At 37.3% G+C, this 144,179-nt stretch overlaps 8 protein-coding genes across 22 annotated transcripts in view; 2 read left to right on the forward strand and 6 right to left on the reverse strand.

The window, feature by feature from the left end:
• LOC127799041 (TMV resistance protein N-like) overlaps positions 1-4,211 on the reverse strand; it is a 4,902-nt gene extending 691 nt beyond the window's left edge. The window contains exons 1-5 of one of the 4 annotated variants that reach the window (XM_052332744.1): positions 3,690-4,210; positions 1,840-2,950; positions 1,297-1,587; positions 312-1,184; positions 1-94 (exon numbers count right to left, since the gene is read on the reverse strand). The exon at positions 1-94 is cut by the window's left edge and continues 691 nt beyond it. In XM_052332744.1, the coding sequence (XP_052188704.1) occupies positions 1-94; positions 312-1,184; positions 1,297-1,587; positions 1,840-2,950; positions 3,690-4,189 (2,869 nt within the window). In that variant the 5' untranslated portion in view covers positions 4,190-4,210. Of the gene's footprint in view, positions 95-167; positions 1,185-1,296; positions 1,588-1,839; positions 2,951-3,689 lie in introns of all 4 variants that reach the window. The other 3 variants (XM_052332743.1, XM_052332746.1, XM_052332745.1) reach the window with 3 other exon arrangements.
• Positions 4,212-24,021: 19,810 nt separating this feature from the next.
• Positions 24,022-59,154, reverse strand: LOC127799276 (protein TRIGALACTOSYLDIACYLGLYCEROL 5, chloroplastic). 10 transcript variants are annotated; one of them, XM_052333181.1, is made up of 5 exons: positions 59,069-59,154; positions 58,907-58,982; positions 58,786-58,830; positions 24,796-24,828; positions 24,022-24,663 (listed from the first exon to the last, which is right to left on the reverse strand). In XM_052333181.1, exons 2-5 carry the CDS (start codon positions 58,944-58,946, stop codon positions 24,413-24,415), a joined length of 369 nt encoding a protein of 122 aa, XP_052189141.1. In that variant the 5' UTR covers positions 58,947-58,982; positions 59,069-59,154; the 3' UTR covers positions 24,022-24,412. The 10 variants fall into 10 exon arrangements, 8 of the variants coding, with proteins under 8 accessions (XP_052189141.1, XP_052189145.1, XP_052189142.1 ...); XM_052333182.1 differs by lacking the exon at positions 24,796-24,828 and adding an exon at positions 55,150-55,182 and having other exon boundaries at positions 24,023-24,663; XM_052333184.1 differs by lacking the exon at positions 24,796-24,828 and adding an exon at positions 55,150-55,182 and having other exon boundaries at positions 24,025-24,627; positions 59,069-59,153.
• Positions 59,155-65,714: 6,560 nt separating this feature from the next.
• On the reverse strand, positions 65,715-68,122 carry LOC127800188 (uncharacterized). The gene is made up of 2 exons (XM_052334651.1): positions 66,079-68,122; positions 65,715-65,978 (listed from the first exon to the last, which is right to left on the reverse strand). The coding sequence occupies exons 1-2, from the start codon at positions 67,931-67,933 to the stop codon at positions 65,866-65,868; spliced, it is 1,968 nt and encodes a 655-aa protein (XP_052190611.1). The 5' UTR covers positions 67,934-68,122; the 3' UTR covers positions 65,715-65,865.
• A 1,842-nt stretch (positions 68,123-69,964) lies between these two features.
• LOC127800201 (ubiquinone biosynthesis protein COQ4 homolog, mitochondrial) lies at positions 69,965-77,479 on the reverse strand. 2 transcript variants are annotated; one of them, XM_052334680.1, is made up of 4 exons: positions 76,940-77,479; positions 75,957-76,049; positions 73,689-73,876; positions 69,965-70,908 (listed from the first exon to the last, which is right to left on the reverse strand). In XM_052334680.1, the coding sequence occupies exons 3-4, from the start codon at positions 73,869-73,871 to the stop codon at positions 70,417-70,419; spliced, it is 675 nt and encodes a 224-aa protein (XP_052190640.1). In that variant the 5' UTR covers positions 73,872-73,876; positions 75,957-76,049; positions 76,940-77,479; the 3' UTR covers positions 69,965-70,416. The 2 variants fall into 2 exon arrangements, with proteins under 2 accessions (XP_052190640.1, XP_052190639.1); XM_052334679.1 differs by lacking the exon at positions 75,957-76,049 and having other exon boundaries at positions 76,940-77,478.
• A 2,825-nt stretch (positions 77,480-80,304) lies between these two features.
• On the reverse strand, positions 80,305-86,591 carry LOC127800073 (uncharacterized). Of its 2 annotated transcripts, XM_052334479.1 has the most exons (6): positions 86,214-86,591; positions 85,888-86,002; positions 85,493-85,738; positions 85,100-85,405; positions 84,823-85,006; positions 80,305-80,767 (listed from the first exon to the last, which is right to left on the reverse strand). In XM_052334479.1, exons 1-6 carry the CDS (start codon positions 86,288-86,290, stop codon positions 80,742-80,744), a joined length of 954 nt encoding a protein of 317 aa, XP_052190439.1. In that variant the 5' UTR covers positions 86,291-86,591; the 3' UTR covers positions 80,305-80,741. The 2 variants fall into 2 exon arrangements, with proteins under 2 accessions (XP_052190439.1, XP_052190438.1); XM_052334478.1 differs by having other exon boundaries at positions 85,100-85,738; positions 86,214-86,590.
• A 6,949-nt stretch (positions 86,592-93,540) lies between these two features.
• On the forward strand, positions 93,541-97,318 carry LOC127799102 (uncharacterized protein At2g23090). Its single transcript, XM_052332835.1, has 3 exons — positions 93,541-93,693; positions 93,833-93,873; positions 96,914-97,318. Exons 1-3 carry the CDS (start codon positions 93,621-93,623, stop codon positions 97,031-97,033), a joined length of 234 nt encoding a protein of 77 aa, XP_052188795.1. The 5' UTR covers positions 93,541-93,620; the 3' UTR covers positions 97,034-97,318.
• Positions 97,319-97,684: 366 nt separating this feature from the next.
• On the reverse strand, positions 97,685-141,172 carry LOC127799101 (casein kinase II subunit alpha-2). Its single transcript, XM_052332834.1, has 10 exons — positions 141,004-141,172; positions 140,331-140,460; positions 139,228-139,422; positions 136,042-136,199; positions 101,471-101,561; positions 101,323-101,388; positions 98,993-99,075; positions 98,631-98,694; positions 98,470-98,538; positions 97,685-98,142 (listed from the first exon to the last, which is right to left on the reverse strand). The coding sequence occupies exons 1-10, from the start codon at positions 141,087-141,089 to the stop codon at positions 98,083-98,085; spliced, it is 1,002 nt and encodes a 333-aa protein (XP_052188794.1). The 5' UTR covers positions 141,090-141,172; the 3' UTR covers positions 97,685-98,082.
• A 938-nt stretch (positions 141,173-142,110) lies between these two features.
• The window catches only part of LOC127798856 (uncharacterized), an 8,227-nt gene continuing 6,158 nt past the window's right edge, over positions 142,111-144,179 (forward strand). The window contains exon 1 of the mRNA XM_052332491.1: positions 142,111-142,640. Within this exon, the coding sequence (XP_052188451.1) occupies positions 142,239-142,640 (402 nt within the window). The 5' untranslated portion in view covers positions 142,111-142,238. The remainder of the gene's footprint in view (positions 142,641-144,179) is intronic.

The raw sequence follows: 144,179 nt of genomic DNA on the forward strand, positions 1-144,179 counted from the left end.
GAACATAATAATGCCCCATATTATTTTGAGAACCAAACTCCTCTGGAATCTCTGTTCCAGGAACAACAATAGTGCATTTGAAATCACCAACACCCTGCTACAACAAATAAAGACATGAGAGAGAGAGAGAGAGAGAGAGAGAGAGAGAGAGAGAGAGAGAGATGGACCTTCAGATAATTTCTGAAAAGTTCAAGGGGGAGGCCCGGCCGATTCTTTACTAGTGTATCACAATGCATTAAAATGACCCACGCAAGGTTTCCAGGCAATGTAGATTGATCCTGCAATGTTTCTAATGATGTGCATCCACTTACATTAATGGAATAGATATTTTTCGGGAGATTGGGCAAACTTTTAAGCTCCTTGCAATCCATCAATTCAAGAGTGTGAAGCCGGCCAAGACGTCTGATGCTTGTTGGCAAGCTAATAATGTTGGTACCGCTAAGGTATAAACATTGCAACGAGGATAAGGAGCCTAGGTCATCTGGGAGAACTCCTTTTGAGAAGTTCTGGTTACGAAGATCTAGTAACAACAAAGAGTGTAAGCCTGATAGAGCAGGTAGCTCAAAACCCATGGGATCTTGACATTCCTTGCATCCCAAAAATGACAAAACCCTAAGCTCCTTCAGGCGTTTAATCGAGGATGGTGGTTGCTTAATAGCAGTAAAATCAGCACGAAGTTCCTGCAATCTTTCCAAATCTCCTAGGTCCTCGGGCAACTTGCTAAGTTTTGAGCAGCCAGAAACAATCAAACTTGCAAGAAGTTTCAACCGACAAATGCCACTTGGAAGACTTGTAAGTTCTTTGCAATCCCGCAGACTAATGAATTGAAGTTTGCTGAGATGTTCAACTGGCAGTTCCTTTACACAAGTCCCATCCAAATCAAGGTCAGTTAAGCATTTTGTAAACTTTAAGACTTCAGAAACATTTTTCAGTTCTGAGCAACCAGAAAGAACAAGTTGTTTAAGGGATTTAAGCCAACAGCCGGTAGGAAGAGCCTTAAGAGATTTGCAGCCCTCCAAATTTAAGAGCGTAAGCCCTTTGATGGCGTCAATGGATGGGATCTCAACCAACTTCGCACAACCTTCAAGAATCAATTTCTCAAGATTTGCTGCCCGTTTAAAATCTGGGCTCTTGATCATGTGTAATGAATAACTGAGGTCAACATATTTCAACTTGTCTAGGCACTGTCATAGATATCAATAGAAACAGTTTATTAGGATAAATAGGATTTCCGTAACGTAAACATATATAGTTAAAAAAAAAAACAAAAAGCAATAGAATTTATTTTACTCATACAATTATTCCATTCCAAGGTTGTTCCAAGCAGCTCCTCAACATTTTGAGTATGGCAAGGTTGTTTGGTCGAAAATTTGATGGCAGGTATTTTAAAGGGTATCCAGCCCAATCAAGAAGACGTAAATCATTGGAGAGGTAGTCGAGACCATTAAGAAGCTGAACATTACTAAGCTTGAGCATTCGCAGATTGATCATCTTCAAAAACGAATCAGCGCACAAGAATATCTCTTCTGTTTTATGAGAATCCAAAATTACAGAATCCAAAATTATGGCGTCCACTGCTTTTGTCCCCTAAACAAACAAGTGATAAAAAAAAGAAACCGAATCTTAACGAAAGGGAAACGCAACTTTTATCCTTAAACAAACATAGTGAATGATGTGCAACATAATCTATTTAAATATGTTTCAAGATATATATTTCTATGTACTAGTTTAAGTTTTGTGGTAACATGATGATTCATAATTTAACAGGCAAAGATTTTGTTGGTCCAATTACATATTGACAAATTCAACACATTCTCAAATGAGAGCACTTGTACTTACAGTTTTTTTTGTGAGTGTATCGTAGATGTCTTTGTAGTTAAACAACTTGCTTCTTTTACCGGGCTCTTTTGGGCATTCTTCATAAACAATATGCTGTCCCATTTCTTGTATCAGATCGTGCATGCCTATCTTATTGTCTCTTTTGGTTACAAGTGCCTTGTCTTCAAGAGTCCTTATTCCAATATCCACGTGAAAACCACAAGCATTCAGTATATTCTCAACTGTGTAGGACTTCTTGCTATACCGTTTAAAGAAGCAGGCAATGTCGAGTAAAATTTCCTTCTCCTCATCCCCCAGTCCTTCATAGCTTAATTTGAGCACTTCCTGAATATCTTTAAGAGGCTCTTGTCTCAATCTATGGATTGCACTCCACCATTCGTTTACCTTTTTGCCAACTAGATAACTGCCCAAAACTTTAAGAGCAAGTGGAATTCCTTTGGCGTAATCAACTGCACTTTTTATGAGACGCTCAAAACCTGGCGTTGGCTGGTTGTTCTTGAATGCTTTACAACAAAATAGCTTAGAAGCTTCCTTGTCATTTAGTCCCTCAACGTTGTAGACAATCTTCTCCGCATCCCCATATTTGACAAGTAAATGACTGTCTCTGGTCGTTATTATAATTCTGCTTCCTGAACCAAACCAATCAAGTCTTCCAACAAGGGCATCCAGCTGATCTGAATGGTCTACATCATCCAGGACTACAAGAACCCTCTTACACCGAAACCTGCTCCCTATTGTCCTAGGAAAATCAATACTGCTTATTTTTATCTCACTTTCTGTGACCAAGGAGAGCCCAGAAAGAAGAGATAATTGCAATGACTCCAAGCCCTGCTTATTAGCAGCTTCTCTGACATTCGGAAGGTAGCAACTGGCATGAAACCGAGGACGAATTTGGTGATAGACAGCCCGGGCAATAGTAGTCTTTCCTATACCACCCATTCCCCATATCCCTACTATCCCTACTATACGTGAATCATCCAAATCCAATAGTGACATCACGTTTTCTATACGAGGAGGCAATCCAAAAACATCTTCAGGAACGCTTAAACCATTATATCCCAGTATGTTTAGAATATGAATGGCAATGTCTTTGACAAACTTTGCTTCAGGCCTGCCCATTAGATGAGTTTAAGCAACCAAAGACAGATCATAGTTAAGATATTAATGCCACTTAGCTTTCAACTCAGTCCTTTTCAACAAAATTTACACGAGAGGCATCAAAGCTAGGTGACTCAGAAACATATTGATTGAAAAAATATGTACCTAGACGTAATCTAATTGTTTTGGTTCAATTTTACCTTTATTTTTAGTTTTCTTTCTTTAACGTGAGGTAATTGCAGCAGAAATAACACATTATAATGAATTAATATTGAATAGAAATATCCATGTAAAGTCCAGCTGCCAGAAATTAGGAAAGATCTGTCAAATTAAAAATGCTAAAACAGAAGGGACTCATCGGTTAGGGAATTGAAGCCAAACCTTGAAGCCTCAATAACGACTACCTGGTATTTAGATTCCATCTAGATCTAATAGGGGCCAAATGCAAAAGATCCATTTATTATTGAATTTGACTTAGATATTACCAAATCCAATATGGTATTAAGTTAAATTCATTAAATAATATAACTATTTTGACAATTTTTGGATTAAAATTTAACTATTTTAACAAGGAATTAAACACGATGACATATTGTCGTTTTTCTAATTTTCCTGCTATACACGATGACATATCTTACGATTCTATTTATTTATATTATCTTATAAGTATAATATATAAAATATTAAATATTCAAATACAGAGTTAATTAATATTTAAAAAAAGGTAGAACTTGTTGAGAGGTAGTTGTTACCCGTGTGTATAATGCCACCCACAATCTTCAGCCGCTTCGATTAGAGCATTCCTCCATCTCTGCACCTCTTCGCTGGAATCTCGCTCGTGTTCGGCGAATGCTTCTCCAACTCTCCCTTTTTGTTCCCGAAAATCCGAGGGATTTATTTTATAGAACACGGGCAAAACGGTGAGTCCCCTCTTCTTCTTGCACTCGAGGATCATAACGAGTTCCTTCAAGCACCACTTGGAAGAAGCGTAGTTCTCGGAGAAAACAACCACGGCAAGCCTCGACTCTTCGATGGCTTTCTGGAGTGCCAGCAAAATCGATTCACCTTTCTCGAGCTTCGGATCATCCTTGTACGGGAAAATGACCTTCTCAACGAGAACAGAATAGAGATGGTCAACGAAGCCGTTGCGGGTGTCTTTGCCTCTGAAGCTCAAGAAGACGTCGTGTTTCCAGGAACTAAACCCAGGAGGGAGAGAAGCTCCGTCGTGCAATTGGGTGCTGGTGGATGCCATTGTTCATCTGCTCGGAAACCTTCGCATCGACCTAAAGCAACGGGGGCCAAAGGGATACCAGTTCATTGAAAGTACCCCGAAAGTATACCCGCGGTGGGCGGGTCCATGAGGTCCGACCGCGTTGTGGACTAAAAATAAATAAATGGTATTAGCGGCGGGCTGTGAACTAGACGTGAACCCTTTCCACTGTGGAAACCTCCTCGAAATTTCATTCAAAATATTTGAATTAATTACAATAATTCAACAAAATATATACAAACAAGAATGAAGAATTACACGTGATTGGTTTTTAAAATTTAAAGTAATTATAAAAATTATTTTAACGTTTAAAAAAATAAAAAAAAATACTTAAAGTTTAATGTTATGTACAATTTTTTATGTTGTTAATTAACTATAATTAAATAATATAAAAAATTAAAATAATCTTATATTTAAAGTCATTATTCTCTTTTTTCTTTTTTTAATATTTTTTATTATTTTTTCATCCATCTACTGTAAATAAATGATAATAACGATCAGAATCATAGAAAAATGACGATGAAAATATTTTAAATTATATATTTTTTAAAATAAATATTTATATAATATTTTTATATTTATTACATGAACTATCAAAAAGTTTAACAATTTTGAGGTTAACTATGACGTTATAAAAATGTCTCACAATTTATGTTGTTGGAATTTTGTTTTAAATTTTTTATTTAATTTCTATTTATAATTTCTATTATATATATTTATATATTGTTAGAAATGTAAATATAAACTAAAAATATAAAAAATAATTTTTAATCATACATATATTATATTTCCTAAATTTTAATTATCAAATATATGTACTAAAAGTATAATTATATGATAAAAAAAAGGGTATTGTGATTATGAGTAAATTATAAAAATATCATTCCTTCAACGTCTTTACTTTGACTCGATGAGACCTCCCTCTCCAATTCTTTATTATATTATAAATATTTTATTTTTTATTTTAGTTTTATCTCCTCATTCAATTTCTTAATTTTAATTTATTCAGTTAAAATTATAATTACTTTAATAATTATGATTATAATCATAATTAATAATTAATTTACTTTTTTAATTATAACATAATTTATATATATTTTATGTCTTTTTTAACTGTGTTTATAAGATAGGAATATAAGCGAATCGATCAAATTATTCAGAGAGGTCTGACGTGATTTAATTTAAGAGATAATCAAAATAAGGGGTCTAATTAAAAGGGATTTTAAATTTGTTATTGGTCGGGCTACGTCAGTGTCTATGTCGGGCAACATAATCGGTTCGATATTTTTAATTTTTTTTATTTTTCAATTTGTTTGATTTAAACATCTATTCAATTGAGTTGGTTTGATTTTAAAACAAAATTGGTCTCTTTAATTTGATTAATTTGGTTACATCCTTCTCATCGAACCAACTTAATTGAATTATTTAAATTGAATAGATTAATTTTTTTTTAAAATCGAACCAACTCGATTGAATAGATAATCAAATCAAATAGATTGAAAAATAAAAAAAAATTAAAAATATCGAACCATATATATTACCAGACACAAATAATAACATAGTCCAACTAATAACAAACTTAAAATTCCCCTCTAATTAGACCTCTTATTTTGTCTCTTCCCAATTAAATCACGTCAAATTTCTTTAAATAATTTGAGCGAATTGATTACACTCATATTTAATAGATATAGGTAAAAAATACATAAAATATGTATAAATTTTTGTACGATAAAAAGATAAATAAATTAATAATTATAATTACAATTATTAAAGTAATTGTAACTTTAACTAAATAAATTAGAATTAATAATTTATTTTAATAATAATATTTAAAAAAATATAAAATTAAATATATGTATATGTGGGGTGGGTGGGTGTGATGGTGAGGAAGGAGGCCCACGTCCGGAAGATAAGAACGACTGACGTGGGGGGCAGATCAATCCTAAAAGTGGGAACAGGAGCATATAAATTTGAGGCCAAAATACTGATGTTGCAACGTGGGATATAGAGTTAGAGGCTGTTTGGGTTAGCGTTTTTATCAATAACTTTTAAGTTATTTAATTTTTAAATTAAAAATTAAATAGTATTTAATTTGATGACGTATTTAAGTAGATATGTTTTTAAACTATCAATTATTAGTTATGTGTTGATTTAGAATGACTGATAAGTTATCAAAATTTGATAAAAAAACTAAAATAGACATAATATTAAATAATGTAAAATTTTATTATTAAATATTAATAAAATTATACATAATTATTAAAAATATATTAATACAATATTATTATAACATATATAATATATATACATACATACAGCGATTGGCGCAGAGAAAATGATGGTGGCAACGGCAGTTTGCGGCGGCAAATCTGTTGCAGATGACATGACCCACCATAAGGAGGCGGCTTGCGGCGGCCCAGATGGGCGACGGCGACAGATGAGGGGCAACGACGCTGGGCGAAGAAGATGAAAATGGCAAAAAAGAGAAGGGAGGAGAAGATGCAACTGTAAGCACCCCTGCTCGGATTACCCGAACGGGAGCACTTACGGAGGAGAAAGAATGAACACAAGGCAGAAACCATCATGACATGCATACATAAGAAGTAGAATAGCGGAAACCAAGCTATACACATGCATGCATTACGAGCACTCCGCTAGCATAATAATCACATGATAACAGATACATACAGACTCTTGTGCCGACATATAAGAAACACTAAGAATGACCTGGCACAGTAAAAAAAAAATAATAGAGTAAATCCTACTTAAACATCAGAGTTGATGGGGACTGACGAAACTGTCTGTACACCATACCGACTTTGCCGCTAAAAGCTGACTCCCTTACCCTTGACCTACGCTGCCACTATCTGGAATAATGGAAAGTAAGATGAGTCAAGAGACTCAGCAAGTATAAAAAAAGAAAGGCTGAAGGCTGAACATATCCAATAAATTCTCCCCAGAACACCAACCTCCAAGCACACACAAGTCATGAGATGCTACAACACAATAGTATAACATAATAAAAGCACATACCAGTCATTGGGGCCCACACAAGACACACGACACTCAAGTCCCATACCAACTTGTCGTTGCCCTGAAAGACAACATATATCTCCAACAAACCTGCGTGGGATGGGCTCCCGTCACTCGAATGCTTGCGTCGATCTTCCCGACACCCGAACTGTAGAATAACCAAGTTGTAGGCTCCCTCGGAACGGTCCTCCCGTCCGAGCCTAGAGAACTGTCAGTAACCATGCAATGCACATAAAATGTAATGGCGTAGTGAGCATCAACGTGATACACTGGCACCCATACATCCAGGAATCAGGTCATGCCCCGCCCACATAATAAACCACACATGATGCATATGCTCGTGCCAGATGGAACCTAACCATGCTAAACTGTCTGTGTCCAAGAATACTCAGTAAATGAATATCCCCACATGCAACCCGTACCCATGTGCATATCAAACAATGAACGGTAATACAACATATCAAATTATGCAATAAATCACATACTGGCAGAACTAACCAGCAGTGTTCGGCACCGGTCAATGGTCAGTGATTAGGAGTGTCCGCCCGACGGTCCACATCAGGGCCGTACGATAGTCTACTCTAACGTCACCAGACAGTCGATCACTGCCCCACTGTTTGATAGCCCTAGTCGAACCATAAATAAACCCAAAAAATCCATAAATAACTCATACAACTAAGAAGCTAATCCCCAAGTTGGGTTCAACATCATTCCCAAGAGGAGTGGGGGCAGTACAAACCCACATAGGTTCACAACAAATAAAGTTCTAGAAGTTCTAGATTTAATTTAAATTAAGCCCAATGAATAACAACTCAACAAGCAAAATTAGGCGCCGAATTAGAGTGAGCAATGGGATAAAATACGAGAAACCATGGAGTCTCTCACGGGAATTAAAGAACAGGATGAGAGGGTTGAGAACTTGCCTTTACACGGTCATTTCTTACTTTTCTAGCACTCTCGCTGCAAAGTAAAATATTTCATAGCAATTAATAAAATCATAACTTACATTAAGTAAATCTAACTGTGAAATATAACTAATTTAGCCGTATTTAATTCTTAAACATATATTGCTTCTAATAATTTTTACCCACGTAGACACACCACAAATAAAACCCCAACGAGTCTTATATTTATCTTAAATTAATTTATGCTAATAAATCCTCAATTCGTATAATTAATACGCAAAACTAAAATGAATTAAGAGAAGACGAGGGGTTCATAAAATAAAATGAGATTGCAAAGGTAAAAGAGAGCTTGCCTCTATTAGCTGTTTACAACGTTTTTACGCTTGAACGCCACCAAAATAATACACGTTGTAAATTAATATAAACGCCCAAAATTAATAAAATCCGACCCAAAACGAAATTCCAAGCGTACAGAATGATTAACACATAATTTTCTACTTACCTGGCTAATTAAATCATAATTAAACTGGATTTAATTCAAATTTTTTCCCCAAATTTCTCCACCTTTACGCGTCATCTCCTTCTTCCTTTCTTCCTCTCTGTTTCTGCTCGATTTTGTCCCAATTTCTTACTGCAATTTGTAGCTTAAAAAGCAAGAGAAAGGGGACCACCAACTCACCCACCGCCTTGCCCTCGTTTTGGGCAAGGCTTTGGCTGAAAATCAACCAAAATTTCCCTTTAGCGTGCGTTCAAGCCCCAAGCCTTGAAACCCGCGACCCCCAGCTTCTCCCTCACGCGTGCGACCACCCGGCTAGTCACCATCCTCAATAATGTATGCGCACCAAATTAAATTTAAGGTGAATTGTGACCACTTCCACTATTCACATTTCAGCACCCCCAATTTTTTTTAATTGCACATATGCCTAGACTTTTATTTCCATTTATTCCACTAACACCCCTAATTTTTAGAAATTTCAATAAATTAATTTATTTTACTATTTCCACAAATACTTCCAAATAAATAATTATTTTCTCAAAATAACATAAATAAACATTTTCTTAAATCTCCCAATTCCCAAATAAATTAATGTTTTCTTTTAACCTACAATTATTAAATAATCACCACAAATACCATAATTATTAATGATTAACCATTCTCAAATAATTTAATTAATTACCTTTAATTCCCTATTTTTCTCAAAACCACATAAATAAATACTTTCTCTTAAATTCTCAAATATTCAATAATGCCCTCAAACACCGGTTTGAATAATTATTATTTATTCTCAAATTTCGGAATGTTACAGCAACAGTAATAGAGGGACAAGTATGTAAATATGTAAAATATTTAAGGGTAAATTAGTACTTTAATCGATCAATTTAGTAGCATTTTTTGTAAAAGTTGAGGGTTACCAACTTTTGTAAAATACTATTATAATCGCTTTTAAATTGTGTAATTTTTACACTACATATGATTGTTAGAGACTTAAATAGGGTGTACAATCGGTTATAACCGAATCGAACTGCCCGAAAATTACAAACTGACCAGCATATAATAACCGAACCGAACCAAATCGACTAACCCCATTAACCGAACCCGAACTAACCGAAACCTAAATTATGATAATCGAATCGAATCGAAAATCGAACCAACCTAGAATACTAAAGAGACTGAACATCTGTTACTGTCGGCCACCTGGCCGGCCAGTGATTCCAATGATCGGGACCGATTATTGGATTCCCCCAACCATGGTGATTCATATATCAAAAAATGACTTTGATCGGACGGTTGGTTTTCTATAAATCTAAAAATTAATTTCATAGTTAACAAACTCAAACAAGTTTCTGGAAAAATAGAAGTTGCCAAAAACTTACTGAAGGGCGAGCACAGTGGTGGAAATCAGATGAGAGAGAGATGCACTCGTCGTAGGCGTTGAAGTCGGTGTTGCCGTGTGACTGTGTCAGAGGTCCAAGTCGGCGCCAGAGGTAGAGGAAGCATCTCATCGACGTTGACGACGGCATCGGAGAGGGCAATGGTGCCGCCGTGCAGGAGAGTCGGAGACGATGGAGGCGAGCAAACGGAAGGACCAAGGATCGGTTCAGTCATTCCGCCTTCTGGTTCTGGGTCTTCTCTTCTCTCTGATCTACGAAGTACGAAGCCTCGAATAGCAAGAGCCTTCGTCTTCGTTTTCTCCATCGGCGACAACGACGTATTCTCCAACGGCCAAATTTAGGATGAAATGAAATGGCGAGGGAGAGGGAGAGGGAGAGGAAGAGAGAGAGTGACGAAGAGAAAATGAAATGGCATGGGGTGCTGCGCCCGCGTGGGGGGGGTCACGGTTCGGTCCCCGCGAGGAGGGAGGAGTGTGTTTTATTCCATGGTTCGGTTCGATTTTGGGCTATTTTTATTAAAATAACCAAACGGAACCAAAGAATCAATTTTTTTTTAAAAATAAATAACCAAAATTGAACCGTATATTATGGCTAACCAATCGAACCGATCAATTCGATTCAATTAAATTAATTTATCTAATTTTTTATACACCTCTAAACTTAAACATAAAATATTATCTAATTTATACGCTACTTATGCGACTTATAACCGGTCAAGTCGCTAAGCGAAACAGCCTGTTATTGCATTACAAACTGGAAAGCAACTTTGGCCAAGGGGAAGACGCGTTGGCGTGTCGGTAGCAATTGTCCGTACAAAGGCACGTAAAGACGTGAACTTCGCAGTACACGGCAAGTGATGTGATGTGATGTGATGTGAAATGTTTATTTTTAAAAAAATTACTTAAATATAATCTTGCGTTTGACAAAATAATCTATATTTCTTTAGTAAAAGTACAAATGTAATTTTATTAAAAAAACAATTTTCTAAATTTTGGCTGCCAAACGGACGATGGATTCCAGCTGTAAATTACCTTAAAATAGCGAGAGAGCAGTGAGTGGGTCGGAAGTTTATTGATTAAAAGTATGTTTAGTTCTTTTATTTTTTATTTTACTTGTTAATATTAATTGTTCGGCAGTGTGAGATTTGAAGTAATTATCCTTAATGCAGATAATTTAATAACAAAAAAAATAATAAATAAAGACTAATTTTCACACCTTATTAAATAATATAGAAATAAAAATTTTAATTATGTTCTCTGAAAAACTTTGCCCATGTTAGATCTCACACCTTATTATTGGTCATTAAATATGAACAATTATTGCCTATGTTAAATCTCACACCTTATTATTGGTCACACCTTATTGCCCATGTTAGATTTCACACCTTATTATTGGTCACTAAATATGTACAATTATTGAAAGAGTTGTGAGTTTTTGTTGATATCTTTCAAGAGATCAATAACATTAAAGAGTGTTTTCACTAAATCTAATCTATTATAAATAAATGGTATTGGCAATGGGCCCTGCCCTTCCAGGTCTCATATGGTTGCATGCAATGTACGCTATGAATTATCAGCGATGATCTTAGAAATCTCTTTAAAATTTCATTCAAAATATTTGAATTAATTACAATAAGTTTATAGATATTAATACAGGTAAATAGATAAATTTATAAATTATAACCATATTCTTTTTACCAAACAAAAATTTGTATCTATATCTTTACATATTTAATTAGCTAAATTTAAAAAAATATGCTATACTTATTATTTTAATTTTGATACAAAATACATAAATTAAATATATCTTTTTTTTTTCTATAAATAAGTAAATCCATTACACAAAAATTGAAATAATTCTCACAGAACAAAATGGGGTATATCTCGAGCAAACACACAAAATAGAAAGCAACACAAAGCTAACACATCGAAAGGAAGCAACAAAACATGCAAAAGCACAACACAGACAAGCTAACTATCTTGTCGACTCAGCTTGCTTCTTCTTCTTTTTACATTCTCGTTTACGTTGGGACTTGAATTTTGGGGGGCATCCATGGAATGCAAGCTAGATATTTCATTAGAGTCAAACACAGCATTTTCCTTGAATAATCTATATCAGGATTTCCCGAATGACAATCTTTGAAATCCAAACCACTTACTACTAAAGGAATATTCTGATCTTCTTGCATTAAGAAACAAAACCTGTTAGCTACTATAGTATGACTCACCTTATCTGGGATATCAACAGTGTGTGAGGGCTGGGCTTGGGGAGAACACCACGCTTGTCCTTAAGAAGACCCTCGCGAACAACTATTTGACTTGGGAGACTGATGCCTAGCACTCAACTTTAAAGGAATAGGGACATGAGAAAACCCACCATCCATTTGTCCCTTGCTAGTAAGAGCACCTTCAAACCCATCAGACTTTAGAACATAGATCTGGTTTACTTTTCGTGAGCAATTTATCAAAGAGTGACCAAATACTCCTCCACATTGTTTGAAAACATACAGTTTCCATTGGTATTGAACTAGAAGTTTAGCGATTTTTGATTCTCCAGTAAAAGCATCAATTCCTTGATTAATGAAAAAGAGATATAAAACTTTATATAAATTTGGCATAACCCAATCCCAGGTGGTCTTCTGTAATTGCATTAATAAAGAAGAGATATGAAACTCTATACAAATTTTGGCATAGCCTATTTGCAGGCGGTCTTCTGTGATAGCATTGGCATGAATGGGGAGGCCAAGAACACTCGCAATAATAGATAATTCACTAATAGTCCCATCTTTTTAAAGGAATATTATAAATTTTCACCAAGGGGATTGACGAGTGGGAATCTTAAGAAAAGAGCATATCTAGTTCCCAAACCTTGAGAAATAAGGGATGACCAACAAATTCCCAAGGTCTACCTTCAAAAACATTCATCATTTGACAAAGCATCCTTCAAGGCCATATTGTTTCCAGATCTTCATAGCAATGAATTTAACTATACGAAAAGGAAGATGCTCCTCAATAAATTAGCCAGCTAAAGTGTTCACCCGACATTGCTTGCCTTCCTCGAGAGTTTCAGACAGAAATTGAATTCAAGGAATTCCATTGCAACTACCAGAAAGAGGAATAATCTTAATTTTGTTGGAATGAAGCCTCAACTGACTAACCACAGTTGGAGTACTTGAGTACCCACCCGGGTTACTCAAGTAAAAACTAGGCTGACCCAAATAACCCACCCGATTTGCCCTAGGCTGATCTTGCGGATTTCCCATGCCCAAACTCGCGTGACTCGAATTCAAAACTTTGCTTTCTTTATTAAAAGTGTATTGAACTTAGAATATAATATATATATATATATATATTTTAATTTAATAAATATTTTAAAAATATACACAATTACCCTATAAGAACAGAATAAAGAGAATTAAAAGTGGTTGGTCCTGAACTTTCATTCTTTCTTTCTCTCTCTTTTTATTTTATTTCTTCCTTCTCTCCTCTATTCCTCTTTTTCTTTTCAAGACTAAATCTAAATTTAAGATGAAAAATTCCCCCCCCCTCTCTAATTTCTTTTTCTCTCTTTAATATTTCTTCTTATTCTTTTCTCTCTCTTTTTAATTTTTTCTTCTTATTCTCTTTTTTTTTTTTTTTCTCTCTACACTTTTGCGGTCTTCGTTTACTTGCTCACTTTCTAAGTCCCTCTACTTTTCCATCAAGACTTTGCTCAGTTCAACCTCGTTACATAATATGCCACCCAACGAACCGAATCATAGCTAAACAAATGCAACTCCGTCAGTCATTGGAATCTGGTTGGGTCTTGACTCCAAAAATAAGTAAATTATTAGAAAAGTTTAGGTTGCAGCGTTGTGGGGGAGAATTGTCTAAGGATAAAGACAGACCTTCATTCACAAAAATAGACATTTTCGAGGATCGAAATCATTACACCTTTATTTTAGCGGGAAAAAATGACATCTTTTAATGAAAAACAGGACAAAAGGTTAAAATAAAATATTCCAATATTTTTTTTAAAAAAAAAAGAAAAAAAAAGCTACCGAGAAAATTAAAGTAACAAGAATCATGTAAAAACCAAAAAAGGAATATATATATATGATAGCAAATATTTAATCCTCCACATTTGTAGTTAGAAAACATCCTCGTGAGAGGGATTGTATCACTAGGGCCAAAATAAACAAGCAAAAGCTTACTCGGACTTCTAAACAAACAAACTCATTGGGTCAGTTCATCTTTACAAATACAAGACCGAGAGTGACAATCAAACCCAAACCCAAACCAATTCTAGTCTACCGTTTTTGGACTTGAACCTGAACCAACTTTGACAAGAGAACTAAAGCAATTCACCGACTTAATTACCTTGGTTAGGGGTTAGTTCTCGATTCTCCCTGGACCCATAACCCATAAATATGCGTAACGGTGAAAAAAACATCCAGCAAAACAACTGTAAATTGGCAAGGATGATCAGTTAGAAGAGCATATGACACCTGTGTATGACCACAGAATTTTAGAATTTGGTTCCTCTTGATGCATTCGCTTACACACACACACACACAAAAAAAAAACTTGAATTGTGCAAAAGACAAATAATTGATTCAGTTCCTCAAGTTCAAATGTCTCTACCATGTCACTTTGGTAAGAAGTGAGGAGAAAGAACTACAGTACCAACAGGCAAGAGATCACAAATTTAAGAGCAATCTATGAAAATGAACAGCAACGTACTTTCTCCTGTATCCGCCTCATTTAAGTAGGATTCATGGCGGCTCATTTAAGTAGGATTCATGGCGGCTCCTCTTTCTCAATATATCATCTTGCATTAACTCAGAGACACTTTGTTGGATACTTGTTCTTGGACCCAGACATTCCACGTCCTTGTCATACAGCAACTATGTAGCACATTCTTTTGGGACAAACATTTCAGGGCTACCACTGATAAAATTAGCGATGAATTGAGTCCATGAATTCAACAGATCCACCTCCCCGTGGTCAACAAGGGGAATTGATCGGAATGGTATGAAGTGCAGAAACAAATTATCCGAATCAAAGTATTGCATCCTAGAGTAGTAGCCAAAGGGTGTAGACTGCAACATCAATGGACAACCAACCGCAATTCACATGGCCTTTGGCATGAGTTGCAGCCCGTGCTGCAAAAACAGCGCATACAACAAAACCCTTGAGCTTCACATACCAACCTGGCATCAGTGGGCTTTGGACAGTATCTCCCATATTATTTTGATAGCTGAAGCACTTTGGAACCTCTCTTCCAGGAACAACAATGGTGAATTCTTCGAACCTTGAAGTAGCAAAACCCTGCACCCCACCCACAAGGACGTGTGTGTGTGTGTGTGTGTGTGTGAGAGAGAGAGAGAGAGGGGGGGGGGGGGGGGGGGGGAGAGAGAGAGAGCCCAAGGTGACTTTGGAAAAGTTCAAGGGCAAGGTGGCTCTTGCTGAGATGATTCTTTGCTAGCATATGGCAATTATTCAATGTGAACTCCTGAAGCTTTTCATAAGCAGTAGTAAGATTGGGTAATCTTTCTAATGATGTGCAACCATTGGCATTAATGTAAACAATACTTGATGGGAGCTCAAGCAATGGATATAAGTCTGGAAAGACCACTGATGCTTGCCGACAAACTCATAAAACTGTTACCACTAAAGCTTTAAACCTTCCAATGAGGACAAAGAGCTCATTTGGGAGAAGTCCTTCTGAAATGTTGCAGAAGGATTTCTCCCAAATGAGGACAGAGAGCCTAGGTCATCGAAAGGGAATTGTCGAGGAGTGACGGCAATTAATGGATAGTTTACTTTATGTCATTTTCAATTATGTTGTTAATTTTGATGACGTCATGTAAACGTTGGTTCGACTTTATGTTATAAATAAAATGGGTTCGATTATGATTTATTGAGATTTGGATCTAGCTTTCGCATTTGAGATGATGTACCTGTCTTAATTTATTGATGGTTCATAGTTGATATACTGAGAAGGTGTAACGGGATCTTCGGGGAACAGTTTTGTGTTAAGTTTTCATTGATTGGAAAAAAATATCATTGGAATATTACGTTACCTAACGCTCTAGAGAAGTGGGGTGTTATATACAATTTACATGACATATCCACAATAAGGCATAACAGCATGATAAGACCATTTACATAAAATTAAGTTTTGGGTTGAACCACTTACCTTTAACATAAATTTATTGTCGAAACCTCAAAATTCGTGCTAATCTTGATTTGCGTGCTAAGATCTAACATAACACTCTTGATCGAATCTTGGCACCTTAATGATTCTTGGCCATCACATTTATCCAAGGCTTTCAATAATCTATCTATCGTAATTTTTCTCATATTTCTCTCTTATTTTCTTCTCCAAAATTTCAAAATAAATACCTACTTGAGCATTTTTTTCAAATTTTTTACACCATAAATCCTAAAATAAAATTCTAAGAATGATACAAAAATTTTGGAAAATTATGACCTAGCACACGCCCCAATGCACTGGCGCCTGAACTAGAGGGTTGGTTGGCATATGTGTGCTACGCGTCGATTGTCTTCCCCAATTTTTCGATCGTCGGCGATCTCCCAAACTTAGATTTCTTTACACCAGACAATAGCCCACCTTTAATCGATCCTAATGGCACTCTTCTCAGCCTGAAACAACAATCGAAAGCACTCTAAAATGCCAAAAATCAGACTGGTCACGGCCGTCGCTTTGCGTTTCTGGCCACCTTCGATTACCCCTTCAAATCACCTTGAAACCACACCAAACTCTCCAGAAATGAACCTCACACCCTCAAGATCAAAAGCCTTACCCAAGACTCTCGATTCATTTCCAAACGAGAGAAATTCGAAGTTAAATTTTTAATACATTCAACCACTACCAAAACCCCTATTTATACCCGTTTTCGAAGCTTAATCGCACCATACTTAGTCAAATTGAAGTCATAAATGCTCGGTGAGGCCTTACCCTACCTCAAATCGTGGAAAATCATCACGATAACCCATCCCCAAAAATTCGGTGGTCGCGGCCATGCTTCGCCGTTTCTATTACATCACAACTTTGCTCGGCCATTCTTGACCCCATACTATATCCAAATCAACTTACCATGGCGTGGGGCCCTTTCTCATACCCTCAGACGGCCCCAAGCGCGTCAGCCGATGGCTCATCGGAGATAGCAGCAATGGCCGACGACCATGGTTGTTCCTCTCCTTTTTCATTCTTTTTTTTTTTTTCACTTTAACCCCCCTTAAATTTTAAAATCTCTTTTTGGCCTTTCCACGAAACCTACTTGAGTACCCAAAAATTCCACGACGCTTAGAACTTCCTCTTTCACGCTATGCTCCCCGAGTTTCATTTCACCATTTTTAAGCCAAAATTCAAAAAATTACACTTAAACCCGAAACTTATGTGAAATTGCATTTGATCGCGAATTCCTTTGCTTTACCTCGAACCTTCTCCAGTGTCATTCTTTATGCAAATCTTGACTGTCTTCGGGGCCTCGTTACCTTTTTCGGGACTCCCTTACGACGGTTTGATTCTCTAAACTACTTCGAAGCTATATCAAAAACAGTTATCGATTTGATTTCTTTCGACTCTAAAAATCTTATTTTAATATGCTTGCTATGGATATCTCTTTCCTTTAAAACATGTGCGTCCCGGGGTATTCCCTTCTATTGATTCGGCCATTAGTACCTTTAAATTGTCTCCTAAATTCTTTTATCGTCACCAAATATGCAATATTTCATGAAATAATGATATATTTATTCATTTTGATTCGGGATATTACAATGTTAACATGCAATTCTTAATATTAAGATCTATACGCAATCACTTTTCTATGTTTCCTCAACAAACACCTCAAACCTACTTCTGAGGCATCCAAATACACTTTGTACCCTCTAGAACTTATACGTAAGGCCAACATTGTAGCTAATGACAATCAATGTTTAGATTATAAAAACCTCTTCAACAAGGGCCATTTCAACAAATTTGACCCCTTTTGCGCGTCAGTTGAGTTAAAGAGCAATGATGCTCAAAAGTCTTTTAACAAACTTAGATATTACTCTATCATCCCAAGAAAACTTCTTATCTCTGAAATGATAGTAGGTCGCGGCCACTCCTTTACCGTTTTACCCTTGGCAGGATCCATAGATATTCTGTGTCCCAAAAATATGTGACCCAAGAAAGCTGTTTCTTTCAACCAAAAATCGCATTTGCTAAACTTAGCATATAACTTGTGATCTCTTAATGTGGATAATATCATCCTCAAGTACTCCTGGTGAGTCTTCTCACTTAGCGAATATATCAATATATCGTCAATAAAAATAATAACACTAACATATCCTAATCGTCAGACCAAATATTCACCATATCATAACTATCATATATCATCACTAACATGTTGGTCAGACCAAAATGCATCACCAAATACTCATAATCGTCATATCACGACATAAACACCGTTTTAGGAATGTCTCATTCTCTTACCTTTCTTCCATCGATAATACCACGACCACATATGAATCTTTGAAAATATCCCAAACCCTCACAACTGGTTTTAAACAAAGCACTACTTAGAGATAAATGGGTATATATTCATTATGGTCATTCTATTCAAGCATTGATGTCGACTGATTCTTCTTGCCCAATCATCATTGATAAATTTTTATTAAGTCCATTCATAAATTTTAATCCTAATTGGTCGTCATTTGAGGAGTAAAGCATAATATAAACATGCATGTGATCATGTGTGAGTGGCTATAAAAGGGAAAGAAAAGAGGAAAATGGGGAGCAATTGGTAACAATTTTCGAGAGCCTTGGCTAGGGCTTCTTCTTCTTCTTCTTTTCCTCTTTCCTTATTAATCGAAGGCTACAAGAGGGATGAAGGTGCAGGCACTCCAGAGCTTCTACTTCCTCATTTCAGCAACCATATTTTGCTACTCTCTATTGTTCAGTTTGTGGCGTCGTATCTTGTTCTTCGTAGTAGTCTTCTTCAAGTTAGAATTCAAGTGAAGTTGGTTTAAGGCAAGCTCCTATCTCTCTTTCTTGTTCTTACTCCTATGATGTCTCTATTCTTGAGATTTGGTTCAAGAAAACCCCCTGTTTTGGTTGAATGGGTTCATGCTTGTTGTTTATGCAAAAAGTAATGTAAATCTTCCTTGATTGCTATTAGATTTTGTCAAGTCCCATTGGATCTTCAAATAGAGCCTTGTATCACCCTATATTTCTTTGGGAATGATATTTTTCTTGGCTAGGGTTAATAACATGCAAGATTTTGGTGTTACTTGCATGGATGTTGTTCTTGTGTATGTTGTTTTGGGTTGCAGGTTGCAGAGATGGTCGATCGTTTAGCTCGAATTGTCGACCATTCTTGGGGCGTATTCATTCTGGCGGTTGCCTGATCGTGCCAAGCTATCGACTGTTAGATGTATGGGCTTTGAATGTTGACCATTATGGCAAAACTTTCGACCATTCATGGAAGTAGGCACTCGTGATCGACCATTGTGCTATGGTTATTGACCGTTCTGCCCTCGTTATCAACCGATAATCCTTGTACAGAATGTGTTAAGGATTTCCTATGTGTCCATGAAGACGAGTATATATTTATATCCATGTGTAGGCATTTATTCGGGAAATTTATAAGTGTATGAACATGTGTGAGTATATGCATAAGCTTTGGAAATGCTTTATGAATATGGTTGTGGTGATGTATGCATAAGTGCACAACATATGCATAAACATGTTTTGAAAAATATTCCATTGGCCAATTCTAAGCACCATGTTTAGTAATAGCATAGAAACGGGCCATAATGGTGATATTTACTCGTCTGATAAGCTGGCGCGATAATTGATCCACCAAGGCTCCCAAAGGATCCCATGAGCTATACTAGAGGAACACCTTGCTACAATTGTCAATCTTCCATCCAAAATGAGAGCACACCACTTCCCTCAACATAAGCAATTTGTGCCAGTACCATAGGCAGGAGTAAGGAATCCTTAACATCCAGAAACAATGATCTTGGATCTTATAAGAATGAATCCATTTGACCCATAGGATTCAGGGAGGTTTGCAAGATTGGCCAAATTAGTTTAGCAACCAAAGCTTGATTCCACACAAATAAAGGCTTCATGCCTAGCCCACTTTGGTCCTTAGAACGACAGACATGGTGCTACACCACCTTAGCCTTGTGAGAGTTCAAGTTCGTCCCACTCCAAATGAAAGCCTTAATTAATTTGCTCTAGGTCCAAAATCACTTGCTTAGGGAGAATGAAAATGGATGCCCACTAGAGATGGATGGTAGAGATGACAGATTGAGCCAATTAGAGATGACCCACAAACGATAAAAGATGGTTACACTAAGACCCAATTCTCTACTTCACTTTATCAATGATAGGACAACAATCCCCATAAGTGAGTTTAGTAGAGAGCAACGGGATCCTCAAGTAACGAATGGGAAGGGTACCATTTTGAAACCCAGACTCCTCAAGTAGCTCCTCCTGAAGAGAATCATCATCACCCGCAATAAAATAGTCACTCTTCGTTGGGTTCACCTAAAGCCCTAAAAACTTGACAAATCGATCCAGACAGAATTTCAAGATTCCCATTGATTCATGGTCACCGTGAGAGAACAACAATAAATCATCTGCAAACATCAACATTGTTGTGCCCAACCTTTCGCATCTTTAGCGGTACTAAAACAAACCATCCTAAAGTGCGATGGCAGACAATGCCTTGTATCACCTGCATAACAAGCACAAGTAGATAAGGAGACAATGGATCTGCCTATCAAAGCCCACGACCCCCTGCAAAATACCCATGGAGTTCCCTATTTATCTTCATAGAAAATTGAGGAGAGATAATGTAGGCACGGACCCGATCACAAAATCGTAGAGGAAGGTTCATAAGGCGAAACACCAATAATAGGATGATGTGTGGAAATGCCATGCAACACATGAACTAGAGCAAGCTTCTTGGGTTGATGAAAACCAGCAACAAGACTTAGTCAAATATGTTTAGGTTATTTGTAGTGGGTTAGTTGAATAAGCTTAATGCTTGCTACATTTTAAGAATACTGTTAGATAAAGCTTAATGCTTGCTACATTTTAAGAATACTGTTAGATAGTGGTAGTTGTTTCCTTATTTTTATGCTTTGTTGATTATCTTTTCATGCCACTACGTTTATAAATATAGATTTATTTTAATAAATAAAGTACTGAGAATTAATAAAAAAGTATTCAAGTTGTCTTCTCTCTAACTTTTGCAGATCTTCTGCTGGTCTTCTCCTTTTTTTTCTTTTCTACAATTCAACAGTTTATCCCTTCCCAAATTCTACACCTACTATTTGGTATTAGAGTGCAACTCCCATCATGTACATTCCCAGCAAAACCAATGCTAAATTTCGTAATGAAATTTATGAAATCTTGGACTGACACAAGTCAAACATTGACCAGATTCACGTTACCTTGCAAATAATGTTAACCAAGCTCTAAGTCCTCCGATGCTTAGTAAACCTATTTTCACTATACAATCCCAAACAATGGAATAAGTTTGAAGACAACAGTATTTATGATGGTCCTCTAATCTTTGATGAGGAACCCATTGTCACCATCCACGAGCCAATCAAAAATCAGTTAGATAGAATTGTTGTTTACAAGCCAATTTGGTGTAGCAACGTTTCATCAATTTTTCTTTGTTGGAAAGAATCCATTTTTGAAGATAGTGAGAGTTTCAAAGTGGACATACTAGATTTCCATGGTAATCTCTTAGCCAAACAAATTCATAAATGGATTGGTATGACGACGGCATTATGGAGAACAATTATTGTATTATCAAGCTGTCAAAACTACTTTGAACGCAGTAAAATGATCCTTGTGAACAAAGATCTTAAAGGGGGAGGAATGATACGTGCAAATGCCATGCAACACATGAACTAGAGCAGGCTTCGTGGTTGATGAAAACCAGCAGCAAGACTTGTTCAAATATGTTTAGATTATTTATAGTAGGTTAGTTGAATAAGCTTAATATCTTAAGGGGGGAGGAATGATACGTGCAAATGCCATGCAACACATGAACTAGAGCAGGCTTGGGTTGATGAAAACTAGCAGCAAGACTTGTTCAAATATGTTTAGATTATTTATGGTAGGTTAGTTGAATAAGCTTTTAATGCTTGCTACATTTTAGGAATACTAGTAGATAGCGGTAGTTATTTCCCTATTTTTATGCTTTGTTGATTATCTTTTCATGGCACCAAGTCTATAAATATGGATTCATTTTAATGAATAAAGTACCGAGAATTAATACAAAGTATTCAACTTGTCTTCTCTCTAACTTTTACAAATCTTCTACTCCTCTTCTATTTCTTTCTTTTCTGTAATTCAGGAGTTTATCCCTCCCCCAAATTCTATCCCTAGCATAGGAACTCCCAATCAACAGTCATAAGCCTACCCAAGTCCACTTTGAGTGCACAACGAGGAGGGCATTGATTCAAGCATTACATATGAAGAAGCTCCTAAGCCAGAGAACATTATCACTAATGTCCTTTCTAGGGACAAAAGCAATTTGAAACACATCCACCAGGATGGGTAGGACCTCATTAAGCCTATTAGACAAGATATTGGTAATGAACATGACAACAAAAGATCGGACGAAACTAGCTAGCCCTCTCTTGATGAGGGATCTTCGGAACAAGGCTAATGATAGTGGCATTGACTTCTCCCATAAGCTTTCTTAAATGGAAAAAGTTACAGATCGCATCAATGAACTCAAGCCCCACCATATGCCCCACCATATCCCAAGTTTGGCAAAAGAATTTCACTGTATATCCATCAAGATTGAGGGCTTTATCATCACCCATGCCAAACAAAGCCTGCCTCACTTCCTCAAGGGGGACTTCAACTAGGAAAGGCGCCCATTGATGAAAGGAGATAACTCTATCAACATAAATTCCCACCTTTTCAACAGATAGCCTATGTTCTGTAGGCCTAAGCTATGGAGGTCCTAGAAGTAGTGCATTAGGAGATTCACAACTTCCAAGGGAGATGTAATAGGGGAACCATCATCACAAATAAGGTTGTGAATGTGATGATGATTCTGGTTACACTTCATTTGCTGGAAGAAGAACCTTAAGCATTTGTCCCCCTCACCCATCCACCGGGTACGAGCTGGAAGGCGATTGAACTCACACTCTTGATTCAAGGCCTCAGCTAATGCTCGATGAAGCTCTGGCTGTTGATGTCGAAGTCTACTATCATGAGGAGACTCAAGTAACATCCTTTGAGTACGATGAAGACTTTCCCTCAGATGTAGAACCCTTAAAGTCACATGCCCCTAGGATCTGTTCAACATTTTCATACCATTCCTTACAACCTTCAATTTATTGACTAGACAATACATGGGAGTCCCAGCAACATTCAAATGCCAACAATCTCAAACCATAGAAAGAAACTGAGGGTGGTTAGTGAGATGATTGTTAAAACGAAAACAATCTCTCAAACGCTGCACAACCCTATAGAGAAAAACAATAGCATGACTATGGTTTGAGATATCTGGTTGTAAAAACAAAGCACTGCTCGCCAAAATGAGCTAGCCAACCATTATTGACAAAAACACGATAAAGCTTTCAGTAAATACGATCATCCTTTGACCAGCAATTATTCCACGTCAAAACTGGGCCACTAAATGAGAGGCCCGCATCATAGTAAATGGTTGTGAAAATTAATATATGAAAATATTAAATCTTTTATGTAATAAAATTATTAATTTCAATTATTTTATAAAAACAAATATCAGTGTCATTTATAATATAGTGGTTATACTGGAAAGAAGAGTCATAATTGAGAGAAAATAAAAATAAAAACATCAAACTAGCACATGACGTGGAAGACCCACCTCATGGGAGATGGTTGAGAGCGTAAGCAAACATCACGACGAAGTAGCATGACAATTATGTTAAATATTATCTGAAAGTCAACGTAAAAAACTCAAAAGAAGAAATGAGGGCAACGTATTTACTCTTTCACAAACTGCAATCCAATGATAAGAGACTCGCAGAAACCTTAGACGTTCATTATTCACCACAAAGTGGCTGCTACCTTGTTTTCTAAGTATCTCTTCATTCTAATTAGATTTGCCAGTGGCTCAACCATGAGAGACGCGAGGAAACCAAAGGCCTCTTCACCTAGGAAACGTCCACGGCTCTTTTAAACAAACAAAAAAACAAGCGGCACATCATATATTTTTCAAACTAGCTTCAGCGTAAGGATAAGATGCCATAATCCACCTTTTATCATTTTAGCTCATGCATCTAATATGATGTAAATCATCTTTTCCGCACGCTAAAGACAGCACTACAGTAAGTTTTTGCTCAAACTACAGATATCATTGAGCAGGACTAACTTTCCCAGAGCTGTTTGATGTATTTGTGGATTTAACTTTCCGAGAGCTGCTTGATGTATTTGTGGATTCATTAACATCAGTTTCTTGCCTTCTGTCAACATCAATTCCTTGAAACACAACCCTGGACGACCGATATTGGCTACCAAAAGCTGTCCCAAATCCCCATCCAAGGCCAAGTCCAACTCCACAGCCACCACCTTCCAATATCAGAATCCTAATAAGTTGCTGTGTCCCTAGTTTTATATAATGATAAAACAAAAGAGGAGAAATAAAATATTCGTGGATGTTGTCTTGGGATTGCTGCATGCGTGCATATGTGTAATGTACTGTAAACATTATGATTAAAGCAAGTCCTAGTCGTTTACCTGCACCAACACCCAAGAAACTCAACGGCATGCCTGAAACAGATCAAAAACCATCAATTAGCAAACAAACTGACTGGCAGTGACTTGAGAAGTCCTAGTACAAACATTGTTGGTATCAGAAATCGATAAGAATAAATAAATAAACTAAACAAGAATAAGCCCATAAAACAATTCAAAGCTTAATGATATCCTTAGACTATGACAAAAATGGAACCAGTTTGACCACTTTCAATATTCATCAAGCTTTAGAGCTTTTGCCTTTTGTTGGTCAACACCTAAAGATTCACATATAAGAAGTTGGTCATAATCATAATCCAAAGCTGTGATATCAGGACGGAACATAAAACAATGTTTGACTTGTGACATCTACCTGTCCAAAAATCCAGTGTATCATGATAGAACCAAACATGTGGATGTGAAGTATCATTATATAAGGAAAATGATAGCCAACGGAACTGTGGGCATCCAGAAAGTTTCTACAGCCAACAATCCTGCTGACATGGGCTCCAAGGTATTGACTGCAACCAAATTCAAGCATTGCTTGAATTTGTTGCATATTGATGATGGCTAAATTATTTTAGTCATCTAGAGCAGTGAAGGTGAGAATTGTAGCATGTTGTACTTATATTTCATATCTGATTACTTAGTCATTTGATGTTTCAAGGTAGAGTTTGTTATATATTTTGTGAAACTTCAAATGAGGCCCAAAGGTTGGGGGGCCATTTTGGCAACCGTGGGCTGCTCCTTTAGGCACCCACTGGAGGGCCAATTGGCAACCACCTTGGGCCAGCCCAAGCCCTTGGCTTTTGGCTTTTGTCGTGTAGCTTGCAGCCGTTCCTTTTGCAAGATTTCATCAAAGCCATTGCAACCTCCTTTATCCTGTGCGATCTCAGCCATCTAGATGCACTATTTATCTATCGCCTCGAGATTGATGAAATCGGTGGAAGACGAAAGAGAAGAGGGGTGGCCGAGAGAGTTGTCATTTTTAGGGTTTTCTCACTCTCTCTCTCTCTCTGTAAATTCTGTACAGTTCGTCTCCCCTTTGTGTTCTCTGGTTTTGTTTTTGATCGAAGGTAAGCTCTTAATCTGTTAGTGATTCTGAACATTTTTGTATAGAAAACCAAGGTTGTTTTTTGGTTTCGATTTCATTGTAATCGGATTGAATATATTTAGTGGAGTGAGCTCTTCTCACCAAAGCTCAAGCGGACGTAGCTCCTGTTTGGGGTGAACCACTATAAATCTTTTGCCTCTTGTTTCGTTTATGTCTTTAATTTCATCAATGCTGATTTTGACTCTGTGTGTGTGGAGATTTGCTATCTCTGTTTGTTCGTAACAAGGCCCAAGGCAACTTGAATGAACCATACTTGTATAACAATCCCACTAGAGGCTTAAAAGTGGACTCTTTTTGGAGAAAGAGGGATAAAGAGGGTACAAATACAATAGAGTAGCTCTTTGTTAGGACATGAGCTAAGCAACTCATATTCCTACCAGACCCAAGGAGACTTGAATGAGCTCTACTTGTATAACCAATCCCACTGGACGGCATAAAAGTGGACCAGGTGCTCCTCACATAGTGTTTGGACAGGATATTACTATCCTAAACGAGTTCACCTCCCTAACTGCATGTGAGGAGAGTGCGCACAAGTCGAAGTCACAACCTTCTAAAAAGGATGTTCATATTAATACACCTGTTACACTAAAGATATCACCCTTGGTGTTCAACGAAATGTTTAAAAGGGTATCGATGAATGATAACTCCAAATCTTATACAAAACGTTTAAGCATATCCGTAATGTATCATTGCGCATGCAGTTGTTAAAGTAAATTGCCTATGCTCCTAAAAAGAAAGCGAGGGACATTTATCATTCTAACTAGGGATGTAACCCCAATTAACCCCATTTACATACTAGTTTTGATAAATTTTCAAATGAGCCTTGTACCTATTCCCTATTTTTGCACTTGTTTTCACTTTAAATGGGGTTAATTGGGACCCACTAGGAACTGATTTACATCGCTAATTCCAGGCCTTTGTTTCTCTAGCCACAGAAGTCATTTAATTTAAACCAATAATTTTCATGAAAGAATATACTAATGTAGTAGTTTTTCCAGGATTACAATTTTGCTCTTTCCTCCCCTAGAAGCATTATATTATCGAACAAGCTTCCAGTGTGGTCCAGAATGTACGAGCGTACAATATATAAATTTTCTGGAAGCACCCTTTCGGTTACAGTTAGCCCGCTCTAGACCTATGGACCACATCCTACTCAAACTCCAATGAGCAAATACAAAATTGATTATGAATGTAACTTTCAAGTATCTATTTTAGCATTGGAACTTGATTTGGGTATTGTTGAGAAAAAAAATAGAAGTGGATACGAGGAAGGAGCACTAACAACTCGAAATACCCAATGAGAGAATACTTTGGTAGAAAACTTGATTAAAATTTCCATAAATAATGAGAGATAGTGATTTAGGCCATTAATAATGGTTTTCTACTATGTAAATTTTCTATTTTTCCCAAAGCCCAATTGAAAGTACTATCTAAGTTTTTTCAACTAAGATACACAAGGAAATATGTTAGTTACCATTCCTGCAAAAAATCCAATACTTCAACAAAGGTTTAGTTGTACTCTCCACTTGGCCAAGGTGCATATATATATCCACAACTTCATGACAACAAGGTAAAAAAGTTGCATCAACCAACTCAATTTTCCTATTTTTTGAAAGAAGTCAAGCATGGCTTCAACTTATTTGCATTAGGAAGTTGGATCACCTCATGAATTGGCAATCCTTGCTTTTGCTCTTGAAAAGCTAAAACGTTATACCATACATCCATCCATGTCAAATGCTAAAACATCAACTTCTCAGTAATCCAACGAAAAATCAAAGAAGGATTCACTGGATACAAGTAAAATCAGTAATATACAGAACGCATTGAGTATTAATTGGTATTTGTCAAGATACAAAGATCCCTTATAAAGACCCCTTCAACATTAACACCAGCTCATGTCATGTCTGTTTAGAGCAGATTGAATGTTATTGTTGAGAATCACAACCATTCTCTAAACAAAATCTCGAAGTTGAAGAATCATTCATTTCCCAAATTTTTGAAAAGGCTAGCATAAGATCACCCCTAGCTCACATACCCTTCAGGTGGTTATTTTTTATTAGACAATGCAATATCAGTAGCATTGCTTCATATTTTGTTCAAAATTTTCTTTCCACAAAACATCTAGTATAAAATAAAAAACAAGAGGGCAACGTCATATCGCAGAAAGAAATCCCAAAAGATATCTAATTCCACTACGCATCCCCAGCATTTCCAGCTACTAATTTAGAAATGTACGAAAGCTTCCAAAGAACTCTTGCTTAGGCTATGTTTGGGACTGACAAAATTTCAAACCTTTCCCATCCCTTATGAACAATTATTGCCCATGTTAGATTTCACACCTTATTATTGGTCACTAAATATGTACAATTATTGAAAGAGTTGTGAGTTTTTGTTGATATCTTTCAAGAGATCAATAACATTAAAGAGTGTTTTCACTAAATCTAATCTATTATAAATAAATGGTATTGGCAATGGGCCCTGCCCTTCCAGTTCCAATATGGTTGCATGCAATGTACGCTATGAATTATCAGCGATGATCTTAGAAATCTCTTTAAAATTTCATTCAAAATATTTGAATTAATTACAATAAGTTTATAGATATTAATACAGGTAAATAGATAAATTTATAAATTACAACCATATTCTTTTTACCAAACAAAAATTTGTATCTATATCTTTACATATTTAATTAGCTAAATTTAAAAAAATATGCTATACTTATTATTTTAATTTTGATACAAAATACATAAATTAAATATATCTTCTTTTTTTTTGTATAAATAAGTAAATCCATTACACAAAAATTGAAAGAATTCTCACAGAACAAAATGGGGTATATCTCGAGCAAACACACAAAATAGAAAGCAACACAAAGCCAACACATCGAAAGGAAGCAACAAAACATGCAAAAGCACAACACAGACAAGCTAACTATCTTGCCGACTCAGCTTGCTTCTTCTTCTTTTTACATTCTCGTTTACGTTGGGACTTGAATTTTGGGGGGGCATCCATGGAATGCAAGCTAGATATTTCATTAGAGTCAAACACAGCATTTTCCTTGAATAATCTATATCAGGATTTCCCGAATGACAATCTTTGAAATCCAAACCACTTACTAAAGGAATATTCTGATCTTCTTGCATTAAGAAACAAAACCTGTTAGCTACTATAGTATGACTCACCTTATCTGGGATATCAACAGAGTGTGAGGGCTGGGCTTGGGGAGAACACCACGCTTGTCCTTAAGAAGACCCTCGCGAACAACTATTTGACTTGGGAGACTGATGCCTAGCACTCAACTTTAAAGGAATAGGGACATGAGAAAACCCACCATCCATTTGTCCCTTGCTAGTAAGAGCACCTTCAAACCCATCAGACTTTAGAACATAGATCTGGTTTACTTTTCGTGAGCAATTTATCAAAGAGTGACCAAATACTCCTCCACATTGTTTGAAAACATACAGTTTCCATTGGTATTGAACTAGAAGTTTAGCGATTTTTGATTCTCCAGTAAAAGCATCAATTCCTTGATTAATGAAAAAGAGATATAAAACTTTATATAAATTTGGCATAACCCAATCCCAGGTGGTCTTCTGTAATTGCATTAATAAAGAAGAGATATGAAACTCTATACAAATTTTGGCATAGCCTATTTGCAGGCGGTCTTCTGTGATAGCATTGGCATGAATGGGGAGGCCAAGAACACTCGCAATAATAGATAATTCACTAATAGTCCCATCTTTTTAAAGGAATATTATAAATTTTCACCAAGGGGATTGACGAGTGGGAATCTTAAGAAAAGAGCATATCTAGTTCCCAAACCTTGAGAAATAAGGGATGACCAACAAATTCCCAAGGTCTACCTTCAAAAACATTCATCATTTGACAAAGCATCCTTCAAGGCCATATTGTTTCCAGATCTTCATAGCAATGAATTTAACTATACGAAAAGGAAGATGCTCCTCAATAAATTAGCCAGCTAAAGTGTTCACCCGACATTGCTTGCCTTCCTCGAGAGTTTCAGACAGAAATTGAATTCAAGGATTGCAACTACCCGAAAGAGGAATAATCTTAATTTTGTTGGAATGAAGCCTCAACTGACTAACCACAGTTGGAGTACTTGAGTACCCACCTGGGTTACTTGAGTAACCACCCGGGTTGCTCAAGTAAAAACTAGGCTGACCCAAATAACCCACCCGATTTGCCCTAGGCTGATCTTGCGGATTTCCCATGCCCAAACTCGCGTGACTCGAATTCAAAACTTTGTTTTCTTTATTAAAAGTGTATTGAACTTAGAATATAATATATATATATATATATATATTTTAATTTAATAAATATACACAATTACCCTATAAGAACAGAATAAAGAGAATTAAAAGTGGTTGGTCCTGAACTTTCATTCTTTCTTTCTCTCTCTTTTTATTTTATTTCTTCCTTCTCTCCTCTATTCCTCTTTTTCTTTTCAAGACTAAATCTAAATTTAAGATGAAAAATTCCCCTCTCTCTCTAATTTCTTTTTCTCTCTTTAATATTTCTTCTTATTCTTTTCTCTCTCTTTTTAATTTTTTCTTCTTATTCTCATTTTTTTTTTTCTCTCTACACTTTTGCGGTCTTCGTTTACTTGCTCACTTTCTAAGTCCCTCTACTTTTCCATCAAGACTTTGCTCAGTTCAACCTCGTTACATAATATGCCACCCAACGAACCCAATCATAGCTAAACAAATGCAACTCTGTCAGTCATTGGAATCTGGTTGGGTCTTGACTCCAAAAATAAGTAAATTATTAGAAAAGTTTAGGTTGCAGCGTTGTGGGGGAGAATTGTCTAAGGATAAAGACAGACACCTTCATTCACAAAAATAGACATTTTCAAGGATCGAAATCATTACACCTTTATTTTAGCGGGAAAAAATGACATCTTTTAATGAAAAACATGACAAAAGGTAAAAATAAAATATTCCAATATTTTTTTAAAAAAAAAAAGAAAAAAAAAAGCTACCGAGAAAATTAAAGTAACAAGAATCATGTAAAAACCAAAAAAGGAATATATATATATATGTATATATATATATATATGATAGCAAATATTTAATCCTCCACATTTGTAGTTAGAAAACATCCTCGTGAGAGGGATTGTATCACTAGGGCCAAAATAAACAAGCAAAAGCTTACTCGGACTTCTAAACAAACAAACTCATTGGGTCAGTTCATCTTTACAAATACAAGACCGAGAGTGACAATCAAACCCAAACCCAAACCAATTCTAGTCTACCGTTTTTGGACTTGAACCTGAACCAACTTTGACAAGAGAACTAAAGCAATTCACCGACTTAATTACCTTGGTTAGGGTTAGTTCTCGATTCTCCCTGGACCCATAACCCATAAATATGCGTAATGGTGAAAAAACATCCAGCAAAACAACTGTAAATTGGCAAGGATGATCAGTTAGAAGAGCATATGACACCTATGTATGATGACCACAGAATTTTAGAATTTGGTTCCTCTTGATGCATTCGCTCACACAAAAAAAAAAAAAAAAACTTGAATTGTGCAAAAGACAAATAATTGATTCAGTTCCTCAAGTTCAAATGTCTCTACCATGTCACTTTGGTAAGAAGTGAGGAGAAAGAACTACAGTACCAACAGGCAAGAGATCACAAATTTAAGAGCAATCTATCAAAATGAACAGCAACGTACTTTCTCCTGTATCCGCCTCATTTAAGTAAGATTCATGGCGGCTCCTCTTTCTCAATATATCATATTGCATTAGCTCAGAGACACTTTGTTGGATACTTGTTCTTGGACCCATACATTCCACGTCCTTCTCATACAGCAGCCATGTAGCACATTCTTTTGGGAAAAACATTTCAGGGTTACCACTGATAAAATTAGCGATGAATTGAGTCCATGAATTCAACAGATCCACCTCCCCGTGGTCAACAAAGGGAATTGATCGGAATGGTTTGAAGTGCAGAAACAAATGATCTGAATCAAAGTATTGCATCCTAGAGTAGTAGCCAAAGGGTGTGGACTGCAACATCAATGGACAACCAGCCGCAATTCACATGGCCTTTGGCATGAGTTGCAGCCCGTGCTGCAAAAACAGCGCATACAACAAAACCCTTGAGCTTCACATACCAACCTGGCATCAGTGGGCTTTGGACAGTATCTCCCATATTATTTTGATAGCTGAAGCACTTTGGAACCTCTCTTCCAGGAACAACAATGGTGAATTCTTCGAACCTTGAAGTAGCAAAACCCTGCACCCCACCCACAAGGACGTGTGTGTGTGTGTGTGAGAGAGAGAGAGAGAGAGAGAGAGGAGGGGGGGGGGGGGGGGGGGGGTGGGAGGGAGAGAGAGAGCCCAAGGTGACTTTGGAAAAGTTCAAGGGCAAGGTGGCTCTTGCTGAGATGATTCTTTGCTAGCATATGGCAATTATTCAATGTGAACTCCTGAAGCTTTTCATAAGCAGTAGTAAGATTGGGTAATCTTTCTAATGATGTGCAACCATTGGCATTAATGTAAACAATACTTGATGGGAGCTCAAGCAATGGATATAAGTCTGGAAAGACCACTGGTGCTTGCCGACAAACTCATAAAACTGTTACCACTAAAGCTTTAAACCTTCCAATGAGGACAAAGAGCCTAGGTCATTTGGGAGAAATCCTTCTGAAATGTTGCAGTCACTAAGATCTAGCTCTTTCAATGAGCATAAACCCAATAGAGGAGGTAGCACCAAACCAACGGGATCTTGACATTTTCTTGGAATTATAAATGTAGAAAACACAGAATTCCATAGCGTAGATGTTTCTCCCTTGCATCCACGATTTAAGGTTCCTCAAGAATATAATGGATGATGGTGGCTGTTTAATAGCAGTCAAATCAGCACAAAGCTCTTCCAAGCTTTCCAGTTCTCCCAAATTCTGAGGCAATTTGTTAAGGTTTGAGGAGCCAGAAAGAATCAATGTTTTGAGAAATTTCAACCCACAAATGCCACTTGGAAGAGTTGTAAGTTTTTTGCAATCCCGTAGACAAAATAAGACAAGATTGTTGACATGTTCAACTGGCAGTTCCATGATACATGTCCCATCCAAATAAAGCTCAATTAAGCATTTTGTACATGCTAGGACTTGAGAAATATTTTTGAGTTTTGACCCACCAGAAAGAACCAAGACTTTGAAGGGATTTCAACCAACTGCTTGTAGGAAGAACCTTAAGATATTTGCAGTCCTATAAATTTAAGAAAGCAAGTCCTTTAATGGCTCCAATGGATGGGCCAATCTCAACCAAGCTCATACAACCTTCAAGAATCAGTTTCTCATGATTTACCACCAGTGTAAAATCTGGGGTCTCAGTTATGTATAACAAATAGCTGAGGTCAATGTATTTCAACTTCTCTAGGGACTGTCATAAATAGCAACGGATAAAGCTTATTAGGATAAATAGGATTTCAACAACACAACCATATGTAGTTAAGGAAAAAAGCATGCATAAAACTATTTTAGCCATACCATTGTTCCCTTCCATAGTTGTTGCAGGCAATCAAGATGGCTTAACTCATTGGGAGGTAGTCAAGACGATGAGGAAGCTGAATATTATGAACCCTAAGGAGTAGTAATTTACTCATTTTTTAGAATGTACGAAGACTCAAGGGGATTTCTTTAATTCGAGAAGAAGCCAAAATTATGCCCTCAATTGCTTCTGTCCCCTAATAAATAAGAGGAAAGGGTAAGAAATTAAAGAAGTGAATGTTTTCCAAAGTGTTCTATTTCCCTTTCATTCTATTCAGAGTAAAAATAACAACATAAAAGATAAAGATACTTTCTCTCTACAAGCTTAGGCTAATATATGAGAAGGTTGCTAACAATTCAACACATTTCAAGAGAGCACTTACTGTATTTTTTTTGAGAACATGGTGGATGTCACTATTGTACCACAACCTGTTTCTACTACCAGGCTCTTTTGGTGATTCTTCACTAACAATATGCCATCCCATTTCTTGCATTAGATCATGCATATCTATCTTGTTGTTCAATATTGTTAACAAGAATATGTATACCAATATGAGTGCAGAAGCCACAAGCATCCAGTATATCTATTATGTAATCTTTGCTCTCCCCTTTAAAGAAGCAAGCAATGTCAAGAAAATTTCCTTCTCTTCATGGTTCAGTCCATCATAGCTTAATTTGAGAACTTCCTGAATTTCTGCATTGGGCTTTTCCCTTATTCTATCAACTGCACTTCGCCATTCAATTATGCTTCTGCCAAAGAGAAAAGAGCCCAAAACTCAGAGAGCTAATGGAACTCCTTTAGCATAACTAACTGCACTGTTTGTGAGCCCCTCATAACCCTGTGTTTGTTGGTTTTTCCTAAATGCTTTACAACAAAATAGCTTAACAGCTTCCTCATTATTTAGTTCTTTAACTACATACACATGATCCACTTCATAATTGTTAAGTAAATGAGTGTCTTTGGTCATTATTATAATTCTACTTCCTAAACCAAACCAATCAAGCTTTCCAACAAGAGCTTCCAGTTGATTTAACCGGTCCACATCATCAAGGACTACAAGAACCCTCATACATTGTGCCCTGTTCATTATCATACTAAGCCCTCGATCAAGATTTCTTATTTTTATATCACTGTCTAAGAGGATGCCAGAGAGAAGCAATTCTTGCAATGACTCCAAACCATGTTTCTCAGAAGTTTCTCTAACATTTGCAAGGTAGCTGCTAGCATCAAACTGAGAACAAATTTGGTTATAAACAGCCTTGGCAATGGTAGTCTTTCCTATACCACCCATTCCACATATCCCCACTATACGTGAATCATCCAATCCTATACCCAACAGTGATTTCACTTCTGCTACACGAGGATCTAATCCAACAACATAATCAAGAATGCTTGAATCCTTATCTCTCAGTTTATGAAGGATGTCTTTGATGATTTCTCGGGCAAGTTTTGCTTCAAGACTGTCCATTAGATGCAAAAAATAAATAAATAAATAAAAATAAAAATTCAAGATAAGTTTAAGAACCCAAACATGTCTCATAAGAATATAGCCGCATGATGAAGTGGCGATCTGGGTCCTCTCTAGCCGCATATGCATGGCATGCTTTGAGGAGGAAAAGCAAGCTTTATAATGGCATTAACTAGAAAATATATGATCACATTTTCATCACAATTACACAAAAAGCGTTGCAGGTGATTGTGAAAACATATTAATTGAGCAAATATAGTATATATACCTAGACATCCAATTGTTTTGATCAATTTTGACTTTGTTTTTGCTCTTTTTTCTTTTCCATTTTCCAAGCTAACATGAAATAAATTAGCAAAATGTCTAAACATCAGCAATTAGGAAAGAAGTACCGAAAAAAAGCTAAAGCAGGATATAGTCCTTCTCTGTTAAGGAATTGAAGCCAAACCTACAAGGCCTCAATAACAACCGAAGTTTCTTGAAAAAACAATCTAATCAAATTTGTGTTTTTTGCGAACCAAACAAATAAAAGAAGAGTTACCCGTGGGTTGTGCCATTTTCTGAATCCCACCCAGAAATGTTGGCTGCTTCCATTAGAGTAATCCTCCGTCTCTGCACCTTCTGTTTCTCCTTCTCTTCGCTGGAATCTCGCTCGTGTCTGGCAAATACTTCTCCAACGCTTCCTCTTTGTTTCCGTAAATCCAAGAGATCTACTTTATACAAAACCGAAAAACGGTGAGTCCCCTCATCTTCTGGCACTCGAGGATCTTAACGAGTTCCTCCAAGCACCACTTGGAAGAAGCATAGTTCTCGGAGAAAATAACAATGGCAAGTAAGAATTATCTTCTTGTGGCTCACATGATAATTAAGAATTTATCTCATCAAACAAATCAGTAACATTATCTGATATATTATAATAATTAATATTTATCAGATATTAAGATATTTATCTGATAAAGTAACCGAATCCAACATCAGATATAATTGTGTTAATTTGATAAGATAAATATAAGAATTTAATAAAATAATAATTAATTCTAATTTTATTTGATTTAGAAAATGATGAGGATAACTCCTAAGAGTCTTCATGAAAGACTACTTCCACTATTATAAATAAATAAAAGATTTGGTTCTCTCCCTACCCAACACATCAAAAGCAATTACAGTCATATTATTCAATCATTACGATTGATGTAACGGGGGAGAAACCAGATTCTGGTATTTCATCTTCAATTGATATTTCTCATTACGGTATATTCTTTATGAATTCAGGTACGCATTTAATTATAATTTTATGTGATTTACATGAGTTTTACAATTATGGGCATAATGATTAATTGTATGTCATGTATATCATACAATATGAATGAAATTTACATGTGGTATTAGAGAGCCAACGTTATAAAACTTGTGTATTTTTCGTATAAAATTTTATTTTTTCTGTATTTTGCATAAATTAATTGTGCGTGAAAATAAAAGAAAAAGGAGGACAGTAAGCACTGTATCTACCTTGTTGCCAGTGATGTGCGATATCGGTGGCCATGGGTTTATGCGTTCCTCCATGGCCATCGTTTCCTCTTCTTCATCGTGCGCAAATCGACGGCGTATCCGCCATGGCCAGGAAGACCGATCGATCTTGGCCATAACAGTGGCGTCGATCTTGAGCCGTCGATCCCTGCTCGCCATAACTCTGGGCGACGGAGCTTGCATCGACATAGCCGCGGCCCTGTGTCTTCCCCATGATTCGTCTTTGCTTTTGCCAGAATGATGGATGGCCGGTGAAGAGGACCGATCGATCGCGGCCATGGGTTTTGCTGTCGTCGATGGTGGCTGATTATGCCTCGTGCTACCGTCGATCGATGTTTCGCCATGGGCAACCTGAAATGGATTGTTTTCGCCATAACAGTGGCCGATCGGTCGATCATCGGTTATGGGATGCCTTGCTCCCTGTTCGCGAAGCTCGAAGACCGCCATTAAAAGAGTAAGCGGGCGGCCAAAGCCGCTGGAGATGAAAAATACAGAGGTGGCGGCGGTGGCGCAATGAAAGGGTTTAAAACCCTAGGCTATTAAGGAAGAAGGTGGGTGACCCATGCGACCCATTAAGCTTGCTGGGTCACCCACTGGGTCAAATCCAAGGATGCGTTTGGATTGGGTTATCCAATCCATAAAGGGCCATCACCGACCCATCACGCGGGTTGCGCCGACGGGATCCAATAATGTGATTCAGACCCAGACCTAATTACAGCTTTCCCAATAAAAAAAATTGAGAATTATAAAATAAAATATTTATAATTTAAAGTTTATATTAAAAAAAATTATTAGTCATCGACCAAATTTTGTAAAATAAATAAATTTTAAATTATAAAATAATAGATTCTTAATTAGATTTATTTATATATATACAATTATAGTGTATGTATATATATAATAATCAAAATAAATATTTATAACTTAAAATTAATATTAAAAAAATTTATTAGTCTCCAGAGACCAAATTTTGTAAAATAAATAAATTTTAAACTATAAATTATTTTCAATTTTCTCATAAATATTATAGTTTATGACCTTAAAATTGTGCTTGATATTTGTTTGTGGGTAAATTCAAGTTTGCATTATAAGGTTATTCAGAATTAGCCCAAAAATTAATTATTTGTTCTTATAATTGTCAAACATAAATGTGATAATTATTATATTCTGTTAATTTTATTTTGCATATCTAAAGATAGGAAATAAATTTTATTGGTACATATTTAATTATCAATTACTTTTTATGGCTGGAAACGAAATTCCTGTATAATACTTTAATTTTTGTTTGGATTTTAATTATTATATGTTTATTTATTTAATAATCTGTTATATAATTATAATATAACATTTTAATAGATTTCCAAGAACTGTCCGTTTTAAATTTTTAATAGATTTATAAGAGAATAATAATATTTAGCCTTTTTTTAAATAAAAATTTCATTGAACAGAAAAAGAAAAAACAATAGTCAAGCTAAGGCATGTCCCAAGCAATGACATAAGATAAGAAAAAAAATACTAAGATAAAAGAGACCGCAAGGCACTAAGCCAAAAAACAAGACTAACAAAGACAATATGCTGGAAAATGCCAAAAATGAATAAAGGCCATCCCTTGAAGAGATGGAAAAAATTTGAAGTGAATAATTTAATCCAAACATCATTCTGGATAAGATAAGTAAGTTGATGAACTGAACGTATCTTCCCATAAAAAAAAATAGTTGTTATGCTCATGTTAAAAGAAATATACAACAGTCTCTAGGGCTGGACAATTGGCAATCAATCATCCACGGGGATTTGCCTTGCTATTGATGAGCAACCCAAGGCACTCCGACATCCCACTATCACCAATGCTAGCTGAATTTCACCTTGAGCCAAGATTTACTTAGAATAAGGGTATTCAAAGAAAAGATGTCAATGTCCCTTTGAATCCCTCTTAACAAAAATAATATTTGTTTGGAAAAAAAAGGTATAGAATGGATAGACCTCCTGAATAGCAAGTCAGAGAATAAAGGTATAGGTAGAGACCTTTGAGCTATGCCAAACCAGTGCATACCAAGAGAGCTTCGCTCCCTTTGCAATCAAGGCACCAAAAGCAGATTTCACAGAGAACACTCCATTCGACGTAGACAACCACCAAAGTTTAGTCTGTCTACCACCGGGAAGAGGCCAGCACCGAGCCCTTAATAAGCTCCATAGTAGGAGGTTCTGAAAATTTTCCTCAACTCTTTTTTTTTTTTTTTTTTTACCACAACTCAAATAAAATCAATCACATCTTTTTATTAAGTAGCGGAACATAATATACATATCATTAACATCATCATTTACGTCGCATTCACTTTATGGCTTAATCGCCCATACATCTAATACAAAGGCCCACTAAATTTAATTATAAGATTAAAATACTTCCTTTTGCTCTCAAAAATATTTTTACGGATCTTTTAGTTAGGACTGCTCTATACACATAATTATCCATAAAACTCAAGCTACATTGCCTTGCCCTCATCCATAGCTTCCCTCATACTTGAAATGATACAAAACAAATATGAGCCACAAAGCCTAATAAATATAATATAGAATAAATGGGATCAATAATTGATGCAACAAAACTGGGATTACCCACTTACACTAAGCAACCCAATACAATGCCTTATTAGACACAACCATGCCATGCCATTTCACATCATATATCCATATCCTAATATATCATATCATGCACCCATGCCACAATTCATAACGCCTCACTATGATTTACAACATCACACAATCTTATGTATTTACTTTACCACATGATACCCTGTGCCATGACTTGCAACACCATGCATATCATGCACATGCTCAGTTTTTCACATATAGTCTTTGAAACTTACTCATAATGCACCGACACCCAAGACCTTATAATACATATACAATACATATATACCAAGAAGCCATTTCATTGTGAATCAAATCCCACTTACCGAGCTCATAGCTGTAGCTCGCTCGCGTCAAGTGCTCATCCACCCAACTTTGGATATCATTTTTCACTGCATGAAACATAGATGCCATGCAAAATAATAAGTGTACTAAATAATTATCATACACATGCAACCATTTACAAATATATATGAATCTAGGCATAGTCACATGCTCCCCACATCATTATGCTAATGGATGTATATTTCATCATGCTTATTGATGAGCATTTCATTCCACGTGTTCATATATGACCAAATGACATACACACCACCATGCCCATGCTTGAACATAAATGACACACACATGATCACACCCATGTTTATATTATGCTTTACCTATAAAATGACGACCAATCAAGATTAAAATTTATGAATGGACTTCATAAAAAAATTATCAATGATGATTGGGGCAATATATAAGAAAAACAGGAAGAATCAATCGATATCAGGACGAAACGGTATGGTTGACCACCAGTACCTGATTTTATGATTGATCGACAGTTATGCCCCAATAGTTGATAACCAGAGCCCATACATCTAACAGTCGATAGTTGTGGCTTGGTCAGTCGACCGCTAGAACCCGATAACAAGATTGACAATCGCAAGAAACCAAAAATACACGCAAGAAAATATCAAATCTTGCATAACACTAGCCCTTAATAAAAATTGCATCATTCCTTAAGAAATATAGGGTGAATCGAACCCTATTTAGGCTTTCAACAAACATTTCAAGAAGCACAATGAGATTAAATAAGATAGAATAGGCAAGAATCATAATCTCAACCATAGGAAGAATAGTCAACAATAAAAAGTTTTAAATAGGCAGAATTCAAGAAATTTTTCAAATTACGAACGGTAACTTCAAGGGTCTATTTTGGACTTATAACGTAGTCAAATCTCACAAAAAATATGGCTAAATTGAAACTCAAAATCTCTAATTTCTGAAATAACAAACAGATTCAAAATAAAAAATAATCACAAGAAGTTATTCCCTAAAAACCAAAACAATGATAGATTACCCGCAACAGTAAAATTCCAAATTTTAGGTAGAGATTAACATGGTTGTTACAGCCTAAAAATGTAACCAAATAACTCAACTCATATGTTAAAACGAAGTTTATGAAGTCTAGTTTATGAAACAAAAAGTGAATTTCAAATTGGATATAACCACAAAAAAATTATACCCTAAAGAATACAACATGCTTAATCTGCCCAAAAATTAATAGTTCTAAATGTCAACATTACGAAATGAAAAGAATGTGTTTATGGAATATAAAAGGGAGTTTAGGAACTTGCAAGGAAATAGAAAAGGGATAGACAACTTACATCAAAAGAAACAAGAGAAGAGGAACTTGCCTTGATGAACCGAAGAAAGAAGAAAACAGGCGAAATAAGGCCGCTGGAACAAAGAAAAAGAAAGAAATATGGGCCGCAGAGAAGTAGCTTTGGAACTTATACCCTTCTTGGAGCCTTTGAACATCAAGAAGAAGAAAAAGAGAATGAGAGGAAGACAAGAAGAAGAAGCCCTAGCCAAGGCTCCCGAAAACTGCTGCCAATTGCTCTCCATTTTCCCTTTTTTTTCCTTTTATACCTACTCGCACATAGAGATGTCAAAAGGGCCAGCCCAAGTCGGCCCACAGGCTTTTTAAACTGGCCGGGCTGGCCTGTTTACTAAAAGGGCTGGGCTCGGTCTGGCCTTTTTGTTGTGGGTAGGGGTCGGCCCGGCCCACTACCCAGGCCAGCCCATGGTTCCAGTGGGCTCGTGAGCCTTAGCCCACAGGGCCAAGCGGGCCGGGCTCGATGGGCCTGGCCCACCGAGTCTGACTTTTTTTTTTAAATAATTTTTTTAAAAAATAATATATATATAAATATCAAAATAATGCATATATAAAAATCATTTTTTTTCTTTTTAAACAATTTTCTATCTTAAAGTTTTAAATATTATTTCATCATTTTATATTTTAAAATTCTATATACCTTGTAAATTTTATTGTGAATTGATATGAAAAATAATGCACATAAAAAGGAGAATGTTTATTATTTATATATATTACGAAATATAAATTTTTTAACATTCAATATCAATAATTAATAAAAAATAACATAGTTAAACAAATAAATGAGCAAGTAATATTGAGAATAACATAAGGTCCCAACGGGCCGGACCCATAAGGGCTTCATGGGCTCGGCCTATAAAGGCCCCTATGGGCCCGGCCCATAAGGGCCCAACGAGTCGAGCCCAGTGGGCCACGGGTCGGGTTGGGGCCTTAAACGGGCAGGGCCGTGAGCCCAAATTCTTTGGCCCGGCCCGTTTGAACAGTGATGGATTGAGCCGGGCCGCCCAGCCCTTTTGACATCTCTACTCTTTCTCTCTCTCTCTCACACACACATGCATATATATATATATATAACCACTCTTTAAACAAATCAATTAAATAAACATTTATATATATATATATATATCTTCACCCGCTGACCTTATAGCCTAATTCCAAACCTTCTAATTTTGACTTTACAAGTCATTTAAAATCCTTATTTCATTTGACTATTCAGCATCCCTTAGTTTTAACCTTTCAACACAATTTATAATTTATTATTCTTTCTTTGACTTTTTAACACAATAATTAAAAATTCTCTTTTTTTTTTCTTTTTTAACTATTTCACATCTTAATACTGCATTTATTTCTTACTTTCTAACATACTTCAAATTTAATTTATTTTGACTTTTTAAACACAACACACAATTCCTCACTACTTTATATATAGCAGTACCGAAGTCAGTAAAAAACAATCAACGGACCGAAGGAAAATGGGTGACCATTCGCAACTAATGAACAACTCCCTTGCCAACGGTCAACAGTCTGTCGTGCCTTCTCATCTTTTTTTTTTTTTCCTTTTTTTTTTTCCTATTTATGCCACACATATACATACACATATATATAATAATCCACTTAAACAAATATCTACCAATATAATATACATACAACACACACACACACACACACATATATATATATATATATATTTGGACCATCCAGCCCGATCTGGCCCCTCCTTCTCAGCCTATCTCTCGGCTCAATCTGACCCTCCCTCTCGACCCAATCTCATCCCTGTGCTAACCTGCAGCAATATCATTGCAGTCTCTACTGGGTATTCGCGCGCCCACCTCAGATCTCATCCTCTTTAATGGCGGATCCCATCTACATTAATAAGGGTCTCGTCGACACCATGCTGTCACCATGCCGCCACCTGAGAACCTCCACCGGTGTCGAATACTCAATTCCATCACCTGCAAACACACGACGTATACATACATGAGGATGTCTCCTCCTCCCATATCAATCAGTTTTTCTCAGAGTCAAGATATGTTCTACCCACTGATCTACTAATACACTATTGTTTCTTTACTCCCTTACTCACTCAAGCATCAGAGTGCTTATAGGTGCCAGCCGCTCCCCAGATGGACCCGTCGCTAGAGCCCGCACCTTACCATTGAGATCCCGTCTCCGACCGCTCTCTTTGGTCAAGAAGAAACAATATTCATAAACTTACATCGTAGCCCTTTCTTCCAATTTTCCCCACATTTAATTTTTGACTAATCAACTTTAACGTTAATCCCTTCTTCTTCATTTGACTTTTCCACATAATTTCATCTTCATAAATTTTTTACCCTTCAACATCTCATAATATATTTTCAACACATTGATCAAATAATGACACAATACAGTCACACATGAACTTATTGGTCAAGCGACATATACTCGCTAACGGGTCGTTACAATTTCTCCCCCCCCCCCTAAACAGAATTTGATCCCCCAAATTCTCACATGATCAATCAAACAACTGAGGGAAGACACATCGCATCCCCTCTTCAAATTCCCAAATAGCCTCGTTTGAACTATAATGTTGCCACTGGACCTTTACATAAGGATGGATTGGGTTCTTAACACTTTCTCTTTCTGCTCCAAAATGTTTGTCACACCCCACTTTGGGAGTATTATAACTTAGGACAATTTTGGGATAATAAATTTTTTCAGAACTAATTGCTAAATCATATCATTTCTTATCCCAAAATTTTCATCTATCTCGAAAAAGAATCATCATAAACATTAAATGCGGAAGCTAAGAATCAAACCTTATATTACAAATACCATAGTTCAGACAATACATCAATGTCTTTTAAAATATTCAGAATGTTAAGTAGCAGAAACTTAAATACATCAATTTCAACATCATAATCATAATTCATCGTGCACTTGCTAAGTGCCGTCACATGTTTCTTTCGTATCTACTTCTGCTACAACAACATTTGGAACGTTTGAATATTCTAGAGGCATAGCCTAGGTTAGATGATGAATCATCTAAGTAAGAGTACAAAATCATATTTCGTGCATATATGCAAAATGTCATCACTCCTTTTTAGTTTGAATCGACCGCACCCAACTGTTGCTCCTTATTTTATAGCTTCATTACCAGGTCGAGGTGTATGGGTGCACCCTTGATAGAGCAGCGGTGCCAGTCCATAATCTCAAATCCTGTGCAATGCATGACCAATAATATTATTGTGTATATATGCACATTTCATCATAGCATGTATATACAATGTATTACCCGGGAATGATTTGAGGTTATAAATAATATTTGATGAAGGGTACGAGTGAAATTTTTGGAAAAATGAAGCTATAGGATACACTAATGCAGTTTTAGACGACCGAATCAATCGGAGGGAATACCCCGGACCTTAGATGATTAAGAAAAATGGTATAGTAAGGACGAGTAATACAAGTTATGATTTTAGGAATCAAAAGAAGTGGGATCGGGAACAGTTTTTGGTACAGCTATCGACTAGGCTGATAAAATCAAATCAACGTAAGAGACTTCCGGAAAGTCAACAGAACCCTGAAGGAGCTCCGATTTTGCGTAAGGATCAACCCTGAAGTGGTTTCGGGGTGAAATAAGGGTCCCGTGATGGCGTTGGAACAAAAATGTACTTGTTGAGTAATTCTTTAAGTTATTAATTTTGGATTTTAAGTGTCTCAATGATTATTAATTTATTATTTGAGGATATAATTATAATTATGTAACGTGTACGGTGGGATTAAGAATTTAATTGAAGAATTTATAATGATTTTAATAAATTATATATATAGTATATTATATAAATTATATAATACGTGTATATATATATATGTGTGTGTGTGTGTGAGAATGAAATCAGGGGGTAATTCAATAGCCCATGGGTGGAGGTGAGGTCAAGGCCAAAACCATGGTATTGAATTAATTAGTGGGCTGCCAATTGAATTTGATAGATTAGTATAATATAATATGTAGATATACTATGTAATATACATAAAGGTACGTGATGACCAAGATGGAATTATAAAATGTATATTTGGAGTGGTTGCTAAGAATAATGCAATTATAAAATGAATATGTGAAGTGGTGACCAAAGTAGGAGCGTCAACATGGAGCGTATAAATAGGCCAGGGCGCAAGGCGGAGAAGGGTAGGGAAGAGAAGAGAAATAAGGAAGCGTATAAATAGGCCTGGGCGCAAGGTGGAGAAGGGTAGGGAAGAGAAGAGAAATAAGGAAGAAGAGAAAGAGAGAAATGAAGAGAAAAATAGTAAAAAGTCTTCGAAAAATTTTAAAAATTTATTTAGAGTTCGAGGAACGCGTTGGGGCTCAGAATTTAGCAGGTTGGCATCAAGGTTGAGGTTGAACTCGAATTTCGAGGGATTTTGAATTACATTAAAGGTAAGTGTTATACCTAGAAACTTGGTTTTAAGTTGTGAGTTTTTTACTATCAAACTTGTTTACTAAGAGTTGTTCGCTATCAAAACTTGGTTTACTGTGGGTGTTTCTACCCTAAAACTTGGTATTTGTATTACCTAAATGTGTTGTGGTTTTATACGAAACGGTTTTATTGCATGTAAACGGTAACCTGTGACAGTTGATTTTATGAGGGAGGTTCGTCCCTAAATGTTTTGAACTTGTACATTGCATTTTGTAAATTGTTGTTTATATGATGTATTGAATTGTGAAATGTGGCATTGTCTTGTATTTTATGATTTCATATGGAATGTCAGCCTAAGATGTTGTCTGGATAATGTAGTCATAATTCTCCAATGGCGTGACAGAATAATAGAGGTATCTGGTGCTGGTGTGCATGTCAGGATAGCCACCTTGATTTCCGTGCCAGGCCGTTTGGCCAAGGAAGTTGCACTAGGATGACTAGGTGATTCATATTGTGTTGTTTATATGGGATGTCAGCCTAGGATGTTGTTTGGATAGTGTAGCCGTAATTCTCTAAGGGCATGACGGAATAATATAGGTATCTTGTGCTGGTGAGTATGCCGGGATAGTCGCCTAGATTTTCGTGTCAGGCCATTTGGCTAGAGAAGTTGCACTAGGATGACTAAGTGGTCCATGTGAAATTTTGGAGTTGGGATTGTATGGTGGTTCTCGGATGCTTAGAATGGAAACATAATCTGGAGAGATGCGTTGGTTTGCCCTCTGAAGCTAGAACCGCGTCGTGGCGTCGTAGCGGTATGGTGACATAGCTTTTAGGGAGATTGCTCTTTTCCCGTGATAGGGTTAAGCGCTTGGGATTCTCTTGGGATAGGGCTTACCGGATGTATTGGTTTATTTCATATCTTGCATTCATTCATGAAAAATGTGTTTCTGAACTTTCACTTAAATGATTCATCTAATATGGACTGTATCTCTGGAATATTCAAATGTTCTATGTGAAGGCAGCGGTGCGAAGGGAAAGGGAATTGCCGAGAAGTGACGGCAATTAATGGATAGTTTACTTTATGTCATTTTCAATTATGTTGTTAATTTTGATGACGTCATGTAAATGTTGGTTCGACTTTATGTTATAAATAAAATGGGTTCGATTATGATTTATTGAGGTTTGGATTTAGCTTTCGCATTTGAGATGATGTATCTGTCTTAATTTATTGATGGTTCATAGTTGATATACTGAGAAGGTATAACGGGATCTTCGGGGAACAGTTTTGTGTTAAGTTTCCGTTGATTAGAAAAAAATATCATCGGAATATTACGTTACCTAACGCTCCAGAGAAGTGGGGTGTTATATACAATTTACATGACATATCCACAATAAGGCATAACAGCATGATAAGACCATTTACATAAAATTAAGTTTTGGGCTGAACCACTTATCTTTAACAGAAATTTATTGCTGAAACCTCAAAATTCGTGCTAACCTTGATTTGCGTGCTAAGATCTAACATAACACTCTTGATCGAATCTTGGCACCTTAATGATTCTTGGCCATCACATTTATCCAAGGTTTTCAATAATCTATCCATCGTAATTTTTCTCATATTTCTCTCTTATTTTCTTCTCCAAAATTTCAAAATAAATACCTACTTGAGCATTTTTTCAAATTTTCTACACCATAAATCCTAAAATAAAATTCTAAGAATGATACAAAAATTTTGGAAAATTATGACCTAGCACACGCCCCAATGCACTGGCGCCTGAACTAGAGGGCTGGTTGGCATATGTTTGCTACGCGTCGATTGTCTTCCCCAATTTTTCGATCGTCGGCGATCTCCCAAACTTAGATTTCTTTGCACCAGACGATAGCCCACCTTTAATCGATCCTAATGGCACCCTTCTCAGCCTGAAACAACAATCGAAAGCACTCCAAAATGCCAAAAATCAGACCGGTCACGGCCGTCGCTTTGCATTTCTGGCCACCTTCGATTACCCCTTCAAATCATCTTGAAACCACACCAAACTCTCCAGAAATGAACCTCACACCCTCAAGATCAAAAGCCTTACCCAAGACTCTCGATTCATTTCCAAACGAGAGAAATTTGAAGTTAAATTTTTAATACATTCAACCACTACCAAAACCCCTATTTATACCCGTTTTTGAAGCTTAATCGCACCATACTTAGTCAAATTGAAGTCATAAATGCTCGGTGACGCCTTACCCTACCTCAAATCGTGGAAAATCATCACGATAACCCATCCCCAAAAATTCGATGGTTGCGGCCATGCTTCGCCGTTTCTATTACATCACAACTATGCTCGGCCATTCTTGACCCCATACTATATCCAAATCAACTTACCATGGCGTGGGGCCCCTTCTCATACCCTCTGACGGCCCCAAGTGCGTCAGCCGATGGCTCATCGGAGATAGCAGCAATGGCCGACGACCATGGTTGTTCCTCTCATTCTTCATTCTTTTTTTTTCACTTTAACCCCCCCTAAATTTTAAAATCTCTTTTTGGCCTTTCCACGAAACCTACTGAGTACCCAAAAATTCCACGACGCTTAGAACTTCCTCTTTCACGCTATGCTCCTCGAGTTTCATTTCACCATTTTTAAGCCAAAATTCAAAAAATTACACTTAAGCCCGAAACTTATGTGAAATTGCATTTGATCGCGAATTCCTTTGCTTTACCTCGAACCTTCTCCAGTGTCATTCTTTATGCAAATCTTGACTGTCTTCGGGGCCTCGTTACCTTTTTCGGGACTCCCTTATGACGGTTCGATTCTCTAAACTACTTCGAAGCTATATCAAAAACAGTTATCGATTCGATTTCTTTCGGCTCTAAAAATCTTATTTTAATATGCTTGCTATGGATATCTCTTTCCTTTAAAACATGCGCGTCCCGGGGTATTCCCTTCTATTGATTCGGCCATTAGTACCTTTAAATTGTCTCCTAAATTCTTTTATCGTCACCAAATATGCAATATTTCATGAAATAATGATATATTTATTCATTTTGATTCGGGATATTACAATGCTAACATGCAATTCTTAATATTAAGATCTATACGCAATCACTTTTCTATGTTTCCTCAACACACACCTCAAACCTACTTCTAAGGCATCCAAATACACCTTGTACCCTCTAGAACTTATAGGTAAGGCAACATTGTAGCTAATGACAATCAATGTTTAGATTCTAAAAACCTCTTCAACAAGGGCCATTTCAACAAATTTGACCCTTTTTGCGCGTCAGTTGAGTTAAAGAGCAGTGATGCTCAAAAGTCTTTTAACAAACTTACGATATTACTCTGTCATCCCAAGAAAACTTCTTATCTCTGAAATGGTAGTAGGTCGCGGCCACTCCTTTACCGTTTTACCCTTGGCAAGATCCATAGATATTCCGTGTCCCAAAAATATGTGACCCAAGAAAGTTGTTTCTTTCAACCAAAAATCGCATTTGCTAAACTTAGCATATAACTTGTGATCTCTTAATGTGGATAATATCATCCTCAAGTACTCCTGGTGAGTCTTCTCACTTAGCGAATATATCAATATATCGTCAATAAAAATAATAACACTAACATATCCTAATCGTCAGACCAAATATTCACCATATCATAACTATCATATATCATCACTAACATGTTGGTCAAACTAAAATGCATCACCAAATACTCATAATCGTCATATCACGACATAAACATCGTTTTAGGAATGTCTCATTCTCTTACCTTTCTTCCATCGATAATACCACGACCACATATCAATCTTTGAAAATATCCCGAACCCTCACAACTGGTTTTAAACAAAGCACTACTTAGAGATAAATGGGTATATATTCATTATGGTCATTCTATTCAAGCATTGATGTCGACTGATTCTTCTTGCCCAATCATCATTGATAAATTTTTATTAAGTCAATTCATAAATTTTAATCCTGATTGGTTGTCATTTGAGGAGTAAAGCATAATATAAACATGCATGTGATCATGTGTGAGTGGCTATAAAAGGGAAAGAAAAGAGGAAAATGGGGAGCAATTGGCAACAATTTTCGGGAGCCTTGGCTAAGGCTTCTTCTTCTTCTTCTTTTCCTCTTTCCTTATTAATCAAAGGCTACAAGAGGGATGAAGGTGCAGGCACTCCAGAGCTTCTACTTCCTCATTTCAACAACCCTATTTTGCTACTCTCTATTGTTCAGTTTGTGGCATCGTATCTTGTTCTTCGTAGTAGTCTTCTTCAAGTTAGAATTCAAGTGAAGTTGGTTTAAGGCAAGCTTCTATCTCTCCTTCTTGTTCTTATTCCTATGATGTCTCTATTCTTGAGATTTGGTTCAAGAAAACCCCCTGTTTTGGTTGAATGGGCTCATGCTTGTTGTTTATGCAAAAAGTAATGTAAATCTTCCTTGATTGCTATTAGATTTTGTCAAGTCCCATTGGATCTTCAAATAGAGTCTTGTATCACCCTATATTTCTTTGGGAATGATATTTTTCTTGGCTAGGGTTAATAACATGCAAGATTTTGGTGTTACTTGCATGGATGTTGTTCTTGTGTATGTTGTTTTGGGTTGCAGGTTGCAGAGATGGTCGATCGTTTAGCTCGAATTGTCGACCATTCTTGGGGCGTATTCATTCTGGCGGTTGCCTGATCGTGCCAAGCTATCGACTGTTAGATGTATGGGCTTTGAATGTTGACCATTATGGCAAAACTTTCGACCATTCATGGAAGTAGGCACTCGTGATCGACCATTGTGCTATGGCTATTGATCGTTCTGCCCTGTTATCAACCGATAATCCTTGTACAGAATGTGTTAAGGATTTCCTATTGTCCATGAAGACGAGTATATATTTATCTCCATGTGTAGGCATTTATTCGGGAAATTTATAAGTGTATGAACATGTGTGAGTATATGCATAAGCTTTGGAAATGCTTTATGAATATGGTTATGGTGATGTATGCATAAGTGCACAACATATGCATAAACATGTTTTGAAAAATATTCCATTGGCCAATTCTAAGCACCATGTTTAGTAATAGCATAGAAACGGGCCATAATAGGGATATTTACTCGTCTGATAAGCTGGCGCGATAATTGATCCACCAAGGCTCCCAAAGGATCCCATGAGCTATACTAGAGGAACACCTTGCTACAATTGTCAATCTTCCATCCAAAATGAGAGCACACCACTTCCCTCAACAAAAGCAATTTGTGCCAGTACCATAGGCAGGAGTAAGGAATCCTTAACATCCAGAAACAATGATCTTGGATCTTATAAGAATGAATCCATTTGACCCATAGGATTCAGGGAGGTTTGCAAGATTGGCCAAATTAGTTTAGCAACCAAAGCTTGATTCCACACAAATAAAGGCTTCATGCCTAGCCCACTTTGGTCCTTAGAATGACAGACATGGTGCTACACCTCCTTAGCCTTGTGAGAGTTCAAGTTCGTCCCACTCCAAATGAAAGCCTTAATTAATTTGCTCTAGGTCCAAAATCACTTGCTTAGGGAGAATGAAAATGGATGCCCACTAGAGATGGATGGTAGAGATGACAGATTGAGCCAATTAGAGATGACCCACAAACGATAAAAATGGTTACACTAAGACTCAATTCTCTACTTCACTTTATCAATGATAGGACAACAATCCCCATAAGTGAGTTAAGTAGAGAGCAACGGGATCCTCAAGTAACGAATGGGAAGAGTACCATTTTGAAACCCAGACTCCTCAAGTAGCTCCTCCTGAAGAGAATCATCAACACCCGCAATAAAATAGTCACTCTTCGTTGGGTTCACCTAAAGCCACTCTTCGTTGGGTTCACCTAAAGCCCTAAAAACTCGACAAATCGATCCAGGCAAAATTTCAAGATTCCCATTGATTCATGGTCACCGTGAGAGAACAACAATAAATCATCTGCAAACATCAAAATTGTTGTGCCCAACCTTTCGCATCTTTAGCGGTACTAAAACAAACCATCCTAAAGTGCGATGGCAGACAATGCCTTGTATCACCTGCATAACAAGCACAAGTAGATAAGGAGACAATGGATCTGCCTATCAAAGCCCACGACCCCCTGCAAAATACCCATGGAGTTCCCTATTTATCTTCATAGAAAATTGAGGAGAGATAATGTAGGCACGGACCCGATCACAAAATCGTAGAGGAAGGTTCATAAGGCGAAACACCAATAATAGGATGATGTGTGGAAATGCCATGCAACACATGAACTAGAGCAAGCTTCTTGGGTTGATGAAAACCAGCAACAAGACTTAGTCAAATATGTTTAGGTTATTTGTAGTGGGTTAGTTGAATAAGCTTAATGCTTGCTACATTTTAAGAATACTGTTAGATAAAGCTTAATGCTTGCTACATTTTAAGAATACTGTTAGATAGTGGTAGTTGTTTCCTTATTTTTATGCTTTGTTGATTATCTTTTCATGGCACTACGTTTATAAATATAGATTTATTTTAATAAATAAAGTACTGAGAATTAATAAAAAAGTATTCAAGTTGTCTTCTCTCTAACTTTTGCAGATCTTCTGCTGGTCTTCTCCTTTTTTTTCTTTTCTACAATTCAACAGTTTATCCCTTCCCAAATTCTACCCCTACTATTTGGTATTAGAGTGCAACTCCCATCATGTACATTCCCAGCAAAACCAATGCTAAATTTCGTAATGAAATTCATGAAATCTTGGACTGACACAAGTCAAACATTGACCAGATTCACGTTACCTTGCAAATAATGTTAACCGAGCTCTAAGTCCTCCGATGCTTAGTAAACCTATTTTCACTATACAATCCCAAACAATAGAATAAGTTTGATGACAACAGTATTTATGATGGTCCTCTAATCTTTGATGAGGAACCCATTGTCACCATTCACGAGCCAATCAAAAATCAGTTAGATAGAATTGTTGTTTACAAGCCAATTTGGTGTAGCAACGTTTCATCAATTTTTCTTTGTTGGAAAGAATCCATTTTTGAAGATAGTGAGAGTTTCAAAGTGGACATACTAGATTTCCATGGTAATCTCTTAGCCAAACAAATTCATAAATGGATTGGTATGACGACGGCATTATTATGGAGAACAATTATTGTATTATCAAGCTGTCAAAACTACTTTGAGCACAGTAAAATGATTCTTGTGAACAAGGATCTTAAAGGGGGAGGAATGATACGTGCAAATGCCATGCAACACATGAACTAGAGCAGGCTTCGTGGGTTGATGAAAACCAGCAGCAAGACTTGTTCAAATATGTTTAGATTATTTATAGTAGGTTAGTTGAATAAGCTTAACATCTTAAGGGGGGAGGAATGATACGTGCAAATGCCATGCAACACATGAACTAGAGCAGGCTTGGGTTGATGAAAACTAGCAGCAAGACTTGTTCAAATATGTTTAGATTATTTATAGTAGGTTAGTTGAATAAGCTTAATGCTTGCTACATTTTAGGAATACTAGTAGATAGCGGTAGTTATTTCCCTATTTTTATGCTTTGTTGATTATCTTTTCATGGCACCAAGTCTATAAATATGGATTCATTTTAATGAATAAAGTACCGAGAATTAATACAAAGTATTCAACTTGTCTTCTCTCTAACTTTTACAAATCTTCTACTCCTCTTCTATTTCTTTCTTTTCTGTAATTCAGGAGTTTATCCGTCCCCCAAATTCTATCCCTAGCATAGGAACTCCCAATCAACAGTCATAAGCCTACCCAAGTCCACTTTGAGTGCACAACGAGGAGGGCATTGATTCAAGCATTACATATGAAGAAGCTCCTAAGCCAGAGAACATTATCACTAATGTCCTTTCTAGGGACAAAAGCAATTTGAAACACATCCACCAGGATGGGTAGGACCTCATTAAGCCTATTAGACAAGATATTGATAATGAACATGACAACAAAAGATCGGACGAAACTAGCTAGCCCTCTCTTGATGAGGGATCTTCGGAACAAGGCTAATGATAGTGGCATTGACTTCTCCCATAAGCTTTCTTAAATGGAAAAAGTTACAGATCGCATCAATGAACTCAAGCCCCGCCATATGCCCCACCATATCCCAAGTTTGGCGAAAGAATTTCACTGTATATCCATCAAGATTGAGGGCTTTATCATCACCCATGCCAAACAAAGCCTGCCTCACTTCCTCAAGGGGGACTTCAACTAGGAAAGGCGTCCATTGATGAAAGGAGATAACTCTATCAACATAAATTCCCTCCTTTTCAACAGATAGCCTATGTTCTGTAGGCCTAAGCTATGGAGGTCCTAGAAGTAGTGCATTAGGAGATTCACAACTTCCAAGGGAGATGTAATAGGGGAACCATCATCACAAATAAGGTTGTGAATGTGATGATGATTCTGGTTACACTTCATTTGCTGGAAGAAGAACCTTGAGCATTTGTCCCCCTCACCCATCCACCGGGTACGAGCTCGAAGGCGATTGAACTCACATTCTTGATTCAAGGCCTCAGCTAATGCTCGATGAAGCTCTGGCTGTTGATGTCGAAGTCTACTATCATGAGGAGACTCAAGTAACATCCTTTGAGTACGATGAAGACTTTCCCTCAGATGTAGAACCCTTAAAGTCACATGCCCCTAGGATGTGTTCAACATTTTCATACCATTCCTTACAACCTTCAATTTATTGACTAGACAATACATGGGAGTCCCAGCAACATTCAAATGCCAACAATCTCAAACCATAGAAAGAAACTGAGGGTGGTTAGTGAGATGATTGTTAAAACGAAAACAATCTCTCAAACGCTGCACAACCCTATAGAGAAAAACAATAGCATGACTATGGTTTGAGATATCTGGTTGTAAAAACAAAGCACTGCTCGCCAAAATGAGCTAGCCAACCATTATTGACAAAAACACGATAAAGCTTTCAGTAAATACGATCATCCTTTGACCAGCAATTATTCCACGTCAAAACTGGGCCACTAAATGAGAGGCCCGCATCATAGTAAATGGTTGTGAAAATTAATATATGAATATATTAAATCTTTTATGTAATAAAATTATTAATTTCAATTATTTTATAAAATCAAATATCAGTGTCATTTATAATATAGTGGTTATACTGGAAAGAAGAGTCATAATTGAGAGAAAATAAAAATAAAAACATCAAACTAGCACATGACGTGGAAGACCCACCTCATGGGAGATGGTTGAGAGCGTAAGCAAACATCACGACGAAGTAGCATGACAATTATGTTAAATATTATCTGAAAGTCAACGTAAAAAACTCAAAAGAAGAAATGAGGGCAACATATTTACTCTTTCACAAACTGCAATCCAATGATAAGAGACTCGCAGAAACCTTAGACGTTCATTATTCACCACAAAGTGGCTGCTACCTTGTTTTCTAAGTATCTCTTCATTCTAATTAGATTTGCCAGTGGCTCAACCATGAGAGACGCGAGGAAACCAAAGGCCTCTTCACCTAGGAAACGTCCACGGCTCTTTTAAACAAACAAAAAAACAAGCGGCACATCATATATTTTTCAAACTAGCTTCAGCGTAAGGATAAGATGCCATAATCCACCTTTTATCATTTTAGCTCATGCATCTAATATGATGTAAATCATCTTTTCCGCACGCTAAAGACAGCACTACAGTAAGTTTTTGCTCAAACTACAGATATCATTGAGCAGGACTAACTTTCCCAGAGCTGTTTGATGTATTTGTGGATTTAACTTTCCGAGAGCTGCTTGATGTATTTGTGGATTCATTAACATCAGTTTCTTGCCTTCTGTCAACATCAATTCCTTGAAACACAACCCTGGACGACCGATATTGGCTACCAAAAGCTGTCCCAAATCCCCATCCAAGGCCAAGTCCAACTCCACAGCCACCACCTTCCAATATCAGAATCCTAATAAGTTGCTGTGTCCCTAGTTTTATATAATGATAAAACAAAAGAGGAGAAATAAAATATTCATGGATGTTGTCTTGGGATTGCTGCATGCGTGCATATGTGTAATGTACTGTAAACATTATGATTAAAGCAAGTCCTAGTCGTTTACCTGCACCAACACCCAAGAAACTCAACGGCATGCCTGAAACAGATCAAAAACCATCAATTAGCAAACAAACTGACTGGCAGTGACATGAGAAGTCCTAGTACAAACATTGTTGGTATCAGAAATCGATAAGAATAAATAAATAAACTAAACAAGAATAAGCCCATAAAACAATTCAAAGCTTAATGATGTCCTTAGACTATGACAAAAATGGAACCAGTTTGACCACTTTCAATATTCATCAAGCTTTAGAGCTTTTGCCTTTTGTTGGTCAACACCTAAAGATTCACATATAAGAAGTTGGTCATAATCATAATCCAAAGCTGTGATATCAGGACGGAACATAAAACAATGTTTGACTTGTGCCATCTACCTGTCCAAAAATCTAGTGTATCATGATAGAACCAAACATGTGGATGTGAAGTATCATTATAAAAGGGAAATGATAGCCAATGGAACTGTGGGCATCCAGAAAGTTTCTACAGCCAACAATCCTGCTGACATGGGCTCCAAGGTATTGACTGCAACTAAATTCAAGCATTGCTTGAATTTGTTGCATATTGATGATGGCTAAATTATTTTAGTCATCTAGAGCAGTGAAGGTGAGAATTGTAGCATGCTGTACTTATATTTCATATCTGATTACTTAGTCATTTGATGTTTCAAGGTAGAGTTTGTTATATATTTTGTGAAACTTCAAATGAGGCCCAAAGGTTGGGGGGCCATTTTGGCAACCGTGGGCTGCTCCTTTAGGCACCCACTGGAGGGCCAATTGGCAGCCACCTTGGGCCAGCCCAAGCCCTTGGCTTTTGGCTTTTGGCTTTTGTCGTGTAGCCTGCAGCCGTTCCTTTTGCACAATTTCATCAAAGCCATTGCAGCCTCATTTATCCTGTGCGATCTCAGCCATCCAGATGCATTATTTATCTATCGCCTCGAGATTGATGAAATCGGTGGAAGACGAAAGAGAAGAGGGGTGGCCGAGAGAGTTGTCATTTTTAGAGTTTTCTCACTCTCTCTCTCTCTCTCTCTCTGTAAATTGTGTACAGTTCGTCTTCCCTTTGTGTTCTCTGGTTTTGTTTTTGATCGAAGGTAAGCTCTTAATCTGTTAGTGATTCTGAGCATTTTTGTATAGAAAACCAAGGCTATTTTTTGGTTTCGATTTCATTGTAATCGGATTGAATATATTTAGTGGAGTGAGCTCTTCTCACCAGAGCTCAAGTGGACGTAGCCCCTGTTTGGGGTGAACCACTATAAATCTTTTGCCTCTTGTTTCGTTTATGTCTTTAATTTCATCAGTGCTGATTTTGACTATGTGTGTGGAGATTTGCTATCTCTGTTTGTTCGTAACAAGGCCCAAGGCAACTTGAATGAACCATACTTGTATAACAATCCCACTGGAGGCTTAAAAGTGGACTCTTTTTGGAGAAAGAGGGATAAAGAGGGTACAAATACAATAGAGTAGCTCTTTGTTAGGACATGAGCTAAGCAACTCATATTCCTACCAGACCCAAGGAGACTTGAATGAGCTCTACTTGTATAACCAATCCCACTGGAGGGCATAAAAGTGGACCAGGTGCTCCTCACATAGTGTTTGGACAGGATATTACTATCCTAAACGAGTTCACCTCCCTAACCGCATGTGAGGAGAGTGCGCACAAGTCGAAGTCACAACCTTCTAAAAAGGATGTTCATATTAATACACCTATTACACTAAAGATATCACCCTTGGTGTTCAACTAAATGTTTAAAAGGGTATCGATGAATGATAACTCCAAATCTTATACAAAACCTTTAAGCATATCTGTAATGTATCATTGCGCATGCAGTTGTTAAAGTAAATTGCCTATGGTCCTAAAAAGAAAGCGAGGGACATTTATCATTCTAACTAGGGATGTAACCCCATTTACATACTAGTTTTGATAAATTTTCAAATGAGCCTTGTACCTATTCCCTATTTTTGCACTTGTTTTCACTTTAAATGGGGTTAATTGGGACCCACTAGGAACTGATTTACATCGCTAATTCCAGGCCTTTGTTTCTCTAGCCACAGAAGTCATTTAATTTAAACCAATAATTTTCATGAAAGAATATACTAATGTAGTAGTTTTTCCAGGATTACAATTTTGCTCTTTCCTCCCCTAGAAGCATTATATTATCGAACAAGCTTCCAGTGTGGTCCAGAATGTATGAGCGTACAATATATAAATTTTCTGGAAGCACCCTTTCGGTTACAGTTAGCCTGCTCTAGACCTATGGACCACATCCTACTCAAACTCCAATGAGCAAATACAAAATTGATTATGAATGTAACTTTCAAGTATCTATTTTAGCATTGGAACTTGATTTGGGTATTGTTGAGAAAAAAAATAGAAGTGGATACAAGGAAGGAGCACTAGCAACTTGAAATACCCAATGAGAGAATACTTTGGTAGAAAACTTGATTAAAATTTCCATAAATAATGAGAGATAGTGATTTAGGCCATTAATAATGGTTTTCTACTATGTAAATTTTCTATTTTTCCCAAAGCCCAATTGAAAGTACTATCTAAGTTTTTTCAACTAAGATACACAAGGAAATATGTTAGTTACCATTCCTGCAAAAAATCCAATACTTCAACAAAGGTTTAGTTGTACTCTCCACTTGGCCAAGGTGCATATATATATCCACAACTTCATGACAACAAGGTAAAAAAGCTGCATCAACCAACTCAATTTTCCTATTTTTTGAAAGAAGTCAAGCATGGCTTCAACTTATTTGCATTAGGAAGTTGGATCACCTCATGAATTGGCAATCCTTGCTTTTGCTCTTGAAAAGCTAAAACGTTATACCATACATCCATCCATGTCAAATGCTAAAACATCAACTTCTCAGTAATCCAACGAAAAATCAAAGAAGGATTCACTGGATACAAGTAAAATCAGTAATATACAGAACGCATTGAGTATTAATTGGTATTTGTCAAGATACAAAGATCCCTTATAAAGACCCCTTCAACATTAACACCAGCTCATGTCATGTCTGTTTGGAGCAGATTGAATGTTATTGTTGAGAATCACAACCATTCTCTAAACAAAATCTCGAAGTTGAAGAATCATTCATTTCCCAAATTTTTGAAAAGGCTAGCATAAGATCACCCCTAGCTCACATACCCTTCAGGTGGTTATTTTTTATTAGACAATGCAATATCAGTAGCATTGCTTCATATTTTGTTCAAAATTTTCTTTCCACAAAACATCTAGTATAAAATAAAAAACAAGAGGGCAACATCATATCGCAGAAAGAAATCTCAAAAGATATCTAATTCCACTACGCATCCCCAGCATTTCCAGCTACTAATTTAGAAATGTACGAAAGCTTCCAAAGAACTATTGCTTAGGCTATGTTTGGGACTGACAATATTCAACAGAAAGAAAAATGAAAAAAAAAATTGACATTGCTTGGCATATTCCTTTTTAGACACAAATAACATCATCTAGTGTCTTCCCCTTTCCTTCTCCTTCCACAAATCCTAGTTCCAAACATAGTACTAATTACTCACATCAATGAAAATTTCAGCAAAATCTTAATTCCTCGGAAAGATTGATGAAAATGCAACCCAAACTCCAAAGGAAGGTAGAGAAGAATTTTATAATACAGACCTCCGAAGCCCCAACCGACGCCGAAACCGCAACCAATTCCGAATCCTAAGACACAATCCAGAGAGAAATCGGTAATAATCGCTGCAAAGAGATCAAACAGAGTTAATTTCCTTGTGCTTACCAAATCCAATACCGACTCCATTGAAGTTCGTAAGCACCATTGCTTAAAGCTAGTGAGCTACCGAATTCCTGTCACCCTGCATCCGTGTATGTATACATCTAAGTCTGAGTGAAGTAAAACCAGAGAGGCATAAGAAGACGGAGCAGAATTTAGGAGACTTACACACAAAAAGCTTTAACAAATCTGAAATATTCCAAACTCGGAAAAATCGGAATGGGGAGAGAGCGTGTGCGCGAGGGTTCATATAAATCTCCTCCTTATCCATTAATCCCTTAATCTATAAAATATTACACTTATCTCCCCTCATTTTTATCAAAAGATCATTTTTATTCTTTTATTGCTATTATGTTGAAACTCAACATCCAGTTGCAATTAGTAAGCTGTATACCAAAAACAAAAATTACTAATGTTAATTATTATTACTAATTAATTTAAATATAATTTATAGTATAAAAATTTGCATCAATCAAAGAATGCAACAGTACTTGGTCGATAAACTATCAAAACAAATGAAAGACTATCTTGAAATTTATTAAGAAAAGTCATTAATTAGCTGTAAATGTCATTAAGAAGATATATAATTGTCAACATTAAAAATACAACTTTGTATAAGTCATTTGTTATAATATATATGACTAGAAATTAAGAAGTAACAATAATATCCTTAAGTAAGGTGAATGCTTTATTTTATAAAATAAACTAATTATATAACAATGTAAAAATATATAATATTATTTTTATATCACCAGATGGTAGACTAATTGATGTTGTCATGTGTTAAGCATGCTTAGACAATCATATATATGATGAAAACTTAGGAACAGTCAGTCACACTTGTTTGTTAGGTTTTAATTACATGGCGGTCTTCAATCATTATCAACTTTGTGTAGAAGGTAAAAAGAATCAATATTAATGCTAGTGGTAGATTCAGTCAATCTCACTTACACTATCTATATAATAGATGGGTGAGTTGGTGCACAATATATCGTTTATTAATTGCACTATTAGAGATGGGTTAGATAACTCATTTGCACATTAATTATTAGTAAGATTTGTTGACATTAAACGAAAAAAAAAATCATTTTTTATTTTTTTTGGGACCTCTCATATATTTTTTTATAAAATAAAAATTTACAAACTCGAATAACAGCAACAACAACAACAACAATAATAATATATAATAATAATAAACAACTAGAAGCTAATATGATATAAGTAGGAAAGTTGAAGAAGAAAGAATGAGAGAGAAATTGAGGAAGAAACATCGTTGACTATGGATCTATTTGTTGCAGCTTAAAAGCTATAATTTTTTACTTCTAACTTCAAAAAAGTAGGTATATAGTGTTTGTTTTAACTTATAGAATTCTAGCTTATAACTTTTACTAGCTTTTAAAAGGGATAGAAGCTGGCTTTTTCAAATTTGGGGTACCCCAACTTCTACAACTTCTGATTAAACAGTTACATTTTTGTGACAATTTTACCCCTGTTTTTAATAAAGAATTACTTTTCTGTCCACACAATCAAAGGTCTCTCTTCTCCGTCGCCATCTCCATTTTCAAATCTCTTCTTCTCTCTCGTCATTTCCCTTTCTCTCTATACACTAATTAATTTTTTTATAATACTTGAAACTTATACATATACACTAATTAATTTTTAAATTATCATTTTATAACTATTAAGGGTAGTATGGACAATTATACAAAAATAAGTTATTTTACAGCTTATGATATATATCAAACACCACAACTACTTAACTACAACTTCTGATAAATTGTAACAAACAAGTTTACAACTTATTCTAAATTTTAAAAGTTATAATCTAAAAAGTTAAAATCTATAATTTCTTTAATTAAACTGCAATAAACGGGCCTATGTCCTCGGCTATGGGGATTTTGGATTGAAACCCCATGGTGACAAGACTGTGTAGTTCACTACTATTTTTTATTTTTTTACAATGATTAAAAATATATGTAAATATTAATTAAGTTATATTTATAATTAATAAGTAATAAGGATAATGTTAATTATTGCTCATTTATCATTAATCAATAAAATTCTTTGGTTATAATTAGTTTGTTTTTGTAGAAGTCAAGTTGAATGTTATAAATTGTTATTGTTTTATTTTATGAAATTTAATATTAAAATAAATGTTAAATTTAGTGAGTGTTTAATTTATTTTATGAACTTAAATATTAATTTAGAATGTTGAATTATATTGATTGATTCTTATTTAGATGTCTCTTTTTTAAGAAAATTTTTGTTTAAACGATGTATATAAATATATATATATATTTTAAAAATATTATATTAAAAAATCAAAATATATATATATACATATATATGGATCCGATTTTGATTAACACTCCTAATAAGAAGAAAGGTTAATTTAAATATTTTATTATAAATTTTCATATATAATGTTAGTTTGGTGCAAATAAACCTCAACTATTAAAACTTGATAAAACATATTTTATTTAATTAGTTGTTAGGTCATTGATTGAGAAACCACAAGCATGCATGTACGCATTTGTCAATTGGCAGCCCAACCAAATGAGGAGGAGGCCGGCGAATTAAAGCTGAAGCGGACAGATCAAATTAATATATACGATGATAAATTAATTAACTCAATTTAATTAATTGTCACTGCCAATGGCAAAGCTAGCTAGCTAGGGGATCTGCTGGAAACAAAATAATATTATTGATTGCTGTAACTGCACTAGAAATGGCAAACGGGCCGGGCCGGCCCGCCACCAAGTGGCCCGCGGGCCAAGCGGGCCGGGCCAAATCAGCCCGCTTAAAAACGGGCCAGCAGATTGCTGGCCCTAGCTCGGCCCGCCACGGGCCCGCCAATTTTTTTTTTTTTTTTTGATATCATATTTGGCCATTTAGTCCACTTTGAAGAAAAACAACTTGCTTAAAAAGTCATTTCTGGAGGCCAAATTACAAATAAGAAAAAAAAACAATTAAAAATTATACCTCTAATCTTCATCCTCTTCATCAACAACAACATTTGAGTCTTGTTTAGAAAGTCTTATATCATCAATGCTTGACTCCTCCTCCTCCTCATCATTTATAATAAAAAATTACATATGTTAATTATTTATCATATAAGAGAAATGTTTAATATTATGTTAAATCCTAGATATTAGAAAGTTTAAAAAAAATTACCTCCAAAACCATGTAACCAACTCCGTGTGCACAAGAGAGCTTGAACTGTTTCATCATGCAAATGACTTTTATACTTGTTCAAAATACGAGATCCAATGCTAAAAGCGGACTCCGATGCTACGGTTGTTATCGGAATACTCAATATATCACAAGCCATCTTTGCAATAATTTTCCCTCTATTAGCTCGCTCTCTCCAATATGCCAAGACATCAAATGCTCCCGATATTGGAATCCTTGGCTCTTCCAAATAAAGATCAAGTTGGGATTTTCCGGCATCATTAGAAACTTGGCAATCAAATGCTTCAAAATCCTATCAAATAATCAAAAAAATAGTCAACCAAATATTTATATCAATTATATATGAACAAGTGTTTTAAAAAAATATAGACTTACATCATATATATTTTTTGACTTCTTTGCTTGTTCACCTCCAATGGAAATTTGTGATCCACTAAAATTTGAGGAAGGCATTGAACTTGAACTTGATAAACCATTGTTAACATATTCACCATAAAGCCTATACAAAGCCGTCTTCACCCTTTCCAACTTCTCTTCATAGTTATAAGGATTGAGCTTTGAATAAGTGTACCTCAAAAAGTTAAACTTCTTGGTTGGATCAAGAATTGCCCCAAATGCAAGAACCACTCTATAATCACTCCAATACTTATCAAATTTTTCTTTCATCCTTGCACTCATACTTACAATCAACTCATCATCATTTTCCAAGTTGGATGTCAAGAGACACTCTATCCTCCAAATTTCCCCAAAATACAAATTAGATGTAGGGTAAGAGGATCTAGAAATCAAATTAGTGATAGTATAAAATGGCTTCAAGAATTCACAAATTATCTCCCTTCTTGTCCACTCATCACTTGATGGACACCACCTATAATTTTTATCACATAAGCTTAAACTATGAAATGCACGACGATACTTGAGTGCACTCTCAAGCATTATGTAGGTGGAGTTCCATCTAGTGACAACATCCGGTCTCAACCCAATTCCTGTATCAATTCCACCAACTTGCTCAATACATTGATAAAATTGTCTCATCCTAGCTTCTGAACCCCTCACATAATGAACACTTTGTCTTATTTTATGCAATGCCTCACTAGCTACCTTCAAACCATCTTGAACAATAAGGTTCAGTATATGAGCACAACATCTAATGTGAAAGAACTCTCCATTAAGCAACAAAGTATTCGACAAATTTAAATGTTCTTTCAATATATTTTGCATGTTGTCATTTGAAGTGGCATTGTCCAAAGTGAGGGAAAAAAAATTTTTCTCCAATCCCCAATCCTTTAAAAATTCCAACACCTTCAATGATAATTCATGTCCACTATGTGGTGGCTTCATATGAGCAAATGACAATATCTTACTATTTAACTTCCAATTGCCATCAACATAATGAACAGTAAGAGAAATAAATCCATGATTAGTGCATGCAGTCCAAATATCAGAAGTCAAACAAACTCTACCAGAAATTTGGGCCAATTGTTGTTTTAACTTATCTTTCTCTATTTCATATGTTCTCAAGACATCCGCTTTAGCAGTATTTCTACAAATGAACTTACAATGTTCATTCAGAAACTTTTGATAATTTCTAAACCCCTTCCACTCAACCATATTAAAGGGAGCACCATGTGAAATAATCATCTGAGCAATAAGTTCACGATTTACTTTAGGGTCAAATTTTTTTCTCTTCAACTTTCCTTCATAATCAATAAGCATATCTCCCGCATCATTATACTTAGAAATCATCATACATTTAGGAATATGACGACTTAAATGAGAGGTTCCTGATTTAGATGGACATGAATATTCCTTACCACACCCCTTACATTTACACCTTGGTTTGCCATCACTACCAACACCAATTTTCACAAAATGGTTCCACACATCAGAGGTTAAAATCTTAGGCTTTTTTGATTGTGATTGTGAGATGAATTCCTCATTAACATTACTAGGGATTTCTCTTGAAATTTGATCATCACCATCCATTCTAAATTTCTAACAGAAGAATCCTCACTGTAAATAATTAAAATAATTCATTTTAAATAATTAACACAAAACTTTAGGTAAGCAAATAATTAACAAAAAAACACTTAACTTACCTAGCTAAAGCAAGGCAATAGAGAGTTAGAGACAGGCAGCGTGAGCGAGGCAGTGAGCGAGAGATGGCGAGGGGCGCGGGCGACTGAGGAGCGAGGGCGAGAGCAAGAGGCGCGGGCCAGGGGCTCGGGCGCGGGCGCGGGCACGGGCGAGGGCGAGACAGAGGGCGAGCGCGAGCGAGGGCAAGGGCGAGGGCGAGACAGAGGGCGAGTGCGAGCGAGGGCAAGGGCGAGGGCGAGACAGATGGCGAGCGCGGGCGAGGGGTGCGGGCGAGCGCGGGCGAGGGCGAGACAGAGGGCGAGCGCGGGCGAGGGCGAGGGCGCGGGCGCGGGCGAGAGCGAGGGCGAGCGAGGGCTAGGGCGAGACAAGGGCGCAGGCGAGGGTGAGGGCGAGGGCGATGGCTAGGGCGAGGGCGAGACAGAGGGCGAACGAGGGCGAGAGCGAGACAGAGGGCGGGCGAGGGCGAGGGGCGAGGGCGAGACGAGGGCGAGGGCTAGGGCGAGGGCGAGGGCGAGGGCGAGAGCCAGGGGCGAGGGCGAGAATGACAGAGGGCGAGACGAGGGTGAAGGCGAGGGCGAGGGCGAGGGCGAGGGTTAGGGTTAGGGTTAAGGCGAGGGCGAGAGAGAGGCGAGGCTGAGGGTGGGGGGGTTTTGTGGGCCGCGGCGATTAACGGGCCGGCGGGCCAAGCGGGCCAGCCCGGCCCGCCACCATTTGGCCCGCCGGGCCAAATCGGCCCGGCCTTAAATGGGCCAGAAAACTGCTGGCCCTAGCCCGGTCCCGGGCCGGGCCCCAACGGGCCAGCCCGTCGGGCCGGGCCCATTTTGCCATCTCTAATCTGCACGCTCAAATTACTGTACTGAAGAAGAGTTATTTGAGCTACGTACGTACTTAATAAGAATCAATCTGTTTACTCCTAAATTGTGATATTGTATTCTATTCTATATGGTTTTGTGGTCCTAACCACCACCGAAGCTTCCTCAAGATGAAAGCATGCGATGCTGTTTTAAAATACAACTGAGAATGGCTAGTATAAATAATATATACTTCCCAAAGGAGGATTATACCCAGCCGAGGCCAAAGACTCTATAAAGGAGTGTGATGGGTTAATTTAGTTATAAAAACATTGTTTGTATGTGTCAAAATTCAGGTTACAGAATTATCCAATTGGCTCGTAATAATTATTTTAAAAAACTTATTAAAATAGTTTAGAATGATGTGACAACGATATATGTTTTTGTATTTACAATCTAATTTAATTAATGAACATTTTTCCTTCCCAATGGATAAGTAAACTTGTATATATGGAGATGCTTGCTTTGATGACATGACCAATATCATTGAAACATTACTATCATATCTTTTTTTTTTTAAGTTTGCTAAGAAACATTATATACTATCATATTGTTCTATATATATAATTAATTTGTGTACTTATTCTGAACCAATTGATCATTTGTTTTTTCCTTAACTTTTGAAAACATTATTATTTTATCAGAAGTAGAATTAAGACGAGAAAAATGTCAGTATATCTAACCTAGCTCATTTTCAAACTCCAAATATAACAACCGCCTAGTCAAAAGGCAATTAATAGTGTTAGGATGTGACATAGTGCTAAACCCTTTCAAATTTGAAAGATGCCGCTACATTTGTAATTAGTAAATACGTACATCTTTCACTTACGGTGATATAGACAAAGAAGAAGTCTTCCTAATTTCCCTGGTGGTTTCCAGCTTTCTCCTACCACTTCCGCCCTTTTTGATCAAAGGTTCTTCTATGATAGTGGACAAACCTGCAAGCAGGAAAAAGTGATCCTATTAATAGTAATTCCCAAATTTAATTTCGCAAGGGTTGCATATATATATATATATATATAATTGACACATGGATACCTGAGTTGAAACCACCCGTGTTATGGTCTGTAATTATTCTCATAATTTCATAATACGAATTCTTGTTCTTGCCACTGTCATCTCCACCGTCCGATTGTTCGGACTCACCCACATGATTGTTTGATGCTTTTAGCCGTGCAGCCGCGAAAAGCCACGTAGAATCCATCTGTTTATTGATCATACGCACAGCATAGTAGGGGATTTTAACTTTTTTGGTTGTGTTCGATTTGATAAAGCCATTGATGAACATTATGCAATCCATCAAGCTCTCCTTCGCCAACCCTTTCATGTCATAAGCCTGTGATCTTCTCCACAGGCTTTTTCCGTGGGAGTTCACAGGACTGGAAAGGCAAAGAGCTCTGGTTGCGTCACTAATGGCAGCATCAGGATCACTGACAAGTAAATGGCACTGAGCCCTATTGCTATATAGAACAATTCTCTCTTTTCTCAGCATTAATGGACACAACTCTAAAGCTTCTGTATACTTTGACAAAGCTTCTTCCACTTCTCCCAACCAGAAGCTATGGTTTCCTTGTTGCTTTATTAAACTCACCAAAACCCTTTTCTCTTCAACTTTCTCATCAGACAACATTTCCTCTCTCTTTCGTCTCTCCACCTTCAAATCCCATATTTCTTCGAGCGCTCTCTTCACTGTATTGTTCTCAATTTTTGACTTTCTTTGTCTGAACTCCAAAAGCAGTGTTCTTGTGATGACTTCTCCAAAATTGGATCTCCCTCCAATTTTCTTGAGTTCGATTAAATCCACAAGACTGAAGATGGCGGTTTGGATGACTTTGTACCTCGAATCGGGGTCATTAAGAAGGAAGAGGAGACAATCAATCCCCATATACTGCCAATCGTCCGAAGATCTGGAGAGATTACAAAGAGTCTCGAGAACTTCTTTCGATGCTGCAATCTTTTTTCTCCCTTTCTCACTGTAGCACAAGATTCTAATGAGCCCAATTCCAGCCGGCGATGAGTGGTTCATCAATCCACCCCACATTCCGCTCAATTCCTTCAAGAAATCTTCCTCACACATGGGATCAATAGACTTTTCTTTGATTGCAAAACTGTTGAGAAGATAGAGAGACCAACACTGAAGCTGGCTGGCCCATTCCTCGGCCTTCCGATTCTCCATCTCCAATCCCCCAACTCCTCTAGTGAGCAAGTCACAATGGTATTTCAACCTCTTCTTCTTATCCTTCAGAAACATGAAATACACAGTCTCTAGACAAGAAGAAGCCAAATTCATGGCCAAGTTAACAATCTCTTCTTCATAACCCGCCACAGCTTCAAACGTACTTTCATAGCTCGCAAGGTGTCCTAGAGCTCGAACCGCAACCCGTTGCTCAACCCAACTCATTTTTCCTCTAGCAAGCTCCATCAATGGCGGGATCACGCCCGATTCCACCGCTCTTTCAGCAAACTCTGCCTTGTTCATGGTGTAAGAACCGATTATATGGACCGCGTAGTAGGGAATATAGATGTTTTGATCTCTAAGAAGCCACTCGCTATCGCTGAGTCCTCTGTTGATTAAGCTCGCCATGCAGTGAAAGATGCCTAGAGATGGGAACTCCGGATCGTCTGGTTTATTCATGGCGATGTTCCATAACCCGCTTAGAACCAGAACGTGTTCTTGGTTGTCGAGAAAAGGCATTTCTCTGAAGCAGCTGGCGAGTCCTGCTCTTCTGACTGAGGACTTGGGTTGCTTTATCAAGCAGAAAAAACAGCAAGGATTACTGCAATTAGTTCTCTCCTTGGCCTGCGCTTCATTGAAATTCTGTGTAGACTTAGAGCTGCTTCCTCCACTGGTCATGGGGGCGGGAAGTTTCTGCTTTCTCTTGTGCAAGTCCATTGTGGACAGAATCAAAGATTCACAGTCTAGGGTTTTCAGATTGGATGAGGGTCAGGGTTTCATGTAGATATAGACGTAGTACAAGTAAAATTAAGTTCACATAAAGCTAAATTAAGAGATTAAGCGGAGGTGGGTGGTGGATTAACACCTAAACGGCGCATGAGAACATATTTAATTACCGTTTAGAAACATCTGGTTTCGAAATTGACTACCTTTTTCCCTGCTCCTGATCACAGATAAAACTGGGCTGTTAATTTATGGTTAATTAGGTTGCAATAAAATAATATGTTCATAATATGCCTTTTTCCTTTCATTTTCCATCACTGCCCGTAAATTTTGACAAAGTTGCATTCCAACGGCACTAAGAACTGATCTGCACTAAGAAAATGTCAATTTCTTGTCTCCTTCAATTGAAAAAGAAAAAAAAATATGTAAAGTTTCATATTTGGCCTTAATTAGCCATTTGTTATGAAAAATATTTATTTGCCATTTTGACCTTTGAAGAAAGAAAATATTTATTCATAAAATTACTTTATGTTCCCATGGTCGTTTACACAAAGACTAAAGACTAAAAACTTAAAAAAAAAAAAAAAAAAAAACTGCCCCCTTTTCTATTTTTTTTAAATCAAACAAAGTCTTTTGTTAATTTGTTATTTTATTAATTACTATAAATTGAGCAAGTCATTGTTAGGCACCCTACTTACCGGAGAATGTCGGGAAAGATTCACCATTTTCCTATTAACACAGGCAAAGCCAGCACTCATAGTCATATACGTACGATGAAAAATATAATTTTTGTATAGATCTTTTAAATTTGAATTATGAAAAGAGGAGGAAAAAAGCAAAATCCTGATATAATGTGCTTAGGAAATACTGTAATGATGTTGTCTGCAATCTGAAACTTGTCTTTGAGCGATTTAGTCAATGGCTCTAATGCTAGTCTGCCTTTTCTAAGAAAAAGCCTACCAGAACGTAGCCTTCACATACTTACTTGTCCCATGCTTAACTAAGGGAACTTCGTAATTAACCGGCTAGACATGTGTTTAGCATTCGGTCTAATTGCAAACTTTAAAGCTGATCATGCATGCAAGTCTGGCAGATGGGTGAAGTTACAAAGCTAAACCATTAATTAATAACACCTTAATTGGGGAGATGAAGATTAAATAATGTTAGTATTATAAGAAGAATGGACTGCAAAAAGGAGTAGTGAAGTGAAGGACCACAGCTTGAAAACGGGGCATTGCCTGTTCAAGCTGCTACAAGTGATGTTGTGGTCCCTTAGCACTTGGAAATAAATTTATTACTGCAAAACGGAACTTAATTAATCACCGTTTGCAGGATTAACAGATTAAAAAACAGTGTCAGGTACAGACGGGGTAGGTCTCAATAAACAGGAATACGCGGCTACTGTATAAGCGTTCCCTACCATGTAAAGATGGAATTAAAGCATGAAAAGTAAAATATTATATATACATCACACATTCGTTAAGGTTTGGTGATTGCCTGATGACTGAGGCTCACTGGACATCTGGTTTTGTCGTCATCTGCAAATATATATATATACTGTAGTTCTTGTAGATTCGCGTGTTGATAAATAACCAGTGTTAATTTCGAAGCTCATGATGAGGAAGACTCCATACGCGATCTAATCACACAGTAAAAGAGGTGAAACTCAAAGATTTGGCATCTTCTTGCAACTGAATTAATTAGCAATGCCTGGTCTGCTAAAAAGAAGCTTCAGATTCAGAGAGACCTAATAATTTTGCAGCCCAGACCTAATAAAAAAATGTGCCAAAGAGAACAAGATTTAGATTTTATTCAATAACTTATAATTTGGATGACATGGCTGATATTAACGTAAGTTAATGACATTGTATAATAAAACACGCCCCCCCCCCCCCCCCCCCCCCAAAAAAAAAAAAAAAACTAACACATTCTAAATTTGGAGAAAGGCAATATCTTTTTCATAATTTATCCTAAACAATTATAGTTGTTTGACACGATATTCACAGTTATGGGAGCGAGCACTCGTTTGCAAAATAAAGCTCCTAAAAATGATGAGTAACTTTCAATCAATGTGGCGTTTGCTACAATCTGAGAAAACAAAACATTATTCGGGCCTAAGTCCAACTCAATCCGAGCTCTGTATGGACTCTCAGGACATGAAAAAAAAACTTAACATTCATCCTGCAGAAATGAGAGTTTTCATGGATAGTATACCCCCACACAAAACATCATTTAAGAACTTATGAAGGCCATTCTTTATAATTAACGAAACAAAAAAACAAACAAACAAACAAACAAAGTAATGATTACGTTTGAGTGGTGAAGGCCATTCTTTACCAGTTTGATCCTTCCTTGTACAGGTAGGTTCTACCTAAAAGGATGATGAATCTTTTGCTTAAAAGAAAGCACCCCTCTGCATCCCAATTCGGCTGCTCACTCTAGGCGAAATTATCAGCGCCCGGATACCTAGCCACATTTCAGCTTGGAGGAGGAGCAGGAATTATTCCCCATCTCTGCCTAGCATCCTCTAAATCCTCATGGAAGTGCTTCTCATAATATAAACACATGAGATCAGTGCATTGCACACCGGCCCGGAGAGCCCAAGGAAAGTAGTGCTGGTAAAACAATGCCCTTTGCTTCCCGCTAAATCTTGCCGTACCCCCGACAACTGACATCAGGCACATGGGAAGCAGCATTTGCTCGAACTCTATCACCTTCAGAGCTGATTCCCCCATCAAGTTGGTAGGGAGGCCAAATAGGGTGTGCCAGAAATCGTGCACCTCACGGGCACGCATGGCAACATAAGCCAGCTCCTCTGTTTCCATGAACCGGACCGGTGGTCTATCATCTGGGGAGAAGTTCCTCGATCCCATGAATCTAGCATAGGCAGCACCAAATGTATTTGCTGGTAGGTCCCATGCATGTCCAACTCTTGAAGAGATGACACGAGGCTGTTCCAACAGTATTGCCTGAGAGAGAGAGAGAGAGATGCATCACTTGAAATATATAGACAACTGTTGAGAAGGCTCATAGAACATGCTCTTCACAACATTGAATAAAGAATAAAATAATGGTAAAAACAGGGAAAAACATTACGAATTTAACTAGGTAAATGAAGCACGTTCTTCAGCGCATCTAGTGTAAAAGAATAAGAAAACAATAGTTATTAAGCGAAATATAAAAGAGTTGAAGCAAACAACAGCTGAAGCTATCAAGATAAATCAATGAGTTCATGAGCATACTTATTAAGGTAGCTGAATATAGAGTTGAAGCAACAGCTGAAGCTTACAAGATAAAGCAAGGAGATCTATTGCAAAATTTGAAGGCAGAGCACCAACCAAAACACAAACAAAATCCTCTTCAATTTCTAAACCCATGATATAAAGAAGAATAACTTAAAAAAAAAAAAACAAAAGATATAAAGAAGAATAGCTGCTGCCGCCATTTTGCTGTTCTAACGTATTAATTTTTTTTCTTGACAGTTCTCATAATTTCATTCTACCAATAAAATAACATATGAGAATATCAGTTTAAATGTACATCTATACTGTACTTTAGCATTATTTTAACATGTTTGGGCCATCAAACACTTTCTCCTGATGATATCTCAAAATTGCAACATTTATCTTGACTTCATCCTGTCTAGTCATGCTACCTGAACAGTTTTAAAAATGTTGAACATTTGTTTCAGGTATGAGAGAAACCAGAGTCAGAACAGCATATGCATCTAGTCTCCATTTGGGGGCACACCTCACAAATGTTCAAAGAAAGAAAGATAAAATAGATAGTGAGAACTGGAATTTGATGAAAAAACAGCGGCACGCTGGTAATAAGTTTCTTGGAGAGAAGAAACCTCTCAAGGAGGGGGGATTGTCACAATTCCAGAGCTATAAAAGTAATTGTTTCATACATGTAATTTTCTCGGATTGTACCTTAGGCTGCTGTAGTATTGTACCTTCAGTTTGTTAGTAACTGAGAGGATGTAACAGCCTATAAATAGGCTGTCGTAGGAGAGAATAGGCATTGCTGAATAAATTGAATTCTATTTTCCCTCTCAAATTCTCTCTCCCTCTCTGTTTCATCTGAATTCTCCCCCTTTCTTCTTATTTTCTCCCTCTTTCTGTTCTGTTTCCCCCCTCCATTCTGTTCTCTCTCCCTCAATTTCCTCCAAATCCCATTCTAAACCCTAGGTAAACCCTAGGATTATGACAGCCATCCACCAAGATGTCATCCACCGTGCAGCTAAGTGAAGATCATCCCCAGGAGATATGAGTTTAGCTGTCTAAACAACTATCACCTAGGCAAGAAATGAGCATAGGGAAGAACTCAAGAAGTAAAGCCTACTGCCAATAAACCTAGGTGCACATCCTGGAGCAGAGAAACTGCAATGGAATCCACAAGATGCAAGGTTGGGCACCATGGCAAAACCCAGACACAGGCGTGCACACACGGTAGGGGCAGCTAGCATGCTGACCAAAAACACACTACAGAATGACAAGACCAAGTTGGGTGCTACAAGGTATGCTACACGAGGTGGCCAAAAGTAAGTTCAGGAAGACGCACAAGCACAACACTAAGAAAGCACGGGAAGGCACAGGGAATGCAAGGAAGATCAAATAGGGAGGAAAGCTAAGCGCTCAAGACAACCAGATGCCTCTCAAGCTACAAGAAAGAAGAGGTGATAAGGCTTTCACTGAAATAGGTGGGAAAGAGTGCCAGCTCTTGAGCATAAAAACCATGCAGGCATGCCAGGAATTCAGCATCAACAATTGTACAGCATGCACTTGTACGTTTTAGAACACTGTAAATATCTTTTAAACATACAAAGAGTTAAATGTGTTAGATAAGGTTCTATATTAGCAAGAAATATCTTAGACATTTTGGAGGAGGATTCCGAAAATTATTGGACCAATTAGCTCTTGGATAACGATTAAGGAGGTGGGTGGCTAAATATATACCTTCCCTCCACTCATTTGCAAATCATTTTAAGTATTCTCCAAGTAATAGAGTGCTTCAAGTCTACTTCTCTCTCTAGCTTCCTAAGTTTCTTTTTGATTGTTTCAAATTAGGTTTACTTATCCCTGAAGACAGCTTGGTTATAGCTAAGGGCCAAATAGTAATGCAGTTGAGCAATTAAGCTCTGCCTCAACCAAGGTTATTAGAGTTATTGGAGCCACAGGAATCACTTGAACTATCAAAATTATTGCAGTAGGAGCCATTATGGGCACCCCTTGCATGCAGCAATGACAGGTGAGAGCCATCAATTATGCATGGAGATCATATTCCACGGTGCATAACTCTAAGGGACAATTAGAACGATGCTCAGGTGGAGGATCCTACTTGAGGATTCCATGAGCATCCTCATGACAAGTGGGTAGTATAGGTAAAAAGGTAAGACACCAATCCAACGGGGAAAGTGTCTAAACTTGGTCCGATCAGTAAGGCATTATGTAGTATTTCCATTGCCAATTTATGGAGATGAACTCATAGTTACATAGTATAATGAAAATACATTGGATTCCCGGAGTGTGAGCTCATGGAGCTGCTCAAATGCCATTCACGGAGGCATAGTAATGGAACACCATAGCTTTGAATCGTAGAAGTATGTAAAATCATCATAACATAAAATGAAAATTATGTAAATAAGCTAACATATGGATTTAACTCTCAGGAGTGGACAGCCACAAATGTAGCTGCACGTAATTCTAAGGTAATGAAAATCTCAATTTGCAATGAAGGAAAGCCTTACTCTTCCTTCAGGGGATCTCTTCATTCTTTCAAGAACCCTTTCAAAAGCAGGCTTCCCAGTTGTCTCTCCCAAAGCAGCTATGAGATCAGCTCTCCGTGGGTCCAGCAATGCCCCCACAGCTGAACCAAGGGCAACTGCAGCCTGTTGCCATCCATTCAGCCGCACACGTGCCCCCTCTATCATTGCATCTATAAGTTAAAAAAGAGACCTCAAAATCTTACCAAAATAAACCAGTTGTACAATTAAACTATTCTAAACAATTCCAATACAGTTTCATATAACAAAATTGATGAACAGGCTTGGGTCGGCTCGGCTTGGCTTGGCAAGAATTTATAAAAAGTTGTCATAATCAATCGAATGAAGTAAATAATTTATTTATTTTTAACAGAAATATATAATTCATATGGCAAGAGCAGAAGAAAATCCAAACACCTTGAGTATTTTCACAAACAACTTCAGTGCAAAGGATAAAACCAGATCAATTTAGAAATATAACCCTGTCAGTTACAGAATAATGTTGGGATGCAAACACATGTCACGGCCCTAGGTTTTCCTAGGGTTTAGAATGGGATTTTGGAGGAATTTGAAGAAGAGAGAACAGAATGGAGGGAGAAAACAGAACAGAAAGAGGGAGAAATTGAGAAGAAAAGGGGAAGGGTTCAAACGAACAGAGAGAGAGATAAGAGTGAGAGGGAAAACAGAATGGTTTCATTCAATTAATTCCTGCTCTATTCTCTATTCAACAGACTATTTATAGGCTGTTTACATCATTGCAGTTCTTATCAAACTAATCAAACTAACACACTAACAAACTGCAGTAAAATTACAACTACTTCCCTTTGGGTCATGACAACACAGTACTAAACAACAAAAGCCCAATTGATAAATAAGCTGTTAGATAACAAAACATATCATTGAGCAATGAGGAACAAACTGTTAAGACTTCAAAAATCCCAATCCAACTGCAGAAGCACAGCAACAGATAAGGAAAACCAGTGAGAATTAATCAATTGCATAACAATTACATTCAGGCAAGTTTTATTTCTTGCCTTGACAAGATGTTTTTAGTTGGCACACAAACAGAGAGAGAGGTTCTCAATGGAGGGAGAGAAGAAAAATGTGGTAAGCTTCAGTTTTTCCTTCTTTCTTTTTTTTCCACTTTATTTTAAGGTAATCCTCTCTTTTGGGTGGGAAGGCATTCATAGCCAATACAGAGCCATGGAACTCTCAACTAAGGATGTAACCACGAGTTTAAGTTCATAATAACCTTTATCATACAGATACTAAAACCAACCAACAGGATAATCAATTTCCACAGACAGACTCCACGCAGTCCACAATAATATTGCATGCATAGGTATCTCTCACTTAAAACTAGGGTCCATACTGACAGAAAATCAAAAAACAAAAGAGGTAATGCCAGAAATTTTAAGTGTTGGAGGAAAGTGAACCTCCAGCAATCACTTATAGTAATAGATGCCTCAGTCATACAACAGTGATTGCAAATCTTCTTCCAAGTTCGAGCAGTCAATATTCAAACCTAAGGAACTTCTCCAACAACCATCATGCGTCAATCCAAATTAATATAAGGAAGAAGTATGTTTACATGAAATTAATCAAATAAAAAAAAAAAGTATGTTTACATGTATCAGACCTGAAGCTCTTCTAGCAATCAAAGTCTGAGATTCCTGAAAAGCCATTGTGATTGGAAAAGACTAACCAGTCTTCACATTGTGTTCTAGGAATCATTTTTAAACCCTAATCAAACTGCCAGAAAATGAAAAAAAAAAAAAAAAACAAAACCTAGAGGTCCCATGCCAATGCCGATTATTGCCCATGCACATAAAAGAAATTTTTATACAATGAATAAAATATCTAAAGGTAAAATTCGTAAGGATAATTTCTCAAGAAGAGATATCCACCTCCATGGCGTATAGTTTCAGCTCGAAGAAGAAGAAGAAGATCGTATTTTATGAATTTTGTGAGCTTTATGAAAAGCTTAATGCCAATATTTTAAATAGAGAGTATTCAAATGATTTAAATTGTTTGTTGATATAGATTACATAAACTTTAGATGGACAATCAATCTTTATTTATGGTATTTTTGCAAAGCATGCTTCTTTTTCTAAAGACTTATTAATCTATTCATTCTCCCCCCAAAAGTCTTAAATGTTCTTTCAAGATGAACACACCAATTTAATCATGTTTTATATGTTTTATTTTTAATAAAAATCACATTAATCTTATTACAAATAATCTCAGTCTTACCTCGTTTAACATTACACCACAAAATCAGCACTGCTTTGATGTCAAAATGGAGGGCACTAAAATGGGATGTCTCCTAGTGGCTTGACTAATCCCCTGTTAACATTTTTTCCAATTCACAGCTCAAATAAGAGAATAAAACTGCATTAGAGCATAAAGAATAAAAACAATTGTCGATCTTATATCATGAATTCTAGACTGACGTAGCGAGTATAGTCGCAAACAGAAATAGTTAAAAGAGCTATAATTCATATAATCGACCTTATCTACCACAACTGATCATCTTGTTAAACTAATCAGCTAGAGACCCAATACTCCAAACAAGCGAAACACCAGAAGAGATACTTAAGAGTGTTAATTCATCTACAGAGATCCAATTCTCAAAACCCAAAACTGGGAAATTGGATTCCATGCAGAGGAACATTTCCATATTCATAGGAAGCATAAGGGTTTCTGGAAATGGGATCAATTACCCAGTATACCCAAAATGTTTCTGGAAAGGAAAACTAAATCCAAATATGGAGATCCATCCATTAGTCAGCCCATCCAGTGCCGTACCTGAGATTTGGGGGCCCTGAGGGAAAATGTAAAGATGGGCCCCTAGAGAACCTCCAAATTTTATTTTTTTATAATAAAATATAAAAAAATAAATAAATATTTACACCATATCAAAGAATAAAATTAAAAAAAAAATTAAAGAGACAAAAATATCAATCAAATTTACATAATCAAATTGTTGGAATATTTTTTTCTCAATAGACAAGATAGCCAATCTTGTGACATAATTGCCAGATTCAGCCAACATCAATAAAATAGACGTAGGCAAGCTATCCAAATCTCCGAATGCATTATGCATCATAAACAAAACGAAGTGAAGGAGCAACTAACTGCTGAAAGTAACATCAATAAAATAGACATAGGCAAGCTATCCAAATCTCCGAATGCATTATGCATCATAAACAAAACGAAGTGAAGGAGCAACTAACTGCTGACAGTTGAAGCAGATCTGGAGACTGGAGTTAGAGCTTCTGAGAAGCAGATCTGAAAGAATGAATCTGATGAGCCAATCGGCAATCGAGAAGCAGCGAGCCACCAGCGACAGCGAGCGACGGACCAAGAGGCAGCGAGCCACCGGCCACGAGCACGAGGGCGAGCCGGCAAGGGCGAGCGACCGAGCAGAGCAGCGAGAGGCGACGCTTGCTGGGCGAGCGACCGAGCAGCGAGCCACCGGCCACGAGGGCGAGGCGAGCCGGCAAGGACGAGCGACCGCCGACCGAGCAGCGGGAGGCGAGAGAGAGAGCGCGAGAGCGAAAGGGCGACGGAGCAGCAAGAGAAGAGAGAGGCAGCAAGTGACCGGCGACGGATCAGCGAGAGGCGAGAGCGAGGGCGAGCGGCCGACGGCGATGGAGAGGGCGAGGCCGAGGCCGACGGAGCGAGAGAGGTAGGGCTAGGGCAGCGAACGAAAGAAAGGAGGGAGAAGGGTCGCGAACTTGGCAGAGGGGAAGGGGGTGGGCGGCTGGGCTGGGCAATGGGCCTTACAAATATGGATGTTTACAATTTATGGCCCTAAGTAGTGAAATTTTCATGGGCCTGAGGCAGCCGTCTCATGGACTCATGAAAGGTCCGGCCCTGAGCCCATCGAACAATAATAACTGTCTTCCATAGCCAGACCATGAAGATTACAAGCAACGAAAAAACAAAAGGGGCGAAGAATCAAGAAAAACAGAAAATTAAAACATGGAGAAGAGCCCAAAAAGCAGACAACAAAGAAACAAATCATGTTTTTCTGCAACCTGAAACACAGAAAATGCACCAGAAAGAACCACTTTTAGAAGGAAGAAGAAGAGGGCGGCGGCGGCGACAGTCGGTTCGAACGGCGATGGAGGCGTTGATGGCGGCGCCTGCGTCGGAGGCGAACGGCGATGGAGGCGTGACGGCGACCAGAAGGAAAGGAGAAGGCGCGGGCGACCAGAATGTGATATCTGGTGTGATTCCTTGTAAATAATGTTGAAATTTTGTTCATTAATAATTCTTTATTATGCTCAACTTAATTTGTTTATATTCACAAATAAATTTATTTTTTTTTAAATCTCATTTATAACTTATTTATAAATAATATCAAATATTAAAGTATAATAAATATACTTTATTTTCAGATCAAGCCTGATACATTATCTGCATTGAGCAGTAATATGTTGTCCATGTCCGACGATAACTTGTTTAAGGTGACCCAATTTGCCCACGTCAGGCAGATTGATCCGTTTTTGAAAATAACGTGAACTTATTACAATTAGAACAATGATTAAACTTCAACCAATGCACTTTGTTCAAGACAAGTTGAATTATTTTTAGTTTCAAAATAATTTTATTAATTAAAAATAAATGTATTGTATTTTTTAATATTTTATTAATTAATAAAATAATTTTAAAATTAAAACCAAATCCACCTTATTTAAATACTAGTAGGATTTATTAAAATTTAACCATGCAATGGTTAAATTATCCTATATAATAATATCAATATAAGTTTACATATATATATATATGTGTATATAAAACTGAATAATAAACAAACAATAAATGTAATTTAAAGAAAATGTAAATGAGTTGGTATACTATGAACATAAAAAAGTTTGTTCATTACATAAATAAGTGAAAACCAAACTGGTTTACGAATATTATATATAATGATAGCGTAGAGAGAGAGAAAGAGTAGCCATTGTGCAATTTGAGGAAGGAGAAGGAGAAAGATGGGATTATCGGCGTCGAACAGAACCTCAGCCACGGCGCCGGAGAAGACGGAAGTTAGCTATTGTTTTTCGGCGAACAAAGGAGAGACTAGACTAACATAGATTGAGAAGATGGCTTCCGCTGCTGGGCTGGCTATCGGCATCAAACTGCACGTCATTGCTAAAGAGAGCAACAAAAAGAGTTCTAAGCTCTTTGCCGTCAAACCTAGTCCTCCATTTGTGATATTCACCGGACACCACCGACTGTTGAGACAAAAGAATCAAAAGATCGAAGACTAGTTGGAAAAGGGCAAGCTTCCATTCTGTTCGCTCTTTCCCTCAATAAAACTATATCCAATCCATTATACCAAGTAAACCCAGAGTAGTTGTCATTTTAACCTTTTTTTTTCACATTCATGTCCTATAAGTCATCTTTTTTTCACTTACACCTACCAAAAGTTGGCACTTTTTATATAAAGATTGCTGGTAGGACTGTCTTAGAATGCCATTAATTTGTTCTGACAAACAAATTTCATATCTTGGGAAACACAAAATCACAACAAAAAAATATCATGCACGCATCGTTATACATGCGCTATACATTTTTGTATATTAGTTGGGATCGTACAAAAATACTATTCTCATGTATCCATCGATTATGTAAACTATTTAAAACGTAATTTTTCCAAGCCAAATTGGGCGTCTGTTTGTTTGTATTTACAAAATATGTGAACAAATGACATATTTCAATAAAGTGTAATTATATTTGTTTATTATACAAGACTAGCATTATTTGGTAGGCATACCACGCCGGAATTTTTATCACAGTATGTATAGTGAGGAAAAATACCACCTCCCAAACCAACGTCGTCAACCTGATCACAACCACATGAACTTAAATAATGATTCAATTATCAGCATTCAACACTTCGTTATATGATTGATCGATCAGTTATCACAGGCATGAAATTATTTAAAAATAATTTTTAACATGACTACACAAGTTTTTTTCCCTCCATAAGTGACCATGTAACTCCTATAACCGAAATCTAACTAGTCAAACTCCAATTCAGTTTTACCTTGTGATTTGAATCACCCATGCATTCGAAATTACAAAGCTGTCCAAACTAAAAACATTTTTCACCACAACCAGAAGAAATTATTGAGCCACTAGCACAAGTGGAATTGCAAGCAGAGTCATGCTACTTAAAGTCATGCTAGTTGTACATTATTTTTATACATCTTGAGCTATATAAAGAGCTATTATAACCAAAATACCCTTCGCCTCCATGCATCTCATGAAGAACTTTTTTATCATTGGTACACTTTTATGTAACCCAAGATATACACAAATATATACCAATAGCATTTTCCTTGCAATAATTACTTTACCTGATGTAAGCGAACATTTTTCCAACAAGTCACTTTTAATAAAGAGTCATTTTGTCTACTAAGAATTTATATTCTACTTCCACTTCAAGGCAAAAACTCCAAATCTTTTACAACAAAAAATATAACAATTTCTGCAATTGTACAAAAAAGTTCTTTGGTTATCGACCACATACCACCCCCCAAAAAAATGGCAAACAATTAACAATGATACTTGGGACTCATCTAGCGGCTAGCGCTAATACAAATACTCCCTAGAAAATGATTTTATGAGTGTATCAAATACAAATGCAGTTCCCAATTAAAGGCAGAAAGAAACTATATACAAGTAGCAGCAAATAATGGCTATGTACGCCTTTTGTTTGTGTTGTTTGTTGGAGGGAATACAAAACCTTGGACAGAACATTGTGAACGTTGCCCTTGGTTAATACAACAGAATTTACTGGACAGAAAAAATCAAAACTGGAGAAGAATAAAGTGGGTGAGGATATTAGTACTGCAGCACAGCAGAAAACTACGGCCACCTCTAGGTTACGAATAGGACCATTATACGCAATCAACTACCAATATAAAAACAAGCCTGACCTTACCAGGTGTAGGCAATGATGATCGGCACTTTGCTTCCAACACCGCTAGGTAACAAAATGCTAAATAAGGAACCTCCTGCTCCTTAAATGGCACGTAGAGCAAACAAAACTGCGGAGGAAAACCAATACGATATAAGCCCATAAACCAAAACAACCCAATATCTAGAAAAGGAGAACAAAAAAACAAAAGCATGACACCCATCCCAGGCTACTGGTTCACAATGCCATAAATAAGATTTCAAGAAAGAGGAGGGAAAACAAATAGGAAACATAGAAATAAAGCACCATGCATACAAATACTGAGAGCACAGATAACGATATTGAAAAACAAACAGGCAATGGCATACCTACCATACACTGTTTCTTATATCACTAGGTGTGAAAACCCTATGTTCCAAATATATTTATTTTTGAACCAAATTACTAAGAATTTTACTTTCATCATGTGCATTCACTTGTCTCCCCATCCTATTAGTGTAGGGTATCTGCTCACCGTGTCCTAATGATGTACTTCGTGTATATATTCTTTTATAGATTTTCTTGGGGTTGCATTTCTGCAGAGAGCCATCTTATCAAGCACCAAAGTAGCCCAGTTTTGGTAGGCTACATGGATATTCTTTTATTTCATTTCTTATTTGTATAAGCTGTCTATTCCTATAGACAGTACAGGAAAGTCCATTTTTATGTTGTTGACATATTTATATGAACATAGGCAGACTTACTCAAATATTTGAATCAGATAGACGTACTCAGAATCTCAGACTGACTATTTGGCTCCATTATATGTTGATATTCAGTTATACCAACAAGGTTGTTTGTTGAGGATCTAGTAATGTAGTTTGACATTTCATTGCTTTCTACATGTGAGGTATATTCATGGTAAATCATAGACTTGATAGTTACTGGTAGAATTGGATACTCAGAGGTTTGCAACTTCCTAGGGGATCCCCTGGCTACCTAGGTATGGGCGCCAATCATAGCCCCCTTATTTTAGAGTCACGACACCTTATTAATTGCTGTTTAGTCAAGTCAGTCCATACCCACACGACCACTATGCAAAAGTAGCTGGCCCAGGAAACCAAGGTGGTGCCCAGGCTACCATGGAGAACAGCCTTTAAGACACCTCAACCACTCAGCTGCCTACTTCTTTCATACAGGAAATCTAACTTTTTAAGGAGATAAGGTATTTAAAGCATCAAAGCCAAGCAAGCAAGCAACATCAATATAGAAAATATCCTTCCATCGTTATGCTTACACCATTGGATTAGGTACATTCACACTCATCTTAAAATGATATCATTACAAATTATAGGATTAAGTACCTCAGCTTTTCAAAATGGAAAAACATTGACCGTTTTGGGAGACCAGCAAATATAAGAACAAGACACAGGAAGTATCATGAAGATGGTGCAAGTTATAGGATGTTATCCTCAGATAGACTCACATCCCAAGGATAAGATATGGATCACAAGGTCGCAGCAAGCCACACATGAAAGAATCATGCAGACAAAAGAGCTCCAAATGGTTACTTCTAAACAAAACAAGCAAACATCACAATGCCATAGATAACATCTGAAGCAACTTGAATACAAGCATGGGTTGAGAGGTGAATAAACCAAACCTAATGAAACCCACTTTATCAGAAGTGGCCCCAAGAGGCAACCACGAGACTTGGTTGATCTGAGGCCAAAGCACCCACATTCACTAACCCACACTTGCAGGCTCAATGGGTCAACCCATAAGCATATATGAAACTCATCCTAGTACCAGTGATCCAATAATTGTTCCACAAACAATTACAAGGATTGTCACAACATATTGAAGGAAAGGAAACAAAATCTTAAAGAAAGGGGGAGCGGTGGAAGTTGACATCCAACCATCACAGAAATAAGGCTGACACACCTTGGAGAAAGATAAGTGCAGGGAACAGACAGAGTGCTCTCCTAGAACCATGAGCTCAAATAAATTTCTGGAAGCAGCTGGGTTGCCTGTTTGAGGGAACAAGAAAATATGACTAGCCTTTGGTATTTTGTACTTTGAATGCGGTTTCAAAAGAATGGAGTCTGAATAAACACAAAAGATTGGGAGGAAAGGTGGCTGATAAGGGGCTGCTCCGAGAGGAGTGGACAATACCCATGAGTAACTTCAGGGCTTATCTTTTTGTCTGAGGGATGGATTCATCAACCTGTGAAACAGAAAGGGAAAAAAAAGGCTACGCAAAAGGTGATTAGATTTAAATGGCCTACAACTTTAAGAAGAAGAATGGACAGCTATAAGCAATATATCAAAACTCCATAAATACCACAACTGGAGCAAAAATTGCATCTAGTTCTTTAAAATTCCATCAACCAGTATGCTAGATGCAGCTGTCGTATCACAATATCTGAAGTAAGTAACGGAAATCAGAACTAAAACCATGAATTTTATCAAGCGTCAGAAAACACCTAAATCTAACAGATAGGCACATTTAATGGCATGTCATCAACACAATATATAAGATATTTATACAAAATAAGGGAAACATGAAATAAATTTTTCACAGAAGAAAAATAGTAACCCAAAAAAATTGAAAATACAAGTTCCGTGGTATACATACATGTTGCATAGAGTCCTGTGTCCGCTTTCTAACACAATTTTAGGTTCTTCAAACTTCATAATTTCAGGGAAGTAGACAAATGAACAAAACCCATGTTTCAAAAGCCAGCATCACCAAAAAGAAATCAAATGGAATACATCTAATAGGTCAAATGTAACAATATCAAGAAATGAAGAAAACATGCAAGAAAAATAGAGAAAGAAAGGATTCAAGAAACCCTGTAGTTTCACATCTAAAGATTAATTTAAGCATGACACTTTTGACTTCAAATTAATAGATTTAACCTTGATGAAGTGTGGCAGTTAGAGAGCAACAAGAAAAAGAAAATAGCAAAAGGAAGCAGGCCCAAGATTCTGCCTAGGGTGTCTACATAATAGAGACTGTAATATATTAATGGCCATTGTGTATTAAGCACAAAAACATATTAGAATAGGGACAACATATTAGAATAGGGCCCGACAAGGTAGGGACACATAAATAAAGGCAAGCTTAGTTGAATGCTCGAGTCTCTTGCAAACAAGGGGTCCAGGGGAGAGTTAGACACACAGCTTTATATTTCAGTTCTGTCAACCAACCTAATGTATTAGTTGTAATAAAACAACCCTTTCTGCTATATGAAGGACCATCTGTTTAATTTTTACATTAACATTTTATTTGTATTTTAATATTAACAATAATAGTAAAAGATATTGGGTCCTAGAAAAATCCATAACCAACAAAAATGGAAGCTTCTGGTTTTAGAGTTTCTAAATATAGAACGTAAAGTATAATATATCAAAATTTACCATAAACTAACCAACGATTGAGCTAGTAAATGTAACCAATGGCTCACTGATTCAGCTAGGAATTTATCAACAAATAATACACACATAAGCTTAAAAAATAAATAAATAATAAGAATAGGAAATCAAGTATGAATATTCAACCTTTTTTTTTCCCCTTCTGATAAGTTTTCTTATTCCATTTTTTCCAACAAGCAACCACATCTATTGATTGAATGAGAAGGGGGTGGGGACATACCAAGAAAGAAAAAGAAGCCTATGAATCACAAATAGAAGTAATAGTAGTACAATAAGACAAAGAATTCAATCATGAAATCATCCGTCAAAATTATCATCCAGCATTTTTTCACTAAGGAACAACTTATATTGATTGATTGAGAGAGAGAGAGACTGAAACCTATGAAAAACACAATGCAAGTAACAGCAGTACAATAAGACAAGGAACCCAATCATAGAAGCATCCATTCAAATTCTCATTATTCAGTGTTACTAGAAATCCAAAACTTATCTGAACAAACCTGAAAGGAGCTCTCCCAACTGAAAACACAAGAGTAAATATTAACTCTCTATTTCCTTTAAGAAATATTAAGGTACACAAGCACACACTTATATATGAAAGCACATACAATAAACATATCAAGAGACAGGAAATAAATCTGAACACCAGAAACAATTTAAGTCACATTTTGAACTTCATAGATAATGACACGCAGAAGGCAAATAAGAATAAAGTGAAACAAATAATCTAACAATAGAAGGAACGAACTAGTTAGAAGACAAACTTACCAATCAAACAAAAAAGAAGAAAAATCCAAAATACTATCTGCAGGGGCCGGCTATACTGCATTTGATACTGAGACCTTTGAAGAAGCCTCTGGATAGCACCATGCCAACCATAGAGTTGCTTGTCGTAGCAATCATCACAACCATCAAGGCAACTCTTACTTCTCTCATAACAATTGTTAATACCCTTCACAGATAAAGCAGGAAGATAAGCAGTGGCAACATAGTAAATTAAAAATTTTTGAAAATATATTTTATTACTAAGATGTAGATTATTCACCTTTGTCAACTGAGTTTGTGATAATGTACTGTCAGCTTCTTGGTGGTGATCTTGATTCTTCAATTTCCTATAGCCATTCTTTTGCCACTTCAACTTAGATGCAGACTCCATTGTACTTAGAAACCCTGAAAAACTGGGCATCTTTCGAGGAGGCAGCCCAGGCTGTCCGCTGGACAAACTCTGCGGGAGGACATCATCAGCAACTGCAATCTTCCAGGCACCAATGTCAGCACTAGCACTTGCAGTCCTGCGATGTGCAGGAAACTTCTCCTCTTGGACCTCCACTAAATTCAATTCCACTGTATCCTGTAGATGATTCGAACACTTATGTGTTGATTGTTCATCATCCTTTTGTGTGTTCATTGATTCTTTTGCCCTGATTTCATTGCTTACAAAAGTTTTGTCTGAAGACGTTGGTCGTCCTGAAAGAAACATTGCAAGTTCATTACATTCACCTTCATCCAAGTGCACCCAAGAGTCAGCTGCCTTGCCATCTGAAATGGCTGATTCACGTAACGAAGTTTCTACTCTAAGAATCTGGCCGTCAATTGCAACAACAAACTGTCGATGCCTTTCCTTCGCATCATCAGCTGAGCTATTAGTGTAACTCGACTTGACAGCACGTTCAAATTCCTCCAACTGCGTTAAATTCCAGCAACCAATACAACTTTGGTTTAATTATGGTTAAATAAGGCATCGGCTACCAATCCCCCGTTCCTAAAACCAACATACACGCGCACAAATAAAAAATCATGCACAAAAAGATACAACGAGTTGGAGATGATGACCTGCCATTTCGTGGTGCCGAGAGCAGTTTGCAGGTCCCTGCGAAGTTCTTCAGAGTTCCACATTTTAGGAGAATCTTTCATTGAGTGAATCCACGTTCTATAAGTCGATTCCATCCTTCAAAACATAACATAAAGTAAACTGCTATTAGGAAAATTCAATCTCATCACCTATTTCAGACTCAAAACAAAATTGCGACGGACAAGGCCCTGAATATTAATCTAGAAATACGGATATCATACATTCCTAAACAAGCACAAATAATTCGATAAATGGGATAAGAATCAGAAGGCCAGAACCAAGCCCTAGACGAAGAATCAAACGGTACCTATCAGCGGATTCCTGAACCTCTTCCGCCGCAGAGAAGAACGGATCCTTCTCCCACCGATCAAAATGCGTTGCCATTTCTTAAATAACAGCCTCCAATCACCAAAATCTATACAAATTCGCCCGAATCTTGCGACAGCTCCACGCCAAAAACAAACCCTACCTGGCAGGATATATCCCCCGCAAAATCTATCAAAATCCAAATCGACCAGGCATTGGACTCGACAACAGCATCTCAATACAAGTGCCTCCTCGCGAGCTGAGATAGAGAGAAAAAGAGATCCCCACGAGGAAGCGCGAGAAAAGAGGAAAGAGTGTTAGAGAGAATAATAATCGAGCGACAAAATGGATCCCGATTTTTATTGTGATTGTGCTTGTGTTCGGTTTTTGTTTGGGCGTGGCAAGAGAAGGGCATTTTCGAGAAACTCCGTATATATGGCGTGTGATTTTTATTTAGCAAGGCAATGAATGCGATGATGCGTTATTGGTGGCGTGCGGTCAAAACAAAGGAACGCCGAGGGGGACCGCGCGTACACATCTAGGAAGAGGACGAGTCCCCGTCGAGTTATGCTGCGCGTACTGTTTGCCATGATCTTAGCGGTGGGGACACCAATCAGCAATGGCGTCTAGACTCTCCGGAACTCAACTCCACGGCTAGCTAGGAGACAAGAGAATGGATCTTTCCTTCTTTCTTCGTTTGGGTTGAACTGGGTTTTTGTTTTGGCATTCGCTCTGTTTCAATTTTCAAGTATTAGACAATGTAATACGAGTTGTAACTTCCGCATACAGACGCAGAGTTGCGACACTAAGTTGGTTGTATGTCTGTGATATTAGACACCTTATTTGTTTATGCCAATCATTAAAAAAAAAAAGGAGCAATTCCTAGAGAAAACCTATTTGGTGCATTGGGGGAGGACTGGTGCCCCCACCCTAGATCAACCCGTGCAATTAAGTATGAATTTTTACAAAATAAGAATATAATAATTAATATAAGAATGCTACTATGGATGTATAATTGAACAAAAAATAAAATTATAAAAAATATTATTTATTATATAATTGAATTAGAAATATGTAAGATGCACTAAAATAATTTTTACGTGTAAAAAAAATAACTAATAAATGTATGTGTGAGAAAAATAGATGGAACAAAAAATACTTGTAGAAAAGAAGAAGTAGATGAAAAAAAATAGTAAAAAAGTCTTAAACATAAAATGAGATGTAATTATCTTATAAACCGTATAAAAAATAAATGATTAAACAGCTAGAGTCCAATCCCTTTGAATTTCCTAGCAAGATAATCTTCAATCACTCTTAATTTTTTACTCAATAAAAAAAAAAAGTTTTGAAGCTTGGATGTATCTTTACAAATAGTATAAGGTGAAACATATCAACACCAACTTAAATACATCGAAAAAGTTTTGGCTAAGTTCGAGACGAAAATTTCGCCTCTAAGTTGAAATAGAGAAGGGAAAAATTTTATTTATTTTGAATTAGAGACAAAAGAAATTTTATTTGATATTACAAGAATTTGAGAGATTTACCCACACACATAAATATAAATAAAAATTATCTTATGTGTCAATTATAATTTTTCCTCACACATAATGCAGATGTTAATATGGGTGGGTAAGGGAGGTTAGAAAATAATTTTTACTCACATATATATTTATGTGTGAGTAAAGCTTAATATATTATCTATGCATATATATGTAGGTAAATATCTATGTATGTGTAGGTATTTTTATGTTAGGAAGTTGTAATAGTGATGTGGCTTATGACATGATTTTATTTGGATGATAATATGGTATGACATGTGTATTTATTTATTTATGTGCAAAGATTATATGTGAGTAATAATATAAAAAATAATTTTCATATGTGTGGGTAAAAGAAATATTATGTGTAGGTAATAATCTGAAAAAAAAAAATCAATATGTGTGGGTAAAAAAAATATAATGTGGGTAACAAACATATTATGTGTGGGCAATAATATTAAAAATAATTCCGTATGAAAGGATAATTTTCATATGTGAAGCTAAAAAACATATTATTTGTGGACAAAGCTAAAATTTTATATTTAAAATTTCAATTGTTGCAACATTTATTATAATATAGTTCAACTATATATGCATCTAAAAAGTCATAAAGTCACCTAAAGTTCAAACATATATAAAAAAAAAATTATAAAACAAATTATTAAATCTCGTCACCAAACTCCTGTTCAGCATAATGGAGGGAAAGGCTAGAGCCGAATGGGTTGAGACGAGATGGGTCGAGGTGGGATCGTCCTAAACTATGATCCGATGGTATATGTGGAATAGACAAAGAAGGCATAATATTCTTCTCAATTAACACTTATCATCGTAGCATATTTACGTTTTTCTGGAGCTCTTGAAAAAAAGACTTGTATTGGTTCAACTCTTCAACCAATTGATTGTAGGTTAGATGACTAGACTCTTCACTAGTGCGTGTTGCTCCGAAAGTCCTAGCAAGATAATCTTTAGTCACTTCTAATCTTTTACTCAATTAAAAAAGAAGATTTAAAGCCTAGATGTATCTTTGCAAATAGTATAAGGTGAAACAACACCAACTCGAATACATCGGAAAAGTTTTGGCTAAGTTTGAGACGAAGATTGAAAATTTTCATCTATTTTGAATTAGAGACAAAATAAATTTTGTTTGACTTTATACTACAAGAATTTGAGGGATTTACCCACATATATAAATGTGGGTAAAATTATCTTATATGTCAATTATAATTTTTCCTCACACATAATGCAGATATTAATGTGTGGGTAAAGAGGGGTTAGAAAATAATTTTTACCCACATATATATTTATGTTTGGATAAAGCTTAATATATATATTACCCACACACATATATATAGGTAAATATTTCTGTATGTGTAGGTATTTTTATGCCAGGAAGTTGTAATAGTGACGTGGTTGATGATGTGGCTTTAATTGGATGATGATGTAACATGACACGTGTATTTATTTATATGTAGGTAAAGTTAAGATTATATGTGAGTAATAATATAAAAAATAATTTACTCGTAATATAAAAAATAATAATATAAAAAGGTAAAGAAAAGTTCCGACAATTATAGCATCTTCCTAGTCATGTAGTGACATCCTTAACTCGTAATGTAAGAATTATCTTGTAGCTTGCATGATAATTAATGTAAATATCTCAATAGATATTATAGTATTTATCTGATGAAATAATTAAATTCAATATCAGATATAATTGTGTTAATCTAATAAGATAAATCAATTGATTTAATAAGATAATGATTACTTAAATTCTATTTGGTTTAGAAAATGTTAAAGATAACTCCTAAGAGTCTTAATGGGAAACTACTTCTACTATTATAAATAAGGGGTTTGGTCATCTTCCTACTCTACACATCAAAATAATTACAATTATATTATTCCATCATTAGGGTTGAAGTGAATGAGGAGAAACTAGATTCTGGCATTTCGTCTTCAACTGATATTTCTTATTACAGCGTAATCTATTATGGATTCAGGTACGCATTTAATTACATTTTTATGTGATTTACATGAGTTTTACGATTATGGGCATAATGATTAATTATATGTTATGTATATCATATAATATTATTGTAACTTATACTTGACTTTAAATAGAGCATAAGGATCACATTTTTAAGAATAAGTAATGAGTTGGGCATCTTAAATTTAGGAGAAAGGGGCTTCTCCATGATCTCAAGAGTAAAATGGATTTTTCTCTTGTTCTGATCTTTTTTAGTAAGTACCAGTTTCTTTTGCTCCAACACCTTACTTAATCATTTTTTCATATATGTGGCCTCGCAGCACTAAAGATAGACTAATTATCTCTCTTTTGCTTATTTATAAGCTAAGTTATAGGTAAGATTTTGACTTTCTTGCAGTCATACTTTTCACAATTTTCGAGTATTTTTTCTTGTGGGGTTGAGCTAGAGACCCCAAGTTCTTTTCAAACTAAGGCCACACCCGATCTCTCTTGTAGACCTGGGGAGGGTTTCAAACCCTCTCTCACCCAATAGGTTTTTGGAAAAGGTGGGTGTTCCTACAAGAGGCTCTTCTATAAAGTCTTTAGATGGTTCTCAAATGGTTGTTCATGATACCCATTTTTTGCATAGTTTTGCAAATGAGGTGGAAATAAAGCTTAAGACATGACATTTTGCAAGAAAAATACCATCTTTTGGAAAGGCTTGGTACTTTTTTCATGTTATTGTCGTAATGCTTTATACTTGCTTGCTCAATGGAACAATTTGAGTGGTTGTCCCAAAGGCTCGAGGTGTCTTCACTAGCAGAATCTCCTACTGCTTCTGAGGATTGAGAGGGTTGTTGACATCGTGACCTTCTTCAATTTGTTTATTTCCAACTACTGGTGACTTTGTGCGAACCATCTCAAATATTTTGTGTATAGTTTTTTTGATCAATTACCGACAAATAACATTTATTGTTACTATTTGAATATAATAATATAATTTATTTTTTAAGAACAACCCATCTTGAAGCTTTAAATACTCATAATGGATAGCCACTTAGGTAATTGTGAATGTGAGTGCAACAACACTATTGATTCTAACCATTTATTTGGAATGTGAACCCTTATAAATAAAGTTACCCTATGACTCCTTTGTATCTTTAAAGAGAAAAGTATAAATAAAGTTATCTTAGATTTGGTAGACAAAATTATTGTTGAAAGACAATAGTAAGGTTGGAAGGCAAGTCCCGCATGGATTGTGTTGAATGTCTAACTTTGAGTGTGTATATATTGTGTCTGTATCCAAATTTACTCGAAAAATGTATCAAGGAAGAATGTCACCTGTCCCTGAGATTAGTTGAACGAAACTCAGACACTCGAGATGAATAAAAAAAAAGATAAATATTTTATATACAAAGAAATTCCCTTGTAGTTTTATTCTCTTATTCTATTTCTTTCAAATTTACAATAATTTTAAAAGATTTCATAATGATAAATAAAACGGACACTCTTTCAATAATTTATACGGTAGATTGGTGTTAACTAATTAAATGTCAAAATTACCCCATTAAAATATATCCTTATTCAAATACTTCAAGTCTTCAACCACTTATTATTTACCCAAACAATAACATATTAATAACTTCCTATTATTTAAACAATTAAAACGGGTTCTATCCCCTCTTATATCTGGGACCAACTTATCCTTCAGGATATGCGTAGCTTAATTCTGTGCATAGTAATTTATTATCAAATATATATATATATATATATATTGTGGCTGTGACAATGGCACACCACCTCGCCGTGGTCATGCAAATCGGCCTCACCACCGGCCCGGACCACCTCGCACGCTTCAGCTCCCATCACGCAATCTCGCTGCAGCCACCATTCCAAACGCTTCCCAATCGCTCTACAGCCTCCACAAATTAACAACGCACCTGCATGATCATGTATATATATACACACACACACCATCAGAGTCACCACCACCACCACTGATCGTTTTATCTACTATATCCTTTTATTTATATTGTGTATTTTCTTTGTGATTTGAGTTTCAGTCATGGGAAGGAGTGTTATTTTCCTGTTCTTGCTGTGTCTTGCTGTCGAAGCTACCACAGAATTAGGTGGGGTTATCTCGAGTAATGGAAATAAGGTGATGCGCCAGGATAACTATGTGGTTGATGCAGGCTATGGAGGTGCAGCAGGTGGCGGTGGTGGGATAGGTTATGGTCCTGGTGGCAAGGGAAACGGCGGCGGTGGCGGCGGAGGAGGTGGAATTGGTGGCGGTGGCGGTGCTGGTGGTTATGGCGGCGGCGTGGGTGGTGGATCTGGAGGGGGTGGGGGTTCTGCAGGAGGCTATGGCCCTGGAGCGGGCCAAGGTGGCGGCGGCGGTGGCGGTGGGGGGTTTGGTGGTGGCTATGGCTCGGGTGGTGGCGGGGGCGGCGGAGCCGGTTGGGGAGATAATGGAGGTGGGTATGGGAATTATGGCGGCGGTAATGGTGGCTTTGGGTCTGGGAAGGGAGACGGAGGGGGGCCTTACTTTCCTCCAGGCAACTAGAAGGTCTAATGATAGCCGTTAAATTTTATATATGAATAAATCTCTTATTTCCTCCCATCTAAGTCCAATCACAATGTATTTTGTTTTGACAGCAATAAAATTAAGTTCAAATGCATAAATTACATATTGCATTTGTAGCACCCAAAACAAAACAGATATATAGAGATCTTTTACGGGACTAGACAGCTTAGACACGAGACTAGACAGATTGATAAATAGACTTACAGAATGAGAGTTCAAAGAATAAAATATCTTCACTCATGTTATATTGCACTTTTAACTCTCATTCTGTAAACTCTCATTCTGTAAGTCTATGATATTTTAATCTTTGAACTCTCATTCTGTAAATTTGTCTATCAACTTTGTCTGTCTTTAAATTTTTTTTCAAAAATCATAATTGTTAATACTATATTACTTATGGTATCCATTTGTTATTTATATATAGAATAATATCAATAGTGGTGCTAAGGTATTATTTTGAATTTATAATTAATTAATGTATAAACTACATAAACATAATAAATTTTTAATATAAATATCATAACTTAACATAAAATATATAATAATCTAATTAAAATAATAATATTTTTTGCACAACTCTAGATCAATAAGGGTTTAGAGATTTGACTTTTAAAAAGTTAATTATAAACACAGTTACAAAATCAAAACAAACATAAACTGCTTCTTCCAAAGGGATAATGTTGGATGAAGACCAAAGCATGGCGATACACACGCCGCCTTAATTGACCCTTCCATGAATTAATATAATCTTTTATTGAAAAAGATAAATCAATTATGAAATTAATTAAGAGACCAGCTATAGCTAGTTATTAAATATAAAATTAATTATTTAACCACAATTCAAACCATTAGAAAATTTGATTGGTTAGGTGATAGGGGCTGTTATTTTTGTATTTTAATTTTAATTTTTAAGTTTTAAATTTATTTTTAATTTTTATATTTTGAATGTTTATTTTTAAATGATTAAAAATATATTCTTTTTTTATGTAATATATTTTACATTTTAAAAATTTTAATATTATTTGTGATAAAAACAGTTAATAGGATTTTTTGTTATTTTAATTTAATTTTATATTTTTTATTTTTAAAAATATAAAAATAAACATATTTTTATTATTTTAAAAAAATTAAAAACTAAAAAAGAACTCAAAACAGGAAGTTTTTGCTTTTGCTTTTTTTTTTTTTTTTAGAATATAAAATTAAAATGAAATATACGTTTGTATGTATAAAAGCGGCATCGACCCCCAATCCAATTCGAACGAAGTAAAGGTCTGGCAGAGCACGCAGAAACCCTCCGACTCTGAAATCAGAGAACAATAAGCCATGGGTGGAGGCAATGGCCAGAAAGCCAAGATGGCCCGCGAGAAGAATTTGGAGAAGATGAAAGCCCACAAGGGTAATTGTTACTCTTTATGTTTATGCGCGTTTCGCCTTTGTCTTCGCTTCCTTTCGCCATCTATATGGTCAAATCTCGTCTGAGATTCTGGGTTTTCTTAGGAGATCGGTTTGATCTGTGATTGATTTGTGCCTTGCAGGGAGTCAGCTTGAATCCAACAAGAAAGCCATGACCATCCAGGTGAGATTCAATTTCAATTCCCTATTGGGTGCTTCCCCTGTAACTCGGTTTTAGAAAAACCCTACTTAACTTAGTTATGATGACTGCGCTGTTATTGCCCCATCAGTTTTCCGTCTTAAAGTGATTCCCTGCCCCACTTTTATTTCTAGGGTTTGTTAAATAATCCCCAATTCCATAAGTTCTGAACCTTACTGAAATTTTCAATGTACGGAAGAGAGTTACAAATTTTCCAGGCAACCCTATGATTCTCATTGCGATGCCTGTTCTTCGCCCTCCCTCAACCTAAACCAAGCTAAGCGCATTGTTATGTCTGTTCTAATGTTTGTGGAATTTATATATGCATGCTTCTCGAGTTCTATTGAGGGTAAACCAGTGTATAAGCCTCCTTTCATGTTGTGAGAAGGTGTGTTGCAGGTGTAAGTCTTGTTGTTCAGTTTGGTGGAAGGCGTGCATTGATCATGGAGCACCCATATTTTCATCCCTAAGTTATTTTATTGTTGAAAGCTAGAAGGAAAGATCTATCATATGGCTGTGAGACCAACTTAGTTGTATGGTTCAAAATGTTGCCCAGTTAATCATCAAAATGTGTAAAATATAAGCATGGCTGAGCTGAGAATGCTATGGTGATTACACGACTATAAAAGAAAAAAAAATGAAAAACAAGATTTTACATAATAAGTAGAGACGCATATTGAAGATAAGATGAGAGAGTCACAATTAAGATGGTTTCGACATGTGAGAAGAAGATCGATAGAAATACACATCTAAGGTGAGTGAAAATTGAGGAAATTTTAGTAAAATAGGGAGAGAAAGACCAAAGAAAACTTGGTAAGAAATCCTTAGTGATAACCAGTGTTATTAAAGGTCCAAGGTGCACTAAAGCTTAAAAGGGTGTTGGAGTCTTAGAGCATCTCCAACGAATGCGGCAATTGTAGCGCCAATTGCAATTTGGCGTAGAAACCTCTCCAACGAATACAGCAAAATGGTGTTGGGCACAATTTTCAATCACTAAATTTGGTGTTTAGTGAATAGTATAACACCAAATTTGGTGTTATATTATTCATCAACACCAAATTTTCTTTTTCATTTTATTTCCAATTTTACCCCTCTTTGTATAACTTCAAAACAACTTATTCCCTTTATATCCTTTATCACTTTTATTATATTTGTATATTTTGATTAATAATTAGAAATATAAATTAAATTATTACAAAAAATATATACCGATGGAAATATTTTATTAAGATCTATAAAATAAGTATAATATTGAATATATTTTAAAATATTGAATATATTTTATAAATACCATGTTAATATAAAATGAACTATTTTTGTTTATGTATATGAATTTTTTTATTTTAATAATTACTTAATAGAATATGACTAATTATTTTTAATTATATTATACTAAGTTAAATAAATAAATTAATATTTATTTATAAAATATTCTTTAAAGATTCTCTTTTATACTAATTTGGTGTTACACATTGGAGACAACACCAAAATAGTGTTAAAATTTTTGGTGTAAACTACTGTCGGACACCAAATTGGCGCTCAATTTGGTGTCCAACATTGGAGTTGCTCTAAGGCGCAGGGTGAGGTGCGCGCCTGATGGAACTAGGCATATGCTAACTTAAAAAAAGAAAAAGAAAAATATATATCATAGTTGAAGAATAAGATATAAAATAGGTCATAACTCCTAATAACATATTCACAAGCATGTTATCAAGGAAATTAAAAAAATTCAACATATACTAATGAGAAGAACAATAAAAAATATTGAAGGATGCAATTTAAAAGTTTTTAAGTCAACTTAAATTAAATCTTAAAACAATTTATATGTTTTAAATTTTAATAAAGATTAACTAATTATAGATTTTAAATAATCTAAAAATCATCCGGCATTTTAAATAATCTAAAAATCATTCTCATCATCGAGATCAAACATTTTCATATTTTCATCATTAGAAGCATCATCTTTAATATCTTCTTCCACATCATCCCCCTCTCCATCTTCATCTAGTTCAAATTCAATTGGAGCATTTGAAGTAGTAGCTCTTTTACTCATTGTCAAATTTGTAGTTGAAGCAATAAATTTAAACCCAACATAATAAAAAATTAAATAAAGTAATAAATAGTAAAATAAAAACCCTAAAAAACAGTTAAAAAGTCCATGCGCGCCTAAGGCCAAGGCACCTTGGGCCTAGGCGCACCTTGATGGTTTGTGCCCGCCTAGATAAAAACGGTTGATAGCCTTATAAAGGATATGACCATGGATAAAAACGGTTGGAGCTCTAGAATTTATGTGCCCAATACCACCTAGTGGGATACAAGCTTATGATTATTCAGATCTATGCGAAATCACTTTTATACTCATCGTGGTAGTGGAAAAAAACTCACAGTGGGGTAGGATTGATGTGGCTATGATTTACTAGTGTTGACACTTTATACTTTCTAATAGCTATTGGGTCTTAGAATCTTAAATAGTGCCTCAAAGAAATAGGAGAAGATATATAAAAACAAAAAAAGAAGAAGAGAGAGCAGAGGAAGAAATAGCAAATGAGAAGAAACAAGGAAGAAGAGAAAAAATGGAGGGGGCACTAAGGAAAAGGTAGCAGAGGAAGAATATTGACAGGAAGAGATCAAGAAGCTACTAAGAGAAGAAATCAGGAGAAAGAGAAACTTAACTAGGAAACAGAAAATATAACTTCCTGATCCTTAAACTAAGAATCTAATGGAAGGAAGAAACTTAAAATTCCTAATCATTAAAATTCTAATATGACTAGAATTATGAAGTCCTAAACTGAATGAAACTATTTGTCTCCATTAATGATCTTCTACATTTTAATTTGGGAGTAAAATCAATTTTATCTCCATTACCTCAAGTGAAAGTAGATGAAATCTGATCACTTTACACTCCTGTATAATTTCTTTATAGTATCAGTATTATCCAGAGAATTGATTTATCAGGAAGGAGATTCTTCCTGTCTAAAGAGTGGCCTTCTAATTGTTCTCGGTACCTGTTGTTTGTTGGATGCAGTGCAAAGTTTGCATGCAGACATTCATTTGCACCACGTCGGAGGTAAAGTGCAGGGAGCATGCTGAGGCAAAACACCCTAAAGCTGATGTTTATGCATGTTTTCCTCATCTTAAGAAGTGATGTGAAGGTGAAAACTTAAAAAATGATGGGTTGCAACGTTCTTTATATTTTGTCAATGTGATAAAGTTGGAATGTTTGGCAGTATGGTTACTTTTAAAGTGTGTAGACTGGGGATTAGACCCAGCTTTAGCCTGTAATGCGGCCCCCCCCAATCTCTTTCGTTTTATGTTCACTCTTTACAGTTCTGTATGCTGGTGCTGGGACTTGCTGCGTGGCTTCCATTTTTCAAAATATGTTGAACTAATTTTAATGTACTTAAAAGGGTATTAATAATCCGTTACACGAGCAGCTGGTTTTTAAAACATGTCATCTCACCATTTCAGATATGAGTGGGCATGTAACAAATATGACTGGTGGGTGATGACACCTGCTTGTGTGAAAAAAGATTTTACACTTGTCCAGAAACTACTTTTTCTTTGTAACGGCCTTGCCTTCATCTGTATGCTATTAGGCGCTTGTGATTCCATGATACTTCCAGCAGAGGAGATTTCACTGACAACTGGTGGTTCTATAAATTCTGATAACTTTTGGAAGCAAAATTGTGCTGCCATGTCAACAGATTTAGCTTTGTAATGCCTTAAATCACTTCGAAGCCAGCACCAGGCTGCATGGGGGCCTCTTCGTTTCCCGACAAAATTTAAAAGACCAAAATAAAGAAATCTGTTTCCTCAAATCTACTAATGTCCTTGGCAAGAAGGATACTTTGAGATGCTGACAGGAGACAGACAGTAACATGTCTAGCATAGGCACAGCTGAAGAAAAACACACAACGTTGCCTCTTACTGCATTCTTTACCACAAAAGATTGATCTTTGTAGTTAAGATGCTACCTACAATTCCATCATAGTTCAAATTCTCACTACCAGAATATACAATCTCTGTAACAGATGCAGGAGTTGAACCATGGCATCGTTCAAGGAATTTTAGCCCAACCAACTGCCTACACCTAGGCAAATACTAAAATGCAGACAATATCTTCCATAACAAACACACATCAAAACAGCATAGTATGTTCACTTCCATGGATAGACGCGGTAATAGGGACCAGGATCACTGTGTCCTTATCCTGCTGTTTTCGGCAGCCCTCACTTGTTGGAAGTATGGATGAGCCTGGAACAAAGTTTCCACATGAAAATAGTTGCATTAGAAAACAGAACAAGCCAGATGTATTAAGAATTTGGAAACCTTAAAATGTTGTAAAAGAAGGTTCCCCTTGATTTTCATTTTTTTCCCCTTGCACAGTTTCATTATGAATGTCACACACAAGGCCAAAACGTATACATAAAGGCCATGTTCTCGTTGTGGTAGGTTTCCCATCTCAACACCCAAGCATGAATTGAGTAGGTGTTACCCGTATAAGAAATAGAATAATAAGGAAAAAGATATATATATATATATATATATGAGAATCCATTGGCTATCTACTAATAGTTCTACCATTGCTTCTTTCGCTGTAACTCTATCTTGATGATCATAACGAAGAAGCTTGTCAAGGAAATCAATGGCCTGCATGTCACATAGATCAGATATCGTAAGCTGTAGTAATCAATGACTATGTTGGAAGATAAAAATAGATAAAATCCGCATTAGTAAGTGACCTCAGGGGAAATTAGATGCTGATTATCAGGGTTAATGAATCTTGACCACGGCTTCCTGCTGTGCCTGCATGAGAATTAAAGATAGCATATAAAACTGAGAACTGTGCCACGTTAAGGCGCATAGTCAACACTTCTATGATTACTCGTCTCTCTGTCTTCTTCTTCATCCAAATTTTGCTTGCAGTTAAAGAGGGAGAGAGTATTCATTCTTTTAGTGGGACTACTCAAAAATGAAGACAGCCTTTCACAAGAAAGAGCTGCACATCACGTGATCTATCTTTGCTATAGAAGAGGATATTCAAGTCTCCTTGAAATGTGAATAAAATAATTGCAGCCTAAGATAAAAGCTGTTAAAAGTATACCTTCCAACAAGAGCATCAAGTTGTGGGTCAAGCTCTAAGTGATATTTGTTCAAGTATGCATTTAACTCATCTGTTCCGAGAACCTGTAACAGAAGTCACATCAGAAGAGTGGTGTAGCATGTGGCTTCTTACAAAAAAGCATATGCTTCCTCAAGCTAAACTAATCCTACTGGCCACATAGATGCCAATTATGGCTATTTCACATGGACTCTTGACTTCTATTCCTCATTCAATTAGATCATAAACATACAGGCATGACATGTCTTAACTCGACAGCCAGATCCTTCTCTAATACAATGGTGGCAGAAAAAACTCATATTTGTTAGCGGAGGGAAAGCCAAGCCTCTGACAAGAATGAGATAAAACCCATTTTTCTCTAATACTCATGTAAATTCAAGTACACTAATAAACAATAACAAGATCTTACATAATTATGCAATGCACACCATATTTTGTGTTTCAGAACATTTCCACATAAATGCACTTAAAAACTTTTTTATAGGTATCTGAATATCCATTAAGGGCTCATGAAATGGTAAGATTTGGTTGTACTCCTGTCCCATACTCAATACACAGTCCATGTAACATAATTATAGACACAGGAAATGTTGCAAGATAAACAATCCTCTTCATAAATTTATTAAATAATATTTGACTTTGTACTTATAAAACTCTAGTATGAATAAGATATAGAGGATAAAAGTTGACAGCCTCAACATATTTCTTTCTACAACTCTACTCTAACTTAATATAGACCAAGCGCACCCTAGTGTTGAAAGTGAAAGGACATATGTCAAAGAAGCTTCGAAATTGAAAAGATCATTTCTAATTAAAGCAGAGGAAGCGGACATACATCATAAACGCTAAATATTTTGAGCAGCAATCTGCAGAATTGATGCTACACTAAAGCCATGGATCCAAAGCTAGGCAAATTTCTCCAAGCTATATATTGAGTATTCAACTGATGGGAAAAAAATATGGGAAGAAAAAACCCATATATGTCATAACAATGATAGCATACAAAAATTCATGCAATTTTAACATCAATTTATTACATAAAACTGACCAACAATGTTTAGATTACCATGTCAAATATACAAAGTCAGTGCGAGCATGTTACAATAAAGAGACCAAAATGCTAAAACTACCCTATGATAACTTCTTTTGCACTTCCACAATACAAACATAACAAGAACTTACAGAATATGACTTCCATCTGCACCTAAGAGGCTAAGGACTCCAAAACGGCGCCACATATCTTGATGTTTCACACAAGAATTTGGTCCTCAAAACCAAGATAAGTGATTTTAGAACTCACTCTTTCATTGATATTAAAATTGATATCCAGCCATTTCAGTTTCAATTTCCTTTTCCTTTTGTCCTTTTAGTATGATATCTGTGAGAATCTCACATTGCCTCAGCAAGGGAGACCTGGGCTATATATAAGGAGGAGGATCCCTCCACTTGTTAAGCTGGTTTTTCAAGTTGGGAGTTCTGTCTCTGACTTCTCACATGGTATTTAGAGCCAACTCTTGACTGGGGGATTACCCTCGGTCGTGGTCATGGACCAGTACCTTGCCCGATCACCCGGGCATGCATCAATTACTGGAGAAGCTTCGGCATGGGGGGGAGTGTGAGAATCCCACATCGCCTCAGCAAGGGAGACCTGGGCTATATACAAGGAGGAGGATCCCTCCACTTATTAAGCTAGCTTTTCAGGTTGGGGTTTTACCTCTGACTTCTCACAATATCCATGAGAAGATCTTGTGCAGAAGGACATAAGGTTGTTGGAGATTAACAGACTCGGTGGAAATTTAACAAGGAACATTGACAACTTCTATAGATTTAGAAGAAACCAGCTCAAATCCAAAAGAGAATCTCAATTTAAGCCTCTCAATCTACCCTAAATATCATACAGCCAAGCACCTACACACGTGCACATAACCGGCAGCCTTAAAACATATTAAAGCAACCATTTAGGGACCACTCACTTCTTAGTCACAAAGCATTGGTGCTGTGTCATAAATCTGGGTGCAACATCCTGGTTAGACATGTTACAATAGAGTTGCAAATGAACACAAAAGAGAAACAAAGAAATCTTCCAGGTTAAATACAAATACAACCAAGAACTACAGAAGCATAAAGGATAATATATATATATATGTGTGTGTCGAGGCTTGATGTTTTTGTTATTATACCAAGGATTGGGGTTGGATTAATACATGAACCATGAAAAAGGGACCACTAGAAGTCCTTATTTGCTAAGTTGAGAACATAAAAACACACAGCATCTGCATTAGTATTCAAAGTGACAAAGGCACCAATATTACCTTAGCAATCTTGACAAGCTGGTCATGGTTATCATGACCATAAAAGAATGGTTCCTTGCGAAAAATCTGCAGGACAACACAATTAAACTCTACTTAGGTGTCACTCTAGTGAAAGGTAATCAAAAATCAAATCCAATGTGGCCCTTACCATTCCTGCAAACATACAACCCAAGCTCCACATGTCCAAGGAATAGTCATAATCTTGCAAGTCCACAAGGAGTTCAGGCCCCTTAAAGTACCTAAAATATCAGAAAAGATGATGTTAATTTCTGCAGAAATAGAGATTCAGATGATACCAAAAGTCAACAACAAGAAGAAGCTTTATGTAAGCAAAATCAACCATATAAATTGCTCATCATTCATCCTTATCCATAACCATAATTTCTACAAGGCCATTATATCCCATGTCATATCCAAGAGTTCTTCACCAAATTTTCTTTGGTCTTTCTCAACTTCTTTTCTTACAAACTTCTTTCATTCATCCACTCTCATGACAACTGTATAAATTGGGTCTCGATTCATTTCTCCAAAAATCTTAAATGCATCTCCTGTATCTTATTTTTAAGAGAAGCCACCCCAAACTTATTACAGGCAACCTCTAGACTTGGATTAACTTCTTTACTCACATTCATCTGTAAAAATGCGAGAATCTTTGCATATTTAGCACTATTTCAGTGTATCGATGCTACAGCTCTAGCACAGTTTTCACTGCACTTGAGCAGTACAACACATCACTAAGAGCTTATACCTCAAGAAAATATGTTCATCTACAATCAATTGTAAAAGAGCTGACAATTTTTATGTTGACTGTCAGCTGCCTAATGCAAGCCTCCTTTTTATCTGGGCTTGGAACCTTACTCTAATAAGAGTAATACATTCAACACCAAAAGTGTTGAGAAAATTATCAAATTAATGGGCAGACTGACTCTTTCCTAGCAAGAAGAGCTAAAGCAACCCCAAAAGCAGGAAAACGGCAGGAACAGTATCAAAGAGATGTTGAAGTTAAGTAAATCACCTAAAAGAAATGCATGTCTACTCACAACTAGTGAATGGAGCATAGAAACCCAAAGCAAAAGTAGTAAAATTCATGTGCGCATGAAACATGGCAATTCTTTTGCTATAACTGTCGGAGTTCAACATTTTTTATGAAAAATGTATATCAGCTTCACCAGTGATCAAAGTTTAACAGTGGATAAAAAGTTGACCTAACACCTAAGCAGCTGTGATGAACATTTTAATTTCTCCACTGGTTCTGACCCACTGGTTCTGGCCGAAGGTGAAATCAATGAGATTGTCTAGTCCTGTTAGCTTCTTCTGATAAATCAACAACTTGCTTCTAAGACAAAGTACCCAATACATTTGAAAAAGTTGAAACTAAATTGAAGGGACTTCCTGCAAAATTAATATTCAGTATGTCACCTAGTATCTGAAAATTGTTATCAATTAGATGATAAACATCAGTCTTATCCTCCATTTAAATGTGAAGGTCATGCTAGAGATCAGTCTCATTCTCCATATTTATGTGATAACAGTTATTTCCAATGACTTTGCCTAGGGTTCAATAAAACCATCAAATGTATGTTCTCTAGGTTTTAAGGCATTTAATGTGGAACTTAGCTGTCACGTCCTGAGCCTGACAATGCCCTTCATTCCAATCCGATATGAATTAGAAGGACCAAACACCGAAACAGAGAGCAGAAATAGAGAGAAAGAGAAGAATGAGGGAGAACAGAGAGAAGAACAAGAGAGAAAACAGAGAGAAGAGAGGGGAGAATTGTAAGAATTCTGATATTTCCGATATCCTTCCTCCCTTGTCATAATAGGAGGATATACACCAGCGCTTGGGAGGAGAGATTCTCCTGCCCGGTGGGCCCTACAGCCTTAACAAACTTGATATTCTCTAACTTCCCTGCACATGGCAGTAACTACCTCTACCCTAAGAATTACAACAATAAAAGTAATTTAACTAACTTCTACTTTAGGGAAAGTAACAACAGTACAAAGCAACAAAAATTAAAATAAATTCTGAGGGCTCTTCTCTTGACATTAGCTTGCAAAGACAATATCACAAACCCAAATGTGACAATGAAATCCATCTTCTAATTCAATATGAATTAGAGAGGTCAATAAGGATTTTAAAAGAAGATGCGGTAGGTAAGAGAGAGATTAGAAAGGGAGGAAGAGAAGAGAAGAGAAAACAGAGAGATGATAACAGAGAAACGATCGAATTCTTTTCTGATTTTTCATACCATTACAAGCTGAGTCTAGAGGGTATATAAACCTCTAGCATGGGTGCTGCCACAGCAGATTCCACCCCTAATAACCAACTCTTTTGTCTTTTTCCCAGGCCTCTTTACATGTGGACCACCCCCTAAAATATCCTCCTCTTACAGTTGTAATATCCAAACTAATATAAATGCATAAAGTAAATAAAACATAACAATATAATATAAAAGAAATGACTAAGGAGATAGTTCAAATTTGTTAATAAACGGCCGATGTTGTGCCAAGATCATGGTGTGTGACAGACAATCATGGTTTTCAAGAAAAAGTTGCACTAGTTCACAGTTTGAAGCCAGGTTGCTTGGGAAGATGGCAAATTGTCATTGTGGCTTGTGTTTGAATCATGAGAATTAGTGTCTAGACATTAAAAAAATGACAAAAACATTGGCTACTTATTACCACTCCCAAATCCTATCCTAAAGCCAAAGTATTTTGCAGGTCCATGATCTGCTTAGCTCAGACATTCCCCTGTTGGGGGGCCGACTAATAAGAAAAGTAGGATATATGTCTCCTCTATTCCCTTGCATGCCAAAGTTCATGAAATAAAATAAAAGTATGAAATATCTTCAACAACCATACCCAAGTTGAAACCTTGAACAGATTTGATCAATATATGAAGAAAAAGAAATACATCTTTTATGCTAAGAATTTGAGCCTTCATCAATCTCAAAAAGCTTGGTACTCATATCTAAGACTTCCTCTGCCACTTCCTAAACATATACTTAGCATTACTTCTCCAGAAAAACTACCAAAAGAAGAAGAATGCTCCTGGAATCGTACCTAGCCCCCTACAGCCCTCCAAGAGAATTACATCTGAAAAATCTTTGCTGCTATCTTTCTGATTACCATTGTAAACATCCTTAAGAACTGGAGGAAGTAAAAGACAAAATTCATTAACAATATTCAAGAAGAACCCCCTCTGAATGCCACTAAACCTCAATTCAGCAAATTGAGAATAGTGAATACCACTTATTTTTTTTTTTTAAATAGATTGTTTTCCTTCAATGGTTACATCATTTTCATGAGTAAACAAATCACAGGCCGAACACAAATACTGTGATAATAGTAGCTCTTTCACCCAAGCCAAAACTTGCATAGAAGTATCCAGCAACCCCAGCAAGTCAGTAAAGACACTGGCAAATAAATTCTGACAGTGGATAAAAAGAATCCCCACATTCACCATTTCCTCTTGAATTTGCAATTATACTTGAAAAAAAAAGCCTTGAGAGTGACAGATCAAGAGGATGAATCTCCATCCAATATCCATCCAAAGGTAGGTTTTGTTGAACAAGATAGAAAAGAGAGATGTTGAACCAAATAGAAAAGAGAGAAAACCCTTCTTTTAGGAGTAAAACTCTATGTTAGGTCTAACCTCCCTCTATTGAAATTTATAGTAAGTTGTACAATAATTAAGGCCTAAATTATAGCTAATTACATCTAATCACATGCATAATTGACTCCTAATTACATAGAGATTGACAGCTAATTTTTTACGGCTAATTACATGCTAATTGATAGCTATTCCTTGATTTGTGGAAAATCTTCCTTCCTTGATTTATGGCAACTTTTCTTGATTTTTCTGCCTTGATTCACGACACTCCCTCTCAAGCCGATAAATAAACATTATTCATTCCCAATTTGACTATAATCTTATGAAAGACAGGACTAGAGAGTCCCTTGGTTAGAACATTAGCTAGCTGGGATTCACTTGATATAGGGAGTACAAATAAGCCTTTTTATCCAGTTTCTCTTTAATAAAATATCGTCAACCTCAACGTGTTTTGTTCGGTCATGCTATATAAGATTGTGTGCAATGCTGATAGAAGACTTATTATCGCAATAGAGTTTCATAGGGCTGTCCCACTTGAATCTTAAGTCTTCAACAATAATTTTCAACCATAGCAACTCACATATACCTTGTGCTATTGCCCGAAATTCCGATTCTGCAGTTGACCTAACCACAACAGTCTGCTTTTTACTCCTTAAAGTAACTATATTTCCACCCAAGAAAGTGCAATAACCCGTGGTAGACTTCCTTTCAACTGTTGAACTTGCATAATCTGCATTGGTATAGGCCTCTAGGGTAAGTTTAGCTCTAGTTGAAAAAAATTTCCTTTCCTAGGGTGCCTTTAAGGTATTGCAAAATTCTATAGATTGCTTACAGGTGAAGCTCCTTGCGTTTGTGCATAAACTGACTTACTATGCTCACTGTATAGGCTATGTCCGGCCTTGTGTGAGATAGATAAATCAACCTACCAACTAATCTTTGATAGGCTTCTTTGTCGGTATCTTTGTCTCCCTCTACCAACTAATCTTTGATAGGCTTCTTTGTCGGTATCTTTGTCTCCCTCTGCTTCTCCCAGTTTGTGATCATGATCGATCGGGATGCTGGATGGTTTGCAAGCCAATTTCCCTGTCCCTCAAAAGATCAAGAACATACTTGTGTTGAGATATGAATATCCTATGCCTGGATCGTGCCACTTCAATACCTAGAAAATATTTTAAATTCCAGAGTTCCTTGATTTTATATTCCATGGCCAAACATCTCCCCAAGTTCTGTCTCTCCTTTTCATCATTCCCTGTCACTATAATATCATCAACATAGACAATGAGGGTTGTAACTAAACTTGAACCTGAGTGTTTTATGAACAAAGTGTGGTCCCCTTGACTTGGTTTATACCCCATAGTTTGCATCACCATGAAAAATCTCCCAAACCAAGCTCTAGGTGACTATTTCAGGCCATAGTGCCTTCTTGAGTTTGCAGACTTTAGTTCCAAGTCCGTTTTCACTGAATCCTAGAGGTATATTCATGTAGATCTCCTTCTCAAGGTCTCCGTGTAAGAAAGTATTCTTCACATCGAATTGTTGCAAAGGCCAGTCAAAAATAGCTGTTAGGGACAAAATAATTCTTACCATGTTCATTTTGGCTATCGGAACAAAAGCTTCATGGTAGTCAATTCCATATGTTTGGGAGCTTTGTACCTTTCAAGTGACCCATTTGCAGCCCATCGATTTCTTTCCTTTTGAAAAATCCACAATTTCCCAAGTATTATTATTCTCTAGGGCCTGCATTTCAACACTCATAGCATTCTTCCACTTTTTACACTTTAAAGCCTCTGATAATGTGGTAGGAAGGGATATTGTATGAATGTTTGCAAGAAAACTTTTATGAGTTGGAGAGCACCTTTGAAAGGACAAAAAATAAGATAATGGATATAAGAGATATTTTGTATGCTCTTGGGTTCCTTTCCTTAGGGCTATGGGTAGGTCTATTTCTGTCCTAGAATCAGTCTTAGAATGTGAGCTGAGAGACCTTACCTCATTTCCAGAATCTAGTTCTAATGATAGGTGCAGCCTTGGTTCAGGTTTTGGATTAGTCCTTCTTGTGTAAATCTGTGAAAAACAGGTCATTGGTAATGGTCTGTCCCTTTCCAGGGTCATGGGGTTCAAGGAGGTTTGATATAGGAGATTCTAGTTCAAGGAAAGCAGGTTGAGGCTGGGTTTCTGGTGCAAGGGTAAGGGCAGGTTCTGTAATTGTATGTTCAGGAACAAGGTCTTCAAGATTTGTAACTTTAGGTAAAGGTTCTGGCATGGGATTGGGTGCAGCTTTAGGTTTATGCACTTCAAGTGGAAAGGAGGTAAGGAGTGGCATAGGCTCATCCGTATCTTCCATAATTGAAGTCTCCCTCTAAAGATAAGGTTGAGAAAAATAGCATTCATGCTCAACAAAGGTAACACCGACGGTGATTAGAAACCTTTTAGTGGGAGGGTGATAGTATTTGTATCCTTTTTAGTTATAAGGATAGCCCACAAAGACGTATTTAGCTGCTCGAGGATCCAATTTCCCTCTATTATGGCTGTGAACATGAACAAAAGAAACACACCCAAAGACTCTAGGGCTGAGGGGAGATGTGGAAGGAAGATCCGGATAGAAGTGAGATAACATGGCCATTGGAGTTTGAAAATTTAACATGCGAGATGGCAGGCTATTGATGGTGTAAGTTGCTGTAAGGACTGCTTCCCTTCAAAAGTGTTTAGGCATATTGTGCTGGAACAACAAGGCCCTAGCAGTATCTAGAAGGTGATTGTTCTTTCTTTCTGCAAGGCCATTTTGTTGTGGGGTAGAAATACAAGAAGACTCATGAATTCCCCTTTGATGAAAATAGGCAGAAAGAGTCTGGTTAAAATAATCTTGGGCATTATCAAACCTAATTGTTAAAAGTTGTCTAGAGTATAGGATAAGAAGATAAGTGAAAACAATGTATTTTGAGAGCCAATGTAGCATTAAATAGAAATTTATATCCCATGTTGTAATTAGTGATAGTTGGAGGATTAAACTGTAAATATTTAATAGTCTTCATTGGAATATCCGCCCGCTATTATAAATAGAGGGCGAGGGGTAGCAGAGAAGAGAGAATTCTCATTTTTTGTTTGTAATGAGTAATGATCATTCCAAGAAAGAGGCTAGAGTTGGATAGCTTTATAATCTTGGGGCAAAGGCTTGATGTACTCTCGGGAAATAGAAGGAAGAGAACCCACTGTATCTGAACATTATTTGAATAAAGAAATCTGTTCGAGGGGGTGTTTGACTGTTGGATGTAGAACTGGTGTAAACCAGTTCAAACAGGATAAAACTGGCATCTTGTGGTTTGCGTTTCTCTTTCTTGTTTCTTATTCCTATTCTGATTTGATTGCATTTAATTTTTTGTTGTTTTGGATTGATTTTGGGTGAGGAGTTGAGAGAATTGGCATTTTGAAACATTGTTTGAGTTGTCAAAAAGAGCTCCTAATTATAACAGATTGGTATCAAAGCCAATAACTCATTCAAGATTTGCCAAGAACCCTAGAAATCTTTAGTTTTAATCCTGTCATAGCTTTCGGTGCCTTTTCCGCTAGATATGACAGAGAAATTTGATGAGTCAAATGATTTCAGTCTATGGAAAATGAAGATGAGGGTGCTGTTGGGAAACTTGGGATTAGAAGAAGCCCTAGAGGCAGAAAAGAAATTGGCCGAGAATGCCACTGAAGAACAGAAAAAAGATTTTAGTGAGCGTAGAAAAGAAATCAACAAGAGGACCTATAATACTCTATTTCTAAGTTTAGGAGATAAAGTCCCTAGGAAAGTTTCAAGGATGGAAACGACTGAGCCTTTATGATCTAAATTAGAGTCTTTACATGACAAAAATCTTGTCAAATAGGCTGTATTTAAAGACAAAGTTTTTTACATTTAAAATGCAAGAAGGGCAGATAATCACATAGATGCGTTTAATAAACTATGTCTTGACTTAGAAAACATAGATATTAACTATGATGAGGAAGATAAAGCCCTTGTAGTATTGCATTCTTTTCCAAGAACATATGAAACCTTTGTTGATATATTAAAACATGGTAGGGAAAAATTATCCCTAGAAGATGTTTTCGGGGCATTGAACTCTAAGGAGTTGTAGCAGAAATTAGAAGGAACAGGTTTAGCTGGGGATGTCCCAACCGCTAGAAGTAGGACTGAAAATAGAGAATTTAAATCTAAGGGGAAGTCTAGGTCCAAGTCTAGGAATGATAGGAAACCAATGAAGTGTTTTCATTGTCATGAGGAGGGCCACTTCAAGAGAAATTGCCCAAACACAAAGAAAGAATCCCAAGAGAGAACCAACCCCGAATGTTTAAACACCATGTGTGGTTTTGCCTATGAGAGTGCGGATGTCCTATAGTTTTTCTAGGTATGCAGGAAAAGTAGCATGGGTCCTAGGTTTAGGGTGTACTCATAGGAAATGGGTATTTACCCATAGGGACATGGTGGAGGGGGAAAATGATTTGTCTAGGCAACAAATTAAGGTCAAGGGAATTGGAGATGGTACAAAATAGGAAGCATGGTGGAGCTGTTCCAGAATATTAGAAGCTGTAAAAATATGTCCTTGATTTAAAGGAAAGCCTAATGTCCTTGGGAAGAATTAGATAGAAAGGATTTCTCCTATAGAGGAGAAATGGAGTCCTAAGAAGTTGCACAAGGATCTCTTATAGAGATGGAAGCAACCCTCAAGAATCGAGGTTATGTGGTGCATGCTTGCATTTATATGTGAATAAGCTGCAGCCACTAAAGGATAGTCTATGATAAGGTTAGGTTGTGTCATTTGTTGAGGATAGCTCACAATGGTGAGCAAGGACTAAGAAAGGTATCTAAGGCTAGGGATATTAAGGGGAGGGAAAAGTTTACAGGTATAAGGGAATAGGAACCATGTTGTTTAGTAAGATCACCAAAGTAGAAATCTCCAAATCAAACCTTGTATATGTCAAAAGCCCATTAGAGATCAGTTTCTAGGATCTAGGGGGAACCTATCTAGGCCTTGTCTCATGGTGGAGCTAGGTGAGGTGAACCTAATGGAGATGGTGTGTCCTTAAGGAATTCCCAAGCATATATGAGCTTGCTGCAAATTGCTTCTAGTGTGAAAGGTTAGGTGGTTTAGAGTTGTGGAATAGGTGTGCCTAGGTCTTCTAAAGCTAGGATTCTTACCTATGTAGTGAAAACTCTATCAATAGGACATAAAATTAGTTGATGCTAAGGGCAAGGGATGGAATCTGGAATGCTGTGTAAAAGAAAAACAGGAAGGAGAATCCTTTGGGATGTCCGAAACTAGCCTATGAACCAGGGTATAGCAACAGGAAAATCTGGATTTTTTTTTTTTAATCATTCTCATTGTGTAAGCTTGGGATGGATTGTGAGAGGGAGGAAGCTAGTGTTTAAGATAGCTTTGGCTCTTGCATTGGGGGTCCTTGTGAACAGTGAAGGGAAAGGGTGCATGCAAGTGTTGTCTTGTATGGTATAACCCATGTTGATCAAAATCCGGGTTAAGCAAGGAAAGGAAAATAGAATCATCAAGCTGATAATGAGCAAGGAAGTAGAAGGTTTAAAGTGTTGCCTAGGATGGAATAGATAGAACCACAAGAAAGTACCAGTGAGATATGAAGAGAGTTGGGTTTAAGATACTTATGCACTGGTTTTGAGTGCTAAGGAATAGGCTGAAAAATGGAACCTCTTGTATAAGAAGAGGTGATGCACTCTTGTCCAAATGAATGGCATGGAGCCATGTAAATTTGGGGAGAATCTTGGACTTAGGTGGAAGATCCCTTAGGTTAAATGGGTGGAGTGCTATGAAGTGTCTATTTGAGAATTAAGGAAGGTGCTGGAAATGGAGAAAAGTCTAGGAAAAAGGCTAGACAAATGGCCATTTGGGTCGAATAGGTATCTCTAACAGCCATGATCCATGTGAAAATTAAAGAAAAAGTGATCTTATAGTGTAGCCAAGGGATAAGAGGCTAGAGGAAAAGGTAAGCAAGGATTGGTTGCTTAGAAGGTCTCTCTAGGTATGATAGTAATTCCTTAGGTAAGATATAAGATTGGAAGAGTCCAAAAGGGTTAAAATTGAGTGCATGAGGAAGCTGTGAGCATTACAATAGTATGCCTAGTGAAATGTAAGGAAACTTCTCTGGAAATTTGTACATGAGGACTCTCAAGGTGTAGCTGAGAACTTAGTTCAGTATTTGAGAATGTAGGTTAAAGGAGAAGCTGAAAATTCTAAGGCATAGAGGTTGGAATAGGAATTGGGCAGCTTAAGGCAGCCTAGGTTACCCTATTCTTCAGCATATCTTGGTAGACTGGTAGGTAGAGAGAGGAGAATTAAGAGAAAAAAAAGATGAGCAACTCTTAAGTTTGAAACAAACATTAGAGGGAAGTCAATGGTAAAGCCTAAAGGCTGGTTTTGGGAGCTAGGAGTAAGTCTGGCGGTGTTAAGACCAATCCGGGTAAGGTGCACTGTTGTTGTGATGCTGTGTAAAAGTTTGGACACCTTTGGGATTAAGGAATAACATTGAGTATGGATTTGGTTTATGGTGGAATGTACCTAAATGAAAAGCCATGTATTTTTTAGGGGGTATAGATTGTGGTTTGTGCAGCAGAAACCCTAAAGGTGATGCCAAGTTGAGATAGCCAATGGGCAGTTCAAATTGGTTTAGAATTTAGTCCCACCATGGAGAGACCAATCATATTGATGTTAGAAATATAGCCATTAGGAAAACCCCTTGAGGAGGAAGATAATTCTAATGAGAGTTGCAGGTTTAGTTAAGTGCAGCTGGAAATTATCTAAAGGTGTTTCACTGTATCAGTTACAACATTATTTTGTTTTCCTTTAAGTGATCAGGTGCAATAGGAAGAACCTATGAGAGCAAGTCAAATTAATCTATTGGAAATCCAAAACATGGATGGATGAAGGTTGAAGTATACTCAAGACAATGGTGGAGAATTGTTAAAAGTTGTCCACAGTATAGAATAAGAAGATCAATGAAAGCAGTGTATTTTGAGGGCCAATGTAGCATTAACTAGAAGTTTATATCCCATGTTGTAATTAGTAATAGTTGGAGGATTAAACTGTAAATATTTAATAGTCTTCATTGGGATATCCGCCCACTATTATAAATAGAGGGCGAGGGGTAGCAGGCAAGAGAGAGTTCTCATTTTCTGTTTGTAACGAGTAGTGATCATTTCAAGAGAAAGGCTAAAGTTGGATAGCTTTGTAATCTTGGGGCAAAGCTTGATGTACTCGGGAAATAGAAGGAAGAGAACCCACTATATTCTGATCATTCTCTGAATAAAGAAATCTGCTCGAGGGGGTGTTTGATTGCTGGACGTAAAATTGGTGTAAACTAGTTCGAACCAGGATAAAATTGGCATCTTGTGGTTTGTGTTTCTCTTTCTTGTTTCTTATTCCTGTTCTAATTTGATTGCATTTAATTTTTTGTTGTTTTGGATTGATTTCGAGTGAGGAGTTGAGAGAATTCGCATTTTGAAACATTGTTTGAGTTGTCAAAAAGAGCTTCTAATCATAACACTAAACCGTTTGATTTGAGCCCCAAATTGAGTTTGGATCATAGAGAAAAAATTTTGGAGGATGTCACTCACATCAGATTTAGATTTAAGGAGAAAGATCCATGTAGCCTCTGTACAATCATTGATGAATGTGATAAACCAAAGTGCACCAGAAATATATGGAATAGTAGATGGACCCCAAATACCACTATGAATTAAATCAAAAGGACAAGGGCTTCTCTTATTAGTAGAAGGAAAAATACCACGCTTGTGCTTGGTAAGTTTACAAATGTCATAATGAAATTTGCTAATATCTAGATTTGTAAACAAAGAAGGGAACATAATCTTGAGTGTGAAAAAAGCAGGATGTCTTAGGCTATAATGATGCAGCCAAATAGTGTCCTTATAGGGCTGATATTGTTCAAAGAGGTAGGTTAGGGGCTGGGGTCATGACCCCAAGGATAGATTAGTAAATATAATAATAGGAGTTTATATGTAATATACAATAATTGTAATTTCTTTTCCTTTTTTCTGTTATAGGGCTTTGTCCTATTCTATAGACAGTTAGGCTAGTTGTTATATTGCACATGGGAGCATGTGGGAGGCTATTAGGCTATATATAAGCCACAACTGAGGTTGAAAGGATTATGCCAAAATTGATTGAATGAATATTCTCATTTTTTTCTCTAGAATTCTCTCTTAATCTCTCTCCAATTTCCCTTTCTTTCTCTTGTTTCCCCCTAAATCTTATTCTTTATGCTATTCTCCCTTAATTCCCTCCCTCAATTCCTTCCAATTCCTCTTTCAACCTATCACGAACCCTAGGTTCGTGACAATTGGTATCAAGAGTGCTCTTTCTTCGGCTGTGGTTCATGCAATTTCAATAAATAGATTCCAACAACTCTCGTCAGAATTGATTGAGTAGTGATTCGTGGATTTCGACAAACTTTCTTAGTCGCGACAAAATCCACATAGTTCAATTGCTGCAGTTGCGGCTCAGATAAGCAACTACAGAACAAGTCACGATCCAATAGCTCCAGTAAGTATACGTTGGGTGTTAGGTGAAACCGATCCAGTGGCAGTTTCGAAGCGGGTGAGCGTCTCTTAGATTGCATTCCGAAGGGGAAGCTGCAGATTAACCACGGATGCGATTTCGGTAATTCTCAATTCAAACTTGGGAGGCGATTCACAAGAGTTGCAGCGAGAGCCCACCAGACTCTCAAGATGTTGATACTTCCGACATGGTGAATTTTGCAATCAACAACGAGGCCTCGATTTCTGCGGCTTGTGCAAATTCCGACTATCCTAGTGGTTGGATCCAAGTTGCTGCATGGGATAAAGGCAAGCAAACCTAGGCGATCTTGGTCGTTGTATCTTAGTGACGGTCCTCAGCCTCCTTCCATAGTGATCGATCCTCAATTCTAGAGAATCCCGTTAGTTGCAACATAGTCGCTCAAGGAAGTCGAGTAGCTCGGGTGATTCTAGTGTAAAATTCCGATCGTAGTAGACGTTTCGAAAGGGCGTGAGTCCATCAGAGGGTAAAGCAGTTCGATGATATAAGCCGCAATTGTCGTGGCCTTAGGCGACTCAGGCATGAGAGTTTAAAGGAAGTACGCGATTGAGGCAGCGGGGCTTGAGGCGACTCCATTGGTCCAATAGTCGGTGATTGGATAGCGGCTACACCAACGATCTTGAATTCACTTTAAGCGAGAGGAGATAGCGAGAAGGAAGGCGTGCATGTGAACAAGGTAGCCAATCAATCTTGGTTGTCGCAATTTCGAAGGTGAAACAGGACCTGTGATTTCAATTAGGCTTCTAGATTTGGTCGTTGCATGTGCAGTCGGAACGAAAGGCGATTCTAGTGTGCAATTCTGATTATTCGGGTGAAGTTTGGGGTTCGAGGTAGAGAAGCAACCAAGTGATTTTAGGTTGAATCTCGGAATTAATTCTGATGCAAGAGGGGGGGAGTGTCAGTTGAAATAGAGGTTGAGAAATTGAAGGCTGTGGAGTGTTGAGAGGCAATCATTTATCGTAGTTGCTTGCTGGGAAGCAGATATTGAAGGGAGATGAGGGATTCAATGTATAAGACTTCTATCCCTTGGTCTTCGAAGTGTACTGTTCAAGAGATGTCAGCCATGGGGAGCAATGCATACATGAAACAGATGAGGTCGTAATTGCAGCAAAAGAATGCTGCATTTTCAGTTGGAGGTAGACATCATGAGGAGTTTGACCAGAAGCCTCATGCATGGGAAAAGAAGTTTGCGAATGAAATCAACCACTTGGACAAGGAAACAAGAAGTTAGTTTGAATAAAACTTTGAAGTCCATTTCACTTAGGTCCCCTAAAGTTATCCTTGAATCTCACAAATTCCCAAGTCTTCGAGTCGATTACACTTTTACCTGGTCTCAATATTTACGATCTCGCCACTAGCTCTGAAATTTAACTTTTATCTCAAAATTTCCATAATCTCTTGGAATGTCCTTTTTCCTCCCATATTTGGGTTTAAAAATCTCAGATATTACACTCGTGTAGGCACCTTAGGCGAATCCCACATCGGCCATGCAAAGGGAGGAGATCTGGGACTGATTCTAAAGTCGTATGACGAGGATGTTATGTGCTCGAGAGGGAGAGAATGTAATACTCTAAGAGCCCAGAGAAGTGTAGTATATATCGAGAATAAGTAAGGAAAGAAATAACACCAGCTGCATACCTTTTTGGCTGAATGTAGGCAATGAACTCCGAGGTTAAGCGTGCTTGAGCTAGGGTAGCTCAAGGATGGGTGATCCCCTGGGAAGTTCGTGTAGGCCCATCAGGGTAAGTTGTTTCAGTCCTTCTTATTGCTCGATGCGGGATGTTAAATGTGGTATTAGAGCTAGAATAAGTAGTTTGATTTGGATTTGAGCTAACTAGCATTGAAGATATAATGGTGACCTGGGATATTTTGGGATATGTTTGGTATTACTAACCTTTAAGTTGTTTGGTGACAGAATAGGTTACGTGACATTTGAGGTTGTTCCCGACGATTATGGTAAGTAAGCAAGGGATGAAGTACAAGTAGTATTTCTATTATTTAGTGGACTAAGACCCCTTGCTACCATCTTGGGGAATGCACGAGATCTTTGGAAACATTTACATAAATGGTTTATTAGAGGATAATAAGCACGTGTGGAACTATTTTATTATCTAATTGTTCTACATAAATTATTGAGTAGGAAGACTATTTTTGTCCGGTCGGAATGTCAGAATTTCAAAAGATATAGACGAGCGTCAACGGAATTTGGTGGGTAAGTAGAGTGAGGTAAGGTATGGGTAAGTATTTTAATTGAACCCCTAGTCAAGATCATGAGTGATTTGTTGGATTTTGGAAACATCCTTCCTTATAAGCAATCGCTTAGGGTTTTGAGAAATTGCTTATATTAGATATAGTCCATTTTGAATCTTGCGTTGTTTTACAAGGACTCGATAAGTTTGGTGCTTTAGGAAATGCTATGTGATAATCGTTGGGAGACTACCTCGCCTTGCAGACCTTTGACCAGGATCTTGAAGATTCTAGGCACCAGATGCTTGAAGGATGCCTAATTGTCTTACAAGATAAGACTTGGTACGAGTGTTTGACGGATCTATAATCTTGAGATTTTAGCCAATGAGTACTCGAGAGATTATTTTGAATTGTTTCATAGGGATTGTGAAATTTGAAAGATTATCTAAACTGAGGTTAGGAACCTGGTAAAGGTCTAGTAGGCACATGGTTCATGAAATCTCTACCCCAATTTTTGGAATTCGGATATTTCAAACTTGTAGTAGTAATGGTCAACTAGATTCAAACGAGGGGGCAAAGTTGGAAACTTATTATTTGTGTTTTGGGTCTTATTAGTTAGTTACAAATGTTTCGGATTATTTTACTGTTAAAGGTTTAAATGTTGACCTCATGATTTTAGGTGTGGATATTTTAGATGGTGAAAACTCGACGTTCTAGAAGATTTGAGCCTGTCACCCCAAACCATCATGAGAGCAACAGCCAAGAGGAGGAAACACAATATTCTCGCGAGGAGATATCAGAAACTCCACAAGGAAATTCGTCTCAAGGAGAAAACTCAGGTGGAAGTCGCATAGATCGAATGGAAAGGGTGATGGAGAATATGTTGAACTTCATGCAAGGGATGCACCTAACAGATCAGGCTAACCCCCGAACTCCTGATATCGTTGGCAAATTTTAGTGGTTGAATCCGCCTATCTTTCGAGGCAAAGCAGGAGCTGACCCAAGTGAGAGCGAATATTGGATTGAGCAAATTGAGAAAATCTTTAATTTTATAGGTTGCGACGAGGGGGGAAAAGTAGGTTGTGCCACTTTCATACTTCGGGATGAAGCAGATCAGTGGTGGAAAACCATGCAAAGGACTTTACAAGGATCCAGGGGGCAAGGTATGCCAATTGCTACATGGGCACAATTTAAAGAACTATTTAACGCTAAGTATTTTCCTTTGTGTAAGAAAATGGAGAAAGGTCGAGAATTTATGAATCTAAAGCAAACTGAGGACATGAACGTTGCTCTGTATGAAGATAGTTTCACTTGGCTAATCAAGTATATGCCCATTTACAACTTGGACGAGGAGGCAAAAGCTCAGAAGTTCCTTAGCGGGCTGAAACTAGAAATCCAGCTAGCATTAAGTTCTTTGGGGGCACGTACTTATGCAAAGGTGGTTCTACAAGCCCTGACCGTGGAGAGCAACCTCCACCGAATGAATGCCCTAAAGGCAGAATTCTAAGAACTCAATGGCAGGAAATTGGAGAGAAGACATGATCTTGGGGTTCGAAAAGAAAATTTCAAACAGAAAGAGAACTGTCCCAGGTGCCAAAAATTTCATCCAGGAAGATCTTGTGAAAGAAAGAATCAAAGGTGTTATACTTGTGGAGGAAAGGACCACATATCCCGAGATTGCCCCAAAGGACCCGTGTGCTTTAATTGCCAGCAGACTGGCCATTTCTCCAAGGACTGCCCGCAAAGAAGAGAAGTAAATCAATCCTAGGCGAACCAAGGGGGCCGAGAATCGCAGCAAGGACATGTGTTCCAGTTGACAGGAAAAGATGCTGATGCCAACCCAATGGTCATGCCAAGTACTACAGATGTAAGCTCGGGCAAAGGTAAGGAGGTGGTGCACTGCTAGCTTTGAAATTTGGACCCTTCGTTTACGTTTCCCGAAAACATTGTACACTTGTAACCTAGTTGTTGCATTGAAAATAGCAGCTAGGATACTTCAGGATGAATGATGTACATGTGCGTTCTTATGGTTGTACCCTGAACACCTGTGTATCCGTGGAATGCTATTGTTTCATAGTACGGGGTTGATATTTTGGTGCCTGTCAGATTATGTTTACTTTAAAATAGTGGGAAATCCTATATTTTTTTTTTTTCAGGTTTAATTTCATGCTTCCGTTGACAAGAATTTCCCTAATGCCCTTGGAATTGTCTAGGATGTAATTGGATAAAGTTGTATATAAAGAATGGGGCGTTATGGTTGGCACACCACCTAGGAAATAAAGATATGACGTGCCAACCTATAATTTGGCTGGAAATGGAATGCCAAGGAGTAAGTTGGGAAATTGTAAGTTAAGGAATGTTATTGGTCAATATATGTTAAAGTAACGTTGGGTATGATTTGTGACTTTGAGGAAATTTGGTGAAGAATATTTTGGACGTTAGCACGGAATAGGGCATGACCAATAAAGGATTAAGAAGGAAGATGTGGCAAGATTGCTCTAGATCCTGTTACGGATTATTATGAGTATCTGGTGCTGATATTTAAGTTAACCAACCTTTATAGGTTTAATGAATAAAGAGTTTGAACCATTAATTTTTGATGGTATTCATGGCTTTATATCTAGCTTGTTCTCCAAGGGAGAATGCGAGTATGAGAAAATGTCGGTACCAGGAGTATGACTATTGCATAGTGGTCAGAGCGGGCTTAAGGATTCAGACGTTTGAAAAAGGAGTGGTGGAATTATGATTGCATACATGGGTCGGGGTAGGTCGTGACTTTGAGTGGTATGTTCTCCCCGATATAGGCACGTGATGCGTTGTGGGCTTGCTTAGGAAATGCGTTTTCCCAAAATAGCAAGCAATGGGATTGTAATTCCCACACTTGGCGTGTGGGGAAGGGAAATTTAATTCTGGTTATAGACCTGACATTCGGTTTAGTAAACAGACAGTTGTACACCCCAATAATTATGAGCGGTTGTCTTTGATCTGGTTGTTTCGAATCTCGCTCTATTGATGCAGTTATCGGTGCAGTAGTAGGTATACTCTGGTACATTTGGGAGTGTGAGTTGGCCTTTAAAAGTAGGAGAAAGTTAAGCTTGGGAAAAATGATAATGAAAACTGTGGGTCTTGGCGGCTGGAAAATTTTGGGCAACATTATGCCACCCATGGTTAGGAAATTGGTAGTCGATGGGTTTGCCTTGGAACCTTGGCGACGCTATATGAAAAATTTGAGGTCTTCGTGGGAGCTTGAGGCACTAGTTCACTCATGGGATTTGAATGGGGGTGGTGACGAGATAAGAGTTTTTGAGGGATTGCGCTTGTGTGGTCTAGCACCATCCCGGGTGAGTGAACGTGATGGCTAACAAGCCTGCTCTAATAGCCTGTTCTAGGTGAACGTAGTGGCTAATGTAGGAATGAGCCTGTTCTGATGACTCGAGGGTGGGGACTGGTGGAGGCTTTCTAGCCTGTGGCAGTAAATGTGATCCCTGAGGGAGCATCTACTTATGTCGCTAGCTTGACGATTCTCCCCCATCTGATGAACAGACCTAGCAAGCTCTTTTAGGAAGACTCAAAAGTGTGGTCATGTGTTGACAATTGGTAATGGGCTAGGAAGTTCAGATAAAATATTTCGATTCCTGAATCGAATTTATGTGTCTAGGGACATGAGTTAAGGCAAACCATATTGAATGAGGCACACCAAGCCAAACAATGTCTCTTGAAAATATGTTCTGGAGACACCGTGATGTTGAGAAATATGCTTGGAAAATGAGAATTGATGCAAATTTTTAAGGAACAAGACTATACCACAGGTAAAGGTGCTGTGGAAGCATCATAATTTGGGAAAGGCAACCATGGAGAGAGAGAAGGAGATGTGCCAAAAGTATCCACACCCCTTCAACCAAATGGAAATGTAAAAACGAATTTCGAGGACGAAATTTTTTTTAAAGGGGGGAAAGTGTAATATCCAAGATTTTTAAACCCAAATATGGGAGGAAAAAAAACATTCCAAGAGATTATGGAAATTTTTAGATAAAAGTTAAATTTCAGAGCTAGTGGCGAGATCGTAAATATTGAGACCGGGTAAAAGTGTAATCGACTCGAAGATTTGAGAATTTGTGAGATTCAAGGATAACTTTAGGGAACCTAAGTGAAATGGACTTCAAAGTTTTATTAAAACTAACTTTGGATTCCAAAAGTTATTAAAAGTGGCTTTGGATCTCAAAACTTAATTAAATCAAACTTGGGACACATGGAAACCATCCATTGGCTCTTTGAAGATAAACATCAAGAGTAATCATTAGGCACCAATCTCAAGGGCCACTTGTCAAAAGGAAGGGAATCTCATGATTAGGAGTAGCAAATGGCACAAATCCATTGAGCCAAGTGGCAAGCTCTCATTGGTTTAAGATGCCTATATATACTAACCATTTAGCAAGCCTTTGGGCACCACTTTGAGGGGGGTAGGTAGCATATAAATGAAGGGAAATTCTGCTGGAAAGAAGGGGAGGAAGTTTTGCCCGAGTAGAAGCCGAAATCAAGCCGTCGGAAGATACGAACCCATCTTGAGATTCGTGCAAACCGTCACCAAATTTGCGAGGTAAGCTCAGTTTCTTTCTATAATCACGTAGAAGGTAGAAAGAGGAGTCCGTAGGTTCAAACGGGACTCGAATCGAAGTTAAAATGAGTGAGTTATGCCCGTTTTAATTTTCAGGGTCGGAAGTTCGTGCGGCGCGTGCGCCACACGCGCCTAGCAGGGCTGCTTGTCCAGGCGCGTGGCATCCCCTTGTGGCTGCGCGTGTGGGTGCGTGAGGACTCCTCTGGGCTTGAAATTTTGCATGTAAACTCCTATTTTTAATGGGTACCTACCTATCCAAAAATATTTTAGGTTTGATTACTAAAAGGTCTCGTTTTTTACAGAAACAGCTCACTTGGAGCGACATTTGGCCTTAAACTTCACAACCGAGAAGTGAGGAGCTTAAGTGAGTGATTCTTGTGCATGTAACTATTCTTGCATGTCTCTTGCTTCAACTTGATCACTCTTGACTTCATTTATAAGTGGTTGTGGCTTGCATTTTATGATTTCCTTGTTTCCGAGCATATCCTCCCTATTTTGCACATATCATGGCGTGAGTGGTTCCTTCATATACTTGTTTCATGTTGGACATTTGTTGGGTCATTTGTGAATGGCTTGTGGCTTACATGATATATTTCTCTCAATTTGTGCATATCCCTTCTGTTTTGTCGTGTTTTATGGCATTTGGGGACTGTGGCTAGTCGTTGGGACATCATGGCTGATCTTGCGGTGATCGCATGCCTTCCGTTCCTTACGATGGGCCAAGGAATTACCATGATGACTACGGGGGTGATTGCAACACCTTGGCACAACATGAGTGATCTTGCGGTGATCACACGCCCTTGCGTTCCTTACAGTGGGCCAAGGAATTACCATAATGACTACGGGGGCGATTGCAACACCTTGGCACAACATGAGTGATCTTGCGGTGATCACACGCCCTTGCGTTCCTTACGGTGGGCCAAGGAATTACCATGATGATTACGGGGGTGATTACAACACCTTGGCACAACATGAGTGATCTTGCGATGATCACGTGCCCTTGCGTTCCTTACGGTGGGCCAAGGAATTACCATGATTATTGAGGGGGTGATTGCTACACACTGGCATTGTTACCACATGGGAGATTTCTATAACTGCATAACATCTTATTTTCCAACTTTCCATGCACTTTCATTCACTCCATGAACCATCTCACTTAGATATAACTGTCTAACTTTGGTGTTTCATACCCCTGGAACATTCAACGTTCCAGGTATAATAGACGTGCAAGGTTCTGGAGAGACAAGCAAGAAAATCGAAAAGGAAGTGATCGAGGCTCAGCACAAAATCCTTGTGGTCAATATTGTATATCTAAAACTTTGTATTTCAAGTACGGTGTAACAAGAACTGCTGAGAGTCTTGAATCTATTTCTATTTCCCTTATGTAAAGTGTAGATTGCTTCCTTTACCTTAGCTTTTGGGGTTGCGAGAATATTATCCATGCTTGTATTGAAGGCGTGTAATGGAGATATTATGGATTTCAAGTCCTACTTGAACTTGTAATAAGAAGATCTAGTGGAAATCCTAGCTCTTAAGCTTGGCAGGTTCGATCCTTACTTTCGCTGATAAAGGATTTTCTAAAATGCCCGAGTGATGTATATAGCATGTAACAATGGTGTTTAGCTTCTCAATGTATTTAAAACTTGGGGCATTACAAATAGTACCTTTTAAGTATCTAAGGAGACGTTTACAAACTATCCAGTGTTGTAATTTAGGGGCTGCCAAGAATTGGCTCAATCTATTCACCACAAAAGATATATCCGGCTGAGTGTAGGTCAAGTATTGAAGAGAACCAACAATAGTTCTATACAATAATGGATCTGGAAAAAGTTCACCTTCATCAGTAAAAGAGATTGCTAAATTAATTGGTGTATCACACGGTTTGCAATCATTCATACCAACTTTATTTAACAAATCAATAGTATACTTCGACTGTGTAAGATATAAACCAGTCTTATCTCTATAGGCTTCAAAACCTAAGAAGTAGTTGACTGATCCTAAGGTTTTGAGAGCAAAATGTTGATCCAAATCATGAATACACTGCTGAAGAGCGGCAGGATCTGATCCCGTGACAAGGATGTCATCAACATATACCAAAAGAAACAACACTGCACTAGAAGACCTCTTAATAAACAAAAAAGCATCTACAATTGAACGAACAAAACCCCATGCTTGCATAGCAGTTTTAAGTTTGGTGTACCAAACTCGTGGAGCTTGTTTGAGGCCACAGAGAGATTTCTTAAGTTTGCAGACAAAATTAGGCAGTTGAGCATCTGTAAACCCTTCAGGCTATGTCATATATACATCCTCTGTCAATTCCCCATTTAAGAATGCATTATTGATGTCTACTTGTTGTATGTCCCAAGCCCAACCAAAGGTGAGAGCCAAAGTAAACAACACTCTTATAGTCTTATAGTGGGTGCTTTTACAACTGGATTGAAGGTATCATTATAATCAATCCCAAGGTTTTGAAGAAATCTCTTAGCTACTAGGCGAGCCTTATGCCTAAGAATAGATCCATCAGAATTGTACTTGACCCAAAATACCCATTTACACCCAATAAGATTCATATATGAAGAATAGGGAACCAACTCCCATGTCTGATTGGACTGCAAGGCATGAAACTCCTCCTGCATAGCCTTAGTCCAGTGAGGATCACAAAGTGCTTCATGAATTGATCTAGGTTCAAGGGAAGTTAACAAGACATGAGGAGAGGTAACAAGAGATTGCTTAGATCGAGTGACCATAGGGTGAACAGATGGAGCTAGAGGTAATTAGTATTTAGGAACTTTAGGTTTAGAAGGTGGAATGAACTGAGGACTAGAAGTAAAAGACAAATGATCATGAGACCGAACAAAATTTTCATGCAAGGAAACTCCTGAATTATTTGAGACAGTCGCTGACAAAGGAGAGACTAAGGACTGAGATACCCCAGGAACATTTGAAGAAGAGAAGGGAAGAAACTGAAACATTTCAGTTGAAGGTCCTGAGGATAGAGGCACAGATGAGACACCAGCACCACTTGAAAGAAATAAAGAAGAGTAAGGAAATTCAAGAGGATTGAATTCAACATGTCGAGAGACATATTTTTCATGTAGGATGCAAACATCGATAACCAGCCTGATCAATACTATAACCAATAAAGACACATTTGGATGAACGGAAAGCAAATTTGTGTTTATTATAAGGTCTAAGATAAGAGAAGCATGAACAACCAAACGGTTGTAGTTTAAGGTAATTAGGTTGCTTGAGATAGAGTAATTCAAAGGGGCAAGCAAAGTGAAGCACAGCTGAAGGAAGACGATTAATGAGATAAACAGCAGCCTGAAATACTGTTGCCCAAAATTTAAAAGGCATTTGGGCATGAGTCAATATGGTCATTCCTATCTCGGTAATATGACGATGTTTGCGTTCAACCACACTGTTTTGTTGGTGTGTGTAGGGACAAGAAAATTTAGATTGAATCCCACAAGATAGAAGATAAGGAAGAAAAGCTTTAAACTCCCCCCCATTGTCAGTTTATAAAGCTTTCAACTTAAAATTGTACTGCAATTCAGCAAGCTTATGAAAGTTTATAAAGGTTTGCAAGGAATCAGATTTCAATTTCAACGGAAATAGCCAGGAGTATTGGGTGTAGGCATCAACAAAGACAATATAGTACCTAAAACCCTCAACAGAAACCATAGGTGCTAGACCCCATACATCCGAGTATATCAATTCCAAAGGCTGTTTTGCACTAATAGGACAATTTTCAAAAGAGAGTTGATGTGACTTGCCAATTTTGCATGAATCACAGAATGGAACTGTAGATTTAGAACAATCAATTTGAATTTTATTCAAAACATGTTTCAATACATGAAAAGTGGGATGGCCTAGCTTGGCATGCCACTGTTGTCCTATACAATTTGTTTGAGCTACATTGGCATTCAAAGGCAGATCTAGAACAATCAGATGCTGCTTTGTAGACTTATTAGAAGATGAACTAGTAACATCCATGATATTGGAAGAAAGATTGGCACCAATGTTTGAGGTCTTGAGAGAATTAATGGTCTTGGATATGGGCACAACAAGATCAAATGCAGGCTCCAACTGATATAGACCATTCCTAAGCGTTCCTCGGAGTAACACCAGACCTGAGGCTTTGTGATTAATCAAACAAGAAGATGAATCAAATTAAGCGACAACATTGTTATCCTTGGTAAGTTGAGAGACACTAAGAAGACTCTTTTTCATTTTAGGAACATGCAGGACATTAGACAACGAAAAAACTGATGAGGATGAGTATTAGTATATAAATGACTTATACCAATATGAGAGATAGGCAAACTCTTACCATCACCAACAGTAACCTTGTCACTGCCATGATAGAGAGATGAAAGAGACAAATTGTTGAGACTCGTTGCAACATGATTAGTAGCTCCGGAATCAACAAACCATGGAGAAGGAGAAAACTGAGATTGAGCATTAGCAGATTAAGCCAATGAATGTGTTGGGATTCTGAACAAATGCTATGAAATTCTATTGAATTTACTCAATTCCGATTGAAGTTTTACACAGCTTGCTAATTAAAGAAAGAAAGAACAATAGGGCGTTCGAGAGGCCCCAGCTCTTCAACAACCTTCTACAAAATTCCACCCCTCTCTCTCACACTCTTTCTCTTATTTATACCCCATCTTACTCAGCATAACTGCCTTTGGCAGCACATGCTGGTTTGTTACAACAAACCAGCTATTTCCCCCTTCCTACACTCCACCCACTTTACCCCCTTGCCCTTGCCCCTTGGGCTGCCTTTGGTAGGTCCAATGGACCGGGGGCCTATCATTATCCCCCCTTCTCATTTTCACCTTGTCCTCAAGGTGGAAATCCGAAAATGGTTGCTGAATGAGGTCAAACGATTCCCATGTTGCTTCTAAAGGGGGCAGCCCCTTCCATTGAATTAGAACATACCTGCCTTGTAGATTACTTCCTGTTCCAGCTCGAACCCCCAGAACTGCCTCTGGCTCCACCAATAGCTCTAAATTTGCACTCAGCTGGCTTGGAACCTGCACACTAGCCCTCAACGCCCCTCTTGCCTCGCGTAATTGGGACACATGGAAGACGAGGTGAATGTTGCAATGGGAGGGCAATATCAATTTGTAAGCAACCGGCCCTACCTCCTTCTCAACTTCAAAAGGACCATAAAATCTAGGAGCTAATTTCTCGTTGGAGCGACCAGCCAGCAATTTCTGACAATATGGTCGCAATTTCAAATAGACAAAGTCCCCCAGCTTGAATTTTACCTCTATTCTCTTCTTGTCAGGGCCTTTCTTCAATACCGATTGAGCCCTAGCAATTGAGTCTTCAAGTCATCCAAAATCTTATCCCGTTCAGCCAGTTGCCGTTCTACCATTGACACAGGTGTGGTACCTCTTTCAAACCTCACCAAGGCTGGAGGTTCTCTACCATACACCACCTGAAATGGGGTCTTCCTTGCAGCTGTATGGTAGGATGTGTTGTACCATAGTTCAGCCCAAGGCAGCCACATGGACCATGATTTCGGTTGAGAGGAAGCAAAACAATGCAAGTATGTTTCTGAAGTTCGATTTAGTACCTCAGTTTGCCCATCGGTTTGTGGGTGATAGGCGGTGCTTCGATTTAGTTTTGTACCTTGGAGGCGGAACAATTCCTCCCAAAATCTGCTCATGAAAATTTTGTCCCTATCCAATACAGTGGACCTTGGGAGGCCGTGTAACCTTACCATTTCCTTAACAAAATTCCCAGCCACTTCCCTTGCGGTAAATGGATGTTTCAACCCGATAAAGTGCCCATATTTACTTAGTCGGTCTACTACAACCAATATTGAATCCATTTTGCCCAACCTTGGTAACCCCTCAATGAAATCCGTAGCAATATCTTCCCAAACTTGATTAGGGATGGGAAGAGGCTGCAATAATCCCCCAAGTGTTAAAGCTGATTATATGTTCTGTTAGCAAACAGAACAACTACTCACATATTCGTGGATGTCCTTCATCCCTTGCCAATAGACACTAGCCGCCATTCGCTTGTAAGTCTTCAAAAACCCTAAATGACCCCCGAGACTGCCATCATGTCCCTCATGTAGAATCAATGGAATGAGAGATGACCCTTTCGGGATGTACAACCTTCCTTTGTATAGCAGTTGGCTGCCCACCCACCGAAAATTGGGTTGGGAAGCAGGATCAATTTGCAGATCCTTGATAATTTGCTGCACCTTGTCATCTGTTTCTACTGCTCAGGCCAATTGATCCAGTTGGATTACTTTTGGTACTGTCAAAGCCATGAAGGCTGCTGTATGGTTGATGTGTGATAACCCATCAACGGCCTTATTCTCCAATCCCGGCCTATAATGAATCTAAAATTGAAATCCCATTAATTTCACCATCCATCTCTGATACTCGGGGCTCACCAACCGTTGCTCCATCAAGTATTTGAGGCTCTTTTAATCAGTCCAAACCTCAAATTTCCTCCCTAAAAGATAATGTCTCAATTTTTGCACCGCAAAGACTATGGCCATCAATTCCCTCTCATAAACTGATTTTGTCCTTCCTAACTAATTGAAAACTTGACCGAAATAGGCAATGGGTCGATGATCCTGCATTAAAACAGCCCCCATGCCCTCCCCCGAAGCATCTGCCTCTACAATAAAAGGTTTTTCAAAATCCGACAAAGTTAGAACGGGAAAGGAAATCATCTTCGCCTTAAGCTGTTGGAAAGCTTGCTCGGCTGCCACATCCCAATAAAAATTATTCTTCCTCAATCGTTCAGTTAAGGGTCTTGCCATCTTGTCGTAGTCCTTCACGAAGTGCCGATAATACCTCGCGAGTCCCAAGAAACCCCTCAATTCCTTCATTGTTGTAGGAGTAGGCCAATCTACCATTGCTTGCACCTTAGAGTGATTAGCTGACACACCTTGTTGAGAAATGATATGGCCTAAGTATTCAACCTCCGACTGCTCGAACAAACACTTTTTCCTATTAGCAAGCAGCTAATTCTCTGCCAACACTTTTAAAACACAACGTAAGTGCTTTGTGTGTTGCTCTAAACTCCTACTATACACCAATATATCATAAAAAAAAACCAATACAAATCGCCTTAAATACTCCCTGAAGATATCATTCATCAGCGATTGAAAGGCTGCAGGTGCGTTTGTCAACCCGAACGGCATAACTAGGAACTCGTAGTGGCCTTCATGTGTTCGGAAAGTCGTTTTGGGAACATCTTCCGCCTTAACTCTAATTTGATGGTAGCCAGATTTTAGGTCCACCTTGGAGAAAACTACAGCCCCGTGTAACTCGTCCAACAACTCCTCAATCACCGGTATAGGGAATTTGTCGGGGATGGTTACCTTGTTCAAGGCCCTGTAGTCGACACAAAACCGCCACCCTCGATCTTTCTTCTTAACCAACAACACCGGGCTAGAAAATGGACCGCAACTTGGCTGCACAATCCCAACTCCCAACATCTCGCCCACCAGTTTTTCAATCTCATTTTTTTGCATGTAAGGGTAATAGTAAGGTCTCACATGTACGGTTGCAGTTCCTGGAATCAGGTTTATAGCATGGCCTTTTTTTCTGCATGGTGGCAGCCCCTCAGGATTAGATAATACACCTTCAAACTCTTCCAGCACTTCTTGCAACACCCTAGGGATTGCCCAATGTTTTTCTTCAAGTTCTGCTGTAATGGCCCCCAATCCCAGCAACATCCCCTCCCCACTTCCCTTGAGCGCTTTCATCATGGCCTTCCAAGACACCATGGTTTTATTTAAGCTTGGGTCTCCCTACAGTGTTACAGCCATACCCCCCACTCGAAACTTAATTGTTAAAGCCTTCCAATCCACATTCATTTTCCCAACTGCGGCTAACCACTTCATCCCTAGGATCACATTCGAGCTACCCAACTCTAAAGGCAAAAAATCATCCACAATTTGTAGGTTTTGTAGGTGCAATTTCACCCCCTTGCACCGCCACCCCCGTCCCCATAATCACTCCATACCCAGCCGTTTCTATTCTTGGCAGCCCCAATTGCTGCACCAACTCGGTCGCTATAAAATTATGTGTTGCCCCTCCATCAATAAGTACTACAACTAGCTGCCCTTCAATATCCCCTTGCAGCTTCATTGTTTGTGGCGTTGTCAATCCAACCACTGAATTCATTGAGAGGTCAATGACCTCGCTGCCTTGCCCCACTTCTTCTTCCCTCCCTTCCCTTGTTTCCGCCTCAACTCCTTCCTCTTCCATCTCTTCATCATAAATCATCATAACTTGCAGCTCCCTGTTCTTACATCGGTGGCCAATAGAGTATTTCTCATCACAACGAAAACATAGACCCTTCTCCCTTTTGGATTTCCACTCGGCCTCTCTAAGTCATTTAAAAGGAACATTGCTGCCACTCCCAGCCACTGGCAGTTTGTTGCTCGCCTGGCTAACGACTCGAGAATGAGGAGTCGGGCTTCTTAATTGTATGGAAGGGGGTTGAATAACATTGGTTGTAGAATGGGTAGGGAAATTACTCCTCGCTGGCCCGAACGTCCTACTGCAACTGAGCATGGCTGCATTTTTATCCTTGATACATTGAGCCATCGACATGATCCGATCCAACCCCCTAGGTTGCAGAACCCTGATCTCAGCCCTAATTTCCAGCTTAAGGCCATTAATGAAATGGCCTTCCAAGAACGCCTCAGATACTTCTGACACTGGCACGCCCAAAGTCTCGAACATCAGCTTGTAATCCTTAACAGTCCCTTCTTGTCAGAGTGCCAAGAACCTCTCCTCAAGCGACCCCTCTTGGGTTGGATGGAATCGGTTGACAATATCTTGCTTGAGCCCCTCCCAACTGCGGATTCCCCTGCGCCGTAGACTCCCACTGAAACCAAGCAAGGGCCCCTGCCTCGAAGCACAACGCAGCGGACTCGATCTTCTCATCATTGGATAGTTGGTTGATCGTGAAGTACCTCTCTGCCCGGAATATCCAGTCGTCCGGATTGTCTCCCTCAAAGGTCGGCATCTCCAGCCGCCGACCTCTCCCTTCTTGCCGCCATCCTGCGCTCATGCCCCCTTCCATTCTTCGGTGCATGCCGACTCTAGGGATCACGTCACAATCTTGGGTAAACTCCGTTGGCCATTCGCCCCCATGGGTCTTAGCCTTCCTCTCCCGTTCCTGTTCATCCCATCTTGTTTGCATGGTGGCGAATTGTTTGAGCATCTCTGCTACGTTCCGATCTATGGTTTGAATCTCTCCCCTCATCGTGTCGACCTTCTCCTCCAGGTCCCCCACTCTATCGCTCAAGTTTACCATGGTGATCGACAACTACTTTGATACCAAAATGTTGGGATTCCGAACAAATGCTATGAAATTCTATTGAATTTACTCAATTCCGATTGAAGTTTTATACAGCTTGTCAATTAAAGAAAGAAAGAACAATAGGGCATTCGAGAGGCCCCAGCTCTCCAGCAACCTTCTACAAAATTCCACCCCTCTCTCTCACACTCTTTCTCTTATTTATACCCCATCCTACTCAGCATAACTGCCTCTGGCAGCACATGCTGGTTTGTTACAACAAACCAGCTATTTCCCCCTTACCACCCTCCACCCACTTTACCCCCTTGCTCTTGCCCCTTGGGCCGCCTCTGGTAGGTCCAATGGACCGGGGGCTATCAGAATGATAAGCAAAAGGTGAAGAACCTAAATCAGACATAAAGACTTCATTCACTTCACTAGGACCGGCCAAATATGCTTGTGGTTCAGTTTGAAAACCACTATTAATTCCTTGATTGGACTGTCCATAGGTTTGAAACTGACTAGGACTTCTCTGAAAATTTTTATCAAACCGATGATAACATTTGTCTACAAGATGGCCTGGTTTACCACATAATTAGCAATAGAACCTCTTATTATTAAACCGGCCTCGACCTTTACCACCTCGGTTCATAGAACCTCCTCCTCACGAAACAAAACCTCCTCTGTTTTGATTATGATAATTACTACCAGATTTAGATCCAGGTGTTGCAACATTCACATTAGCAGCATCAAAATTAATAGAGGACGAAACAACTGAATTATTAGTAACTAATCGTTGTTCATGAATAAGAAGAAGATATTGAACTTTCTCCAAGTTAATCTCATCCATTTGATACGTAATTAGACTCACCACAGTATCATACTCATGATCAAGTCCATTCAAGAAGGCTAACAACAGATCCTTGTCACCTAGGGGTTCGCCAATTGCTGCTAATGTATGAGCGATAGTTTTGATCCTAAAATATAGTCATTAATTGACAGAGAATGTTTCTTAACAGACCTGAGTTGTTGTTTCAGTTGAAACAATTTTGCCACAGTTTGCTAAGAATAAAGTGTTTCAAGAGATGACCATATCTCTCCAGAAGATTCATAGTGAATTACTTGAGCTAATACTTCTTTATCCATTGTTGAGAACAGCCAACCTAAAAGTAGCTGATCTGACCTAATCCACGTGAGGTACTCCGAATTCAAGATTGTCGTGTCCAAACCTTCTACTTCCGTATCAGGATTCGGTACATACTTTGATGGCGACGATGAGTTGTGTATGAACTGAACCAAATCAAAGGCTCAAATGATAGCTAGAATTTGTGCCTTCCAAAATAGGTAGTTACTATTGTCTAATTTGATTGGAACAAAATTCAAGGATTTTGCAACAGAAGGAAAATCAATTTGCGAATCTGAAGAAGACATTGATCGAGGTAAAGACGAGGCACTAGAATTTCGATTGGAAGCCATAGACGCTGGTCAAGGCTCTAATACCATGTAATTATGTTTCTCTCAATTAAACAAGTAGAAAACGGAAGAGATAATTCAAGAAAAAGAACCTCGATCAACTAAATTAATAAAACAGAGGAATAGCTATTTATATAGCTATTTTACAATAACCAAATAACTACTCTCAATCATAACAACAACTTAACAGAACTATAACAAACACACTGCTAACAAGATAACAGAATACAAACAATATATCAACTAAAATAATGTCTCCAACAATTCCAACGAACACAAGGAAGGAGTTGTTGAATTATTTGCATGTAATCAGGAGATTCCGACTGAAACTTCAACTGATATTAAGGAAGTTGGCACTGTAAATGAAGCAAACAAGTCAATGGAAACTCAGGATTCCAAAGATGAAAAAAGATTGGATGAGGAGATTGGGGTAGACCACACTTTACAAGAACAAGAAGCTGATGATCCCGGTGATGCATAACCTAATCTAGTTGTAAATCATGTTAGGGAAGAAGGTCGAGATAGAGGCCAGGTGTCAGTCATTGAGAAATTGTTGGCTGGAATTGAAGTTGCAGCAACTCCTAATGTTAATGCTCCTGGTATGAGTATCCAAGGCAAGTCTACAATCTCCATTGCTATATTTCGAGGCTGTTGTTGATATTTTTGCAACAAAGCATGGCTATGAGTTGAATGGAAATACAATAAGGGCAACTAAGGATGAAGGTCTGCCACTCTTACTTGTATTGGATGGTAAAGAACTACTAACGACAATCACAGACACGGTTAGTCCTCCCTTTAAACTCAAAGTTTCAATTGCTAACTATATCGATCCGTGTGTGGCTGATTATGTTCTTAAAGTGGAGACCAATTTTGATTGGACAGCTATTGTAAGAGGTAGTTGTAGTGGGCTTGAACTTGATTAGGTTGCTTCTATTAAAACTCTAGGCCAAATTATGCTTGGAATTGATCATGGAAACCTAAGAATGAAGAAGAAGAGGCCTAGAAGGAGAAACAAAGAAAGAGAAATTAAACAAATAGAGAAAGCGGATATTGGGTGAAGAAACAACGGTGCAATCGTTGTAAGTTTTTGGGACACGAACTCTCTCAAGGAGGGGAGAATTGTCATGACCCCAAGAATAGATTAGTAAATATAATAGTAGGAGTTTACATGCAATATACAATACTTGTAATTTCTTTTCCTTTTTTCTGTTATAGGGCTTTGTCCTATTCTATAGGCAGTTAGGCTAATTGTTATATTGCACATGGAAGCATGTGGGAGGCTGTTAAGCTATATATAAGCAGCAATTGAGGTTGGAAGGACTATGCCAAAATTGATTGAATGAATATTCTCATTTTTCTCTCTAGAATTCTCTCTCTTTCTCTTGTTTCCCCCTAAATCTTCTTCTTTATACTATTCTCCCTTAATTCCTTCCAATTCCTCTTTTAACCAATCACGAACCCTAGGTTCGTGACAGCTGGTTCCATTTGGGAGCAATTTGTTTCTTAGATTTGTCAAGGTAGTATAATACATACCGTTCCTTAGCACGCCCAATTATTAGTCCCGACACTTGATCCTAAAATAAGCAACAAGAAGGTAGAAAAAAAACTTTGCAGTTGACATCAGAAGACAATTTAGATACTGAAAGGAGATTGGTGGACAATTTAGGCGCATGAAAGACATTTTTAAGAGAGAGTAGGGCTGATTGTATTTTTCCTATGCCAGCTACCATGATTAATGAACCATCAGCAGTAACTATTTTTCTGTGGCTAGAACAGGGAGCATATGAGTGAAAGGACTAGGAGAAAGGTGTCATATGATCAGTTGTGCTAGAATCAATGATCCAGGAATTTGGAGAATTAAGTATCAGAGGTATTTAAAGCATAAGAAATAGGAGATTTACCTGAATGTATCAAGGAGCAGTTACCTGAGATAGATGGTTTGTCCAAGGTACTTAGGAATTGCCTCAACCTTTCAATCTCCTTCTGGTTGAATTCTTTCTATTCTTTTGGTTCATGGATCTGTTCTTCCTTATGTGAAGTGGCTATATCGGCTTGCTCTTGACTCCGATGCAGTTGTCCACCCTTATTTCTCCATTATTTACTTGGTGGCTTTCCATTTAACTTTCGGCACATCCCCCTAATATGTCTGGGTTTCTTGTAAAAAGTACACCATAGGTTGTCACAGCTGTCACTCCTTGCGTGCTTAGAAACTATCTTACCATTGTCTCCATTCAGTTGGTCTCTCTTGAATCCACGGCCTCCTCCATTAGACACCAATGCTGAAGCCTCGATTGGTTTAGGGTGCAACATTACACCTCTTCTACTTTCTTCGGCCAATATAATTGAAATAATTTTATTAAGTGAAGGTAAATCAGTTTGACCAAGGATTTGGATTCTTACTTGATCATACTCCCCATTAAGTCTTGCTAGAAAATCATAAGTTTTATCTTTCTCTATGAAGGTTTTCAGTGTGGTTGCATCATTACTGTTTTTCATCTCAATAACCCGATAGTGATCTATTTCTTGCTAAAGTCCTTTTAGGAGATTGGCATATTTTGTGACAAACTTGTTCCCTTGCTTTGCAGTAGTGATTTTGGTCTGCAATTCATAAATTTGTATTGCATCGTTAACTTTCGAATAGGTTTGTTGAATAGACTCCTAAACTTCCTTGGTTGTGGGTAGAAACATACAAGTGCCACTTATTTTGGGTGCCATGGAACTCTACAGCCATGCAATGATCATGGAATCCTCTTCATCCCATGCTGCATAGGCTAGATTTTCCTTCGTTGGTCCAATCCCCATGATTTGACTTATATTTCCTTTCACTTTCAAAATGGTTCAAATAAGTTGAGACCATTTGAGGTAATTTCTTTCGTCCAATCTGTGGGCTGCATGAATTTGTTGCAATTCTCCAAAAGGTAGGATCCTTGGTGGTGCTGTTGTTTCTCTTGTATCACAAGAGTTAATCTCACTAGTTTGAGTAGACATCTTGATTGAACGGAGAAACAAGGCTAAAGAAAGACTAAGAAAGAGCTACAGATTAGTAGGTGCAGTTGTAGCAATGAAAGCTGCCAGAAAACTGAATAGCAATGAAAGCTGGAGGTTAGGAGGATAATCAGCAATGAAGGCTGGAGAAGGGTTGCCCATGGAGAGTTCCCTAAAGCTTTGATACCATGTTGAATAAGATAGAAAAGAGAGAAAACCTTCTTTTAAGAGTAGAACTCTATGTTAGGTTTAGCCTCCCTCTAATGAAATCTATAGTACGCTATACAATAATTAAGGCCTAAATTATAGCTAATTACATCTAATCACATGCTTAATTGACTACTAATTACAAAGAGATTGATAGCTAATCTTTGACTGCTACTTATATGCTAACTGACAGCTATTCCTTGATTTGTGACAAATCTTCCTTCCTTGATTTATGACAACTCTTTCTTGATTTTTTTTCCTTAATTCACGACAGGTATCTTGACTGTAATTTTTACACTTGAGATTAAGAGATCACACCCTTCTATGCTACACACCACGCATACATTGCTTTAGCTTCTGATTTAACTCTAGTAACCTTGAAACATAAGGTGTTTTTGGGAAGAACCGATGTGCAAGTGCACTCATCCAGAGAAAAAAAAAAAAAAACTTCAGAAGCCCAACGACAATAGGGATTTATTAAAGCATGAATAAGGTAGTAAATGACTTCAAAGGACATATGCAAAGAGGAGCTAGATTTACATCAAACAGGAGTGGATCAAGAATCAATAGATGAAGACCATTTTACTTGTAACATTTGCCAGGTAAATGGAAGATATCTTTACAAAGTCAAAGCCATGAATCATGATTTGGCAGCCGGGGGGGGAGCCCTATCAAAACAATTCTTTTAATTCAACTTTATTTTTGATAAAATATTGAACGATTTGTCGAATCCTCCAAGTGCAATGAATAAAAGCTAAGAAGCACATACATGAACACATGGCCTCAATGCAATGCAATACAAACAAGTTGATGCAGCAAATTTTAAAAATATCAAACAACACTAGGACATGGTACCAAATGCAATCTACTTTTTGTTGTGAAAATAATTGCTCTTAATCATAAATATGATAAGTTGTATTTGAAATAGTAAGAAAATCATGTCATATATCCATGTCCTAAAAGATTGAGTATGAACAATATACTAAATATTTATATTATAAAGTTGCATCCATACAAAATTTTGAACTGCGTTTCAAAGTTCCTGTATATGGAAAAATATTGAGGGGTTAATGGACGTGAATACACAATATTTTTACTTTGTCAATGGATTTCCTTGGAAGAAAAGCCTTGGCAGCAACAGTAAGGTTGCTCCTTTGTGGCTGGAAGGTCAGGGATTCAAGTTGTGGAACTAGCCTTTTTGCGAAGTAAGAGTAATGCCACATACAAAAATGACCCTCACAAAGAAAAAAGTCTCTTTCATTGAGGACAACCTGCCAATGGATTCTATATTATTTCTTTAAACTTACAACATGTTCCATGTGTGCTAAATTGAAGGGTGCATGTGTCTGTTAATAGCCAGAAAAGTGGTCCAATTTTGCAAAAATAAAAGAATAATAGGACAGCAAAGACGTGATCAATAAATGCCAATGTCTCCTAGACACAACACCTACTAGAAAGCTATTGTGCTTCTAAGGGCAAAAGTTTTCTTCAAATTGTTTTATTTAAGACCAAAAGCTGCCCACAACCTTTAGTAAACAGATCCATAAACAACCAAATTGGAGCAACATGTGCAAGGTGTGAAAAATCAAACAATAGAGTAGGATTCTAGAGCAATCCCAACTTGGACGCTATGCTAATTATTCCTCAGCACAGGAAGCTGGTTTAACCCATACACTAAATTTAACTTTAGAAAAAAAAAAGAAGAAAAAGTTAGTTAAGAATTTCTTTGTTTTATGAAAGATTACCTTGACGCAACACGGACATTGTATTCTTTACCAGGATGGTAGAATTCAGCAAGACCCCAATCTATCAAGCGAAGTTTCCGTAGCTCATGGTCAATCATAACATTGTGAGGTTTCACATCTCTGTGCATAATACCTTGTGAATGGCAATAATCTAACGCCTGCAGTTTTTGAAAACCCTGCATTAGTCCATTTCAATAATGTGCAATGCAAGCGAGACGCCCCATACAGTGGCCCAGGCAGTGAAATTAAACAAAGGTAGTAGCACATCATGTTCTTACCACTAGAGTAATTACCAGTAATCAAACATGGCACTAGTGCCTAAAGAAGCTCATGCACATCAAATACAAAAATTCAGACAGCCAAGCCAATGAAGGGGCAAAAATAACATTCAACATGCCCAACCTTGCATGCTATCCATGTTCAGTATGTTTCCTGAGGTATTTCTATACATAATACGCTTAGCAAAAATAACTAGTACTCCCTTCACCCCATATTTTTCAACCACTATTCTGTTTTAACATATGCCAACGATGACCATTGTAAGAAAATCAAGGCCTCGACTGTTTGATCTTCCAATATTCCAGGAGAGAGAGAGAGATCCTAAGAGAAATTCATATGACATCATTTTGAATCTTTGTTTGTTTGTGAAATCATGTGTTCATGTGCATAGTCTACCAAGAGCAACCTTGACGTCCCAATCCCAGAAAACTGTTCCAAAATAGTCAAGTATATTGCGGCAGGTTTAGCAACCAATGAGAAGGGCAAAAACAAAGAACCCTTTACGGAAATAACTCTTGAGCAATCTGAAGTTCCTCAGTACATAATCACCACTCAAGGCACTTAAGTTCGTTAAAAATGCTACATATGACAATGCATACCATCAAATCATTTAATGACACATCCAAGGGAAAGCTTGCTAACATTTGCAATAATATGTGTAACAGCATTTGTATTAATATCTTAAATAAATCAGAGTGACTTGAAATTTGTACTCCAAAATGAATTCCTTGTCTTCAACTACAAAACGCAGTCAACAGTGGTTTTCCCTCTGACCTATGATTGCTTGTAAGACAAAGAAGCAGAAGAGAAAAGCTCATTCCAGATCCCCTTCATCGCATAGTGTCAATGCAAAAACAGGGATTCTCATCCCCTGGACCAGGAATTCAATATTAAAAAAGAAGGTTGTCATATTTAGAATTTAAATAATTTTCTCACCTTGCATGGAGAATTGCAAACTATCAATTGGATTATGTTACATGGGAATCTTTAGGAAAATGGGGATTCTAATTTATTCCCCTTGCAAACATAACCTTACATGTAGATAATACAAATAATTTTAAGGTGTACTTTATGTTGAATATCAATAGTCAACAAGCACTTCCAAACAAGTGTTGACGCTCGTCAAAATCTGCCTGATGACTTGCAAGTATAGAACCAAACACTTCTCCAACAATTTATGGACACCATGTCCACACTCCACAGTAAAAACAAAAGGGCCCATCATTGGAGCTTATGTCCACATTACAAGTTCACAAATATGTTGGATTCATCTAGACCTGTTAATTTCAAGAATCCTGGAACTCAAAACTTTGAAAATGTTTATACATAGATCTAGTTTATAAAAAGAGCTTTCATGAAATAGAATTACAAATTTTACTACTCATTCTCAAAGTTACTAATGTTTTTATAACATAAAAGAATACAAAAGTAATTAACATTTCATGTTAACATATGGAAATGTTAAACATATAAAACATATACTCAGGGCCTGTTCAATTACACTTTGGTTTTGAGTTTTTTGTTTTCATTTTCAAAAATTTGTAAATAAAAGAAGAAGATTATGTTTGATTACCTATTTTCATTTTCAAAATTTTGCACACAAATAAACTTGTGTGCAGACTTTTCACTTTTGATTTTCATGAAGAAAACCAGCAAATTTGGTGAATCAGAGATAGCATTCCATGAGGAAAACCAGCAAGGAATTATCTACAGCATTGTAAACATTTATATGGTTGTCTAATCAAATGGTGCCCCATTCAGCCTCCAAGAAAGAGAAGAGTTCTGAGTTGGAAGATTACAAAGAAAAGGGACACAACTACTGCAGCCAGACACACACACACACACACACACACACACACAAACACATAAAAAACAAAGAACGTATGAACACAAACCATGAACACATAAGAACACACAATTCAGAACACATGAACACAATGAACAAAGAACAAGAAAAGAACAAACCATGAACACAAAGAACGCACAATAAACCTATTACAAACCAAAGAACAATACACAGAACACAGTGTGCCCAAAACAAAGAACTTATAAATGGTGCAAACCATACACAGATGACACAATTACACTATAACACACAAATGACACAAAAAAGTAAACCAAAGAACTTACCACACACAAACGATGAACACAATAAAAAAACAGAACACAGTGTGCCCAAACCATGAACACATGTTTGCTTCATGTATGCCTATCTAAAAAAGTAATAATAAAATGGCATGGCCAACACATCTCAGGGGGTCCAACAGTACATATGACACTCCAAATGAAGCGTCCGTGCTTTGAAGGGCATAGACAACATTAAATTGACAAATGATAATAACCAACATTCATGCACCAAATGTCCCTCTTTATTAACAAATTCAACCACCCAGATTAGCTAAATTTCGTTGGGTGGCAAGAAGAATGAAGAGAGATTACAGAGATAAAAAAAAAAAAAGAAAATCAAAAAAGATATTTCTCCTCTAATAGAACATAAAAAATAAAAAAGCTCTTCTAAACAACATATTTGACACAGGTTGTCCAACTTAGGAACAAAAGAAGTGCACTCAATGGATGTATAACCATCCACAATCACTATGAATTTCTGATACAGTGAAATATTTTTATTACAAAATCTAAGATAGGTTCTGACATTGAAAACTTCAGGACTTTGATGCATATACATAAAAATTGAACTATATTCACAAACACAAATATTAATGAAAAGTTAAATCCTCATCGCCAATGAAAACAAGATATCGCACAACTCAAAGCAATTAACTTTTCTGTTGATAAAGGACCCTCCAACCCCAAATAAAATGAAAGTGAGTGAGAGAAAGAGGGGAAAAGCATAAGTCTCAAAGGCTAATATATCTAAAAGATCAAAAAAGAAAAAAAGAATAAAACCTTGAGAAGCTCATAGATGTAGTAGCGTATGTCGTAATCTGTCAGTGTGGGGTACAAAACTTTAAAATCTGTACTGTTCACAAATTCAAAAATCAAACTAGGAGTTTTTGAGTGCTGATCTCGAACAATATCAAGCAGTTTCACAATGTTAGGGCCCCCGCAAAGGTTCTGTAGTATCTTTATCTCCCTTTTAATCTGCAAGTTAAAAGAGGTATCAGTTCACATAAAGTAGTAATAAAACGATACAAAAACAACAATAACTATATCCATTTATGTGATCAGAACTTTCATTTTACAATTATTGATTCAATGCTCTATGAAAGCAACAGCCTGCAGGAATCATCTCCGCTTCAAATATGTTTGGGTAGGAAAAAAATGTCATGTCAAACATCTCTCTAGAGGGAGAGCTCCTGGGAGTTGATGAAACAAACGAAAGAAGATGTATTGAAAACCTTCACAGAAGTACTGAGAAGGGCGACAGTGCAGAAAACTTTAACATCTTAAATTCTGAAGGAAGAAATAGTGGCTGCAACCTAAAGACTGAGTTTAAAAATATTGAGGCACACTAGACTATAAGCTTTCAAATATACTGTTGGAAAACAGTTTTCTGTGTTAAAAATATTGCCTGCATGCCATTAAAAACTGATTTCGGGTACCAACTAGTGAAACTTAGCTTTAATGCACAAATCTTTAAAGTTTTAACAGAGAAGTATCAGCTTATAGTAAACAAAAATGGTATGACAACTAGATAGCTTAATACCGATTCAGTCAAATGTAACTTAAATAACAATCTTTAGAATTTTAACACAGAATGTTGTGCCTTCTAGTATGCATAAATTGTATGAAAACTGGCTACCTATGTGGGCATTACATGCATGAAAAATTAGATATCTGTAGATAAAGCTATGAATAACAGAAAAACCTTGAAAGGAACTAAAATACCATCATGAGATGCCACCAAACATCAGTCATATGTTCAAAACATACCAGAAAGCATGACATAACAAGACATCTAATCTGATCCAATTTAAAGAAGTTACGATGCAGACACAAAATGGGAGAGAGAAATAAGAACCAGCGGACAAATCTTATTAAAGGATCACCTTCTTCTTTTTGACAGGCTTAAGGATCTTGATGACACATCTTTCATTGTTTGTAACATTTATACCTTCAAAGACCTCACTGTATTTTCCCCTTCCAACTTTCCGGACAACCTCATAATCATCCTGATCACTGAGCATAAAGCCAGAAAAGAAGAATTAGGGAAACATAGCCAGATAAAAGAAAGCCAGTATCATTCCACACAAATCTTTCAAGTCAGAAAGAAAGTAGGTGCCTCTCAATACAGAATAATATCACATTCATATACATCTAAGAAGCAAAATCATCCAAAAACCCTAGGAAGTAGGTAATCTTATAAGCCCCTTTTTGAAGTGCCTTCTAGTCAACAATCATAAGAATCCGAAGAATACCAAGAAAGAAAAAGAAACCACTTCATAGCACTAAAAGGTGATCCATATATCGCTTCTAATTGATGATCCACGTTATAGAGCAGCCTCAACGCGAATTTCAGCTAGCTTTTTCTTATAATTCATTTCAGACACAAAAAATCGACACATCCTAGAAAAACAAGTCTGAGATCAACTTTCGGATCAATGCACAGGCCCTACCTCAAAATCATCAAAACTTGAACAACGGAAACTAATAGTACATCAAAACGTCAGAAATTACATAAAATCAAAAGCATAACAAGCAATTAGGGCTTTTCCGATTTACCCCCATTGGACTGTTAGAGACTCGTAATCCCAGTAGTCTCTGGGGCGGTGAACGTTGACGTCTGCGTAGACTCGAGCCTTTGACATTGCTGCTAGCAAGAGACTCGAGGAGGAGGAGGAGAGAGCAGCGTGTCGAAAATGAAGATCGGCGTGATTTATATGTTGTCGTCGACTCGACGGTGGTTACAGCGGCACGACATTCGTTGGGGTCACGGCTGAGATCCAGATTCCTCCGGACAGTATGGGCTCAAGAGTGGGCTTAATTCATGGACCAGCCCAATCTCATGACCGTCTTTGCAATAGTCGGCCCATTTCCGAAATGGGCCACCCGGCTAGCCAATACCACCATTGCAGACTTCGCAATGGTCTAGTCTCCAGAGTCCAGACAGACAGAATGATGCTGTTTTCTGTTTTTCTTTTTCCGGCCGTAAAAGGTTTAAAAGTTTTAGCTAGGGACGACCAATGAAAGATCAAATCGCTTAGATCCCAACTGTCAAATTGAGATCTCAGAAAAGAAACACCTAATTATAATTTGATAATTTTAAATTTTATCTACTGTGATTTAATTTAAGTTTTGAGTTTTAATAAATTATTAAATTGACTAATCACCCAAATAAAACTAATTTTTATGGTTTAAATTTGTTTTTAGTGATGAAATTATAGATTTTACTTGATATTATAAAGTAACAAATTTATCATTTTTGAAGATTTGGGTAAAGTTTTTGAAAGAATCAAAATACTATCCTTTTTCCTTCCATCTCAATTATATTAATCTGTAACTTGAATGGGTTAGATTAAATGATAATTCTAATTTTGTATTTTTTATTTTTATCTTATAAGTAAAAATAAAATATATTATTATTGTTGTCGCTATGTTTTCTCATGTATATAAATAAATAAAAAATATACAGAGATCCCAAGAATCTCTTGCCCACTCTAACCCATTTTTAGGTGGATATTTTATTGGTTTATATTTCTTATATTTATAATTATTTGTCACATATATCTGAAAGAGCAGAAATTTCTTGCCCAAAACCGACTATAAAATGAAGGGATTTTAAGGAATGGGAGAGGGTTATCCATTGAGGATTGAGGCATCCCCGAACCTACACCAAACGAACGAATTTGACGGAGGCCCGTTGGCTTTAGAGTAATTAAAATGGGCATCCATTGTGCCGTCCCTAAAACCCAACTGCAACTGGCTTGGTTGGACCTCTTCAAGTCGGTTAATTTAAGATGTCGAAATTTGATTCACGCCCACTCTTCACGCTTACACATTCCAAGGTCTTTCCCGCGAAACCAGGAAATCACAGCAAAATGGGAATCCGTTCCGCCAGGACCACCACCACACTCCTCTTCTCCATCATTCGGCCACCCCTCGCCACCCACCTCCGCCACCACTGCAGACCCTACACTCCTTCGCCCCACCAGCTCGGCAAGATCGTTAGGGCTTCCGAAACCTCTCGCCCCTTTTACATCTCTCCTCCTTTCAATTCATATTCCTATTGTTCTTCTTCTTCTTCATTGCCGAAAATGGGGTTTCTCAGATGGTACTTGGGAATGCTTGACCGCCGGCCCGTCGCAACAAAGGCTGCCACTTCTTCTCTCATTTACGTTGCCGCCGATTTGACCTCCCAGGTAAACCGACTAATGTGCCTTTACGGTTTAGTAGGTTCCCTTCTTCATTTCTGTGCATTGCCAGACAGGAAAATGACTATGAGAATATCAGATGTTTAGTTGCTGGTTTAATGGACATAATTTTACAATGTTTGATCGCTGCATAATGCTAATGTTAGCTCTGTAAAATTAAGCCGGGCAATGCTGAATCGCTGTTCTAGGTGTTTATGTCAGTTCCAATTTGTTTTTAAGGGCATTAGGAAAGGAATTGTAATAGTAAATGTCTTGATAGGAAAAATAAAAGAGTTCATAGTTGTACATTCTCATACTCATAATGGCTTTAAAAGCTGAAGACACTGTATTTGCCATATGGTCGCTAGTTGCTACCAATCTTATGGTGTAGCTGAGATTGATACTCCTGTGTGATTTGCCTCAAGTTAATTTTACAATGCTATTTTTCTTTTCACGGTAAACTGCTCTGTTTGTCTGTTGTTTGTGCTTCGTTTTTTTTTTCCTGCAGCTTGTCAAATAAGAACTAGGTGAAGGGTGGAGGAGAAAGACACTTGAATATGGATGGGGTAGGAGGCAAGCTGGGTTGCAGAGTCTAGTTTAAATCTCATTCTAGTACTATGGATTTGCTTTGAACAATTGAGACAATACAAACAAAGTTACCAAACTACATATATATTGGGCATTGGTAGAATTAATAGTGGGCGTTGTCAAAATTGATGGTTGTCACGACCCAAGGGTAGTTAGAAGGGCCCTAATGTAATTAGTTTCCTTTGTTTGTTAGGAGTTATTTTTGTTATTCTGTTACAGCACATGGGGCTGTTATTCTAGATGTTTCTTTCAGTTGTATAGCCTATAAATAGGCTCAAGTATGTAGAGAAAGGCATGCTGAAACAATATAGTGAATTCATATTTTTCCTCCTTACTTTCTCCCTCTCATTCTTCCTAGTTCTTTCTCATTTCTCTTGGTTTCTACTCTATATCTCTCTCCAATTCTTCTCCGTTTCCCTCCCAAATCCTTCCCAATTCCTTCCTAGACCCTAGCTAAATCCTAGGGTCATGACAGGGTGTTTCTTCTTCTTCGGAACTAAAAGACTCTATTATCCCCATAGACATAAAGCCCTTTCAGATTTGATACATGGGCTTGAAGTCTTTTGTCCCTCCCTCTTTTATGTGCATCATCGTATAGACTGGAGACAGAAACTTATGGACCACTTTGAAATAGTAACTCATGGATGTAAAAAGTTGCATATGTTGTTTTTGCCTCTTGACAAAAGCACTACCAAGAAAAATGATTTTATATTATGTTTAGAAAGTATTTTCTATTATCCTTAGTGCACCATGCGGGAAAGCAAGTTTTGTTTTCCATTTTGCTTTTACCCTAAGACAATGTGGCCCAAATAAAAATTCAACTAGTCAAGTGATTTGGTCATTTCTAATGCATGATTATCTGCCCTCAAGTCGAGAGGGAAGGTTCCAAGATACAATATCAAGTCCAAATTGAGACGTGGGTTTTGTATATCTATACATATTTTCAAGAGATAAAATAGA

This window comes from Diospyros lotus, chromosome 4, assembly GCF_014633365.1.
Source record: "Diospyros lotus cultivar Yz01 chromosome 4, ASM1463336v1, whole genome shotgun sequence".
NCBI classification, from domain to species: domain Eukaryota; kingdom Viridiplantae; phylum Streptophyta; class Magnoliopsida; order Ericales; family Ebenaceae; genus Diospyros; species Diospyros lotus.

Coding starts and splice junctions, on each gene's coding strand:
- LOC127799276 (XM_052333178.1), bottom strand. CDS start 36,430: ATGGCCACCGATATCGCACATCACTGGCAACAAG. Junction 35,601..36,396: donor CGCACATCACTGGCAACAAG/GTAGATACAGTG, acceptor TTTTGTATAAAG/TAGATCTCTTGGATTTACGG. Junction 34,880..35,428: donor GAAAATGGCACAACCCACGG/GTAACTCTTCTT, acceptor TCTAATGGACAG/TCTTGAAGCAAAACTTGCCC.
- LOC127800188 (XM_052334651.1), bottom strand. CDS start 67,933: ATGGACTTGCACAAGAGAAAGCAGAAACTTCCCGCCCCCATGACCAGT. Junction 65,979..66,078: donor CACGGGTGGTTTCAACTCAG/GTATCCATGTGT, acceptor TCCTGCTTGCAG/GTTTGTCCACTATCATAGAA.
- LOC127800201 (XM_052334680.1), bottom strand. CDS start 73,871: ATGATAGAGGGGGCACGTGTGCGGCTGAATGGATGGCAACAGGCTGCA. Junction 70,909..73,688: donor AGAGATCCCCTGAAGGAAGA/GTAAGGCTTTCC, acceptor TCTCTCTCTCAG/GCAATACTGTTGGAACAGCC.
- LOC127800073 (XM_052334478.1), bottom strand. CDS start 86,290: ATGGCAACGCATTTTGATCGGTGGGAGAAGGATCCGTTCTTCTCTGCG. Junction 86,003..86,213: donor GTTCAGGAATCCGCTGATAG/GTACCGTTTGAT, acceptor TATGTTTTGAAG/GATGGAATCGACTTATAGAA. Junction 80,768..84,822: donor TCTTCTTTTTTGTTTGATTG/GTAAGTTTGTCT, acceptor TTTCCTCCGCAG/TTTTGTTTGCTCTACGTGCC.
- LOC127799102 (XM_052332835.1), top strand. CDS start 93,621: ATGGGTGGAGGCAATGGCCAGAAAGCCAAGATGGCCCGCGAGAAGAAT. Junction 93,694..93,832: donor GAAGATGAAAGCCCACAAGG/GTAATTGTTACT, acceptor TGTGCCTTGCAG/GGAGTCAGCTTGAATCCAAC. Junction 93,874..96,913: donor AGAAAGCCATGACCATCCAG/GTGAGATTCAAT, acceptor TGTTGGATGCAG/TGCAAAGTTTGCATGCAGAC.
- LOC127799101 (XM_052332834.1), bottom strand. CDS start 141,089: ATGTCAAAGGCTCGAGTCTACGCAGACGTCAACGTTCACCGCCCCAGA. Junction 139,423..140,330: donor AGCCTGTCAAAAAGAAGAAG/GTGATCCTTTAA, acceptor TTTAACTTGCAG/ATTAAAAGGGAGATAAAGAT. Junction 98,539..98,630: donor AGCATCTAATTTCCCCTGAG/GTCACTTACTAA, acceptor TGTGACATGCAG/GCCATTGATTTCCTTGACAA.